General features: G+C 40.0%; 3 protein-coding genes across 4 annotated transcripts; 2 read left to right on the top strand and 1 right to left on the bottom strand.

The window, feature by feature from the left end:
• Window positions 1–5,384: 5,384 nt before the first annotated feature.
• On the top strand, window positions 5,385–26,015 carry LOC138352258 (protein PRRC2C-like). 2 transcript variants are annotated; one of them, XM_069304624.1, is made up of 3 exons: window positions 5,385–5,539; window positions 11,771–11,825; window positions 21,375–26,015. In XM_069304624.1, the coding sequence occupies exons 1-3, from the start codon at window positions 5,450–5,452 to the stop codon at window positions 21,581–21,583; spliced, it is 354 nt and encodes a 117-aa protein (XP_069160725.1). In that variant the 5' UTR covers window positions 5,385–5,449; the 3' UTR covers window positions 21,584–26,015. The 2 variants fall into 2 exon arrangements, with proteins under 2 accessions (XP_069160725.1, XP_069160724.1); XM_069304623.1 differs by lacking the exons at window positions 5,385–5,539; window positions 11,771–11,825 and adding an exon at window positions 14,677–16,147 and having other exon boundaries at window positions 21,375–21,513.
• Window positions 23,638–42,585, bottom strand: Dpm1 (Dolichyl-phosphate mannosyltransferase subunit 1). Its single transcript, XM_045750663.2, has 6 exons — window positions 41,005–42,585; window positions 40,747–40,846; window positions 39,693–39,803; window positions 38,414–38,604; window positions 37,449–37,563; window positions 23,638–27,543 (listed from the first exon to the last, which is right to left on the bottom strand). Exons 1-6 carry the CDS (start codon window positions 41,100–41,102, stop codon window positions 27,439–27,441), a joined length of 720 nt encoding a protein of 239 aa, XP_045606619.1. The 5' UTR covers window positions 41,103–42,585; the 3' UTR covers window positions 23,638–27,438.
• Window positions 42,586–43,899: 1,314 nt separating this feature from the next.
• Window positions 43,900–121,602, top strand: Wdr33 (WD repeat domain 33). Its single transcript, XM_045750661.2, has 14 exons — window positions 43,900–44,040; window positions 54,974–55,355; window positions 57,779–57,895; window positions 66,279–66,430; window positions 68,682–68,779; window positions 105,099–105,225; window positions 107,102–107,225; window positions 109,334–109,443; window positions 112,773–112,984; window positions 114,530–114,668; window positions 116,539–116,644; window positions 116,881–117,046; window positions 117,762–117,900; window positions 120,530–121,602. The coding sequence occupies exons 2-14, from the start codon at window positions 54,996–54,998 to the stop codon at window positions 121,458–121,460; spliced, it is 2,781 nt and encodes a 926-aa protein (XP_045606617.1). The 5' UTR covers window positions 43,900–44,040; window positions 54,974–54,995; the 3' UTR covers window positions 121,461–121,602.
• The last annotated feature ends 4,922 nt before the right edge of the window (window positions 121,603–126,524 follow it).

The raw sequence follows: 126,524 nt of genomic DNA, 5'->3' as shown, positions 1-126,524 counted from the left end.
GCCAAGGGTCTTGTTCATCCACCGGGAACGCCATAACATCCGGAACCCTGGCAACAAACACCCGCAAATAGGGGACCCAGATGGTATTACTTATGAGGCGAGTAGTCGCCACTCGCCCCCACATCATGGGAACCTGCCCACCATGAAAGTTCTCCGGCTCGTCAAACAGCAGTAACTCGGCAATCACTGCCCAGTGACCCGGCGGCATCACAGATGCCGGCAACACGTCCCTTAGGGCCCCAATGGCCATCCTCAGACGAGTGAACTTGACAGAGGGCACCACCACAGGGGCACCTGTGGCCACGGGCACACCACCAGACCTGGGAACCTGGACGGCACGCATCCTTCCGTAAAGTCACTACCAGGCCACGCCCAGCACCAGCATCCACACCATCCCTGGCAGCGGAAGCCACCACCCCCCACTGCGGAGAGTCCCTTGGCGGAGAAGGAACAGAAGGCACGTCCGAGACACGGGCACCAGCACAAGCAGGCACAGGGACCTCTGCCACCACTAACTGCAGAGACATCGACGCATCCGAATCCACACCGTCAACACCCGAAGACCCACAGTCGCTGAAGTCACCAACATTGGCCCAGTCAGAAGACGAACGCCGGGAACGTTTGGGCTCTGGCCGGAAGCAGACCCAGAAACACGGGCACCACTAGCCGGACGAACCGACGCCTGACACAGAACGGCAGCAGCCTCTACCACAGGGGGAACTGGGCCACACACAGCAGGAGGCTCCGCAGCCACCCCAGCACCCAGCACAGCCGGGACCCGAGGCGAGGACACAGGGCCAGGCGCAGCAGCTGAAGCCGATGGAGAAGACGGCGACGCCTCACAGTGAGCACCAGGAAGGTCCACGGGAGCAGCGGGGACATCGACAGGAGCAGGTAGACCATCCGACGGCACTGCAATACCTGGAGGAGGGTCCGCAACAACCAGAGGAATGTCGGGCGACGCAGGGGGAGCCTCACCAGCTAACGGGACGTTCACCTCCTCACCCCCAGAGTCCTCCTCCAGAGGGAGTGGCGGGAAATCCTCTTCCCGGAACAAGTTGACAGGAGCAACCGGAGCCGCAGTGCACCCGGCAACCTGATACCCCAACAGGCCACACCGGAAACAGGTACGGGGTTGCCGGGCATAGTACACCTGGACGTAGTACCCCATAAGCCGGACAGAAGAAGGAATATCCGACCGCAGGCGCATCCCCAAGGTGTGAATGTTCATCCGCCTACCTGCATACCTCCCTGAGGAGAGCGTGTTCACCCGCACACTGACGACCACACCAAGCCTCTGGAAGTAACATCGGAGGAGGTCCTCGGGAAACTCCAGGGGCGCCTCATGCACACTGACATAAGTCAGGGCACCACTACGGTCCGAGATGGACACAGAGCCGGCACCACCCGGCAACGGCAACGAATGCCCCTCATAACGTTGGAGGAAGTCACGGTACTCCTCCTCCCTCACGAACTTGAGAACAACCCAGTGGGCAGTTACAAGCTCAACACCGTAGATGGCCATCACTGGGATACGGAGCATATCATACATAACCAACTTGATTTCCGTATATCCAGCACGACCAGTGAACTCTAGGCCCACGGAGTTCACTCGCACAACAGGGGGAAGATGGCCTCCCATGTCAAGCTCGCCACGTCAACACGTAACCAGGCAACAATAGCAGAGGGGGGGGGGCAGAGACGCCCACACCCCACGGCAGCTAGCGGGCAACTCCAAATCCAGGTGAATGGTAGGTACTCAGGAGTTAGTCAGCTTGTTGTGGGGTCGCATCATGGGCGGGGTCAGTACTATCCTTGGGGGAGGGGGGGATGACCTCGATATAAGCCTAACGTGTAAAAATACACTCTAGCTGCCTTTTCCACTCCCCCGACACAATAAATTATATTATGAATAAATAAGCTCAATTATTTAAGATCCCTAGTCACGTGACTCTCGTTGCCGCCAATGGGAACTCTAGAAAGCCTAACTGCAAGTCACAAGTCTCATTGCCACAGCCACTAGGTGGCAGCACCTCTTGTGACCTTATCTCTATTCATAATCTCATCACAAACAGCCTGATTACTTTTAAGCGATGGTCAAATTGCAAGTAGGATCCGACTGCTCAAGTAAATAAGTAATTATCAAAAGAAAGCACCAAGCCGGGAATACTGTGCAGCACCGTCTGTATCGCAGGTTCAGCAAAAGGACCTACATATTCCTCAAGATCCGTATACGAGAGCAAGAAACATACAATGAGCGACATCATCAAGGGTTCAACTGAAGGACCTAGGAGTGACTGAGAGGGACACCAGGAAAGCATGACCTACGATCATCTAGATAATCTACAATAGGAAGCACATGGACAGTAGGCGGGTCCATGCAGTCGAACAATAAGGAGCAGGACGATGTTGCTGCAACCCGTCCTCTTTACACAGTACACCGCATTTTGATGTCAAAATCCCGAACGGACAAATAAAGGGGAGCTATAATTTACGTTTTCTATGCATGGTCGATAGATTGGATTAGGTTCCATCGTTTCAATACACCATTTTCTGTCCGTTGTGGCAACTCGAGAGACGGGCCGAGTCTACGTGTGCCCAAGAGTTAAGCGTATGTGGCTGATACGGTTGGATAGGCAGTCTCCCACTGCCTATTATGGTAGTAGGAGGAAGGGCCATTAGGATAGGTTTCATTTAAGGGTACTCAATTTGCTATCTGTAATACCAGACCATTTATTTGATCGTGCCAACGGTCACGAATTGTGGTATGAATGACGGTAGAAATTCGAATAAGGACTCCCTTTGGGAGTCCTTATTCGTAGGACTTATTCGTAGATGGGAGAGACACGAATAGCCACCACAGATGCAGCCTGTGCTGACGACCTAAACAAAGTCATCACGGACTCCTTTAATAATTTTCAACCGTCAACGCTGAAGATGTCCAGAAGAACACAAGACAAATTAAACCTTGAATGGAGGATAGAGTGGTGCATACCTAGCATACACAAGAGACTTTGTGGCCAATTTCTATGCACATATACATACTCTGTTTGACGAGTACCCCTATAATGTCAACCCATGTCTGCTATTTTTTAAACAATGCTGTTTATTGACCAAATTGTATTTTTGCTGTTTTTCTGCCATGTTCCCCCTTTTTTTATTTATATATTTTCTCAACACATTTTATACTTTAATCTCAATTAGTATTAAGTTTTAGTTTTTAGTGTTTTTCCTGTCCGAAACGCTTTGCGTAATAGTGGCTTTAGGCATTGTATGTACTAGCTCTATCTATGAATTCATCAATATTTGTATCACACCTTGTATGTATGTACTTTACCTGAATAAACATTTGAATTTTGAATTTGAATTTGAAGTACAAATAACTTTCAAATACCTAAATAAATACAACAATGTAACTTATTAATTTTATGAAATAGATTTTCTAATTCTAAGAAAAATAATTCTTTGCTAGGTTGTTGTGCCCAGGTTAGACTTTAGTGTACTTATATTTTCAGTATGGGCTCAAAGGTGTGAAGTGTGCTTAAAGTCGTAACTTCGAACATAATTAGTTGATAAAACTTGATTATGACTATCTCCTAATCCGGGATTGTCGCAGTTTGTATAACCACGTGAAGAACGCAACTACAGGAGGGTGAGGCTGCATTTTGACGATATTCGTGCCTCTGTTTTCACCACGGAAATACATCACGATTTTAAAGGCAGTGTAGAAAGTAAACTGCGTGACGTATTACAAGGAACTGACCCCCCTTGCTCTAAATGTCACAGTGAATACTGAGCTAAATAAAGTCCATCACTGGCTAACTGCCAACAAACTCACCCTCAATATTGACAAAACTTTCAATATTTTGTTTGGCAATAAATCCTCAAATTAAATAAATCTCAGGATTAACAATACCCAAATTTGTAACAAAGTAGATGGCAAATTCCTTGGTGTTCTCATTGTCCGCAAGCTGAATTTCCAGGGACACAATCTAAATATATCAAAAAAAGTTTCAAAAACTGTTGGCATTCTTTCTAAGATCAGATATTATGTACCTCGCCCTGCCCTGGTGACACTATTATTCTCTCATCTATCCTTATCTTAACTATGGTATTTGTGCTTGGGGTTCTACTACCCAAAATCATTTACGTCCTCTAATTACTCAACACAAAGCTGCTATTAGGACAATATCTAACTCTGGCCCCAGACATCATTCGGTACCCTTACTCAAATCTCTGAATATGTTAGATATTAAGTCCCTGCACATCCTCTCATGTGTATTTTATATATATAAAACGCTGAACTGTAATGTCAATCCTGACCTTAAAAGCTTCCTAGAAGGTTGTAACAGATCCCATTAGCACCACACCAGAAACAAATACCTATTTGATATTCCAAGAGTACGACTTAGTCAAACTAGAAATGCTTTACAAATCAAGGGACCTCGAATGTGGAATGACCTTCCCAATTATGTTAAAGACTGTACCTCCCAACCAGTTTAAGCTTTAAACTAAGTACTACCTAATTAACTCCATGTAACCTACCTCACCCCCAAAATGTCAACCCATGTCTTCTATTTTAAACAATGCTGTTTGTTGACCAAATTGTATTTTTGTTTTTTTCTGGCATGTCCCCCCCTTTTTCCATTTTTTTCTTATTTTTTCTCAACACAATTTATACTTTAATCTCAATTAGTATTAAGTTTTAGTCTTAGTGTTTTTCCTGCCCGAAACGCTTTGCGTAATAGTGGCTTTAGGCATTGTATGTACTAGCTCTATCTATAAATCCATCAACTTTTGTATCTTACCTTGTATGTATGTACTTTACCTGAATAAATATTTGTATTTGTATTGTATTTGTATTGTAACTGAAATCGTCAGATAGAAGTTAAAATAAATGAGTAATTATATCTTTATATCTTGCACTAATAAAAAAAATACTTAGAATTATTCTTAACTCGGTCCACATGGTGCAGTGGTAAAGCATTCGCCCGGCGCTTCGCGAGCACTTTGGCCGGGGAGGATTGACTGGGCGCCAATCCTTAACTGTAGCCTCTGTTCACCCAGCAGTGAATGGGTACCCTGTTAAACGATTTGGCGGGTCGTATTCCAGGGAAAATTAGATCCACTCAGTAAAAAAAATAATTGTTAGGGATAATCATTAAAAATTATGCATCAGTAATGAAGAAGTCTATTATTATGATTCGGTAATATTAATGGCAAATTGCTGTGTAATATGCAATCCTATTTTGAATTTAAATTATGTTATTTCATCTGAAAATAGCAATGTGTTAGCAGATAGGACGATATGCTTTGCTTGAAGCGTTTTTTTAGTTTTGCAAAATAAACAAGTTATTAGGAAATGTATTAAAATTCCATACTAAGTATACCCTGCCCTGACAGTGCTGGTGTGGGGCGCACGGGAACCTTCATTGCCGTGTACTGCCTCATGACGGAGATGGAGTACTCCCACAGCGTCGACATCTTCTACTGCACCCTCAGGATGCGTGTCCACCGCCCCAACATGGTTCAGACTCAGGTTAGTCTTTAGTCTAATTGTCGCTGTTATTCACAAATTTTAGCTAGTTTTGTACTTGTTAAACAAAGGTGTACTACTAACAATATGTTGATGGTATGCTAACATCAGACATCAGTAACCACTTACTATAGGTAGATTTATGGTAAACAGAGTAGGTCTATTTTGTAGTTTGTAAAGATACAAACAAATCAGCATTCACACATGAATACTTCTAAACCCCCAGAAATAAATCGTGATCTGGTTGTAAATCTATTAACCGACTGTGTTCCGGGATTAGCCTGCAAACAAGTTAGAAGTCGTCTGACCTGAACCCTATAGTTAAAAAACGTTCTTCATTCTAATTGGCAGGATCCTACACGTCTGAAGGCTTTTATAAAGACACCTTACACCTTATAAAAACAACAATAAGGAAAATGCAGAAAGCCTATTGACTCATACTAACTCCTATCTAAATATAAAGGAGCTAGTATTCGTACTTATATTTCACGCTTAATTCATTCATATATTTGTCAAATCTAAATTTGAAGCGATCCTACGTCTATTATGTTGCGCGGTGTTTTGTTACATAAAATAACAATCTTATTTCCAATTTATATTCGTTGACCTTTCCTATTCCCAGGACAAGCGCCAGAATCTGTTTTTTTCTTTGCGGCTAGAGGACTTTGGCATCAGAGATCACACAATATCCAGAAAACTGATAGAAAGATAGGCGAAAGTACTGAACAGAAAGATAGGCGAAAGTACTGAATAGAAAGATAAGTGAAAATACTGAATAGAAAGATAAGCGAAAATACTGAATAGAAAGATAGATGAACACGCATATGCATGTTAGTGGCTTCGCAAGAATGTAAGAGCACCAATGTTATGTACTCTCACAAACCCAATGTACTTCTTGCATATAAATAATGAATATTAAAAAAAAGGTGAGCAACCTGAATTAAGACATTCTGAAGCAAACCCAGCAGATGATAGTTTTCTCAGGTGAACACCTCGTAGGAAAGAAGAGATCAGAGCAGAAAACCAGTGTTCCCCCCCTAAATTGCTTCATTATATTCATTACTTAATTTTCCGGGGAACACGAAATTGGAAAGGAGCACTAGGTACAAAGGGCTCAGATTTTCCCAAGCCAAGGCCATAGAAACATATATCACAAAATCAGAAGGGCTGTTGGAATAAAAACAGAGTCCAAGGCTACCATCAAACCCTCTGAGGAAACAGCCCCAGCTGCCGCCCCACCAACACACCCGCCACCATTCACAACGACCAGTTACAGCCCCGCTTCTGTGCTAGGTAAATCCACTACGGCCCCACCATAGCCCATGCTACTTGGAACTTTTGTTCCGAGTAGATGAATCTAAAACAACAATATATTCACAACAGAAATATCTTGGATTCGTTTTCCACGGCAGAACAGAGGCGTTTGGGCACGTTTGCTTTCACCTCAAGGGTGTTGACTCGGCTGTTGGTGTGTGGACCGGGGACGCGACCCTTCGGCGGTTTGCTTGGCGTCATGGGGAAACCCCCCCTTTCCCTATCCGCAGTTCGGAGACGATTGGTCTCGACTTCTCTGCCAAGGTGTCGTACCTAGCTGTGGAAGTGGTCATCCTGGACATGTTCCGTGTGAATGTGGCAGATGTTTGTCGGGTGCAGCTCCTCACAAACCATTGAGTGTTTGTGAAGTTCAGCTCTCCGACTGTTTATCAAAATTTGTGGCCCGTCATGATGGTCGCTCGTTTTCCCTCCCTGCTGACGGTGGTACGATCGCTGTGTCTGATCGTTGCTGCACCCTCACATATGTGGCGCTTCATGGGGTCCTCTTTGAGTTTGCGGAGGGGCTGATTCGTCGTTACTTCGGTAAATATGGGGCAGTGGTGTCCCTCCGGATGAAACTCTGTCTCCTCTGACCGGTGACGGTGGATCTCGAACGGGACTCGGACCCTCGCTCTCCGTCTTTAGTCTCCTGTTCCGTCGTCCGTCACGTCGATGGGCTACACCATATGTGCCTTTTACGCTCGGCAGCCCATGTTGTGTTTCGGTGTGGCCTTGAGGGGCACCTGGCGGCGGCCTGCACTGGTGTGGCGGCGGCTCCTGTGAATTTGTTTCAGGAAGAGGACTTTTCCCCGTTGGTGGCTACGGACTTGTCGCCTTGTAATGATGTGGTGGGGGGATGGGTCCCTGCCGTCTGCTGCCCGGTGGTGTTCCTGGATTCCTTGCCGTACCCGTACGTGCGGTTGGTGATGTGGGTGTCGGGGTGGTGGTGGGTGAGGGCCCGCCCCCGCTGTTGGCTTCCGCGCATCAGCCGGCTCCTTTACCTCCGCCTTGCTCCCCCGCCTCTGTCTGCCCCCTCGCCTCTACCGGCTCTGCTTGCCCTGTCTCCAATTCGAGTTCCTATGTCGCCTGTGGGGTGTGGGCTTATACCCCCTGTTTTTGAGGCTGCTGTGCTTCAGGCTCGAGCTTTGCATGGTGTGGTGCAGCCGCCGGGGGGCTCTACTCGGGTGCCTCCTGTTGGAGGCGACAGTTCGGATGATCAGTGACCTGTGGCCAAGCATTCTCGGACGGCTAGGAGTGTGTCGCCCCTTGTGAGTGGGCTGCCGAGTGTGACGATGTGGTTGATAGTGCTATGGGGGGCTCTGTGCTGCCTCCTGTGTCGACCCCTGCACCTCCTGATGTTGGCTCCCCACCATCGGAGGTTGCCCCTGGTGATCGGGACCTCGTCGTGGTGCTGAAGAAGGATGTACGCCGTGAGGCCTCTGCTTCTGTGGCGAGTCCAAGGGGGACGGGTGCCGAGCCAAAGGGGACGAGTGGCAAGTTCAAGGGGACGAGTGGTGAGTCCAAGGGAACGAGTGGTAAGTCCAAGGGAGCGAGTGGCGAGTCCAAGGGGACGAGTGGCGAGTCCAAGGGGACAAGTGGCGAGTCCAAGGAAACGAGTGGCGAGTCCAAGGGAACGAGTGGCGAGTCCAAGGGAACAAGTGGCGAGTCCAAGGAGACGAGTGGCGAGTCCAAGGGAACGAGTGGCGAGTTGGGTGCCCGGTGGTGGAGGTCCTGGCGCGCCTACGTCCCCTGCGGATCCCTCCGGTGAGAAGCCCCCGTACGGAGCCCAGTGCGGCTCCCTGTGACAGACCTAGTACGCCACCCAGTGCTCGACCCCCTCATGCGGTACCCTTCCCTGTGGTCACGGCCTCCGGGGTTATAGGGCCTGTGAGTCGTATCCGTTGGAACTCACTTTGGATGACAGGGTGCGTCTGATCCCGTGGTGCTCTTCTACCATTTGGGTGACGTGGGCGAAGAGGTTTCTTTCTGGGGTGCCGGATCTGATGCCTCGACCTTATGCGCCTCCTGGTGGACAGGTGTCCGATGACGTCATGCTGATTTGGAAGGCTTACTGATTGCGCTTTCCGGCGCGGGAGTTCCCGGATAAATATGTATAGTGCTTGTGACTGCAATGACGTGTACTCCCTGTAATTGTTGCTTTTTCTGCTTTATGTATTTCTTGCATCTGTGGTTTTGGCTCACCCTGTTTGGGCGTTGTGTTTGATTGCACTGTGCTATAGTTTTTCCTTGTGTGTTTTCTATGTCGTTTCCTGTGTTGTATACTTGTGCTGTTCGGTGTGTGGTGTGCTTTCACGTGTCTGTGTTGTGTGTGTGTTTTGTGTTTCTTTTGCCGGCTCCTGCGTGTTCTGTTTTTTTTCCTGTGAGATTGGGGTGTGGTTGTGGCTTTGTTTCCCATTTCCTGCGTGTGCCGGTTTTGTTTCCTGTGTGTGTGCATGTGTGTGAGTCTGGTTTGTCTCACCCGGTCTGTGTGTTCCGGTGTATACTGTACTTTCACTGTGCCATGTATGGCTTGTCTTGGTGCGTGTTTTATATGTTTTTTCTGTACTTTTTGCTTTATTCCTGTTTGTGTTTTTTGTTCTGTTTACTGTACAAAATGTTGGGTTTTGTGTGTTTTTTTTTTTTACTTCATGTCTGTTTCTTGTTACATGTTTGTATTTTGTTTTCCAGTCTTTTTGTTCGTATTGTATTTATTTTATAAATAAAAAAACTTATGCCTCAGTGAATCTAGCACTAACTAGGAACCCGGTAGTTAGACAAGTGCTGTGGGATGCATCCGGGGGAAAAAAAACATCGTCAAACCACGGCCAGAGCAGGCTGAGGAGAGGAAAGGCGCCAGCATTAAGAGGACTCTATAGTAAGAACCCCCTCGCCAGCCTGGGGCCTCAGCGTCTGGATAACAAGGCAACGACACACTAGGCCACAATCTACCAGCCCAGAAATATGCCCAAAACTTCTGCTATTAAGGCACACATCTACCGCTACTGCAACAATGGCAGGAAGAATAGCTACGTAACACAAGTACATATGCATCCGGCCAAAACGCTAGTCACCAAAACGTTCGGGAATCTGGGCCAGTCGCTAAGTATTGTATTCGCAATCACACAACTAGTGTATCAAACTCTTCAACAAAAAGTCACGCTTCGGAAAAAGGTATCACTCACTACCCGGGGGGAGAAATCACTCGTAAACCATCTCGCACGGAAGGAAATTGAATCCGTATCTGGATGGGAAAAAGGAAACGACATATAGAGAAAACACGCTATGTGGGTGGAATTAAACATAAATGGAAAAAGAAAACAATGATCTCTCTCGTAACTTCCGCTACAGGAATTGTCAACACTACTTATATGTAATATATGCAGGTCTTAAGATCCCACCAGGTGGAGGAAACTTGTGGCAGCCAAGGCTGCAAGGTGGTGTTCGTCCGAGGCAACGATCATGTCTTGTTCATCTCTTCAGGCAGCAGGTTGTTGGTCTTTCGCCTATCTTTAGTTCACCACATATTCCCAGACAAAAGCTACACAAACACGCGTCAACACTCACAGTAAGTTTGTTTATCACGAACAAACAAAGCAAGAAAGGAGAGGCACTGACGATATTACTGCTAGCTCACGAAGGCGAGTCCAGACTGCTCGCCGTGTGTTGTCAGGTTGTTTCCCTAGAGTCACGATGTGTTGCGGGGGCGGCCGACCACCCAATAGGTAATTTATCAGGAATTTCTGTTTATGACCCAACCCCTGGTTCCCAAGCTGTTCTCACTTCACAGAGACAGATTTTGGTCCTGACTCTCGGTAGCATGGGTCACAGAAGGATTGTGCACTTCTCAAAGCTTCACTAGACTATCTTACATACGGTATCTGTTCATGGGGTTCAACCACTGCAGATTATCTCAAGCCTATCATTACTCAACAAAATCTGTTATTAGAGGTTTACAAAAACTCTGTCTTCAGACAACTTGTTCCTAAATGCTAATCTTTATCTGAACACTTTTTCTTGATAGGTCCATGATCACCACATCAGAAATAAATATCTCTTTGATATCCCCAGAGTCAGGCTAAATCTGTGTAAACACTCCATGCAAATAAAAGGGTCCAATCTTTGGAGCTCACTCCCTGATGAATTAAAAAATTGTCCAACCTATGCCCTGTTCAAAAAAAAAAGTATCTAATTTCATCCTCATAGTTTCCTACCTCGTGCTTCAAACTCACTGTATCTTGTACTACCCACTTCCCCAATATTAGTACCTAAGTTTAATTAAGTACTTAATCTTTACCAGTGTAATCACATGTGTCAATTTATATTGCTAGTGTAATCACATGTGTCAATTTATATTGCTGATATAAAACCTTGCTACAATGTAATTTGTCATCTTACCTGATATGTTAGATTAAGGACCTGCCAGAAACGCTATGCGTGTTAGAGGGCTGTGCAAGAATGTAAAATTTCACTAATGTGATCTCACCAACCCATTAAACCTTCTTGTAAATAAAATATTATTATTATTATTATTATTATTATTATTATTATTATTATTATTATTATTATTATTATTATTATTATTATTATTATTAGACCGCAAGCTACAGCTAGCTACTTAATTGGGGCAGCACGAGAAGGGTGTTTCCAAGATTGTAAGATGTTAATCCTTGTTTGATAGTCTGTTCACTTGAGACAGTTACGTAGTCCCAGCTGCGTCTGGATACATGTAGGAGGGGGGTGGGGGATGTGGCATATGCTGTTGGTGGTATGCTTTACACACAAGATGATGCAAAATTAATATTAAATTCAATATTTGATTCTTATATAACCAGACATACGTAGCGTACTTGTTTATTTAGCCAGACATAACCTTTTGTACATTTAAAACGAATATTTTATTAGTTGAATTTTGCTTTTCAGGAACAGTATGCTTTTATATACAAGAGCGTGCTCCAGCATTTCGAAAGTATTTCAGGTGAGTTATGTTGCCTTTGTGATTCATACATTCATATTTTGTTATTTTCATGTCTATCTATATTTATAATTGGAAATGTTTCTCTTTGAGGTTGGAAGAGACTAGCTTCGCTCAATCTTTCCAGTAATTCTTTATCAATCATTCTCAATCTTTATCAATCATTTATCATTATAATTCTCAATCTTTAACAATCTCCGTGGTGTAGTGATAAGACACTCGCCTGGCGTTCCGCGAGCGCTTTGTCATGGGTTCGTATCCTGGCCGGGGAGGATTTACTGGGCGCAATTCCTTAACTGTAGCCTCTGTTTAACTGGTACTTGGGTATGCGTACTTGGCTGTAACAACGATTCTTCGCGGCGGGGATCGTATTCCAGGGACCTGCCCGAAACGCTACGCGTACTAGTGGCTGTACAAGAATGTAACAACTCTTGTATATATCTCAAAATAATAATAATAATAATAATAATAATTACTATTGGGTCGGGATTAGCGCGAAAAAATGTAATAATGCTAATGTTACCCCTATAAAAATCTCGGAATACCATATATATGACTAGACTGAATTATTATTATTATTATTATTATTTAGCCATACCAGAAACTGCATGTCCGAGCACACCAAAATTTTAAAAATTCTAACCATAATACTAACCCTTTAAACTTATAAAACTTTGATTATATGGTTTTCCTTTGACTTTATCGATTGTGCATTGATTATCGCGTATGCATGAAGTGTTCTATATAAATTATAATTATAACAAGAGAGGGAAGTTTTGCTCCCATGCTCAAGGAGAAGAGTTCTAGTTTAGTTCATTTATTATGCACCCCATACCCATCTTGTGGGCGGTAGTGGAAAGGGTTACAGAGGCACATAATGGGCTCAGGGACTGAACCCCACAATTCATTTAGCTAAGCAAGTTACAATCTTGATGAGCTAGTTACAAAATTCAATATAAGTCATCACATCAAGGAGAAGAGAAATGGAGATTTGCGCTCGTCCTGCAGAAATTGTTCGACTCTCACATTTTATATCTCGCTTGATTTGGCGTTGGACTTAATTCCTATAAACATATGGAAGAATATTATTTTATCTGAATTTACCTGGGGGCACTATCTTTCTAGTGGCCTCGACAAGGACAGGAAGCCGGCGGCAACCACAATTGCTTAGTAACCAACCAGCAGGTATAATTTGTTGTTGTTGGTATGAAGAACACCAAATTATTCTTGCTGGTTGGTTAGTAAGCAACTGTGGTTGCCGCCGAACACAGTCCAGAATGTGTGATCACTCTTTAGTTTTGTTGACGCTCTTATTACAGTGTAGAAAAGGGTCTGCTTATTGTTGCTCAGGTTTTATATTCTTAGCTTTATTTTTTGTAAATACGGTAGTCTTGACGAGATCTGTTTTTCTAGAGCAACTATATACTTTAAGGAGAATTCTACTACTATTCTACTTAAATAACATTCTGATATTTAAGAACATAAGAATGAAGGTAACTGCAGAAGGTCTTTTGGCCCATACGAGGCAGCTCCTATTTATAACCACCTAATCTAATCTCATTCATATATATATATATATATATATATATATATATATATATATATATATATATATATATATATATATATTAGTATATTTTGGTAGCAGTCTTTCCTGTAGACATATATTATTAAATATGACCGAAAAAGTAAGATTAATAATTCTAACACGAATTTTCTCAATCTTTCGTACATTACGCTTCACTGTTGGAGGTAAATCAAAAATCACTTCTCCAAAATTCATTTTTATTTCTAGTCTGACGCGACACGGGCGCGTTTCGTAAAACTTATTACATTTTCAAAGACTTCACAAATACACAACTGATTAGAACGTATCTCTGATTTTATATCTACATTTGAGTGAGGTGGGAAGGGTGATGTGGCATTAACACAAGACAGAACAGGAGGGGATATTAATAGGGTATTAAAAGTATCAACACAAGACAGAACAGAAACAATGGGTATTGAATAGAAGTGTTTGTAGAAAGCCTATTGGTCCATATTTCTTGATGCTTCTATATTGGAGCGGAGTCTTGAGGTGGGTAGAATATAGTTGTGCAATAATTGGCTGTTCACCCTTCCCACCTCACTCAAATGTAGATATAAAATCAGAGATACGTTCTAATCAGTTGTGTATTTGTGAAGTCTTTGAAAATGTAATAAGTTTTACGAAACGCGCCCGTGTCGCGTCAGACTAGAAATAAAAATGAATTTTGGAGAAGTGATTTTTGATTTACCTCCAACAGTGAAGCGTAATGTACGAAAGATTGAGAAAATTCGTGTTAGAATTATTAATCTTACTTTTTCGGTCATATTTAATAATATATATATATATATATATATATATATATATATATATATATATATATATATATATATATATATATATATATATATATATAATATGTAAATCACGAAAATTACCACGTGATGAAAAATGTAAGAGTGTCAGACCACGACCAGTTAGGTACTTAAGGAAATTTCTGTTTCAATTCTTCCTCCGTGGTCTGACACTGTCTCATTCATATATATGTCTCACCTACACGTGAAACAATCGAGGTATCCTACTTCTATTATGTGGAGTGGACTGCTAGCTGTCGTGGAGGGTGGACGTGTTCACTGCTCTCTCCGGCAGTTGGTGGTTGTTTGCCATTTTGGCCGATTGGGGGCGTGTGTGTCTCTGCCCGCCTGTGTTGACGTGGAGTTCACGATGGGGATCCCTCTTCCCCCTGTACTGCGGGCTCAGTCTGCGGGCCTCGAGTTTTCCGGCCGGGCTGGGTACCCAGAGATAGCGCTGTGTGAGTTGCTTCATATCCCTGTGATAAACATATATGGAGTCGAGCTGGTGACGGCACGTCGAGCGATAGTGAAGTTCACGGAGGAATTGGCGTATCGAGACTTTCTCCGTCGATACGAGGGGCGGACATTACCCCTGCCGGATGGAGCGGGCACTGTGACCCTCTCTGATCGGAGTGGTGCCATCACTTACGTCAGTGTGCATGGGGCTCCATTGGAGTTTCCGGAGGGTCTGCTACGGCGGTACTTCGGCCGGTTTGGCGCAGTGGTTAGTGTGCGGGTGAATGTGGTGTCTTCCAGTCCACTTAAGGGTGTGAGGACTAACATTCGCACCCTGGGCATGAGGCTCCGGGAAGATATTCCATCCTCTGTGCGTCTTATGGGTTACAACGTTCGGGTGTTTTACGCCCGCCAGCCTTGGACGTGTTTTTCGTTGTGGGCCATCAGGCTGCTGACTGTTCTGCGCCTGCTGTTGCACCCGTGAACCTCTTCAGTGAGGAGGATTTTCCACCGCTTCCTGTGGAGGAGGATTCGGTGGATGTGAACGTCTCTTCAGCCGTGGATGTGCCTCCTGTGTCGCCTGTTGCGCCGCCTGGTGCGCCCCTTGTTGTTGTCGCCTCTCCTCCGTAGGTTGTGTCGTCGCCTGGTGATCGTCCTGCTCCGACTAGTGTCCCTGAGGTTCTTCCGACTGCCTTCTGCTCGAATCCCCCCCGTCTTCCAGTTCATCCTCTGCTGTGTCTGACCCTGTCCCTGCACCCTCGCCGTCTGTTCCGGCTGTGCTGGGTGATGGGGTGGATCCGGCGCTTCCTCCTGTGCCTGGCCTGGTGCCCCATGTGGTTGAGGATGCTGCCGTTCTGCGACGTGCATCGGTTCGCCCGGCTTGTGTTGCATGTGTCTGAGTCAGCCTCCGGGTCTGATGATGTGCGGCCAGAGCCTAAGCGTTCCCGGCGTTCTTCTTCAGCATGGGCAGACGTTGGCGACTTCGACGCTTGTGGATCTGCCGGCGACGGAGGGGTGGCTCCGGTTGCGTTGCATACTACGGTGATGGCGGAGGTGCATTTGCCTGAGGATGCCAGTGCCCGTGTTTCGGCCTCCACTTCAGATATGGTGTCTGCGGCCCCTGCTTCGGGTGCGTCGCCTGCGACGGATGGCTCCGGTTCTTCGTGGGGGGTGGTTCCCCCTGCTGAGGTTCGTGGTGAGCGGGGTGGCCTGGTGATGGCCACCCCGATGGTGTTGAAAAAGGCTGCTCGCTCTGGGGGTTCTCTAACCCCTTCCTCGTTCCCCGTTTCATCGGCTGCGGTCTTGACGCCTCTTTCATCTCCGGCTGTCTCTTCAGTGTCTCCTGCGGTCTCGGTGGAGGTGTTACCATCTCGTCGATTGTCCCCTGCTCCTGTGCGTACGGCGACGCGGCCGTCTCGGCAGCCCTCGTACGTCGCTTCATCGAAGGACGTGGTTTGCGCTCCCCCAGCCTCGTTATGCGACTTGCGTCGGTGAGCTTAAAGAGTGACTGTTTCCACCTGATCTGGAGATTCCCGAGTTTATGAAGGGCCCACGGCGGCATCGTCCCCCTACTTTTTTGGGGGGGACGTCTCCGCAGCCCTACTTTATTGGGCTGCGGAGACGTATGGTCCTGTCTCAGAGAAATGTATTCCTCACTCATGATTCCTTTGTGCATTGTGTGTTGTGGGTTGTTTCCATTTGTGTGCATGGTTGTGGGTTGCGGATCGGGTGTGTGTGAGTGGGTGGGGCGGGTTTGTTTCCCGGTTCCTGCGTGCTCCGGTTTGTGGTTGTGGGTTTATTTGTGTGGCTTGTGTGTGTGTGTGTCCGGTTCCTGTGTGGTCCGGGGTTTGGTTAGTGTGTGTGTCTGGTTGTGGATGTCATGTTCTTGTGTTATGCTTTGTGGTTCTATGTTTTTATGATGCTGTTGTGCGCTTGTTTGTGTAGTGTTGAGTGCCCTTCAGGCTGTTGGCGTGACCCGGTCTGGGTTTATGCTTTTTGTTATGTTTTGCCATTGTGCTTTTCTTGTTGTTTGTTGTATACTTGTATTCCTTTCTTGTTATTATTATTATTATTTTCGTTTTGTGTTGGTGCCTCTCCGTGTGTGTTTGCGGTGCTGGTAGCCTTGTTCTGTATATTTAATGTTTTGGTGTGTTATTTCTGTATGGTTTTCCGCTATGTTTAACTTAATCTTAAAATGCGCCAGATTTTCGAAAAGCTGATTTTAATAGGCTAAGAAATTTTTTGGGTCAAATAGATTGGAAAGTCTTGGGTATGGGGTGTGGGCCGGTCTTGGAGCGAGACATGAACCCAGCGATAGGTGACGTAAAAGGGGATTTCGATGTGGATTTAATATATTTTTTTGAGATTTTGAGATATATACAAGAGTTGTTACATTCTTGTACAGCCACTAGTACGCGTAGCGTTTCGGGCAGGTCCCTGGAATACGATCCCCGCCGCGAAGAATCGTTTTTTCATCCAAGTACACATTTTACTGTTGCGTTAAACAGAGGCTACAGTTAAGGAATTGCGCCCAGTAAATCCTCCCCGGCCAGGATACGAACCCATGACATAGCGCTCGCGGAACGCCAGGCGAGTGTCTTACCACTACACCACGGAGACTGCTAAAATATAACTTATTTAAGAAGATTCCAAACAAAGCACAGGAACGTAGTATACCATACAAATTGAATAGATCGAATACTAATGACCCAAAGTGGATAACAAAGAATTTGAAGAACCTTATAGGTAAAAAGAGAGCTTTGTACAAAAGGATTAAGAATGGGGAAGTCAGTTTAGAACAGGAATTCATACAACTGGTTAGAAATGTTAAAAAAAGATATTAGGAAAGCAAAAAGAAACTATGAAATTCGCGTAGCAGGGCAAGCGAAGTCAAATCCTAAAGGTTTTTTTCAGTTATATCGAACTAAGACTAGGGAAAGGATAGGTCCATTAAAATCTGAGACAGGTCAAATAACGGATAATGACAAAGAGATGAGTAGTATTTTTAACAAATATTTTATATCTGTATTTACTAAAGAAGAACTTAACAATATGCCTTCAGCCGAACAAGTCTATGTGGGTGGGGATGAAGACAGGTTGACTAGTTTAGCAGTTACCAGGGAGGATGTAATTAAACAATTAGTAAAACTAAAACCAAACAAATCCCCAGGGCCGGATGAGGTGTTTGCCAGGGTGCTTAAAGAATGCAAAGAGGAGCTTTCCGAGCCACTGTCTACCATATTTAATAAATCAATAGAGTTAGGCAGAGTGCCAGAGTTATGGAAGGTAGCTAATGTGGTACCAATTTTTAAGAAAGGAGATAGATCACTTGCGTCAAACTATCGACCAATTAGCCTAACGTCTATTGTGGGAAAGTTACTTGAATCAATAATTGCAAATACAATTCGTCTCCATCTTGAAAAAAACAAATTAATAAATGAGTCGCAACATGGTTTTACAAATGGCCGTTCATGTTTAACAAATTTGCTAACTTTTTATTCCAGCATAGTTGAGGCAGTTGATAGTGGTAAGGATTGTGATGTTGTGTACCTTGACTTTAGCAAAGTTTTTGATACAGTGCCACATGAAAGACTAATTAAAAAAATAGAAGCTCATGGTATTGGGGGTGCTATATTAAGTTGGATTAGGGCATGGCTATTCCAAAGGAAACAGAGAGTTAGTATAAATGGGGTTAAGTCAGAGTGGGATAATGTTGTTAGTGGAGTACCTCAGGGCTCTGTCCTGGGACCTCTGTTGTTTATAATATATATAAATGATTTAGATTCAGGTTTGAGTAGCAACATCTGCAAATTTGCAGATGATACAAAAATCGGTAGGGAAATCAACACGAAGGAAGACTCGCTATCACTTCAAGTTGATCTAAATAGGGTTTTAGAATGGTCAAAAGATTGGCAGATGCAGTTTAATGCTGATAAATGTAGAGTTTTAAGGCTAGGTAATGATGATAGAGTTACAAGATACGAGCTAGATGGTGTTGAGATTGCGAAGTCGGATTGCGAAAGGGATCTGGGAGTTATGATTAGTAAGAATTTAAAACAAAAGGATCAATGCATGAATGTTCGTAATAAGGCGAATAGGACACTGGGATTTATTGCAGGCGATGAGTCACAATAACATGGCTGAAGTATGTTGACCAGACCACACACTAGAAGTTGAAGGGACGACGACGTTTCGGTCCGTCCTGGACCATTCTCAAGTCGATTGAGAATGGGATTTATGAATCGAAGCGTTAGTAACAAGACACCTGGTGTGGTTCTTCAGCTATATCTTGCTCTGGTTAGGCCCCATTTAGATTATGCAGTTCAGTTTTGGTCGCCGTACTATAGAATAGATATAAATTCACTTGAATGTGTCCAGCGTAGGATGACTAAGTTAATTCCCCAAATTAGAAGTCGTTCATATGAAGAAAGATTAATAAAGCTTAAATTGCATTCACTGGAAAGACGAAGAGTTAGGGGTGACATGATAGAAGTTTACAAGTGGATGAATGGACATAACTGTTAAATAAAGGAGTGCCTGTACTATGGGGCCTAGTATTATCTGGATGTAGGGGCAATAGTAAGCATTAAGAGTTATCAAATATGGGAGAACTAAAAGGCCCGGCCCCCAAAATAAACTATCCACAGTAATAATAACTTGCTACTAGACCATGTCAGACTAGAGGTTGATCATAGCACTCCCACACAGGAAGAAGGGATACTCCGTTACTACTTATTTATTTATTAACCCCTTAACAACCCCCCATATACATTCACACCAATAACAAAAATAATAATTACTTTACCACACTATCTTACGTTAAAAGCCTTGGTCCACATAGACAGGATGCAAGGTTTTACATTGAACACAAGCTAGGGTAAAGTTCTACTAGGGAAACACTTGAAGCTAGTCAGCTTAGGGTAGGGAGACCACGTGGTTCCACTGGGACCCCCCTTAGAATACTTAGTAATATAAACTCTAAAAACACCTACTACACACAAAGTATACTACTCTACACATAGAACACGTGTATGCCAGAAACTGAATAATGTACACAGTATATACTTGGCTTGAATTTCAAGACACAGAAATAAGAAACGTGGAGGAAGGGTAGGAGGATCCTGTCCACACCACGCCAGCTCAGAGAAAAGATCGAGTCTCAGTCTCCTTTCCCCCAGCTAGCTCGCTGCCGGCAGACTGCTCAACTAATCGTACCGCAGCCCTATACCAAGTTTACTCAGGTTTACTTTACAAATGATTAGAAAGTATTAGTAAACATAGTTGGTGCCTATGTTATTATTTAATAATCAACCCCAAGCTCGGTCTTAAATGCTCTTTGAAAAACAAGAATAGTCTTACGTCTGGCAGGGAAGATACAAACAAGTGCACCTCGTGATGCGTTTTCAATACTAAAAGGCAGTTTATTAGCTCAGTTTTGACCTCTGGTTTCCACTGAGGAACCCAGGGTCATAACAATAACAAAGGGGATATTAATAGGGTATTAAAAGTATCAACTCAAGACAGAACACGAAACAATGGGTATAAATTGGTTTAAGTTTAGATTTAGGAAAGACTTGGCTAAATACTGGTTCGGTAACAGGGTTGTTGATTTGTGGAACCCATTACCGCGTAACGTGGTGGAGGTGGGATCCCTCGATTGTTTCAAGCGCGGGTTGGACATGTATATGAGTGGGTTTGGGTGGTTATAGATAGGAGCTGCCTCGTATGGGCCAATAGGCCTTTTGCAGTTACCTTTGTTCTTATGTAGTCCATTTCATGTGGTCTCCATCTCATGTTGGCCTCCGAATGCATGATAGAGCTGATAAGTTAGCCAAAGAATCTGCCTTTAAAGGAGCCGTTGAGTGTAACCTTGGATTGTCAATGAGCAATCTGAGAGCAGCAGTACACCGAGAACTTCAACAAGATCTTGTAGATCTGAGGCAAAGTGAAATTGACACCAGTAATTTCATCTATCATCATACTATCATGCAAGAGGAGCCACACATCTATGGATCATGCAATAAAATCAGCAGACTTCTAGATGTTACTACTGCTCGGCTTAGACTCGGTTACAAGTATCTCTGGGAATTCTCATTATCTGCTGATGTAGACCTGACCAAAAGTAAACTGTGTCAACAAAATTATTCGCACACCCTCCGTCACTATGTGATGGAGTGCGAAAAAATACGTGAATTTAGAGACAATTCTATAACCAATGTTCCAGCGATGTGTAAATATTTCATTCAAAATGATCTGCTACCAGAAATTTTAGCCAAACATGCCCAGTTTGCTAACTGTAGGTAGTAACTGAGTGATTGTAACCTATCCACCGCTGCCCACTGGATGGGGGGCGGTGTGCAGGACAAACATATCAATTGTGACACTAGCTCTCCACATGTCAGTTGCTTAATTTAGAACCTGTACTTGAGGTCGATCTCGAACCCATTGTTGATGTGACGACTTATATTGAATTTTGTAACTAGCTCATTAAGATTGTAACTTGCTTAGCTAAATGAATTGTGGGGTTCAGTCCCTGAGCCCATTATGTGCTTCTGTAACCCTATCCACTACCGCCCACAAAATGGGTATGGGGTGCATAATAAATGAACTATATACTATTTATACTCGTCTAACTTTTTTTCCAACTTCATTCCAAATATTTTTAGAACTTTTCTTGCTGTGATACTTTATTATTAAAATATTTATTACATTTTGCAGGGGTCAAGTCTGATGACATAAATGAACCGAACTGCACTGCTCCAAAAATTCCAGACATTGTTTCCAGTGTTCGAGGTCTACCCTTTGAATGTATGGCTGAAGATAGCTGCATAGACATTCCTGCTGAAAAGTACCCAGATCCTCCACCTTTCCCTGCTGGATATGCAGAGTCCTCCTCATGTGACGAGAATTGTAACCTTAACACTTGAATTTTGTTGGAAGTTTTTTCAAAAAGTACATTTTCAAATTTAATGTGTAGTATTTTAAATAGCTCAGTACCACTTGCTAATAAGTAATGAAAACTAGCTTCAGACTGATTGCATTGAAGTTTTCCTTGACCATAGTTCAACTATAAAAAACTTGCTATGAAATATCATAACTGAAGATTAAAATATTAATTATATAATTACAGTACTGTATTAAAATATTAATTTGTTCATGCTTTATTTGTATGTATGATCTGTTCTGAGCCTTCTAGATGTGTATGAACTGTTTTATGCCCCCATACCCATATAATGTGAGCGGTACTTATTGTGAATCCCATTATGATTGTGAATCCCTGCGAGTGGTAGTTTATTTCACACCTCATACTCATCATGTGTATTCAAAGTGAATTTGATGCAGGTTAGCTCCTTAATCTGATGTAAATCAAATTTTCATATTCATTGTCATGTCTTACAATTATGCTGTTTATTTTATATATATTCCTTGTTATTCATAGGCTATGTTAATTACCCAAAATTAATGTTTTATACATTGTGTAAATCTCGCTATTCAATTTAATGTTATTCTTTTGCAAACATGTCACCACTTTAATTGTAAATTTATATTAAAATTGTAGTTTATTATGACTATACACATGTTCAGTTCACCTAGAATAGAGCGTTTCTGTCCGAAACGCTATGCATATTAGTGGCATGTCTAGACACAATAGACACTGCCTATTTGATATATAGAGTACTGAAATTTATAATTATAATAATCAGCATTACTATTTTCTTAAAATAATTATATACAGTATATGAATTTTGTAAATAATGGCAACACAAATAAACTGGAGTGGAGGAATGTTCAGAAGTTACAGATGTTGGACAGACTACACCAGGCTGAAGAGAGAGCTGCATGAAAGAGCAGTAGTGATGACTTGCATATTATTGCAAGACAATGGTGAAGTATGAACATGAAAAAATTGAGTTTCAGTATAAAAAAGTAGTTAGTCTGAGAAATGTGTGTGGTGTTACAAGAAAAGAATAAGGAATGAAAATGATGCTCAGTGCAAAATATGGTTTGGGAAATATGAGCGAATGGTAGACCAATAGTGTAAAAGGAGGAGGAGGCTGGGAAGCAGATATGCTAATATGGCAAGGGTGTAAGAATAGTGTGAACAATCCATGAAATATGATAAAGCTGGGTGGAAGCAGTTTACAGAAAAACTCACTGTATTTGCTTGTTGCCATCTTTTGATAATTACTTTTGATAATTAGTATTTGCTTGCACTGTATGTCAACTCATAGGGGGGCATTGTACACCTGGTCTTGTGAGGGAGTGGGAAACATATAACTATTAGTGTGGTGGTGGTTCTTGTTTATCCATCATGCTATGTAGTGTGAATAATGTACTAATGGAAAACACACATTTTAAGATTCCAACATTACTACTGTATATTATTCCCCATATTTTGTCTAAAGAGAGAAATAATGCTTGTAAATTATTATTGTGTATATTCATTATTAAAATATTACATATTGAGCTCTCTAGTTACTGTATTTATAGGGACTACTGTATTCATATAATATAGTGACTATCACAATATCTAAGTTGCAAGTAAAATACCCAAGAGAATGTGTACTCTACATGATCCACATTTAAATAAAAATGATTTTGTATAATATAAACAGAAGCATTCTCAAAGTGTTGCAACAATTTTCATTGATGAAAAAGTGAAACTTGCCATCGAAAATAACATTAAATACTTCTCTGTATTACTGGATCATATAGAAAACAATTTACATAAAATGTAATGGACAGGCAGATTAATTTTTCCATGTTAAGTTGCCAAAAAAAAATGCTATTAGAAAAGGCTGGAAGCCCCATTTAAATTGAGCAATAAGATCATAATTTCTCTTGGGTACTGTACTATTTCGAAGACAAGAAAACAAACATTAAAAATTCATACAATTCAAAAGCAAAAAAGCTAAATTGATTAGGCTAATAAATATATTTAAAACTAATTACAATCATTTTGGCAATTACCAAACTAATATTTACTTTTAATTCAGCTTTATTACAAACACCTACAAAATGTGAACAAAATAATTTATAAATAGTATTATCTTGTATAGTAAACAACTGCAGTATAGCATGCACAACTCTTTATACCTAGACCAACTCTGGTTAAATACTATAAATATTTAACATTCAAATGATAATTTTTCAAAGCAAAAGGCTAAGTAAGGGGATAATCATTAATTTTTCTGTAGTTCATTACTGATAAATGAAATAATGCAATCTCACGACAAAGAAATAAATAAATTTATACAAATTTTATGTAAAATGTAGCATTCTTTATATTTCTTACAAAAATATTTATATGCAGCACATATCTTCCTATCTTGGAATACAAACTTTCATAAAAACTGCTTTCAGAAATTATCAAAAGTATGTTCCTCAGTATATAAGTGGTGGTGTATCCCCATCATTGGTTATCTAAAGCGCCACTGTATCACCCACTCATAGGCATCCAATCATGCACACTTTGCAGACAACCACTAGCAAGCACCCAGTACCTAGACATGCATTTACTCATCCACAACAGGCATTTACTCATCCACAACAGGCATTTACTCATCCACAACAGGCATTCAATCTCCTATCTTCACATATCCTTACAAGTGTCTTAATCACCGCCACACATTTATGAAGAAAGGCAGACCCCTAAATCTCAATACAGGAGAAAAAGTAAAATGTGTTACAACAATTCTGTAACACATACCATGTTACAAAATACTGCTAGGCATTGACAAGGTCAACAAAGATTAATTCAAGGAATGAGACCAGAATGCAAGGTCTCCTATGGAAACTGAACATGCAAATGAACCAGATGTACAAAAAAAAATAAGTTTGTATTACAAGGACATGGTTAAATGAACCAAGAGAAGAAGTGGTGGAGGTAGACTCCATACAGTATGACAAAATGTGGGGTAATGCAGTCTTCCACCAGATGACTAATAATTAAGAGGATATGCCCAGGAACTGCAGCACATTCCTTTTAAACATGCATACAAGTATGATGACCAAACCACACATCAGAAGATGAAGAAACTATGACATTTTGGTCGGTCCTGGACCATTACAGCATCAAGTTGTGTGTTGATAATGATAACACTATTTGATAGTGATCCAGGATGGACCGAGACGTTGTCATTTCTTCATCTTCTGATATGTGGTTTGGTGGTCATATCTTCAGCCACGTTATTGTAACTCGTCTTCTGCATACAGTATATACTGTACAAGTATAGTATACTGTATAGTCAAATACATCTGAATCACTCAAAACAGAGGTATTCAGCAATATAACCCACCAACATGCCATGCATTCAGTAACCCTTCTTCATCCCTCACATACAGTTCATTTTGTCAGGATAAGAAGCCTATGTATATACAATATACTTTAGGCTTGTATTGAGGTCTCACTAGGGTTAAACTATTGACCTCGCCCAAGATGAAATCACACAACAGTTGCCTATTTCCCAGGTACCTATTTGCTGCCAGGTAAACAGACACGAGGTGAAAGAAAACATGCCACATTTCCGTTCTGCCCAGGGATCGAACCTGTGATGATCAATTACGAGATGAGAATGTAGCCACTGTACTACAGTCATTCATCTTTCAATTCAGACGCATCCAATCATCCACCCACTTGCATCCAATTCACATGATATGTAAAAGTAATTTATAAAAATAGTTCCCACACCTCCAAATGCATGTACATAACAATCACGATTCATTGCTGACAAAAAATGTATTTCATTTAGATTTGTAAAATGTAACCCTAATTGTTGATTGGAATGTAGAAATTGATGTCAACGCCATGTGTAATGAAGTCCTTCCTACTTAATAATGGGCAGATACAGAGAAGGAATATGAACACAACCTGTAAGGTTTCCTAGATGCATTATATTTTCTTCTCCAAGGCTCTGTATTAACAAAAATTAGTTAATGCATTTATCTGTTGTTAATTATATAAAATGCCTTGCATGTTGTTCTGATTATTTCGAGAGACAGGGAGAGCATTTCTTACCATTTAGATAAGGATATTTTACCCTATGGAATATTTAATGTTAAGAGAGGATATTCTTAAATGCATCATTATATTTGTAACTGATTTTGAATGTACTTTATGTACTTTTACCTGAATGAACATTATCTTATCTAATCTAAAGACCCAAAGCCTTGGAGGAGAAAGTTTATTTGGATTGTTTAGAACTTAATTATTTCACTCTTTCAGACACATGCATGTAAATTAGTTTTAGAAGACTGTATATGTAGATTACTGTACTTTCAAGAAAATTTGCAATTTTATGTCATACTGTAGAATACAAAAATTAATACAAAGAATAAATATTTAACCCTTCAACTTTACTTACACAATTATATTTTGCTACCAATTTCCATTGTTTTTATTAATAAATTACTAATATGTTGACCAGACCACACACTAGAAAGTGAAGGGACAACGACATTTCTGTCCGTCCTGGACCATTCTCAAGTCGATTATGGTCCAGAACTGACCGAAACATCGTCATCCCTTCACATTCTAGTGTGTGGTTTGGTCAACATACTTCAGCCACATTATTGTGACTCATCGCCTGCAAATTATAAATAAATCTGGAATTATACAAAAATCTTAAGTTTCAAATGATGTTGTTTAAATCTTTAAACCTTCTGAATACAGTACCAAGAAGTAATTATTAGAGTACAACAGACTCAGAAGAGTTATTGTAGTGATCTAATTTGGACCAGACAACGTTTTTGCAATACATTTTAACCACTGCACTGCGCAAAGCGCCTTTAGGCGCTCTGAGATTTGTGCTTTTAGTTTTTTAATTAGGCTATATTTTAATATTTTTAAATGTTTTCATTACTCTTTCTGTTTTGAAATGGAAATAGTTGACTTTTGAAACATTTTGACATTAACTTTACCTGAACAATTATAAAAATAACAAATATATCCTTGAGAATTGCACCAAGACATTTTTGCCGAAAATGGGTGAGCAGTGCAGGGGTTAAAATCACTTGCTTCTGTTATTTATCAAGTGGAATGTGGGAATTATGCTGTCATCAGTCGACAATACATTACAAAATATGAAATTATTTATACCATAATATACAAGAAACTATTTAACTATTTTTCACTGTAAACTGCCATGATTTAAAAATTATATATTTAGAAAAAGATTAATTACCTTTTAACACATTGAAATAATACAAAGTAATTAAGTACCATAAGACATTTAGTTTCGTATTGCAATGTTTAAATAACATTTTCATTGCTGTTTATACTTCTGGTTACATTGAGATATGCACTTTAAATCCCACATTACACTAGTTTCTGCTCTTGGCAAATACTAGCAGACATAAAAAAAAAGGTTTTACTTGTTTTCATTTAGTGTCAATGCCCAAGATGTTGCAATGTCAGATAAATAAAACAAGATAATGTACAGTACTCTAGTCCAACAGTGTGATAGAAATTTTTAATAGTTGCAATTTTTTTTATAAATGTATGAATTGGCAGGAAATAAAGCCCTGCACTGCACACCTGTTTTTGGCAAAAACTTCATAGTGCAACTGTTAAGAACATATTTTTGTTGTTTTTATAAATGTTTAGGTAAATTTAATGTCAAAATGTTAAAAAACTCAACTATTTTAATTTCAAAACAAAGGGATGAAAACATTAAAATACTGAATAGCCTAATTAAAAAAAAACGACAACTCTCAAAACAGCATTGGTCGTTTTGCGCAGTGCAGTGTTTAAACAAACATCAGCTTACTTAATACATTGTATTCATGTTGAGGCAAAAAGATAAAGTAGACCCTTCACAAACCCAATAATTTCTGATCCACCCAATTTACTTTCTCCATACACACGGTCCACAAAGCTGATCGGAACCTGAAGAGCGAGAAACCACATGTAAGTAAACTCTTAAATCACACACAAAACAAGTTTCAAATCAGTCAGGGTAAAAATTGCTAATTGCCAACCATATATGAAATAAAACATTAGCACCTACAGTATAAAACTAAAACTAAAACCCCCTAAAAATTTAAGCACTCTTCAAATATATTATAATTCCATGCTGAAATTCAGACGATATTTGTGCATGTATGCAAGTATATATGAATGAATGCATACATATATATATACAGGGGTACCTCGGTTTAAGAGTTTAATCCATTCATGGAGACAGCTCGTAACCCGAAAACTCGTAAACTGAAGCTAATTTCCCCATAAGAAATAAAGGGAAATGAATTAATCCGTTCCCGACTACCCAAAAACTTCATTTCAAACTCAATTTTATACCTAATTCATCCAAATCTACACTACAAAAGTATGTTCAAGTTATTACTTACCCTTGCTGATGACTCCAGTTGGCATATGCAAGATGGTGAGGAGAGGGGAGGAGGAGAGGTGTTGCTGTTTGGAAGGCAAGTCCCCTTTCCATTATAACATCAGGCAGTAAAGATTTTTCTGGAGTGTACTTTCTGGAACATTTTGCCTGCATACCACTAGGACCTGCTTGTGGCTCACTGCTTGCTTGTCTTACTAAGAATCTGTCTAAAGACACTTGTTTTCCCTACATTTTAACACTTGTCTGTAATAAGACATCACATTGTCATTTAAAAGGTCAATGCAATGGCCTGCTACAGTTTTATCTGGGTGAGTTTTTTCAACAAAACTTTGCAGTTCTTCCCATAATTCACACATTTTCTTAATGAGGAAGGGACATCCTCTACTGCCTCTACTCACAACTATTTCCTTAGGTTGAACCTTACCACTGGCTTTCTTAGGACCCATGGCGAGATATATAACAACTTATGCTCAAATGGCCAAAAATCCATCAAAAAAACTGTAAATCCTTGTGAAGAATTCAGGCGGGATAGTCACTGGAAGTGAGGCACTGGTAAACTGAGGCGCGATCGCCGTGTCACCACGCGCTAGGTCGGCCTGTATCCGTATCAACAAACTGGTAACCCAATGCAAATTTTCCGACCAAATCAGGCTCGTAACCCGAAAAACTCGTAAACAGGGACGCTCGTAACCCGAAAAACTCGTAAACAGGGACGCTTGTAACCTGGGGTTCCACACACATGAATGCATGCAAGTCATTATAAACACCCATTTCCAATTTGATTTTGGAATAAATTATGCACCATACAGTTTTTGGTTTAAACCAGTGTCAGTTGTATACAAACTCAGTAGAAAAATCATCAACAAGGTAAGGTAATTATCAAAAGAAGGCACCAAACCGGGAAGGCTATGTAGCACCATCAAAGTGCGAAATAATCAGAGGGCGCTAAATATCACTAAGAATGCCAATACGAGAACAAAAACGCATAAGGCGAACGATATCAAAAGTATCTGATTCACCTAGAATTCTATCGAGGGTCAAGTGTCCGCGAGGGACGGTCAGAAAGCAAGACACACCCTCATCCTGGAAGTCAGGACATTCAACAAGGATATGCACAACTGTAAGAGGGACAACACAATTTGGACAATAAGGAGCAGGGAGGCGCTCCATTAAGTGACCGTGGGTTAAGCAAGTATGGCCAACTCACAGCCTTGCCAAAGCAGTTTCCCACCGCTGGTTACGGTGGTAGGAGGAAGGCCACGGGGGGGACACTACGTTTGAGAGTACGAAGCTTGTTACTAACTACAGAGGACCAACAACCCTGGCAACGGGCAAGGATGGAGGAATGAATAACAGGATAAAAGTCGGAATAAGGAATACCTTTACGGGAGAGGGGACAAGAACGGATAGCTTCCTTAGCGGCAGCATCCGCACACTCATTTAAAGAGACACCAATATGGCTGGGAACCCAACAAAACTCAACCGACTTAAATTTACTGTGGACAAGAAACAGCCAATGCTGGATCTCGATAACCACTGGATGAACCGGATTAAAGGACCCGAGAGCCATGAGGGCACTACGAGTCAACAACAACGACAAAGGAAGATTGACAACGAGAAAGCAGGAGACGAACAGCATAGAGAATAGCATAAAGCTCCGCTGTGAAGATGCTAGTCTCCGGAGGTAAACGACGCATATAAGTGCAATCAGGAAAAACAACAGAGTAGCCAACACCGTCCGCAGACTTAGACCCATCAGTGAAGACAGAAACGGAGCGGGAGTCAGAAGAAAAGTGCTCAAGGAAAAGGCGGTTTAGAACCGTAGGAGGGGTAAAAAGCTTTAGTGATGCGGGTCAAGGATGTACAAAACTGCGAAAGGGGGACTCTCCACGGGGGCAAAGAAGGAACAACACGAGGAGAAATATTAGAAATACGAACGGAAGGAGAATCCTGTAAGCGAGATAACCGGACAGAAAGAGGCAGGTGGTGAAGAGGAACAGCAACCACAGGAGGGGTAAAAGTTAAAGCACGACAGAGGCGAGAGGAAGGGTGGTGCAAGGACCGCCCAAGATAGCAAAGACAGTAGCGATCACGGCGGTCCCGGAGAGATAGGAAGCCAGTGTCAACATACAAGCTGAGGACGGGAGTCGAACAAAAGGCACCAGAACTGAGGCGCAACCCAGTATGGTGCAAAGCATCAAGACGGCGAAGAGTAGAAGGAGAAGCAGACGAGTAAGCAACCATAATCGAGCTTAGACAGGACGAGAGAGGAATGTAAAGCGAGGAGTGCGCGCCTATCCACGCCCCAAGAAGTATGGGACAATACCCGAAGGAGGGTAAGGCCCTTAGAGCACTCAACACGGAGGTAAGAGATATGGGGAGACCAAGACAAACAAGTGTCAAAGAATAACCCCAAAAGCTTTGCAGAATCTTTGTACTCAAGGGGATGACCATAAAGTGACAGAGGGACAAAGAACGACCTGTTTCCGAGTAAAAGTCATGGCACAAGTCTTAGTAGTAGAGAACTTGAAGCCATGATCGGTGGCCCAAGACGACACGGCATCAATCGCAAGTTGAAGCCGGCGCTGAAGGAGAGGCGAATCATCACCCTGACAGCAAAGGGCAAGATCATCGACATAGAGAGTGGAGAAGACGCCTGAAGGAAGAGAGGAAAGAAGACCATTGAGGGCAACCAGAAAAAGAGTGCTCAGAACACTACCCTGGGACACACTTTCAAATTGCTGAAAAGAGGCAGAGAGAGTGGTGCCAAGGCGCACCCGAAAGGAACGACGAGAGAGGAAGCTGCGGAGGATGAGAGGGAGATGACCACGAAGGCCAAAATAATGAAGCTGGGATAGAATATATCGCCAAGTGGTGTCGTAAGCCTTTTCCAGGTCAAAAAGGACGGCAACAACGGAGGTCTTGGCAGCAAAAGCAGTACAAATATAGACCTCCAAGTTCACCAGGACATCTGTTGTGCTGCGGCACTTGCGGAAACCAAATTGAGAAGGGGAGAGGTGATGGAGTTCCAAGAACCACATCAGACGAACGTTAACCATATGTTCAAAGAGTTTGCAGACAACTTGTGAGGGCAAGAAGGCAAAAGTCCTTAGGGATGTTCCCAGAGACCCTGGTCTTTCCCACCAGAAGGTCGGTGGGAAAGACAATCGGAGGCGAGGGGGGGGGGGGGGAGGAAAAATGTAACATAAGGAAAAGGAAAAGACTTCCAGCACAATTAGTGAAGATGGCAGCAGGAGCATAGGGATTCAAAAGGACAAAGGATTGTCCCTTGGAGCAGAACACTCCGGCAGCCGCCCACCAAGCCCCCTCACCCTTAACCCTTACACTGCTCAGGGGTCCTGGGGACATTTACACCCCTGTGCGCAAGAAAAAAAAATTTCAAAATTTGTTTTTCGTCTTCTAAACATTTTAATTTGTGTCCCCTGAGCACGGAAAAAATAATAAAAAAATCGTAGGTGACATATTTTGGGCGCAATTGACCGAGGAAGTCTGGCAAAAAGTGGGTGTTGACAGAGCGATCGTCAGACCCGGTCAGCGTCACCCGCGCTGACAGATGGGAGTTACCACAAAGATATTATTACCTAATTGTTTCAATGTCTCCGATTGATTTTTTCTTAGTTTTTTGCAGTAATATTATTCAATAGTGTGTATTGTAATATATTTATATAATAAAAGTGGTGAATAATCGCTATACTCAAAAGTATGATGTGCATATTAGTGATTCAATTATTATGTTTATAAAACAATAAACATATTGTTTTGCTGCTATTACACTCTATACACAGGTTATATATAAGTATCTGCATGTTTTGGTCACCATAACGAACCACTAAGTTGGTATTGAGAGTCGAAAAGCAACGAAGAGTTACCGCCACACACCAGCCAGCCACTCGCTGCCACTCCCTCAACACACGCACTAAACTTTCTTCCCAATAATACCATTTGCGATGTTATTATGCTATATACAGACGTTATATATAAGCATGTATATATTTTGTTCACCACAACTATACAGCTAAGCTGATATAGTTAGTTCAGACACTAAGAGTCGTCGCTATACACAGCTAGCAGCTCCCTCACTCTTTCAAGGTCACACGCATTAAACTTTCTCCCTCAACAATACTGTTTGCAGTGTTATTACCCTATATACACATATTATATATAAGTATCTACATGTTTTATGCACCGTAACTGTACACCTAAGCTTGTAGTGCACCCAAAGAGCATAGTGGCCACCCTCTAAACAGCTAGACAAATCGTGCAGACGACGTCACCTCCGTCACCCATATGGCTCCTCCCAGCATAATTCTTTTGTTGTTATTACACTAATACACACACATTATATATAAGTATCTACATTTGTGTTCACCATAGAGAACCACTGACCTGGTATGGTGAACGCAAACAATAAGAGCTACACAGTCAGTAAACGATGCTGTCTCCCACCATCTCTCAGCATCACTCCTCCCACAGCGCTAATTATTACAACAATCCTGCTATTATCACAACCCTGGTTATTTATATCACAGTCATGGGTCATCTGTAATATTGTCATCGCTAAATAATAACAATTATATATTTTGACATTTTTCGGCGATGCTGTGGTCACAAGCTGAACAGCAATGCTGTTCGCTCATGCTGCGTGCGCCGGCCTTGGTTGCTCCAACAGTACTGTGCCTCTCACACCTGAGAATATTGCCCACGATTTTTTTTTTAAAATGGCATCTGTTTACAAGAGCCCTGAGGAAGCTACTGTGAACCCCGTGTAGCCGCGGGCCATTTGAATCGGGCCTGGCACCCTATGGCATATATATACGCCATGCGCACCGTGGGACATGTTACTCATGGCGTATATATACGCCATGCGCAGTTTAAGGGTTAAACTGCGCAACACGTCATATGACATGTTGAGTAACTTACCGAAAAAGTGCGCATCACGTCATATGACGTGTTGGAGTACTACGCAAGATTTAAACGGCCAGCGGATACACAGGGTTCACCACACCTTCATCAGGGCTCTTGTAAACAGACACCATTTAAAAAAAAAATCGTGGGCCAAACTCCCGGGTGTTAGGGGCCTCAGTATTGAGTGAGCTACCAAGCCTGACGCACGCAGCATGAGCTCACAGCACTGCTTTTCAGCTTGTGACCACAGCATCGCCTAAAAATGTCATAATATACTTGTTCATGCTATTATGTAGCAATGATATTATTACAGAAAACCCCTGACTGTGATAAAACTGACCAGGGTTCTGATAATAGCAGGATTGTGGTGATATTTAGCGCTGTGTGCCATGGAGGGAGGAGTAATGCTGTGGGAGGGAGGGTGGTGGTGATGTCTTCTGACTGTGTGTGGCCACCTTTTATTGACTGCACTCACCATTCCAGCTTAGTGGTTCGCTATGGTGAACACAAATGTAGATACTTATATATAACATGTGTATAGAGGGTATAAACAGCAAGAGTAAGAGGTTGGGAGCCGTCATTTTGGCGAGGGTGGTGGCGTCGTCTGCACGACGCCACCGTGCAGACGACGGTGTTGTTTACTGGTTACCACGATGGTCTTTGGGCACCATACCAGTTTACTTGTACAAGTATGGTGAATAAAACAGGTAAATATTTATATATAATGTGTGTATAAAGCGTAATAACACCACAAACAGTATTGTTGGAGGAGAAATATTAGTGCGTCTGGCCTTGAGGGCGGCAGCCATCAGATGACTGTGTGAGGTCCTACGTCTTTGTGCCTTTACTCACCATACAAGCTTAGATGTACAGTTATGGTGAACAAAACATGTAAATACTTATATATAACGTCTGTATATAAAAGCAAAAACAGTATGGTGGGTGGAGAATGGTGGCAAGTCAGGTGAGGTGAGGTGAGGGAGGGAGGGAGTGGCAGCCAGTGGCGGGCTGCCACTGCCACTCAGCATACCAACTTAGTGGTTCGTTATGGTGAACACGAATGTAGATACTTATATATAGCGTCTGTATATAGTGAATAAAAGCAAAAACAGTATTGTGGGAGGAGAATGTGGGCGAGTCAGGTGACTTGAGGGAGGGCGTGAGTGGCTGGCTGGTACACGGCGGTCACTCCTCGTTACTTTTTGACTCATAATAGTAACTTAGTGGTTCGTTATGGTGAACAAAACATGCAGATACTTATATATAACCTGTGTATATAATGTAATAACCGACAAAGTATTTGTTCACTGATTGATGAACATAATTGAATCAACAATATGCACACCATATTTTTGAGTACAGCGTTGATTCACTCATTTTATTATATAAATATATCAAACTACACACTATTGAATAATATTACAGCAAAAAAACTACAAAAAATCAGAGACATTGAAATAATTAGGTAATTATCTCTTTGTGGCAACTCCGGCCAGACAGCTAGCGATCAACAGACCGTCTGGGACCCACACTGAGTCAGCGCCTGTTTTTTGCCAGACTTCCCCGCCCTATAGCGGGCAATATATGCCACTTACGATTTTTTTTTATTATTTTTTCCCATGATCAGTGAACACAAATTAACAGATTAGCAAGATTTTTTTTTTTTTTTCAAAATTACATGCACCTGTGGGGAACAAAGGATATTATACCCCTAGCATGTTAAGGGTTAAGCATAGGCCCTGAGCTGAATCTTATAAACTGTCTATGACTAACCACAATGACAATTGTTAGTACTAATTGTTAGTACTAATGACAATTGTTAGTACAATTGTTAGTACATTAATGACAATTGTTAGGGGTTACTTAATTAAATTAATAAATAACATGAATATGAGAAGAAATGCAGGCTAGGTGTCATTTCCAGAATTGTCTAAGCAGAACTCCTCACTGCTTTCCAAGATAATTAAAAAGGCATAGACAACCTACTATGAAAATCATTTTAATCATATAAAAGGTAGTATGAAGAAAAGATGTAACACTACTTCAGGTAATATGGTAAAAGAAGAACCTGGATAAAAAAAAAAAAATATTCCTAGCTGGAAATAGTAGAATGTTATCAGCCGCAGACATGACTACTAAATTCAATACGGTAGTTTATTTTCAGTCCTAGGCACCTCCCTTGCAAATGAGATCCCAGCACCCCAAGCAAATGTAAGTGACTATCTCACTGATATCACTGGCAGCTATCCCAGGTGAGTCTACCTATCCCCAGATAACTCGCCTGATATTATTGACATTGTCCTCTCACTTAAAAATAATCCAGTAACCCTTCTGAGATGCCAACCCTAATCTATAAAAAAGCCTCAAGGTTTTTAGCTCCAGTGATAGCATTGCACTACAACAAATCACCGGAGCTCCGAGCCTTCCCAGATGCTCTTAATATCATGCAATTAATATCTTATTATCAATACATGTCACTAATTTCACTCGAATCTTCCCTCGAAGTAAGTTTTTTGTGTTACACTTATTCTTAAATGGTTATTTAATAGAATTAGGTACAGTACTTTTTTTCATTTAATGTTATGTAATTTCTTGCATTTCTTTGATAAAGTGTTTATTCATGTACTTTATGTTCCTTGTTTTTTTAGTGATGGGTCCATTAAGCTTATACAGAGGAGCCTCGATTAATGAATTTAATCTGTTCCGGCATCGAGCTCATCATGTGAAACATTCGTCTTGCGAAACGAATTTCCCCATTTAAAATAATGGAAATAAAATTTATCCGTTCCACCACTGAAAAACATCAATGATATTTTTTTTTTATAGAAAATGGAGCAGACTACCTGACATACACTGAACAAACCTTTTTGATATTTATTTATTTATTCAAATTTTTTTTATTATTTTTTTATAGAAAATGGAGCAGCCTACCTGATGAACCTTTATGAATTTTTTTCAAATATTTTCAATTATTTATATTTTTTAAAGAAAATGGAGCAGCCTGCCTGACATACAATGAACGAACCTTTTTTTTTCAAATTTTTTGTAATTTTTCTAAAAAAATAAATTCAATGCTTTGCAACATCACAGCAGTCACCCCTTTAAATCCCAGCATCATTAGCATCTTTCCAAAAAATATAATTAATTTGTATTGTCGGAGGCGTCTGAGAATTTGCGAGAACCAGTGGGAACGCTAGAAGCACCACATGGTTCTCGTTAATCGAGCGGAAGCTCGTCAATCGAGACGATTTTTTGAGAGTGGCTTGCTCGTTATTTGAAATGCTTGTAGATGGGGCTGCTCATCACACGAGGTTCCTCTGTACTTATTACTCCATGTTCTGTTACGTTCCAAGAAAATGTTACAAGTAAGAGTCCACTTGCTTTTTTTATATTAAACCTTAGAAGAGTGGTACCTCTGTTTTAAAATTTAATCTGTTCCCAGAGATGGTTTTTAAACCGAAAATTCGTATTCCCCAGTGCCACCAGGAACCACGCGCTCAGTCGACCCATACGAGTATCTACAAACTCGCCACGCGAGGCAAAGCTCATATAACGAGTCAAATTTTACGAAGAAATTAAACTTGTAAACTGAAAAATTCGTAAAGAGGGGCATTCATCAACCGAGGTTCCATTGTACTGTACAGAGGAACCTCGAGTGACGAGCAGCCCCATCTATGAGCATTTCAGGTAACGAGCGAGCCACTCGCAGAAAATTTGTCTTGATTGACGAGCTTCTGCTCGGTTAATAAGGAAACCACGTGGTGCTTCCTAGCGTTCCCGCTGCTTCTCGGATGCCTCTGACGACAGTGTTGTTTTGCAAGAGGAGCATTTCACATGATGAGCTCGGTACCAGAACGGATTAAATTTGTTAACCGAGGCACCACTGTACTGACTTTCCAGTCTGTTTAATGCAATTAAACTACTGTATTGTTGGTAGAACAACAACAAAATCCTGATCATAACAGTCTATGCCTGTCATCTTTAGGCATCACCTTTTTTTGTATTCGGTTGTTATTTTCCTTGAGCATTTTCATTTTCTTGGCTTAGTTCTCTTTTAGTATCAAATGTTTTACCCCTTCATACTTTTAGTTAAATTTGTTCCCATATTTTTAAGTTTTATCCAAAATGCTTTGTGTAATAGTAGCTTCATTAGTGTAACTCCTGTCCATACAATTGCACATTACTCTTATGATCTTTGTCCACACATTCTTTTGAATAAAAATTATTATAAATTTCCCCTTGTAATACATCCAACATTTACATTCAGTATGACTGCTGTAGATAGCGATGTGCTCTAAAGAAAAACTAATAAGTATTTTACCAATTGAATTGAGGTAAAAAACTGACTTTAGTGAAATACCCAAGTCACACAGCTTATACTGAAAATTAAATTTCCATTTCATCTCTAATTTAAGCACAGTTTACCTTTTGGTAGATTTGTGTTCAAAGATTTTAGCAGTGATCAGACTTACCATAAACAAAATGATTACAAACTATAAAAATGCATGTTGCTATTTACCTCTCCAATGGTATAACCAAACTGCCTAGCACGAATTATCATTTCCATCTGGAAGACATATCCTTTACTGACACAAGAATTTACCAACTTCTGCAAGACCTCCTTTCTGTACAACCTGTTGTGAATGAGAAATTGGTAGAGATTATTACAGAATAATGTAGTAGTACATCATACAGGTAACATTGTTTTGGAGATTGTAACCCTTTCTTCTGAAGAAACTTAAACGAAGAGTGTACTATCAGACTTTGTTGTAAATTTATCTTCTGCTCACATGTCCAATTCTGAGTTATAATGGTATCCTAATAACAAGGTAATTTTCATACTAACTTCATACACCCGATATCATTTTATTCATATTTGCCTTAAAATACCAAAAATCATCAGGATTGTTTATTTAATAGCCTAGGGGTCATTTTGAAATTACAGAATAATGACTGGGTGCCACCTGCAGCAAAACAGGGTTCTTGCCAAGTTCCAGGCTGGGTACACTTAATCTGGCTTCTACCATCGGACCAGGAGATAGGCTTTACTAGAAATATCCAGTTGCCTCAACAGCAAGGGATTGCTGAATGTCCTTACAGATGAAATATTTGGAAATATTTCAGTTAAAGCTTGAAGATAAATTTACTTCCTGTGAACAAAATTAAGCTATGTATTAATTCAGATGACCCAAGACCCATCAATTATACAATACTGTACTTGCAACAATACAATTATGCAATACTTATGCAATACTCTACAATATCTAAGTACTGTACTGTACTTATTAGTTTTAACAAATACATAGTATCTTTGGTTAAGATAAAGTTTCAAGATTATGAAAAAATTGAAAACCAAGTAAGAATTGTATCCAAACTCTTTCCCCATTAACAATATATGAAATGGGGCTAAAATATTTTGAAGTACTGTACAATATATACAGTTGATATTAACCACTTTTTCACTGAATGCTCTGCCCTAATTACCTGAAGGAGCCAGTGAGGTCTGAAGCTCCAGGCCTGAGCAGAATTTGAGTGACATAATTGGCACCTCGGCTGATCACTTTGCGTTTCAGATCCCATCCATATACACCTCCATTTCCACTATAACGAGTTCCAGAAACCACATCGTAGTTCCCTTCTTTTTGTTTCTTGATGAATTCAGGAATAAATTTTGGCTGAAAAAAGTTGAAACAAGTTGAGATCTCTAGTTTCATTATTGATGTACATAAAGCACAGTAAGTTTTCTAGCCTCTGAGGTATAAATACTATACTGTTCAGCAACAGTTTTAAATATTCCTACAAATAATAGTTTGGAAATAGGGTTGTATGGAACAGATTGGCAGCCACATAATAAATATGGGGTTACATTGATGTGTATGCCCAAGTAAATAAACTTACAAGTGGGAGCAGTTTGGTACAAATACTGTATGATGTTCTCCATGGTACCATTTTCTCAAGTAAATATATAGTTTCTAGTGCAAAGGTAGACAAAAGTCAATATTAATCCTGTCACCATTCCAGACATCCCTGCCATTTTATGAAGTACCTGCTAGTGTATATCATTCGCCTCAGTGTTAGACTATATTAGAAAATAGGATGGATTTTTTTTTTATTTTGTCTTTTAAAGATGCAAGATGCTGCCTTAAATCCCCCCCCCCCAAGGTCTCTCAGGATAGTGTGATCATGTGATGAAAAATTATTGAAGTCTTTAGTGCCCACTGAGTCTGTTGCAAAAACAGAGTTACCTGCAGCTGCGTCACCATGCTACCCCAGCAATCCATCAAACAGGATTTTTGTGCATTATATGCTGATATAAGTGATCGATTTGTTATGTATGGTGACAGTCTCTCCCTGAATGAACTTGTGAAAATGGTCAATGATAGATGTTCCTGGTGGTGATGGCGCATTGGCCCTCTTTGGAAATGCAACTCAAGGTAGGCAGGGTTGCACCGACATCACTTATACTCTTTATTTATACACATATTAAACCCAAACTAAAGCTACAATCTTTCTTCAATATATTCCTGTAATCTACCCATTTTTGTATATTATATAAAATTGTACTGAAGGGAAGGGTGGGGTGTTATCAATAGAGGGGTCACCATATCTAAAGTTGGGGAATTAGGAGTTAAAATTTAATTTGTCCCATAAGCTACATGTTTCCCATATACCTTCAATAAAGAAAATGACCAATTCACTTCAGTTCATGATGGCGTGCCAACATCTTATCCCAAGAAATTAACAAAATTTTATGATTACTTACATGATGTGATAAATCAGCATCCATAATGATGACATAGTTACCAGTTGCATGCTTTATTCCATGGATGTATGCAGTTCCTAAACCAAGCTTCTTTGCTCTTGGCCGTAAAACCTGAAACATTCAATGCTACTCAGAAAATCAAAGATTTTTTTTTCATGCACACAGGACATCAATTTTAAGTAACCCCCTGACAAATACTTTAGTGTCCTATTTATCCAAATTAATTTACCAAAGACATTGAAAATTCATTCACTTTTTACAAGACATCACTTTTACTCATTATATTCACAAATTAACAACAACTGTCAGGAATTGCCATTTAGATACAGGTGTACAGTAATCATACTAGTACTTGTCATCAGCAGTCCTTATCCACCTGTCCAGTGAAGTACAGAGCTAATGTACATATACTATATATATATATATAGTAATATATATAGATATATAATATACACACACATACACAAGATGACAAACTTGCAAAGAAAATATGGGAAATAGTACAGTACTGTACTGTATTTCTATATACAGTTCAACTCATTATATAATGATCTAATGTATGCTTGAACAATGTGGTGTGTTTCATTTACAGCACTGTAGCTTATTTTGTAAACCTGTATTGTAATATACAGCATTGGTGTTCTTGAATATGAATCAAATACTTTGTGTGGGTGGGAGGGTAAATTTGACAATGGAAACAACTCAGGGGTTCTTTTGCTGTGTGTATGGTCTCAAGCTTGTTGGTAAGCAGGATAGTGACCAACATTTTATTTATAGATATAGTTCATGAGGGTGCTTGCTCTTCTACACAATGGACCTGTAGAAGAGAGATTTAAAACAAACAGAACCCTTGCAAACAGATTCTAGTACATACACATGCACTTGTGCTTAAATACAAAAAACTTTAATGTTGAATATTATAAATGTGTACATAATAAATGCGAATAACAAACGAGTGAGGTACAGTAGAAGGTAAAATTTATCATTGTAATTCTTATGACATTTGCCAAGAAAAATTTGTTGCATTCTACTGAAAATAATGAATAGCACTTACAATTCTGTTGTCACCATATATTTCTTGCAGTTTCTTAGCAACCTCAAGAGTGCCATCTGGTGATCCATCATCGATCACTATTATCTCATAGTCAATGCCACTGAAAAGGTCGACCAAAATAAAATCAAGAGCTATGGCAATGTTCTTGGCCATTTATTCAAGTACTGTACTATAATATGGTCCAATCTTACAATACATAAACAAACCAATACAATTCAGAATTGAGCATTCCTTACATCGACACGTCGCTTCACTCACCTTTCCTTAAAGTATTTACAAAGAAGCCAGGTAATGATAGGCAAGTTCTCTCTCTCATTGTAAGTTGGCAACAGGACAGAATATTTGTCCCCAGCCATTGCATGCAGGAGGGGTAGCTGTCAAGGGCACGGGGGAACAGCGGGCTGTCAAGGGCACGGGGGAACAGCGGGCTGTCTAAGGGCACGGGGGAACAGCGGGCTGTCTAAGGGCACGGGGGAACAGCGGGCTGTCTAAGGGCACGGGGGAACAGCGGGCTGTCTAAGGGCACGGGGGAACAGCGGGCTGTCTAAGGGCACGGGGGAACAGCGGGCTGTCTAAGGGCACGGGGGAACAGCGGGCTGTCTAAGGGCACGGGGGAACAGCGGGCTGTCTAAGGGCACGGGGGAACAGCGGGCTGTCTAAGGGCACGGGGGAACAGCGGGCTGTCTAAGGGCACGGGGGAACAGCGGGCTGTCTAAGGGCACGGGGGAACAGCGGGCTGTCTAAGGGCACGGGGAAACAGCGGGCTGTCTAAGGGCACGGGGAAACAGCGGGCTGTCTAAGGGCACGGGGAAACAGCGGGCTGTCTAAGGGCACGGGGAAACAGCGGGCTGTCTAAGGGCACGGGGAAACAGCGGGCTGTCTAAGGGCACGGGGAAACAGCGGGCTGTCTAAGGGCACGGGGAAACAGCGGGCTGTCTAAGGGCACGGGGAAACAGCGGGCTGTCTAAGGGCACGGGGAAACAGCGGGCTGTCTAAGGGCACGGGGAAACAGCGGGCTGTCTAAGGGCACGGGGAAACAGCGGGCTGTCTAAGGGCACGGGGAAACAGCGGGCTGTCTAAGGGCACGGGGAAACAGCGGGCTGTCTAAGGGCACGGGGAAACAGCGGGCTGTCTAAGGGCACGGGGAAACAGCGGGCTGTCTAAGGGCACGGGGAAACAGCGGGCTGTCTAAGGGCACGGGGAAACAGCGGGCTGTCTAAGGGCACGGGGAAACAGCGGGCTGTCTAAGGGCACGGGGAAACAGCGGGCTGTCTAAGGGCACGGGGAAACAGCGGGCTGTCTAAGGGCACGGGGAAACAGCGGGCTGTCTAAGGGCACGGGGAAACAGCGGGCTGTCTAAGGGCACGGGGAAACAGCGGGCTGTCTAAGGGCACGGGGAAACAGCGGGCTGTCTAAGGGCACGGGGAAACAGCGGGCTGTCTAAGGGCACGGGGAAACAGCGGGCTGTCTAAGGGCACGGGGAAACAGCGGGCTGTCTAAGGGCACGGGGAAACAGCGGGCTGTCTAAGGGCACGGGGAAACAGCGGGCTGTCTAAGGGCACGGGGAAACAGCGGGCTGTCAAGGGCACGGGGGAACAGCAGGCTGTCAAGGGCACGAAATACTACAGGCCGACACGTCACTAGTCACGTCTCGGAACAAGGAGGATTTATATAACGCCTGTGGGTAATGAAGACCACAGGGAATAACTAGAGGTGTGATTATTTGGAGCGTGCACCGAGCACCAGAGGAGGGAGGATGAGGCTCCAGGAGGGGCGCGAGTCTCCTGCCTGAGGCACCGCCGTGTTGTCAAGTGACGTCACCATCTAGGCCCTCATCGCAGGGTTCAAAAAGGAACCCAAGAGTAGTCGTTCAACGTCATCACTACGCCGTATATAAATGTAACCTAACCTAACGAAAATAATATATATGTATTATATGTATTATATGTATATATATATATATATATATATATATATATATATATATATATTTATTTATTTATTTATTTATTTATTGCGTGTCTGGCCGAAACACTATGCGTGTTAGTGGCTTTACAAGAATGTAAAAACATCAATGCTATGTACTCTCTTAAACACGATGTATCTTCTTGTATATAATTAATAAATAAATAAGTTTCCTGCCCGAAACGCTTTGCGTAATAGTGGCTTTAGGCATTGTATGTACTAGCTCTATCTAAGATTGATTGATGAAGATTAAGCCACCCAAAAGGTGGCACGGGCATGAATAGCCCGTAAGTGGTGGCCCTTTTAAGCCATTACCAGTATCAAGAGCTGATACTGGAGATCTGTGGAGGTGCGAATGCATCCTGCATGACGGGAGATGTCTCCCTTGTGAATGTGTTAAGATGAAGATGAAGCCACCGAAAAGGTGGCACGGGCATGAATAGCTCGTAAGTGGTGGCCCTTTTGAGCCATTACCAGTATCAATAGATGATACTGGAGATCTGTGGAGGTGCGACTGCACCCTGCGTGACGGGAGATGTCTCCCGTGAGCTCTATCTATAAATCCATCAACTTTTGTATCATGCCTTGTATGTATGTACCTTACCTGAATAAAAATTTATTTATTTATTATTTATTATTTATTAAGTAAAAGATGGTTTAAGGTTTACGATGACGTCACGAAGTTGCCTCTAGCGATCTTTTTTGGATCCTACTACTATACACTCCATATATTCAAGAAATAATATATTGTGCGTAATAATGGATTATTCTGGTTTAAAATGAAACAAATATAAATATTATTAGCTATTTATTTTGCACCAGGACGATTATGAACAAAAATAACTAAAATGCTAGTTATTAAAAGCATTTCCAGTTCCATGTTTACGATACTCTCAAACTTTTTTGCTCAACTAACTAGTATTTTGCTAAGCAAAGCACACAAAATAAAACATTTGTATACTTTTAGGACAAATCAATTTTCGAAGTATCACAAAAATGAACAGAATTTTACATATAATAAAGTAAATCACATTTCCCTTAAACCAGAATTTTAATCCGGTATATATATATTTATATTTATATCCACATATCTGGGGTTTTAATATAATTTTGTTTTTTTGCATTAGTGTGATTAAATTTTAGTAATCCTTTCATAGTTACTTGAAGATAAAAGGTGTAGTTATGTTGAAAATGTGAAGATGTGTAGTAACGGGGAAGGCGAGTGTGTGAAGCCTGATAATGATGGCGGTTGTTAAGAAGACGTGAAGAAAGCTCGTGTGATCCTTAAATTCTGTTCTATTCCTTGGAATCCTTAATTAAAGAACATTGGTAAGAATCTATAGTCGCTTCCTGGTATCGTAGATATGAGATTGTATTACACTGAAAGTAAATCCGAGCGAGAATGGATGGTTGTTTGGGGGCCCGTGTAGCGCAACACAGTTTTATGGGAATTTTTGTCTTTTGTGTCAGGTGGTCCGTGACCAACGCTGATGATAACTAAATGCTTTGATGAGCTTTGAATATGATACGCGTTGATGAGGGGAGGGATTGGGTACTTGATACACGTGGAGGTATGGCGTACTAGTCCCCCCCCCCCCCTGAAGGAGTCATACCGTAGGTGGAGTCAGGTATTGACCAGACGCCAGGCCCGTCCTCAGGTGGGGCAAGTATTGACCAGACGACAGACCCGTCCTCAGGTGGGGGCAGGTATTGAACAGACGCCAGGCCTGTACTCAGGTGGGGGCAGGTATTGACCAGACGCCAGGCCCATCCTCAGGTGGGGGCAGGTATTGAACAGATGCCAGGCCTGTACTCAGGTGGAGTCAGGTATTGACCAGATGCCAGGCCCGTCCTCAGGTGGGGCAAGTATTGACCAAACGACAGGCCCGTCCTCAGGTGGGGGCAGGTATTGACCAGACGCCAGGCCCGTCCTCAGGTGGGGCAAGTATTGACCAGACGACAGGCCCGTCCTCAGGTGGGGGCAGGTATTGAACAGACGCCAGGCCTGTACTCAGGTGGAGTCAGGTATTGACCAGACGCCAGGCCCATCCTCAGGTGGGGGCAGGTATTGAACAGACGCCAGGCCCGTCCTCAGGTGGAGTCAGATATTGACCAGACGCCAGGCCCGTCCTCAGGTGGGGTCAGGTATTGACCAGACGCCAGGCCTGTCCTAAGGTGGGCCGGACACTACACTGTTGTGACCGAGTTTATGGTAGTGGTTTGTAGTCCGTCTTCAATTCTATGTTGGAAATGTCTGATGGGGAAAAAAAAAAAAAAAAGTCCAAAGGGAGGCTGGGTTTTAGGTTTTATTTATTTTTGTATTTATTTATATATACAAGAGTTCTTACATTATTGTACAGCCACTAGCACACAGTGTTTTGGGCAAGTCCTTAATCCTAATTTCCCCTGGAGTAGGACTTGCCAAATTGTTTAACAACCTGGTACCCATTTACTGCTTGGTGATCAGAGGCTACAGTTAAGGATTGGCACCCAGTCGATCCTCCCTGGCCAGGATACAAATGGTTCGGTAGGTTTTCTTTCACATAATGTGTGTGTTCACCTAGCAAGAAATAGATATCTCGGAGCTAGGCACCAGTTTGGTATTGCATCCTGGGGAGTAATCCAACCTTGAGGAGGACCTAGAAAGGAAAGGTTACCTTGAGGTGGTTACCTTGAGGTGCTTCCGGGGCTTAGTGTCCCCGCGGCCCAGTCGTCGACCAGGCCTCCTGGTTGCTAGACTGATCAACCAGGCTGCTCGCAGCCTGACGTGCAGACGAGAGAGACGCCAGCCTGACTGAGACGAGAGAGATATAAAATAATATAAACGTGGAAAATACTGGAGGGCCAGGTACCAAATCTAAACAGTAAAACAACGTACTGGAGTGAACGACATGGAAGAAAATGGAGAGTAGGACCAGTGAAGAGCAGGGGTGCCATAGGCACTATCAGAGAACACTGTATAAACTTCAGAGGTCCACGGTTGTTCAACATCCTCCCAGCGAGTATAAGAAATATTGCCGGAACAACCGTGGACATCTTTGAGAGAAAACTAGATACAGGTAGTTTTCTTCAAGAAGTGCCAGACCAACTGTGCTATGGTGGATATGGAGGCCTGCGGGCCGCTCCAAGCAACAACCTGGTTGGCCAAACTCTCACAAGTGGCCTCGTAGCCTGGTGGATAGCGCGCAGGACTCGTAATTCTGTGGCGCGGGTTCGATTCCCGCACGAGGCAGAAACAAATGGGCAAAGTTTCTTTCACCCTGAATGCCCCTGTTACCTAGCAGTAAATAGGTACCTGGGAGTTAGTCAGCTGTCACGGGCTGCTTCCTGGGGGTGGAGGCCTGGTCGAGGACCGGGCCGCGGGGACACTAAAGCCCCGAAATCATCTCAAGATAACCTCAAGATAACTCAAGAAGTCAAGCCTGGCCTTGGGCTGGGCTTGGGGAGTAGAAGAACTCCCAGAACCCCATCAAGCAGGTACCTCGTTACGAGTCTAAAGTATATATGTGTATACACACAGGTTTCCTGTTCCAGACAAAAATTATTTTGATGTACAGTATGTGAATAGTGAGGTAGACACACGACAACGAGTTTTTATGCAGTCGTAAACACATTTGGTCCAAAGCTTACCCTTGTGGGAATTGTTAATCAATCATAAGGTAAAACTGCTGGTATCTAGCAAATTTACATAAGCTATTATTTTTAAAATTGAGTTAAAATGTAAATAATACTTAGTGGACCAAACTCTTACAAGTCAAGCTTGGCCTCGGGCCGGGCTTGGGGAGTAGAACTCCCAGAACCCCATCAACCAGGTACTTTCATGGATAAACTGATGGTACAGTATTTATTGAAAGAGGAGACAATTATCTTTAAAACGTCACCACAGTTGTGTCTGATGCAATATTAAAGTACATTAATTAATTAAATTGTATTAATTAATTAATGCAATTTTATTTATGCCATCAGTTTATCCATGAAAGTATTATCTTTTTAATTAGATTAAAAAAATACATAAATTTGCTAGATACCATCAGTTTTACCTTGTAATTAAATTTAATGCAATTAATTGTATTAATTAATGTATTTAATTGCCAGAAAGTTTCATTAAATTCTGATTGGGTGTCAATCCTTAACTGTAGCCTATGTTTACCCAACAGTGACTGGGTACCTGGTTGTTAAACGATTTGGCGGGTTGTATTCTAGGGAAAATCAGGATTAAGGACCTGCCCGAAATGCTATGCAAGCTAGTGTCTTTACAAGAATGTATGAACTCTTGTATCTATAAATAAATAAATTTTAGATATTAACAGGTGAAAGCAACCAGTTATAAAGCACTGCGTAAAGTATTTAGTCACCTTGGTGCTGGTATCTCGGGTCGTTCTCAGGGTAAAGTGATTCTAATGACCAGCAAGCTTCCCTGGTAAAACATCTGCATATTTATCTAGATATTTGTGATGGTCTGAATCATATTACAATACCAATAATGGGCTACTTATAAATTGCCAAGTGAACCTTTGTCCTCATCAGAAAATAATTATTTAACACTTTCGCGCTTTAGATTAGAGATAACTCGTCGCCGTTTTTTCTTACGATTCCGCATAACTGCCTACTTTTCTCGTCCATCGAAAAAATATTTCTATAAATTCCATTTTTTAACTGAAATGGATGGGGATACTCTCAGATTATATACGTTTTGTAGAGAATTTATTTGCGAATTTTTTGGTACCAGAATGAATATTATATCACATAAACTTCTATGAGTAAAAAAAAAAAAAATACACAAAGTATGTTTGGGGGTGTGGCGAGCGTGTGGCAGTGGGTTCCCTTTAGCCGTTGATATATCCAACACGTGGGAAATATTTGTATGTGTTATGTATATGTCTGTGTAGGGAATTTTACTGCGATCACTCATACAAATTATAAAATGTTTCAACAAGTATAAACATGACAAACATCAAACGAACGAAAACAATACGTTCGTTTCTGCCGCGAACGCATACTGAGCGACGTGGTTCTATATTTGGCGCTTCTCTTACACATGCTTTGTACAAATGTTATACATTTTATCTTCTAGAAAATTTTATTGCGAACACATTGGTATAAAAAAGAAATACGTACATAGAAAAGTAGGGTCAGGAAACGTATAAACTTTCCAAGCATGATTTCCCCCCTGTGTTTTTCGCCAGTGCGCTCGCGGCTAACTACTCTCCACTTCACACTCTTGCGGGTGGGCAATTACCTACTGTATATTAAACATTCATATGCATATGTCCGTGTAGAGAATTATATTGCGATTCCAATGATACCAAAATTAGCGATGTAGGACAACTGTAGGCTTCGCAACCATTAAGAGAGTGGAAACATTTTGTTGCTGTTTGGCGCTCTCGGCGAGTGATCTGCATAGTTTTTTATTTGGTGTTGATACTCCTTATGCTTGGGCGGCATTTTATAGGTATGCTCTTATAGACAATTTCATTGCGAACACAGTGATACCAAATTTAAATACGTGCGCCTTCAATTATTGTCAGGACAGTCAAAAGAGTGTACACTTTTTCGGTCTTACCGCGTAGGCGCGCGAAGTGCCGAAAGCATCTGGGGTATTGTTTTTTTTTGAGTGCCGAGAGCGCGAAAGTGTTAATATTCTCAAGTCATAACTTTGTATTATAAAATGTATTGGTTATACTGTACTTAATTTGTTTTCTTTGAAACTGTGAAGAAGTTGGTTTTCTGTAAATGAAATTCTAAGGGAGGCTCAAATGGTTTTTGAATTTCATATTTCATATGTTTGAGAATACAGTAATATACTTTATTAAGAGCACCTGACAGCTGAGTGGACAGCGCTTCGGATTCGTAGTTCTGAGGTTCGGGGTTCGATCCCCGGTGGAGGCGAAGACAAATGGGCAAAATGTTTCTTTCACCTTGATGCTTCTGTTACCTAGCAGTAAATAGGTACCTGGGAGTTAGACAGCTGCTACGAGCTGCTTCCTGGGGAGGGGGGTGTAACAAAAAGGAGGCCTGATCGAGGACCGGGCCGCGGAGACGCTGAGCCCCAAAATTATCTCAAGATAACCTCAAGATCTCAAGATAAGATTAATGTAATGCAAGTTAAGATTATGAAACATAATCTTAACTTGACTTTTACTTAATCATAATCTAACCTTAACCTCACCATAACCTAACCATGGATAGGTATAAGTTGAAACCTTATTTGGTTTGTAACTGTGCACTGTGTTATAGTGTTCCAGTCGCCTGTCGGGCATTTCTCCAAAGTGCTGACGCACGATAGGGAGTAGATAATAGTACTACAATAATTACATAGTGGTTTTGAAGTGATTGCCTACAGGGTGCTTCTTTCCTGAGAACAGGTTGGGGTATCTGGACAGAGATGCATCACCATTTAATAAGGAAGTAAGGGTCATAATGGGGGACTAAGCACTGTTATGTCATTGCTACCCTTTAAATACCCTAACCTAACCTCTTCTGTCCTAACCTAACTATGAAAAATGCAATTTATTTTGTTTTTAATTTCCCTGCAAGATGTCTTCATTTATATTCTGGTTGCCTTTTGTGGATCGTTTTGGATCTGTAGTATCCAAAAATGCCCCCGAGTTAATCAAATGATCAGGTGTGTTTTTTTTATGGTGTCCCACCTGCAGTCTTTGTCTCAGTGACAGTATGAACATCTTGGTGGTCTTTTTGCCATTTTCTTTCTCTTCGTCGGATTTTTTCAGTGTCAGACGTGGTTGTTTTGTCCTTTTTCTCGTGGGTTTTTCTTGATCGGTATCTCATGCCTAATACTGTCACTTATTGTAATTACCCAAGTGTAGTTACAGGATGAGAGCTACACTCGTGGTATCCCATCTTCCCAGCACTCTTTGTTGTATAACGCTTTGAAAGTACTGAGGGTTTTGGCCTCTACCACCTGGTCACCTAACTTGTACCATCTGTCTACTACTGTTTGCAAAAGTGAATTTTCTTATATTTCTTGAACTGCATTATTTAGTTAGCTTAAATATATGATCTCTTGTTCTCGAAGTTCCAGGTTTCTGGGAGTCTTCCCTATCAATTTTATCAATTCATGTTACTATCTTGTACGTAGTGATCATATCGCCTCTTTTTTCTTCTATCTTCTAGTTTTGGCATATTTAATGCCTCTAACCTCTCCTCATAGCTCTTGCCCTTCAGTTCTGGGAGCCACTTAGTAGCATGTCTGCACCTTTTCCACTTTGTTAATGTGCTTCTTAATAAGATATGGGCACCATATAACCGCTGTACATTCTAGCTTTGGCCTAACAAAAGTTGTGAACAATTTCTTTAGTATTTCGCCATCCATGTACAGTATTTAAAAGTAATTCTGAAGTTAGAAATCGTAGCATAGGTTCCTCTCACAATGTTCTTTATGTGGTCCTCAGGTGATAGAAAACTGTCTAGAACCACCCCTAGATCTTTCTTTCAGAAGTCTTTAAAGATTTTCCACATAATTTATAGATTATGTGGGGTCTGTGTTCTATTCCTCATTCCATAACATGGCATTTATGCTCATTAAATTCCATTTGCCAAGTGGTGCTCTATATACTTATTTTGTCCAGGTCTTCTTGAAGGGGCATTACAATCATCTAAATTTCTTATCCTTCCTATTATCTTGGCATCATCAGCAAACATGTTCATATAATTCTGTGTTCCATCTTGCAGATCATTTATGTAGACAATGAACATCATGGATGCAATAACTAAACCCTTTGGTACTCCACTTGTGACATTTCTCCACTCCGATACATTGCCTCTGATTACTGCCCTCATATTTCTATCAGTTAGAAATTGTTTTATCCATGTTAGAAGCTTACCTGTTACCCCTCCTATATGTTCCAGTTTCCAGAACAACCTCTTATGTGGAACTCTGTCGAAAGCCTTTTTTAGATCCAGATATATGCAGTCAACCCATTCATCTCTTTCCTGTAAAATCTGTGGCTCAATTATAGAAAGTGAATAAACTCAATACACAAGATCTAACAGATTGAAAACCATAATGTCTGTCTGATATTATATTGTTTCTCTCCAGGTGTTCTACCCATTTAGTTTTAATTATTTTTATTTTAATTATATTATTGTGCGGCATTAGGGGAGCTGCTGCAGCTTGCATTCGGAGTGGATATCACTTTTCTGTTTTGCAAGCTTTCTCGTGCACTGTTTCACCTGTGGCCTGCTTATGCGCCGCCTGAAACTTCTTGGTCATTGGATCGGGGTTTTTCTTTTCTTCTTAGTTTGTAGTAGCCCCATCATTTCGTGGTTGTTTTTGGAAGGCATTGTTTTTGTTGGCCTTGGCCTCTGGGGGTTGGGTTTGGGGGCTTCATGCTCTTCTCTGGCATGGGGGTTTTGTTTCTTTGGTCCTAGTGGTCGTTTTGTTCATTTGCAGCTGTCTCCTTTTCTGGAGATGAATGGGCTGGTGGGCTTCCGAAGGGGTCCGTTGGTTGTGGATACTTGGTTGGTTAGGCTGCGGGTGCATCATGTTCTGTGCCAAGTGGCTGCTTTACACTGCTACCTGCGGGCCATCGGCTCTGTGTCGGTGAACGCTCTTTGGGTTGATCTGGTTTACTTCGTTCCCGATTCCAGGGCTCATGTTTTTCAGCTGTCTCTTCCTCACCCGCGGTGCTATCCCCTTCCTGGTAAGTCCCTGTTTGCCTTCTCTGTGGGTACTGTAGTTGGCTTCAGGAAGCCGACGGGGCTCCCCACAGAAAACCAGCGTTGAATATAATGAAACACCAGTTTCTGGGTGAACCTTGGAGGCTCTCTTGACACCCTCCCTCCCTTTAGTTGACGGCTTTCATCATTCAAGAACTGAATTGGTGAGTTGCTGGGGGGGGGGGGTAGTTGGATGAAATGTTGCTCGTTTGTTTTCTTTCTGGAGGAGTTCTTTTGCTATTTTGAAGATGTAGCTCTCAATTTTCAACCAGATAGTGGTCTGTATTGATTCGCCAGTATGGCAAGTATGACACTGTACTTTAAATGTAAAGTGTTCATAGGCCATTGCTCCCTGCACCTCTCTGAGGAGGCTAAGTTCTGGCTCATAGTCTCTGGTAGGCATAAGAACTCTGTCTGATGACCCCCAACTAATATAGCACTGCTAGTATATCAGGTCAGATAGCTTTAGGGAGCCTCTGGGGCTCGCCCAAAAACTGGCATTTCATTACATTCAATACTGGTTTTTTTCCATAAGATAGCTAGAATGTGTGTTCATTAAACAGTGTTGTTTTCTGTGGCTTATTTAAAGATCTGGTTTGCATCAGTTTGGAGGTTTGCTGTATTCTCTGCCATTTGTCATCATAAAAATTCTAGTGTCTTCTGCAAAGGATGATACAGCACTATACAGTGGTTTATGTCCACATGTTCTGTATATATCTCCTATGAGAGAGAGTACCAGAGCTGGTGGGATATGGTAAAATCTTTCACAAAACAGTATGACAAGTCTACCGTATACATTGTTAAGATGTATTAGCTTAGGTTAGGCTCGGTTGGGTTAGGGTAGAATAAGTTAGATTTGGGTTGGGTTTAGGTAGGTTTTAAAATCTGTTGGTGAACCATTTTGAGTACTGTACTGTACATTGTGGCCTGTATCTGAGCAAGTACATTACCCTGGGAAAGACTTGAGATATTTCCATTCGTAGATGATCCAAATATTATATCTGTTGACTTATAGTTTTTGAGTTGCATTTGTTATTAAATTGATGACTGTACTCACCTAGTTGTGGGGGTTGAGTTTGGCTCTTTGGATGTGAGAATGCCAATTTCTTTGAGGAATAACCATGGAAGATTCAAATATGAGATGTCAGTGAGGAAATCTTTGTTACCTAAGAAATGAGATATACATATTCCAGTGACCCTAGTACAGTAGTTCACCATTAACACATGTTTATTACAAAGTCAGCACTTTTTGTGAGAATCAAAATACTGTTAGGGTTAGTACAGAGCAAGCATTTATTTTATTTGTTTCTTCCTGATGTCTTGGTTACCAACAAGGCTACATTAACTGACAACTGTTGGTTATGGTATTGTCGGATATTTAAATAAAAAATCTAAAGGTATAAAATAAAAATTAAAAAATGTCTAATCAAAATGGTATACTGCATACTCAGTACAGAGTATGAACTGTATTAACTCAAAACATTTCTTACAATAATGTAATGTTATTGACACTTGTATGGTACTTTAAAGAAATTTGCTTTAAAGTGCTTTACACTGCAATAACAAGAAATAACAATCAATATGCTCTACTGCTACAGGTGATTGTCAGTTCTATTATGCTATTAATTTGGGCTGGTAGAGGGTCTAGTACTGCCAATAATTCTGTTTAAGGAACCTTCGAAAATGGATTGGGCCAATTACAGAATCCCATCTCAGAGTTTGAACTGCCATTCCTTTGAAATTGGAGTTTTCACTTTGTACCTTACCTACTCTGGTTACCTTACCTTGTGATGGTTTAGTGTCCCAGCGGCCCGGTCCTCGCTCAGGCCTCTTCGTTGCTGGACTGGTCAACCAGGCTGTTGGATGCAGCTGCTCGCAATCTGACGTATGAATCACAGCCTGGTTGATCAGGTATCCTTTGGTGGTGTTTATCAAGTTCTCTCTTGAACACTGTAAAGGGTCGGCCAGTTATGCCCCTTATGTGTAGTGGAAGCATGTTGAACAGTCTCGGGTCTCTGATGTTGATAGTTCTCTGAGTACCTATTGTACCTCTGCTTTTCAATGGGGGCATTCTGAACATCCTGCCATGCCTTCTGGTCTCATGTGGTGCTATTTCTGTGCGCAGGTTTGGGACCAGTCTACTATTTTCTCTGTATAAATTATTAGGTATCTCTCCCGCCTGCACTCAAGGGAATACAGATTTAGGCATTTTAGTCAGTCCCAATAGTTTAGATGTTTTACTGAGTGGATTCTAGCAGTAAAGGATCTCTGCACGCTCTCCAGGTCAGCAATTTCTCCAGCTTTGAAAGGGGCTGTCATTGTGCAGCAGTACTCCACTCTAGAGAGCATTAGCATCTTGAAAAGTATCATCATTGGTATAGTTGTAGCAACTCTGATTTGAAAGGTTCTTGTTATCCAACCTATCATTTTTCTTGCAGTTGTGACAGCCACTTTATTGTGTTCTTTAAAGGCAAAGTCTTCTGACATGAGTACTGTACATCCAAATCCTTTACATTGCTTTTACGTTCTATGTTATGATCTGACTGCGTTTTGTATTTGGTTTCCATTTTTATATTTTCATTTTTTCCGTAGCGCAGGAGCTGGAACTTTATTAAACACCATATTATTTTCTGTAGCACATAGAAAGTCTTGATTTAAATCTGATTGAAGGTTTGTTGTGTCCTCTATGTTGTTTACACTCATAAAAATCCTAGTGTCATCTGCAAAGGATGATACAGTACAATAGATTGTGTCCTTGTTTATGTCCAATATGAGGATGAGGAAAAGTACTGGAGGAAGCACTGTACCCTGAGGGACTGAGCTCTTCACAGTTGATGGACCTAATTTTATTTTGTTGACTGTTGTCACATTTGACCATGTTGTTGACCACGTTGACCATGGTCACATTTGTCGAAGGTTTTTGCAAAATTGGTGTAAATTATTTCGGCGTTTTGTTTGTCTTCCATGGCATCTAATGCCATGTCTCTGCAACTCTGACAGGCAAGAACACCCTGTTCTGAAACCATGTTGTCCGGGGTTATGGCGATGCTGTGATTCCATGTATTTTGTGATCTTGCTTCTTGGCACTCTTTCAAAGATTTTTATGATGTGTAATTACCTACTGTGATGTTACTGTAGTGCTGTCGGTCTGTAATTTTTTTGCCTCTGCCTTATTTCCTCCTTTATGGAGTGGTGCTCTCTTAGCTGTTTTTAGTATGTTAGAGATAATGCCAGTAACCCTGACAGCTAACACATTTTCTCAGATATGTGTACAGTATAATATTCTTGAGATTCCATTATGCATCTTAATATGTTGATACCACCTGGAAGTGTTTAAACACAGATAAGGGTTATGCATAAACTATCCAGATAAGGGTTATGTACCAACTGATAAAGTAGTTAGATTTGGGACAATCAGATGCATAAAAAGTTATACTATTCATCCATAATTGCTGGTGTGTGTGTTATTCTTAGGTAACAAATTTCACAAGTTGCATACAACATTACATACATGCACATTAATATAGAGATTTGCCGTACTGTACTTTTTAATGTAGGTCTTGTACACTGATTCTACTTTCAGATTAAGAAGCACAAAAGGCAAGATGATTCAAGTGGGGATGTTCAACATGCCCCCACCCCCCATTCCCCAGGGGAAGCCCCCACCCCCGGGAGTGGGAACTCAACAGTTCCAGCCACTGTCATTCAAACCCTTCAAAGCTCCAGATGGCGAATTTGATGGCAAAAGGCTTCGGAAGAGTGTCATGCGGAAGACTGTCGATTATAACTGCTCTGTTGTAAATATGTTAGAAAATCGTGTGTGGCAGAGAGACGAGCGTGACCGCTGTACACTTCAAGCAGATGTTTGTTATGCTTCAGAAATACTTCCACCTATTGCATATCCTGTGAATCCAATTAATGCCGTCGTTACCAAGTTCGTGCGCACTTCTACAAATAAAGCCAAGGTAATGTACTGTACTTGTGTTATATTTTCATTCTGTAGCTGTCAATAAACTAGACAATATAACGTAAGACACACAAGTGCATGCACACACACACACATTCTTTAAATCTTCATGTAATGATGACCGCATTACCCTGCGCCTAAAGGTTAAGAGTACAGTAGATATGACAGAACTTATAGGACCAAGGGTGCCAGTTGATTGTACATTTATAGGTACACTTGTACTTACAATTGTACACAGATGCACATAAACTGTTCTTATATCTATATATAGGAAAGACTGTGCATCTGTTCAAGGATGGAGGCCAGATGGTTAGGGCTAGTCTCACCCTAATTTCACACATGAAACACAGGGTGGAAGAGAGTGAGAGAGAGGGGTGGAAGAGAGTGAGAGAGAGGGGTGGAAGAGAGTGAGAGAGAGGGGTGGAAGAGAGTGAGAGAGAGAGAGAGGGGTGGAAGAGAGTGAGAGAGACGGGTGGAAGAGAGTGAGAGAGAGGGGTGGAAGAGAGTGAGAGAGAGAGAGGGGTGGAAGAGAGTGAGAGAGAGAGAGAGAGAGGGGTGGAAGAGAGTGAGAGAGAGAGAGAGGGGTGGAAGAGAGTGAGAGAGAGAGAGAGGGGTGGAAGAGAGTGAGAGAGAGAGAGAGAGGGGTGGAAGAGAGTGAGAGAGAGAGAGAGGGGTGGAAGAGAGTGAGAGAGAGAGAGAGGGGTGGAAGAGAGTGAGAGAGAGAGAGAGGGGTGGAAGAGAGTGAGAGAGAGAGAGAGGGGTGGAAGAGAGTGAGAGAGAGAGAGAGGGGTGGAAGAGAGTGAGAGAGAGAGAGGGGTGGAAGAGAGTGAGAGAGAGAGAGGGGTGGAAGAGAGTGAGAGAGAGAGAGAGAGGGGTGGAAGAGAGTGAGAGAGAGAGAGGGGTGGAAGAGAGTGAGAGAGAGAGAGAGAGAGAGAGAGGGGTGGAAGAGAGTGAGAGAGAGAGAGGGGTGGAAGAGAGTGAGAGAGAGAGAGGGGTGGAAGAGAGTGAGAGAGAGAGAGGGGTGGAAGAGAGTGAGAGAGAGAGAGGGGTGGAAGAGAGTGAGAGAGAGAGAGAGAGAGAGGGGTGGAAGAGAGTGAGAGAGAGAGAGGGGTGGAAGAGAGTGAGAGAGAGAGAGGGGTGGAAGAGAGTGAGAGAGAGAGAGGGGTGGAAGAGAGTGAGAGAGAGAGAGAGAGAGGGGTGGAAGAGAGTGAGAGAGAGAGAGGGGTGGAAGAGAGTGAGAGAGAATTGGAGAGAGAGAGAGAGAATGGGAGAGAGAGAGAGAGAGAGAGAGAGAGAGAGGGAGAGAGAGAATGGGAGAGAGAGAGAGAGAGAGAGGGAGGGAGAATGGGAGAGAGAGGGAGGGAGAATGGGAGAGAGAGAGAGAATGGGAGAGAGAGAATGGGAGACAGAGGGAGGGAGAATGGGGGAGAGAGGGAGGGAGGATGGAAGAGAGAGGGAGGGAGGATGGAAGAGAGAGGGAGGGAGGGAGGATGGAAGAGAGAGGGAGGGAGGATGGAAGAGAGAGGGAGGGAGGATGGAAGAGAGAGAGTGAGTGAGGATGGAAGAAAGAGAGAGAGAAGGGGGGGAGGTTGGGGGAGAGAGACGGTGGTAGAAAGAGAGATTTGCAGTTCAGTTTTGGGCACATCAAAATTGACACTCGCTTGAATGTTTACAAATAAAGAAGACGGTTATTCTCAGGAAATAGAAATAAATACAAATCAAGAAAGGTTAAATTACATTCTTTTGAAAGGCAATGAATTGGGGGGGGGGGGCATAATTGAAGTACGGTACATAGTATTTAAGTTAAAAGGGTGATATTAAGGTGCTAAAATGTATCAACATAAAATGTAATACCATACAAAATAATCAATACAAATTGTATAATTTTAGATTCAGAAAAGATCCTTGATAAATACAGGTTTGGGAATAGAATTGTAGATAATTACTTAAGATCAAATTGCTTGAGAATATAATATACGTGTAATTGCTAGATTGTTTGTCATAGTATAGATATATTGTGTTAAGAGAGTTGAGTATTAAAACACACCCTGCACTTTGCAAGCAATTTTGCCTAGGTTTGTATCCTGGCCGGGGAGGATTGGCAAGGTGCCAATCCATAGCTGTGTGCTTCTGTTCACCCAGTAGTTATTGGGTACCTAGTTGTTAAATGATTGGAGGGTCATTTTCCAGGGAAACTAGTAGGTAGGGCTTACCATGAGCTATGGGATTGGAAAGCTCTCAACCTGATAACTGGAGATAACGGTTGTCTGTTCCTGTACCCACCTCTGTAAAACAAACAAAAAAAAACATATTCCTGCTTATTTTTATATTATTATATAAATAAGTTCAGGCTGTACTGTAGCTTGTCATAACTAACAATTGTATATTGGATATGCAGCTTTATATTCATTTAATTTTCAGTGTCCCATCTTCTGTCTGGCATGGACACCAGAGGGTCGACGCCTGGTGACAGGAGCCTCATCAGGGGAATTCACTCTCTGGAATGGTCTCACCTTCAACTTCGAAACTATATTACAGGTTAGCATATTTTCCAAGCTTTGAATGATTTTAATTAACATACAAAATACTCAGGGGAATTGACAGTGCAGACTATTTAGCATGGTTTGGTAGAAATCAACTGGCTCAGAATTCTGTACATCATTTGATTGAGAGGTGAGACCCAAGAGCTGAAGCTAAGCCCAAGTAAGTACATCTGAGTACAACTAGTCACCAACTTGCTAACCGACTTCTTTGGTATCAGCAGGGTTTAACCCTCTTAACTGCTTCTATTGCCTGTTGGAGATTTAACACTTAACTTTCCAACCTGTCGGTGCCTTCCAGACTGTAAATGTTATGGGCATCTCGGGGTGGGTTCTTCTCGGTGACACCTAAAATGCTTATACTGTACTCTCCTAGTGTTTTCTAAGTTGTTTAGTTATTACTATAAATTTCACGTTAAAATTTTCACAAATGAATTTGCTCTCTTGTGGTTACCCTGCATTGTTTCCGAGGATAAACATTTCTGTGGCCCAGTCTCTGATCAGGCCTCCTCGTTGGTAGTCAGGTCCACCAGGCGATTATACACAGCTACTTGCGGCCTGACATATGAATCACAGCCCAGCTTATCAGGTATCATTTGGAGATGTGTGTCAAGTTCTTTTTTGAACACCATGAGAGGTCAATTAATAATTCCTCATATATTTAGAGCATAGCTGCAAAACAAAATGTGATTTGATAGTAGAATTTGTGTTACAGTAATGAATAGACAAATTTTTGTAAACATATCAACATTTCTCATTCATTTTTCAACATGAATGAAAATAAAATGTGGAAATATTGCACATTATTGACCTATGTTATCTTGAGGTTATCTTGATGATTTTGGGGCTTAGCCTCCCCATGGCCCATTATCAACCAGTCCTCCTTTTTGTTACATACCCCCAGGAAGCAGCCCGTAGCAAGCTGTCTAACTCCCAGGTACCTATTTACTGCTAGGTGAACAGAAGCATCAGGGTGAAAGAAACTTTGCCCCTTTATTTCTACCTCCACCAGGGATCGAACCCGGAACATTAGGACTACGAATCCTGAGCGCTGTCCACTCAGCTGTCAGGCCCCTTTAATGTTACTCTAAAAATAAAAAATAAAAACATACAGTATATACTTTTCTAGCAGATAATTTTCTAAGCTTTGTGAAAATTCTAACAAGCAGAGCAGTTATCTCGAGCAATAGGTAGTTAGCCAAGGTGATTTTTGGATGGTCCCCTGATACACTATGTCCACACTGCTCAAATAATAATAATAATAATGAACAAATCCATAGGAGCCGTGATTAGGGTTCGAACCTATGTGCTGGGTGTTCCCAGGCACGCTCGTCTACTGTGCCACAACATGGTAAAAGAATTGCAACCTGGGGTACTACTGCAGGTTGCAATTAACCGGGGTTTCACACAATTCCTCCATTTTAGGCTTTAGTGGAACCCTTGAGACCCTTGTGGGTGCAGTAGTACCCTAGGTTGCAATTCTTTTACCATGTCGTTAATTTGATTTCTGTGTAGTAATAATAATAATAAAAAGTAAATAAATAAAGTTAATGTCATGAATTTTGAGATGGATGGTAGTTTTAGCTGCATCAGAGCCAATACTGTCATATTATTTATAGAGAGTTTGTGTCATCAGAATGCTAGTGTTTAATGTGATCTATAATATACAGAAGCCCTGAAGATTCTGTGTGTATATCATTCAATACTAGAAGGCTCTGGCAATTGTTTCACATATTAAAAAAATTCTGAAGCATTAGCACCTTTCTGGGAATTGATAAAAAAAAAAGGGAGTTACTGTACACCGTCAGGGCATAAACATCCATTTATTGATGCCCATGTTAGGAGCCAAGGATGCCATGCAAAATTTGAAGGATTATATGGACCTGGAAGCTATTAGTGATGAGAATTATATTACAAATAGTTAACACAAAAATAAATGTTCAGAATTTGACATTTTCAATATTTCTTCACCTCGCTACAACCATGTTCAAATTATTAGAATTTAGGTACCACTGTAAGAAATAAATGTTTTATGATATATGAAGGTAAGAATTTTTTTGGTTCACCAGGAAATTGACTTAATTTAGGGGTGCACATTTAGGGGGTTAATTACGACATTTTGTTTGAATAAACTCTCAAACGTCTTTGTAACATTCAAGTTCAGTCGGATCTCAAAATCGACACTGAAGGTAGTAGAACCCTTAACCCTTAAATGGCGCATAGCTATATACCATTTGACACCCACAGGCGCATACCAAAAAAAAAAAAAAAAAATATCTTCCTAACCTGTTAATTTGTGTTCACTGATCACGGCAAAAATAATAAAAAAATCGTAAGTGGCATATATTGCCCACTATAGGGCGGGGAATTCTGGCAAAAATCAGGCGCTGACTAAGCGTGCGTCCCAGGCGGTCTGTTGATCGCCAGCTGTCAGGCCAGAGTTTCCACAAAGAGATAATTACCTAATTATTTTAATGTCTCTGATTGATTTTTCGTAGTTTTTTAGCTGTAATATTATTCAATAGTGTGTAGTGTGATATATTTATATAATAAAATGAGTGAATCATCGCTGTACTCAAAAATATGGTGTGCATATTGTTGATTCAATTATGTTCATCAAACAGTGAACAAATACTTTGTCGGTTATTACACTTTATACACAGGTTATATATAAGTATCTGCATGTTTTGTTCACCATGACGAACCACTAAGTTGGTATGCTGAGTGGCAGTGACTGGTTGCCACTGGCTGCCACTCCCTCCCTCACCTCACCTCACCTGATTTGCCACCATTCTCCACCCACCATACTGTTTTTCCTTTTATATACAGATGTTATATATAAGTATTTACATATTTTGTTCACCATAACTGTACATCTAAGCTTGTATGGTGAGTAAAGGCACAAAGACGTAGCTACTCACACAGTCAGCTGGTGGCGGCCGCCCTCAAGGCCAGACGCACTAATATTTCTCCTACAACAATACTGTTTGTGGTGTTATTACGCTTTATACACACATTATATATAAATATCTACCTGTTTTATTCACCATACTTGTACAAGTAAACTGGTATGGTGCCCAAAGACCATCGTGGTCATCAGTAAACAACATGATAAGTTCTGCAGACGACGCTCCTCCCTCACCAAAATGGCGGCTCCCAACCTCCTACTCTCGCTGTTATCTCACACTATACACATGTTATATATAAGTATCTACATTTGTGTTCACCATAGCAAACCACTAAGCTGGTATGGTGAGTGCAGTCAATAAAAGGTGGCCCCACACACTCAAAAGACAACGCCACCATCCTCCCTCCCACAGCATTACTCCTCCCTCCATGGCGCACAGTGCCAAATATCACCACAATCCTGCTATTATCAGAATCCTGGTCAGTTTTATCACAGTTAGGGGTCTTCTGTAATAATATCATCGCTACATAATAGCATGAACAAGTATATTATGGCATTTTTAGGCGATGCTGTGGCCACAAGCTGAACAGCAGTGCTGTGAGTTCATGCTGCGTGCGTCAGGCTTGGTAGCTGACTCAATACTGAGGCCCCTAACACCCGGGAGTTTGGCCCACGATTTTTTTAAAAAATGGCGTCTGTTTACAAGAGCCCTGATAAAGGTGTGGTGAACCCCGTGTGTCCGCGGGCCGTTTAAATCTTGCATAGTACTCCAAAGCATCACATGATGCGTCACATGATGCGATTCGCAATTTACTGCAAGTCGGTCAAAGCATCATATGATGCGATGCGCAATTGAAGGGTATACAGTATTGTGGTTGACAAATAATAATAATAATAATAATAATAATCAGAAGAGTGACCCGAACTTGCACATTTTCAATGTTTAACCACTGCACTGCTCAGAGCGCCTTAAGGTGTGCCTAATCAGGGGTGCGCAGAGTGCCATATGGCGCTTTTAGGTATATGGAGCGATTCAAAACTCACGTGGCTACATGGGGCTCACATCCTGTGCCTCAGGACTCCAGTAAATAGATGCCATCTTGAGAAAAAAAAAATCATTGGCATCCATTTTGGCTGTGAGAGCTTCAGTACTGAGAGAGTGATCAAGGCTGGTACATGCAGGAGCAGCTCACAGCACCACTGTGCAGCTAGGGGCCACAGTACAACAACTTGGTAATGAAGAATAAAATAGGTAACTAATTATTTTGCATTGAAAGTGTCATAAATGATCCTGACTGATAAAGACTATGTACAACATTCAGATATGAGTGAACACAATGCTATTTATAATATTCACAGCATAAGTTAGAGAGACAGCACCCAGCCATTGTTTCCTGCATCTTCATATCATGAAATGACCTCATCTTCCCTACAATATAACCTTGGGAAAATGGATTCGTATTCGGCATTTTTGTGATAGAAATGTGGTAATAACAGCAGTTTTGTAGCTGGTCATAGAGAGATAGTAGAATATTGGAAGCATTGTCTTGCATCATGGGACTTCTGACATCGTCTGTTTGTATCTTGTGGCTCCATGTTCTGTTTTGATTTCATTACCATATAGAACTGCTTGTTAGTTTATGGTGCATATAAATGTTGATAGTGATATATATGTGCGTATACAGTACAGTGTAATGTTGACCAATCCACATACTAGAAAATGAAGGGACGACGACGTTTCAGTCCGTCCTGGACCAGTCGATTGTGTATAGTGTAATAACAGCAAGAACACTGTTTGGTTGATCTAAGAATATAATATACTGTACATGTTGCTGTAAATGAGTCCTATATTTTTGAGAATAGCAATATTAGACATGTTTAACTATATAGATTCCACAAATTACACACTATTGATTAATATTACTGCAAAGAACTAGATATAAACCATTTGCAGACACTGAAGTAATTATGTAAAATTTTATTTGGGGTAGCCCCTGTCACAGCTGTTGCTCACTAGGCAGACTTTGGATTCTTGTTCTGCTTATATAAACTCTCAACACACGATCTTTGTGGTTCATTATGGTGCACAAAAAATGCAGTTCATTATATAACATGTGTATATAGTATATTAACAGCAAAAACACTATTTGATTGATCTTAGAGTATAATGTGTCACCATATACAAGATCCATAATTTTGAGCATAGTGATATTCCACACATTTAACTACATAAATTCCACAAATTGCACACTTTTGAATGATATTAACCCTTAAACTGCGCATGGCGTATATATACGCCTGGAGTAACATGTCCCACCGTACGCATGGCATATATATATATGACATAGGGTGCCGGGCATGATTCAAATGGTTTGTGGCTACACAGGGTTCACATCAGCTTCCTCAGGGCTCTTATAAACAGACACCATGTTTAAAAAAATCGTAGGCAACATTATCCGATGTGAGAGCCACAGTACTGTACTGTGTGAGCAACCAAGGCTGGTGCACACAGCATGAGGTAACAGCATTGCTGTTCAGCTTGTGACCACAGCATCTCCTAAAAATGTCAAAATATATATGTAACTGCTATTATTTAACGATGACGGTATTACAGAAGACCCCTGACTGATAAAAATGACCAGGATTGTTGTGATAATTAGCGCTTTGTAGGAGGAATAATGCTGAGGGAGGTAGGGAGATAGCATCATTTACTGTGTGGCCACCTGTTATTGTCTGCATTCACCATACCAGGTCAGTGGTTCTCTATGGGGAACATAAATGTAGATACTTATATATAATGTGTTTATATTAGTGTAATAACAGCAAAAAAATTATGTTGGGAGGAGCTATTTGGGTGATGAAGGTGGTGTCATCTGCATGATTTGTCTGTGTAGAGGGTGGCCACTATGCTCTTTGGGAACCCTATAAGCTTAGGTGTACAGTTACGGTGAATACAATATGTAGATACTTATATATAATGTGTGTACATAGTGTAATAACACTACAAAGAGTATTGTTGGGGGAGAAATTTTATTGCGTCTGGCCTTGAATAAGTGAGGGAGGCAGCTGCCAGCTGACTGTGTGTGTAGCGACATCTCTTAGTGCTTAAACTAACTATATCAGCTTAGTTGTACAGTTGTGGTGAATAAAACATGTAGATACTTGTATATAATGTCTATATATAGTGTAATAACAGCAAAACTATTTGTTTATTATTTTATGAACATAATAATTGAATCACTAATATGCACACCATACTTTTGAGTATAGTGATGATTCACCCCTTTTATTATATAAATCTATCACACTACACACTGTTGAATAATATTACTGCAAAAAAAAAAAATAAGAAAAAATCACACATTGAAATAATTAGGTAATATCATCTTTGTGGCAACTCTCACCTGACAGCTCAGGTGTCGCTGACTTCCTCTGCCTCTTTCTGCCAAAATATGTCACCTGCAATTTTTTTTCCCCATGCTCAGGGAACACAATTTAACATTTTTAGAAGACCAAAAAAAAATTATTTGTTGTTTCTTGTGCACAGGGGTGTAAACCTCCTCAGAACCCCTTAGCAGCTTAAGAGTTAAAGCAAAAAACCAGAGAAGAAACGAATGAGACACATTGAAATAATTATAAACAATTATATTCACGGCAACTGCCACCCGGCAGGGTAGTGGGGTCGAGTGTGTCAAAGTGCCTACTCATTCAGTGCCCATAAGTTGCTCAACTTCTCGGCTCCATCAAAGCTTAACCCTTAAACCGCGCATATCATATATATATGATATCAGTGACAAAACCGAAACCGCGCACATCATATATATATGCTGTCTAGCGCTATACTGTACAGTAATTTAAGCGCTATAATTTAAACGTCCCACCTGGGATAGGGGCAGCTATAGTACAGCCACGACCAATAGTTGCCAGGTGCCACCTAGAAAAAAAATCCAGGCCAACATTCTTGGGTGTTAGAGCGTCAGTATTGAGCAAGCCACCAAGGCTGGTGCACACAGCACGAGCTCACAGCACCGTTGTTCAGCTTTTGATCACAGCATCGCCTACAAATGCCATAATATACATGATACTGCTATTATTTAGCAATGATAGTATTATAGAAGACCCCTGACTGTGATAAAACTGACCAGGATTCTGATAATAGCAGGATTGTGGTGATATTTAGCACTGTGCTCCATGGAGGGAGGAGTAAGGCTGTGGGAATGAGGGGTTGTGGCTTCGTCTTCTGACTGTATGTGGCCACCTTTTATTGACTGCACTCACCATACCAGCTTAGTGGTTCGCTATGGTGAACACAAATGTAGATATTTATATATAACGTGTGTATATTGTGAGATAACAGCGAGAGGAGTAGGGTGGGAGCCGCCATTTTGGTGAGGGAGATGCGTTGTCTGCACGACTTGTCATGTTGTTTACTGGTGGCCACTATGGTCTTTGGGCACCATACCAGCTTATTTGTACAGGTATGGTGACTAAAACAGGTAGATACTTATATATAATGTGTGTATATAGCGTAATAATACCACAAACAATATTGTTGGAGGAGAAATATTAGTGCATCTGGCCTTGAGGGCGGCCGTCACCAGCTGACTGTGTGAGTAGCTACGTCTTTGTGCCTTTACTCACCATACAAGCTTAGATGAACAGTTATGGTAAACAAAACATGGAAATACGTATATACAGTATAACGCCTGTGTATAGTGAATAAATGCAAAAACAGTATTGTGGGAGGAGAATGAGGGCGAGTGAGGTGTTGTTGAGGAAGGGAGTGGCTGGCTGGTGTGTGGCGGTCACTCCTCGTTGCTTTTTGACTCCTAAGACCAACTTAGTAGTTCGTTATGGTGAACAAAACATGCAGTACAACAGTACAGTCGACAATCGACTTGAGAATGGTCCAGGACGAACCGAAACGTCGTCGTCCCTTCACCTTCTAGTGTGTGGTCTGGTCAACAATAGAGCATTCTTTTTATAAGAAAATCAGTAGAAGCAACGAGGAGGATTCGAGCCCGTACATTTGGTATTCCCAAGCACACGCCCTTGACCACTACACCATGACATGGTTAAAAGCAATGAAACTTGTGATTCAACTGAATTCTCTCGGGGTCCTGAGGCTAATACTGAAGCCCAATCAGGGGGTTTTACACATTGCCCCCATGCACTCTAGCTGTGGTACAGGAGTGCTCTCTCCAACGCTTATAAATCACGTTAATGTAATTTCATTGTGTATTTTTGTTATAATTAATGTATACAAATACAAACATGTTGTCATAACCTACTGGTGTTTTCTTCTGTTAAGTTATCTGTGCTTCTAACATGTATAGAAATTTTGTAATATTTGAAAAACTTGGTTCTGGGGGATCAGGGGAAGATTTTTGAAGGTAGTCATCAAAGGGTTAAGGCTTGGAAGCTAATAACTAATAGTGGCATGTTTTATTATTATGAATTTGTTCCTTGACAGGCTCATGACAGCAGTGTGCGGACGATGGTATGGTCTCATAACGACCAGTGGATGGTGACTGGCGACACTGGTGGTTTTGTCAAATACTGGCAGACGAATATGAACAATGTGAAGCTCTTCCAGGCTCATAAGGATCCTGTGCGTGGTCTCAGGTACACCCAGTCCATATCCTTATGTCACCGTCCCCTTCTCATAATTATCTGTTCAAGTTGCCCCATATTTTCACTGAGGAATCTTCATTATCAGAAATTTCTTATCATTTTTACATACTCCTTCGCACAAATAGAGGTCAGTGCATTTAGTCTTTTATTAGCACACACATACTACAAAAGTTTCCCTGTGTTGATAAATCATCATGAGGGCACTAAGCTGCACTTTCTGCATTTTTGTTTGATACCATTTGCTATTAAGATCCCATATCATGGTATCCACCTTAGAAAATATATTCGGGATTCTCAGTTGATTCGTCAAACATTTCACATATTCACGATTACTTTTGAACTATACTTGGTATCAGTGGCTTTGGGGGCCGTACTATTCCTTTTCTGTTCAATTTTGTGGGTGCTCCTTACAGTTACACGGACTTTCTATCACATTTTGTATGCATTTTGTAGATTATTCTTTCTTTATCACTTATTTTTTATTATTTTGATTGTTCATTTTGTTATTAATACTAGTTTAAAATTAAATTTCGTTTGGTATAGTCAGTTATTTACAGGTATATCCAAATTATTATTTTACTTATAAAATCTTTCATGATCTTTGAACTTCCCATCCTTGCAATCTGCACCCATGGAATCATCTTTTACATACGCTGCATCCCTTTTGTTGCTAACCAGAGGTAACACAATCCACCATACCTATAATTTGCCAGGTGATTAGTAGGACAAAAGGCTAAAATTTATGAAATAAACACATACCAAATGATTTTAAGTAATGTTAAAAAATGTAGTTAGCATAGCCAACTGTATTTAACATTTCTTGTATTATATGGATATTTGAAGACAACCAATAAAGATTTACCTTTATCCTCTTAACATAGGGTGAAACTTTATACTTTACTAGTGACTAAATAAAGAATAACCTACATTGCTCGACAAAACATAGTAGTTCTTCGGTTTTTGGAATGTTGGTGATTGGTACATGAATATATTCTACAAACTCCTTACACTTTATCATTGTTTATAGTAGATCACTGAGTTCATTGTGCATTACTCAATAAGTGTGATGTAATTTTTTTTAATACAATAAAAGCAAATATTTATCCTATCTTCGAGATTATTACCAGTATTCTTTTTGTAAAGTTATGTAGAAGACTGCAAACCAAGAACTGTTCCTTTTGTAATCTTTTCATCGGCATAACCCAATAAAGTTCATCCATCCTTATCCATCGCACAAGCCATCTGCCAACTGTGATCAGTTTTGTGATTGCTGTTATTGTAAATTCCTTGTAAATATAATGACTTCTCAATAAAATAGGTGAACATGCTCTATAGGCTCACCTGGGTAGTGGCAGGTGGACTTCTCATTGGTCAGTCTGTCACCCCCAGAGGCCTGTTTTTATTCACCTATCATTCGTTAGTATCTCGCTAAATTACCACTTAATTGACAGAGAGAAGCAACAGTATATCTGTAAGAAAATGTCCAATACAAAGAGGAAGAAGTCTCACCCAGATAGTTTTTGAAAACATTAAATGGATACACAGAAAATTATACAAAGAATGAATTTTGTAGTGAATATAAGCCACCAAACATTTTTTATGTTAGTGTAATAAAGTGAATTTTAAGTTTGGTATTAAGTTAATGAATTTTTAAGAGCCAATAAATATTTGAACATGAATTCTGCCAGATCGATGAACTGCATGTGACAATACGTACTGTTAATGCAAGACATTATTTTTTTATACAAACTTGAAATTTAGAGTAATGCTTGATATTGAAAGCTAAATATTTTGCTGAAATATAAATATCAAACACTAAGAATATACAGTATATAGATTTTTACAAAAGTTATCAAACTGTTTAAATAAATTTTAACAATTCAAGATAAGGCAAATGCTTAAAACTGCTGAATTTGTTTTTAAACATTGATAAAATGTATACAGTAGTAATATTAATGTAATAATGTTGAAATAAATCTTAACGATTGGTCATATTCTATTAGTAAAATAAAATACACCTAACTAGAAGAAAATACAGTATGGGTTTTTAGTGGACAAATGGGCCTTTGGCATAAAGTTGTGCAGTACAGTATTTAGATTGCCTGATTTGAATTGTTGCTTTTATTAGATATTTGCTTGTCTTGGGGATCAAATAATGCAGACCATACTCCACTCCCATCACCAACACACACACACACATGTTGTGCATAAGTGTATCCTTTCCACAAATGTCTTTCCACAGTTTTTCCCCAAGTGACCAGAAGTTTGCCACTGGCTCAGATGACGGAACAGTTAGGATATGGGACTTTTACCGCTGTTATGAAGAAAAAATTCTTAGAGGTAAGGAAAAATAGACATCACTGTTTTGCCAACAGGGTGCATTATGCTATGGTTATGTATTGTAGTGTAAAATACTGTTTTTATTGTATCATTATATGGTAATGTTCTCATCAGTTAGTCATATATGGGCAATAGAGAAGCAGCATTAATGATATGAACACTGTTCTTATTGGAATTAAGGACCTTTCATATGTATACCCTGTATATATATATATATAAATTCATGAATTAGATGCAGGTTATTCAGTAAGCTCCTACTTGAACGTACAGATTTGTACCAAACCCCAATTCCAGTACAGGAACTTTAGTTGGATCCAAACATTATTATTTAAACCAAAAAATTACCAGTCATTATTTTCTTATTATTGCAGATGATAGAAGCACATTTATTCTCACTTTGATATAGAAATTATTGGGAAAATGTATTTTTTTCTTGTCTGGTTAAAAACTTTTGATGCCAAATTTCAGTTTTCTGTTTTTTGTTGCATTCTGATTTCCAGTTGAGTAAGGGCCATTCAATCCGAAGTCAACTGTGCGGTATTGTACTTTCATTTTATTTTATTTTTTCTCTTTAAATTTTGAAAAGTTAAGTGTGTGTGCAAAGATGTATGTAGAAATTAGAAAATGAGAAAAATTAAGACTTTACTACCTATACATAGATGCAGTTATATGTGGCTGTGTAGTTATTGAATGGGTTGTTTATATTTGTGGATCTCGTGACTAAAAATCCAATTGAGTACAGTTGAAGTATCAAAACTTAATTGAAGTTCAGACAAGCATAAACAATAGGTCTGTGCGGCCTGTCTCATACCCATGAGGAGGAGAATTTAGCAAATTAAGTTTTAATAATTAACTTATTAACTGGGAACTAATAGACCATGACCTCACAAAAATATACTGGAAACAACAGTTGAATAACATAAACTAAGTCAGTGTCTTGAGAGAATAGACACCATGACACTATACATATGCCCAGTTCATATCTATCACAAGATATCGTATCACAAGAAATTAGATAAAAATGCAATAGGAATGAATGGTAAGCTAAAAACAAAAGAAATGATGGAATTATAGTACAGAAATGCCCTTCTCTGTCCTGAGAACAAGAAAAACTGCTAGATAAATAGTTATTTAGCTAAAACTGTAAGGATAAAATCAAATCTAGGATACACAGTGAAAATAGATATCAGTAAAATTTACAAGCATCAAACATGTTTCTCGTGCAAAGTCGAGAACAAAAACCAGTATTGGGCCCCTTGCACGAGGGAGATGGAATGTTTGTTATTGGTTACAAAAAAATTAGTGAAATATTGAGGACACAGTATGACTTCTTTTCATTAACCTCTTTAACACTGAAGATTTGACAACCTAAATGAATTAATTCATGAATGTGATGCCAACCTCTATTTATATCTCGGATATCACTAACCCCATTGGACTTCGAAGTGGAACAACATGCTTGTACACCCTGCCCCAGGGGCCAAGCCTCTTGGAATAATGTATTCATCAAGAATTTTAAAAATGGCTTATTACATGCCCTAAACATAATAGAGATATACAGCCTAGATATTGGTATCATCCCTATCATGCTTAAAATGGGGTAGTAAAGCAGAAGCAATAAATTTTAGACTGATAGTACTAACGTCACACATCATAAAATCTTTGAAATAGTGCAAAAAAAGTAAGATGAAAAAACACAAAATCACAAGACCTTTATAATCCTGGCCTAACATGGGTTCAGAGTGGGTTTCTCCTTCCTCTCACAATTGATATACTCCTATGACATAGACTTTGATGCCATGGAAGAGAAGCAAAATGCCTTTGTGATATACACTCACTTTGCAGAGGCTTTTGACAAACATAACCATGGTGTAATTGCACACACAAGGAATAATTGGCAAAGTAGGAAGATGGATCTTAATTTTCCTAACAAGCAGAAACCAGAGTTTGAATCAACAAAATACAATTTGGATTATTCAGTGATAAGTTTAGTACCCCCACTGTACTGTACTGGCTTCAGTACTCCTCATTCTCATACCAGTCAATGACAAATTATCACAGTACTATATTATCCTTTATGGATGATACTAGTAGTTCAGAAGTAGAAAGTACAGAGGATGCAGCATATCTCCAAACTGATATAAACCAGGTCTTTCACTGAGTCACAGAAAACATGATTTTCAATGAAGACAAGTTCCAGGTCCTGTGCTATGTAGACATTAAAACAAACCATGTACTGTATTGTACTATATAAAACAGCCAAACCACACTAGAGAAAGAAAGAGGCAACGTAAAAGACCCCGGGAGTATTCATGTCAGATGATAATCGGAGTGAGCACAATAGAGCAGCTGTAATAACTACAAGAAGAATAATAGGCTGGAGAACGAAAACCTTTCAAACATGAGATATCAAATCAATGATGGTACTTTTCAAGACTAGTGCTGACTAGGGTGGAATACATATTTTTGAATACTAACAGCCCCATTCAAAGCTAGAGAAACCATTCAGTAAAACATCTAAGTTATTGTGACTGCTTAAAATCACATAAATTGTACTACCTTGAGGATATGTGAAAGAAATAATAATAATTTGCACCTGGAATGTATTAAGAGGGACTAGTTCCCAAACTGCACATTGCAATACCAATTCCTTAAGAGGCCAGAAGGCATTACAATGTGTAACACAGCCCCACTGAAAAGGGTGTAAAAGTACTTATAGTAATTATATGATCAAAAATACAGTTTAAATATGTTGTTATGGACCACCAGAAAACACTTATTATTGAATTTGAACAAACCAGAGAAGTTTTTGTTTGTTATTAATAAGACCTAACTATCCTAGGCCTAATACATGATATTTGAGGCCTACTATAGTACATATGTGCTATACTAGGTCTAGGAATATTTAAGTTTGGTTTTAGCCTCATTTTCCAGACTGGAACAAACTACAAAAAGTGGCTTACTAGGCCTCCATTAGTACTGTATTGGTACTGTACTTTCAACCACAGTTACAAAAAGTCCTATCATTGCAGAGGAAGAGGATGGGTTGGGAAATAGCTAGCTGATGTCTATGTTCAAGAGGTAATTTAATGAACACCTCCAAATGGTACCAAGAGATGTGGTCACTGACCGAGTTGTGGGGACATCAGTCCTTAGAACTAACTTGGGGGTAACCTCAAGGTAACCTATAATGTAAACTTACATTGCAGGTTAAATTGAAATTGTTAAATTATTAAATTTAAAATGTAAATTTGTGTTTGTGGTTTAAGTTTGTTGCCTACGAGGAGGGCAGGAACATGAGGTAACCTTGTTGCTAATAAGCAACACTCGTGTGTGTTGGTACTTACTCTCGGTATGAAATGCCAACAAAAGCTTTTTGTTAAAATAATTCAGTAAATGGAATTTTCTATTTCTCTGTTTAACCCATCTGTAAAATCTTTGTAATGCTTTTTCTCTGATCATTATTGTCCTTTTATAAAGTACAGTACTGCAGTTAACTTTGATTTCAATTTCTTATTATTTTAATATCTGAAGACAATTGCCACCACAAAATAGCATCAAATTAGTTAAAAAATCAGAACAAACTAAATTTAATTTTCCCATTTAATTTGTAACACTAGAATTTTTGAACAATATTATAATGAAATTGATACAGGCTTTAATTTGTATTGGATTGCGAGACATTAATTAGAGCCTGGCAGTTATTAGACAGTCTTTAACAAGCATGTGTTTGTTTGTTTTTAATAGAAATATGTAATGCAAGGGGAACAGATGATTCTTGAAAGACTGAAGATCAGAGATAGTGGGAAAAACATATGGTTATAGTCTAATTCTGGCTTAGCACTTTTTGATTATCAAAAACACACTCGGCTATTTTGAAAAAAATATGCAGGCAATGAATCACAATAATGTGGCTGAAGATATGTTATCCAAACCACACATCAAAAAATGAAGAAACAATGACACTTGTTTGTCCTGGACCATTATTAAATCATGTAATGGAAAGAGAAGAAGAGATTAACAATATGAGGGAAGAGAGTAAGATGAAAGGATGAATAAAAGAAAAAGATGAATATAAGAATAAGATGAAAGGAAAGAATATCTTCCCAGTTACCTCTACATGTTGTTGGTTCTGGGAATCAATGTCACTGTGGCCCAGTCTGTGACTAGGCCTCCTGATTGGTGGTGTAGTTAACCAGACTGTTGGACAGTGCTGTTCGCAGTCTGACATGGATCTCAGCTCGGTTGATCTTGTATTCTTTAGTTATCAAGTTCTCTTGAACAATGTGAGAGGTTGGCTAGTTATGCTTCTTATATTTGGAGGGAGAGTGTTGAAAAGTCTTGGGCCCTTAATGTTGATACAATTATTTCTTAGCATACCTATTATACTTCTTTCAATGGGGCTATTTTGCACTTCCTGCCATGCCTCCTGGCCTCATAAGGAGTTATTTGTGTGTGCAACTTTGGAATCAGTCCCTCTAATATTTTTTTTCCAAATGTGAATTATTATGTACATCTCTTAGATTTAGAAATGTTAAACATTCCTAATACTTTAAATGTTAATTAAATGGAATTGGGCCGTAAAAGATCTCTGCACGTTTTCCAAGTCAGCAACTTTTGCTTTGAATGGGTCGGTTAGTGTGTGTAACAATATTCCACCCAGGAGAACACTAGTGTCTTAAAAAAAAGTACTGTGCCATCACTGGTCTGGCATCTCTTGTTTGAAAGATTTTTATTATCCTGCTTGTCATTTTTCTTGTAGTTGTGACACCTACTTTATTGTGTTCTTTAAAATTAAGGTCTTTTGAAATTATTAATCCCTAGTCTTTTGTATTGTTTTTTTCATTGTTTGATTTGACTGTTTTGTATGTGATTTCTATTTTTATATTTTCGATTTTACAATAGTGCTGAGGCTGGAACTTTCTTCATCAAACATCATGTTTTCTGTGATTCATTGAAGTCCAGATTTACATCACTTTGTAGGTTTAATGTGTCCTCTATATTGTCTAAATTGTGAATCAGCCTTTTGTGGGGGATAGTATCAAAAACCTTTTGGCAGTCTTAAGAGGATGCAATCCACTCATCCTACTCTTTCCTGCTAATTCTTAGTGACTGTTAAAGAATTCACTCAAATTAACTAGTCTTTCTTTGCTCTTTCGTTCTCTTCAGATATACAGTATTCCACTATTCTTTCTCTAATTTATATTTTCTAATATTTTACGTATAATACATAGCACGAACTAAGAAGTTTAATTTGGAAAGATTATAGAAACAAGATTTAACAACTCCATAATAGAGAAGTGGAGAAGGCACAGAAGGAATATAAACCTTTGCCAGAATCTCGAGCTCTTTTTCTGCTGAAATACTTTGGAACAAAGCTTATCAAGGCAAGAAGTGGGAGAAAGGGAGGAAAGTTAAATTGAGACAGTCTTCCATACTAGCAGTTACATCGTAGGAGAATATGAAAATGTCATGGAAAGGTGTGGCATTCAAAAGTTGGTTTGCATGTTTTGAGATAGCTTGGGCATGTGGAAGGAATTAAGTGTTCTTAGACCTGTGGAGAGAATGTATTCAAGAGGATTTTAGGGTATTGGTACAGAAGAAGGAAGACGACATGAGTAACGAGGAGCAAGAGTGAACAACACACAAGGTGTATTACAGTTGTTTGTGAAGAGGAAGTGTTCTGTTATTGTTTGACAGAGGTAGCTCTGTGGACCTAATCTTAGGAAGTAGTTTTTGGTTACTATAGCTTGACCGTTCTGTTCCTCCATGATTCTGTTTACCGTGTAGATACACAGTGATAAATGGAAAGGAGTCATTTATAATATCTTAATTTTTGTTTTCCAATATTGCTGCTCTTTTTTTTTCTGTATGGACTATTTACCTTCCCTGCCTGTTATACAGTAGACATATTAATTATTTTATCAATTAATGTTTGTACTAACAAACTTTAGTACACCAGCATTGTACCATTACCCAAATCAATATGAAAGGTTGCAAATGTCCCCCCTCTTATAGTATGGTTTTGGAAAATCTGCACCAGCAAATTTTACTTGAACTAGGAGGATATCTATGAGTATGTGGATGGATAAAATAGTTCAGAAGTTTGTGCTGGACCTTTTTCCATTGGGGGTCTGCATTTTTTAGTTACTGGACATTTAATTATATAATGTTAAAAGGGTATGTCATAGTGATTTATAAGCTATTCATTTAGAGTGTTTATGATTGGGGGACTTGCTCTCTGCAGCTATCTGCCTTTGGAAGTGTTTTCTTTACCGGTTTTCAGCAGTGACTGAAACATTTTGAACATTTTGTGTTCAGGCAAACAGGATTTATATCTGAGCCAATCATACTCTTTAATGCCTTTGAGTATCTGTGATTTTCCTTCTATCAGATCTTTACTATAAGTATAAAAATAATATTGCTTTATGCAGCATGTAGTTTGCGTGTAGTTACTGCTATGAGGTTCGTACTGTCTATTTTACAAGTAAGACTAAAAGTGCTTGAAGAACCAGTTAGACGTTATAAAAGGTTTATTTTCCTCCACTGTATTTTAAGTATAATATTTACTAGTCATAGTGCAGATTGTTCTATTTATACAAAACAAGTTACGTTGTTTTGGGGTACAGAACTAGAAGTGACATTGGCTGTTAGTGGAAATGTTGCTTTATTGCCTCTTGTTAAATATGAAGGCTGGATTTCCACAGAAAATGTCTATGTAATGCTTTTGACAGTCGAGTTAAGGCTGCCAAAGATGTGTGTTGCCTGGGGTGCGCAACTTTGTGCATGTCATACCTACATAGTTTGGAGGTTTAAAGTAAGCAAGGGGCCTGACAGCTGAGTGGACAGCGCTCGATATTCGTAGTCTTAAGGTTCCAGGTTCAATTCCTGGTGGAGGCGGAAACAAATGGGCAGCGTTTCTTTCACCCTGATGCACCTGTTCACCTAGCAGTAAATGGGTAGCTGGGAGTTAGACAACTGCTACGGGCTGCTTCCTGGGGGGGGGGGGGGAGTGTAACAAAAAGGAGGCCTGGTCGAGGACCAGGTCATGGGGACGCTAAAGCCCCGAAATCATCACAAGAAAACCTCAAGAGATACACTGGGACACTGCTGGGGTTGGTTTTATTGGACCCAAACCCACACTCATAATTTTGTTATTGTGTTTAGAAATATGGAATGGAATGTAGATTTTGTATACTGTATATCCTTATAGATGAAGGATGTGACAATGTCATATTGCAAGACAATGTGACATAAATTGTAAGATAAAAATGAAGTTGGGGACAGGGTTAGACAAAATGCGAGTATGGAAGTTGAGACAATAGAGTACGAGTGTTAGAAGAGTGGTTGGAGAGGTGAAAAGTACAGTATAATGAAAGGAATGTTAGCATGGGAGTTAAGAAATGACTGGGAGAAGGTATCTTACTGCCAATCATATTATCATATGATGTATGATAATACATCATCCCTATAAGCAGCTAACTGTTACAATGATATGGAAGTGAAACTTTGGCATGTAAAGTGGCAGAGTGCTCAAGAGTACAACATGAAAATGAATTTGAGTAAAGCAGCTGGTGTAAGTATGTGATATGAATATAGCAATGAGTATGCGTGAGAGTTAAACTACATGTCGAATTTAATGTTTGAGAATTGTTACTGTAATAAGGATGTTCAAGGTTGAAATAAGGGGATTACAGTACATAGAGGCAGATGTCGAGTATAATGGAAGGGAAACATGGAACCATTTTTGAAAGTTTTAATTAACTTAATATAAATAAATTGTCATTCAAAAGTAGCCATGTAATATTGACCCTGAAATAATTAACTAGTAAACACTTTACAAATGAACAAGAAAAGAGTTATAGAATAAGAATGGCTTGCATGTCCATATGTAGTAATTTATGTCTTCCCTAAAAATGATCAAGGCATACAAAAAATACTGGTCATACTAATGTATCAAAAGAGGTAAGAGAGTATTTTGAGGGAAGTATGAAGAATATAGTGTACTGGAGAGCTGAGTGAGTTTTGGCAGGTATGCAGTCAATAATACAGATAGTGGGACAATCTTGAGAGAACACACACACACACGACTTTGTATGGCTGACTCCATGCACAGTTTTAAGTGTAGATATGATAGAGCCCAATAGGCTCAGGAATCTGTACACCTGTTGATTGACGGTTGAGAGGCGGGACCAAAGAGCCAGAGCTCAACCCCCGCAAATACAACTAGGTGAGTACACGAGCATAGCTCTCATCCTGTAACTACACTTAGGTAATTACACAAATTATTCACCAAGGAAACAAAAATTGATATGCATTTTGCAAAGAATAGTTGACAATAAGAGGGAATTTTCATACAATAGTTGATAAACCTTAAAGGAATTAAATGTAATTGACAAGAGTTAATATGTATAACATAATTAAAACATTGAAAAGATTAAGGATATTAAACATTCAATACAATTGGTGTATTTTATCCAGGAAAATAATTGAGAATACACTGAATGTCAACCATTTGGCTGCTCTAGGGAATAGCAGTTAATGCAAGGAAAACAAACTGAAAATACAATAAGCAACTTCCATCTACTTGCCTAGAACATGGTAGAAAATGGAAAGCTTTAGATGTAAGTTCTCTGAACTTTAAAACAGGTCCTTGAACTTATATAATGTACTGTATTTACACATGGGTACAAACAATTTATAAATACCTTTTTAAATATTGATATAAAATTAAATTTTAGGTTTCTTATGCTTGTTGCACAATGTTAGTGAGATGTATATATTTTAATACAAATATATATTTATACATGTAATTATGCATGCATCCACACAGTCTTATATTTTCAGTACAGTTCATACAGTTGAATTTTATATAATAAAATCCTGAGTTCTGGAATATATTCTATTTCTGATTGGGATCCCTGTGTAGTTTCCTTAGTGAAAGCTCTGGTACCACCAGACCTCACCCCAACACACCAGAACTGTAAGAAAAGATCCCCAGAACCCATCAGGCTGCATGATGGAGGCAGCAGAAAAGGCCATTGGGTTTTAAAAATACTGAAGCATTCTGAAAACTGCAAACTACAGTGTCAGTTATGGCCACAGATGGGAAAGCCATTACAAGCCAAGCCAAAAAAACACATGATGAACTCTTCAGAAACGAGGGACACAGGCCACCCTAACTGTTAGACACAGGCAGAGGGGCAAAACGGACACAAAGCCCCGACTTCAAGTCCTTGGCAAAGCAGCTATGGACCACACAAATTATTAATGCAACACAAGTGTATGCCCTAGGCTAAAGTACAAGGCCTCCAACACACAGGAGCAGGACTAGCACTACAGGCAGGTCTTGAACATGCATATAGGATTGGTCCCCATCTGGAGGCCCAGTAAGGGAGAATAATTTTCATCCATTGCTTGGAAGTGAGGTGATTTGAGGGAAGTCAGCTCAGAGGAAGTAGCTTGCATTCCTTTAGGACAGGTATTTCTAGTGGGGCATAGACTAACATAAGCCAACTCCAGGGAAGTTAATCGTGGCTTCAGTTGGAGCATAATAGAATGCTAGGGCATTCAAATATCATAAACATAATCTTGAAGTGCAAACTACAATACAGCAAGGTCTTCTGGCAGAATTAATTTTCCAGCTGGTGACTAGCCCTACAGAGGCCAAGAGGTGTCGAGTTGGTGATACCAGGTGTAAGACGGGAGGCAGTCTGGCCGAGACCTCAAGTTACCTGGGCTGCTATCTGGTAGCAGTCAGGGTATTTACCTGCAGTAATGATTATTTGCCTTGTTGACTCAGTTGTAATGCAGTTGCTTGTTTTGTTGTGCTGGTACTTTCTGGTTGCCTTCCCCAGTTTTATGGTTAAATCCCCTGCTCTCATTGCAGTGTAGTTAAGAGCCAGATTCTGGTCCTGGTTCCTGGTAGGTGATGGAGGGGGGGGGGGGTCTGGTGTACTAAGGTTAAGCTTGGTGGGACAAGTAAGTTGTTTGTTAGCCACTCCTGACAAGAGTAAAGGTGTAATGACAAGTAACACTGTTCTAAAGTGCCTGAGTTATTGGCTGAAAAAGTAAAGGCAAGTATGAAGCAGGTGCTTCACTTGAAAATATTGACAAGTGCATCAGCTTGTAATATTTATTAGGAATGAACATTTTTGTTTTGTACAGTGGTTCAAAAGCCTAGCTAACTTTTAGGTACAGTATCCATCAATTTATAAACCTCTGATTTGGCATCCAGCTGGATTTAACAGCCGGTTTTGAGACTGTTATGGATCCTCATTAAACAGGTCAGCATCCAGTAAAGGAATATTATAGTTGCTTTGAAGTTATAGAGCTTGCCATGAGGTAAATACGCTGCTGTTTAAGATTTTTTTAGGCCCCGAGAATTACTTAAAATATTACTACATTTAGCAACTTCAGATTTAGCAATTATCATGATTTAGGTAGAAGGGTATAGCTTTATATAGGTCATTAAATTGAGTGGATAATGTGTATTAGCAATAAAATATTAACATGAGGTTATAGGTACTTTTAAAAACAAATGCAAAAACTTTTGCATGCATGTTTGTATATACAGTATTCTGTCGAGCATCATAAATCTGATTTGGATAGTTTTTGTATTTTAGATAACTTATTCTAAGTGCTAGCCTGTTATATGGCATAACTAATGTTCTTTATTTACTGAATGTGGTTTTATGTATTATGAAACTTGGTTTACTGTAATTGTATATTAATCATATCTTACTTTAAACTATAGTGTTTTTGGCATGCACTCCTTTCTCTTGCTTCATTCATCTGTTACTAGAAAAAAAGAAGAAATTGTTTCATTTGTATCTTTTTTTTGCTTGTTTATTGGGTACTGGCTAAATTATCATTGTAACCTCAGTATTTGTATACTGTACTTGCAAAGCCTTTATAATTGCAGTAATTGGAAAAGCGTTCTGCATCAGAATCCCGTTTCAAGAATGGCTTCAAAATTTGTACTGATTGTACTGTTTAATGAAACATATTAATGTTTAAAATTTCTGCCAGATTGTGATATTGTTTTTAAAATATGGCATTCTACAGTATGTATACATAAATGGCATTTCTTTCAAAAAACCTACCATTGTAACAGTACTGTTATATAAAAGGTTACAGTATTCTTCCTTTCCACAGCCAATCCACTTGCCTACTACTACCCACTCATTGGTGCCATCTTGACCTAGCATTTGCATACTGTTCCCAGGCAGTTGAGATTGGGTTCTGCTTCTTATGTAACTCATTAGTGCCCTTATTTTTATCAATGCCGTCTTGTTCTGCTGTTCCTAGATTTGAACATTGCTTCTTTGTCTACTTTGTCAGTTGTCCTTGGAATCTTATGTATTATGTTGTCCTATTGTAGCTTTTTCCCAGTGCAATGAGTTGATCCCCAAAAGCCCTCAGCTCAGGAATGAGTTTTGTTGTGTATCTTTTCAACTTTTTCTAGCTTTTGTTTTCTCAAGTAGGCTCCATATCACAGTGTGTGTCACACATGCGTTGTATATAGGACCTGGAGGGCTCTCTTGTCCAAATGTTCTATGGCTACATAGAAGCTGGCCAGTTCAGGTATCTTCTAATGAGTACCTTATCATTAGATTTTGGGTCATGTCTACTCTCAGGTCTTTATAATTTTTTTGATGTATGAATCTGTCTCCCCTTCATCCTATACTGCTATATTAGTCATCTCAATCAAATTAAATTGAATCAAAAGCTTTATTCATAAATGGTTGGATATATATATAATTGCTGCTGTTCCTATTCTTAACTTTGCATTTGGATCTTCTTGAGGTTATCTTGAGATGATTTCGGGGTTTTTTAGTGTCCCCGCGGCCCGGTCCTCGACCAGGTCTCCAACCCCAGGAAGCAGCCCGTGACAGCTGAATAACACCCAGGTACCTATTTTACTGCTAGGTAACAGGGGCATAGGGTGAAAGAAACTCGGCCCATTGTTTCTCGCTGGCGCCTGGGATCGAACCCAGGACCACAGGATCACAAGTCCAGCGTGCTGTCCGCTCGGCCGACTGGCTCTCCATGGGTTAAATGGGTTAAAGGCATCATCCCATCCCCATGGGATGGGTTAAAGTCTAGTTGCCATTTTTTAGACAACCTCAGAGTGCATCAAGAGTAGTGTTCAGAGTATTATAGTCTCCATCTGTTTTTAATCTCATCTTTAGTATTGCATCATCTACAACACTTAGGGAAGGAACCAATTTCCTGTCAGGTCGTTGACATATTCTGGACTAGAAATTGAATGGGCCCCTAGTAAGAACCTTCAAGGTACTCCACCTTCTGGGTAACTCTTTGTTTTTATCTAGAGGTTATACAGTCTGTCCATCCTCTCTTTCTCTCTTTAATTTATGTAATCTCATTGTAGAACTTTTAATAAATTTCTTTAGCAAGATTTTCCGTTTGAATTTGTGCTGGTGTTTGGAAACAAAATTTAACTGTTGTAGATGTTTTACCAACCTGTCCTCTTACAAATTATGTCTGAATTTGGCAGTTTGCCCGTATGGTCGAAAATGGACATAAATTTAAATTAATTAATTTAATATAATGCCCGAAATTAATTTGAAAATGAAAATAAATTTTGGATTTTTTTTCCAAAACAGTAAGTTAAGGGTCCTCTGGTAGGTTAGATGGGCAGGTAATTCTTCTTAAGTTTCAAAACATCATGGAAAAATGTTAATTGAAAGTTTCCGCTCCTAACCATACCGAGTAAACTGGACGACTCAAACAGAAAACGGGACAGTACATCACTTTCGTGAGCCGATTTCATTTCAAATTACGTCCATTTTTGGCCATAACGTGCGTACAAGCAAAAAGCAACGTTATTTTTAAGAGGAAGGGTTGGTTCTACAGGCTGTCTTTGGAGCTATCTATAATTTGCAAGGGATGCTTGTTAGTGGCACTGATCTGTTGTTGAACAGCTTTTGTTTTTTTCTTGCATACAGGTATTGGTACTACAGTGGTTATTTTCTAACAGTTTGGTAGGTCTCCTTTAGTAACCAAGATGATTCTTTGTCTGGGCTTTCAGCTTTTCGTTGCAAACACTTCCTTCAGCTGTTTTCTCACTTCTCTTGATGTCACTAACATTTTGGTGAGTATTTTCTTTTGGGATGTTGCTGAATTAAGGCTTTTAATTCTAGTAGCAGATCAGATTCCAGCTTTAAAATTTCCTAAATGCTTTTATTGTGTTACTATGCTTTGAATACTTCTATTATCATTTTCCTCAAGTCTTCTCTCTTCTGCATAGTATGATCAACTAGGCATTCACAGATGCCTTCCTGATGTGGTTCCTGAGCTGTGTAGACTGATTCTTGGTTTTGAATGTTGTCATTTTTGTATTCTTGACCATTCTCCTAATTTCTGTGTGCACTTCTTTCCTTTATATACATTGTGATTTCGTTCGTGCTTTGTAATTGCCCTAAGTTCTTTTGCTTTTCCTCTTTACTTTCAGGTACTGCCTGTCAAGCCATGGGCTAATGTACTTCTTGATTTCTTTATCTGTGACTTTGCTTGTTATGTACTGTAATTCATCATATCGTGTGTAAATTTTCCTCTTAAGTCTTGTTTTGCATGCTTTTCTGTTGGGAAGTCCTGTTGGCTCCCTGGAGCTATTGGACTGATATTAGCTAATATTAGTACTGGGCTTCAGTCTTATGGAGTTGTCATGCCTACCGGAGACCACTAGCCAGAACATGGTCCCCTCAGAGAGGTGAAGGTAGCAATGACCTATGAAACTCGTATATATAAAAGTATTCATGTCTGCCACCGACTAGGATTGAGCACCCAGAAAGGTAGGCGCTTCAAAACAGACCCCTCCTGGTAGAAATATTGCAACCTAAGAGTGAACAGAGGCTAGACATTCCCCCACAGAAAAACAAGCTAACAAGAAACATGTCATCACACTGTGCGCTGCTCGTTCACGCTTACCCCAATGTGAGAGGAAGAGGGGTCCCGGCTCACAAAGTCAGCAGCCGGATCGTCAGTTTGTCTGTTGAAGGTATACTGGGTGGATGCCTGCTCTGGCCTCAGTTACCTGATTGACTTCACCCTGCTGGTGTTCCTTTTATGTATTGGCTGTGGCCATGAGTTTGTACCAAGGGTTGCATGCGCTTAGGGCTCCCTTCCCTAGGTGCCCTGTGAGTACACCTATTGGGGTTCAGAGTTCCCTTCTCTGGGTCCTTTGGGTCCCCATTTCCATAGGGGTAGTGATACCTGCTTGATGTGGTTCTGGTTCTACTCCCCAAGCCCGGCCTGAGGCCAGGCTTGACTTGTGAGAGCTTGGTCCACTAAGCTGTTGTTTGCAGCGGTCCGCAGGCCCACATATCCACCACACAGCCCGGTTGGTTTGGCACTCCTTGGAGAAAATTATCTAGTTTTCTCTTGAAGATGTCCACAGTTGTTCCCGCAATATTTCTTATACTCGCTGGGAGGATGTTGAACAGCCGTGAACCTCTGATGTTTATATAGTGTTCTCTGGTTGTGCCTATGGCACCCTGGCTCTTCACTGGTTCTATTCTGCATTTTCTTCCGTATCGTTCACTCCAGTATGTTGTTATTTTACTATGTAGATTTGGGACCTGGCCCTCCAGTATTTTCCCACATGAATATTATTTGATATCTCTCTCGCCTCTTTTCTAGTGAGTACGTTTGGAGAGCTTTGAGATATTACCAATACTTTTGGTGCTTTATCGCATCTATGTATGCCGTATATGTTCTCCACATTCCCACCATTACAGCAATCTCTCCTGCTGTGAAGAGGAAAGTGAATACTGAGCAGTACTCAAGACAGGACAGTACAAGTGATTTGTATAGTACAACCATTGTGATGGGATCCCTGGATTTGAATGTTCTCGTAATCCATCCGATCATTTTTCTGGCTGACACAATATTTGCTTGGTTATGCTCCCTAAACGTTATGTCGTCAGACATCATTACAGTATTCCCAAATCCTTTACATGCTGCTTTCCTACTATGGGCAAATTTGATTGTGTTTTGTATCCTATATTATGTTTAAGGTCCTCATTTTTACTGTACATGAGTACATGGAGTTTATCACTGTTAACCACCACACTGCTCTGCATTAAAATATGACAAACCCCTGGTGCGCAGAAAATAAATTCTTTCCAAAAAATTATTTTATCTTCTAATATTGTTAGAATACAGTCTCTGATCACAGGAAACTAAAAAAAAATATTGTGTGTGACATACTTTAGCCATGATGGGGCGGGGAAGTTGAGCAAATTATAGGCGCTGAGCGATGGAGCATTCAGGGTCAGTCGGCCCCATCACCACATGGGGCGGCAGTTGCTGCGAATATGTTTTACAACTATTTTGATGTTTCTCATTTGTTTCTTCTCTCTTTTTTTTTTTTTTTGCTGTACTATTATTCAAAAGTGTGCAATATGTGGAATTTATAAAGTTCAAAGTGCAGAACATCGTTAAGCTCAAAATTATGGGTCTCTTATATGTGACATACAATATATATAATATTCTATGATCACTCAGTGTTTTTGCTGTTATTACACTATATACACACGATGTATATACCCATCTACATTTGTTGTTGTTTGTTGTTGTTTTAGATTCAGCTACTCGGAACAAAAAGTTCCAAGTAGCACGGGCTATGGAGAGCCCGTTGTGGACTTACCTGGCACAGGAGCGGGGCTGTAACTTGTAACTACATATGTGTTCACCATAACAAACCACCAAGTTGGTATGGTGAGCCCAAAAAACAAGTGAGCTGCCACACGCAGCCAGCCCTCCCTCACTCCTATACTCCTCACTCCTCCATAATCGCCAACATTCCTCCTCCCACCATACTGTTATTGTTTTTATTACAATTTTTACACACGTTATGTATGTATCTACATGTTTTATTCACCATAGCTATACAACTAAGCTGGTATTGTGTTCAAACAGCACAGTGGCCACCATACACTGCATAACAAGTCACACAGCAGACGACACTACGAGTATGACGCCACCTCCCACACCAAAATGGCTCCTCCCAACATACTCCTGTTGCTGTTATTACATTATATACACACGTTATATATATATAAGTATCTACATTTGTGTTCACCATAGTGAACCAATAAGCTAGTATGGTGAGCCCAAACAAGAGTAGCTGCCACACACAGTGACACTACCTCGATTCCCCCCTCCTCGCCAAAATTCTTCCTCCCACAGTACTACACACAGTGCTAATTATCACCACAATCCTGCTATTATCACAATCCTGATCACTAAATCATGTAACTGAATAATTTATCACAAGTTTATTCTGAAAAGGAACATAAGAAGTCGTTTGAGGATTCTTAGATGACCGAAATAATGCTGTGGGCTGTTGCTGTGAACATCTTGAACAGCATTGATTCACTGATATTTGGACAGTGTACACAGTCATTATCACACTCAAGCTCTTCTGTAATACTATCATGGCTAAATGGTACCAGTTACATATATATTTTTACATTATTAGGCAATGCTGTGGTCACAAGCTGAACAGCAGTGCTGTGAGCTCATGCTGTGTGCTCCAGCCTTGGTTGCTCATTCAGTACTGAGGCTCTCACACCCGGGGAATGTTGCCCACAATTAAAAAAAAAAATAGTCTGTTTACAAGAGGCCTGAGGAAGCTGATGTGAACTCCATGTAGCTGTGGAAGTTTTGAATCATACGCTATTAATTTTTGATCCCTGAGGCACATTGTGCATCACCCGTCGAGAGCCTCAAGGCGTGTTGCGCAATGCAGTGGTTAAACATGTTATTTTCTGTTGCCCAGTCGAAAACTTTATTAATATCTGCTTGAAGTTTTTCAATGTCTTCAGCAGAGGTAATTTTCATGCTGATATTTCTGTCATCTGCAAAGGATGATACGAAGCTGTGACTTGTATATTTGTCTATATCTGAAATGAGAATAAGGGAAAGCAGTGGTGAAAAGACTGTACCCTGAGGTACAGAACTTTTAACTGTGCTTTGAGTCGATTTTGTATAGTCGACTGTTACTCTGTGTTCTGTTCGACAGAAAACTGAGTATCCAGCGGCCTACTTTACCGGTTATTCCCATCGACCTCATTTTATGTGCTATCACTCCATGGTCAAATTTATTGAATGCCTTTATGAAGTCTGTGTATACCACATTTGCATTCTGTTTTTCTTCTAATACCTCAGTGACTGTCGTAGTGGTCAAGTAGCAGAGAGAGGCACCCGCTCTAAATCTATGTTGGCCTGGGTTGTGAAGGTCATTGCTCTCCACGAAACTGGTGACCTGACTCCTAATCACTCTCTCAAATACTTTTATTATGTGGGACGTTGGTACAACTGATTTATAATTCTTTGACAATGCTTTGCTCCCTCCCTATGGTGGGAGCCGGTCGGCCGAGCGGACAGCACACTGGACTTGTGATCCTGTGGTCCTGGGTTCGATCCCAGGCGCCGGCGAGAAACAATGGGCAGAGTTTCTTTCACCCTATGCCCCTGTTACCTAGCAGTAAATAGGTACCTGGGTGTTAGTCAGCTGTCACGGGCTGCTTCCTGGGGGTGGAGGCCTGGTCGAGGACCGGGCCGCGGGGACACTAAAGCCCCGAAATCATCTCCAGATATCTCCAGATATCCCTTGTGTAGAGGGGCTGTATCTGCTGTTTTGAGCGCATCTGGTATCTCGCCCATGTCCAAGCTCTTCCTCCACACTATACTGAGTGCCTGTGCTACTGGCACCTTGCATTTCTTTATAAATATTGAATTCCATAAATCTAAACCCGGAGCTGAGTGCATGGGCATGTTTTCAATTTCTCTTTCAAAATCTGCCACACTCGTGTTGATATCAGTTATAATGTATTTACAGGGGTTTGGTTATCACGCATAAAGAAGTTGTCCGGATCTTCCACTTTCATGCTTTTTATTGGAGTGCTAAACATATCCTCATACTGCTTTTTTTTTAGGATTTCACTAATTTCTGTCATCCTCTGTGTAAGAATCTTAACTTGTATGAATAGGTCCAATACTGGCAGTGGTTTTTGCTTTTGGTTTTGCATATGTGAAGAAATATTTTGGGTTTTTCTTTATTTCCTGAATTGCTTTCTGTTCTAGTTGCCTTTCTTCAATCTGATGTGAGTGTTTCAATTTCTGCTCGATTTCTTCAATGTCCCTGTTTAAATTATTCCTTCTTTGTTGGGAAAGTTGTGTCTACTTAAGCATTTCCATTATTTTTTCTTTCTTGTATAGTGTAGTCTGCGTTCTCTTTCTACGTTGAACCTCTTTCTGGCCAATCAAATATTGGCCAGAATATTTGATGTTTTTCAAATACTGTACAGTATGTTCTAAACATGTTCCTTTGCTTCCTCAAACGAACATGTTTCAGATAGACTTGATATGCTTCTGAAGTCAGTTTTTCTATTCCTTCTGTAGGATTTTTATTACTTAAAACAGTTTTCCATGGAATGTTTGTAAGTTCCCTGTTTATTGTCTCCCAGTCTATCCATTTATTATTAAAATTTAATTTACTGAATAACCCCCTCTCGCTTGGTCATTGTTTTAGGTCTGTTCTGAGTATTGATGGTAGTTTGCACTTCAATGAGCTTGTGATCTGAATATGTGGTATCTGATATAATGTCCCTGATTATGTCTTCATTGTTTGTAAAGACCAGATCTAGAATATTTTTGTTTCTCGTTGGCTCTGATATATGCTGGTTGAGTGAAAATTTGTCAAAGAATTTAAGCAGTTCTCTAATCTGTGGTTTAAAGAACATAATCTATTGGTTATGTCCCGATAGATTTCCTGGTATATTATTATTGTTTGCTATTCTCCGTCTTAGATTAGGCAAGTTGAAGTCACCTAGGAAGATAATATCAGCTATCGGGTTCGCCAAATTATCAAGGCTGTTCTTTATTTTGTTTATCTGTTCTGCAAATTCCTCAGCTGTTGCATCTGGCAGTTTGTATATTAGAATAATAACTAAGTTTATTTTATCTATTTTTACACCCAGTACCTCTACCACCTTATTTGTAGAGTTAAGGAGCTCCGAGCATACAAGGTCTTCCCTAATATAGTATACAGACCCACTCCTCCATGTGATCTATTTACCCCATAGCACCTGTATAGGGTATATCTTGGTATCCAGATCTCACTGTTCAAGAATTCCCCTGCATGGGGTTTCTGTGAAAGCTCCAAATACTGCAATTGACTCAGTGAGGAGGCCATTTATGAATTGTACTTTGTTTTTTGTTCTTGTATTTAGTCCTTGTAAGTTGGCAAAGATGAACGAGGTTACTCTATTTGGGGTAGTTTGATTGGAAGACTTTTTTTGGCAGGTCCATTATGCGTGGACATATTGAGTTTGTGTCTGCTTGGTTGCTACCTCACCCTTGGGGTCAGCTTAGGTCCTGGTTCTTTCATTTGGCCATGGGTAGGGAGTGGGTGTTTGCTGGTTGAGGTGCGCTAGGCTGCCCAGCTTGCATAATCGCAGCGGCCGTGATTCTTTCTGATCCCCTGGGTCGTGGTGCTTCATTGGAGTTCTTTTTCATTCTTTAGTTTGCTTTATTGCCCGTTGGGAATGTGTGAGCAGCTGTAAAATCAGAAATAAACATGATACCTTTAGAAAAAAATAGATTTTTACTTAGGAATGAACCTGCTACTTTCTTTTCTTGTGACCCTTGAGTGTCATGTGAGGTGTCGTTGCATTAAAGGTATTTGAAGACTAGACAGTTTTATTATACTGCTGGGGGTTCCCAGCTAGTGAGTTCATCTTCGGGATGCTTGAATTTTTATCTGAATTTTTTTTTCAATTAATACATTTCTTTCATTTTATCTCTATTGTTATTAATCTCTAATAAAATCATCATTGGCATGGTATGTTTTATTGAAAGTAAACTTATGTAAATTGTATATGAAAACACCAGGGTTAAGAGTGGCATAAAAAGGAGTGGGGAAATGAATGTACGTTTTCTGGTAGCGGGAAAAAGAATGTTTCTGATCCAGTCAGTATTCAGGGGGGAATGAATTCTGTTCAGGCGAGATTTAAGTACTTAGTGTTATTACTTGGTCAACAAATCTCTAGGTCCCACTCACTGATGCCTAAAACATTTATATTCCTTTAATTTCTTTATTTTGTCAGTTATTTTTGTGTTATAAACCTTTTGACACCAAAAAGGTTTGTGTTATAACCTTTTTGGTGTCAAAATGTTTGCAAACAAATATACTAGAGTATAGGTGCAAAACAAAAGGAGTATTGATTGATTATGCATGATGATGCTGCTGCATATACGAATGTTTATGAACATTTCAATATTCCTCATTTATTTTTAAACATAAATAAAGATAGGAATAGGGAAATGTGCACACAGGATCAGTATATTTCTGTCAAAAAACAAACATACATAACTCATACTTTTCTGACCAGTACTGTACAGTACTGTAATTTGTGAATCATGGTGAAAATACTCACAAGCAATTACAGTACTGTCTTGAGTGATGGTTGAGGTGATCTCTGGATGGTCCTCTGATAAGCACTGCCAACACTGTACAGTACTAAAAAGATAATGCATGAATAATAAGGAATTTTCAGAAATCCCAAAATGTTTTAGTGTTATCAGATGACATGTTTTAGTGTTGTCAGGACATTTATTATCGAAATACGGATGATGTATATTAGTGTCATTGGAACACTAATGTGTTAAAGAATTTGTAGAACAGGCTGGATTACATCTTGAATTTTTACAATATTCCTTTCTTAATTTTGGTTCTCACTGCTGTGTAGTTGTTTTGTGCTTGTTTATATTCCTGATGTTTGTGGGTTAGGGTTCTTCCTAAATTGATTCAAATTTATACAAGAAAGGGGATAGACAGGAGGCCAGTGTCCCTAACTTGCATACCATGCAAGCTGATGGAGAAGATTGTGCAAAGAAAGCTAGTGGAACATCTGGAGCGAAAGAACTTTGTAACACAGCATCAACATGGGTTCAGAGATGGCAAGTCCTGTCTCACAGGGCTAATTGAATTCTATGACTAGGCAACAAAAATCGGGCAAGAAAGAGAGGGGTGGGCAGACTGCACCTCTCTCTGCAGGGGTGCAGTCCCCTGTAGGATTTTTTGGATTGCCAGAAAGCCTTTGACACAGTACTCCCATTGGATAAGGGAGTACCTAAGCAACAGAAGACAACGAGTCACTGTGAGGGGTGAGGTCTCAGATTGGAGTGACGTCACAAGTGGAGTCCCGCAGGGATCAGTACTTGGATCTATACTGTTTCTGATATGTAAATGATCTCCCAGAGGGTATAGATTTGTTTCTCTCAATGTTTGCTGACAATGCAAAAATTATGAGGAGGATTGAAACAAAGGATGATAGTAGGAGACTACAGGACGACCTAGACAGACTGAACGAATGGTCCAACAAATGGCTGCTAAAGTTTAACCTGAGTAAATGCAAAGTAATGAAACTAGGCGGTGGAAACAGGAGGCCAGGCACAGGATACAGAATAGGAGATGAAGTACTTAATGAAACGGACAGAGAGAAAGATCTAGGAATTGATATCACACCAAACTTGTCCCCTGAAGCCCACATAAAAAGAATTACGTCTGCGGCATATGCGAGGCTGGCTAACATCAGAACAGCCTTCAGGAGCCTGTGTAAGGAATCATTCAGAATCTTGTATACCACATACGTAAGACCAATCCTGGAGTATGCAGCCCCATCATGGAGATCGTACCTTGTCAAGCACAAGACGAAGCTGGAAAAAGTTTAGAGGTATGCCACTAGACTAGTCCCAGAACTAAGAGGCACGAGTTACGAAGAAAGGCTGCGGGAAATGCACCTCAGACAGAAGACAGAAGAGTAAGGGGAGACATGATCACTACCTACAAAATTCTCAGAGGAATTGACAGGGTAGATAAAGATAAACTGTTTAACACGGGTAGTACGATAACAAGGGGACACAGGTGGAAACTGAATACCCAAATGAGCCACAGGAACGTTAGAAAGAACTTTTTCAGTGTCAGAGTAGTTAACAGGTGGAATGCATTAGGCAGTGATGTGGTGGAGGCTGACTCCATACATAGTTTTAAATGTAGATATGATAGAGTAGGCTCAGGAATCTGTACATCAGTTGATTGACAGTTGAGAGGCGGGACCAAAGAGCCAGAGCTCAACCCCCGTAAGCACAATTAGGTGAGTACTACTGTAACAACCACCACCACCCCAACACCACTACTGTAACAACAACCACCACCCCAACACCACTACTGTAACAACCCCCCCCCCCCCAACACAGCAACTGTAACCATCACCACTACAACTGCCACCTCAGCACCACTATTATAACCATGACCATAACTACAACCACTACCACTAGAGAATGGGGAAGGGAGAAGTGTAAGTGGAGGGGAAGGAGGGAGGGAATTATCAGGAGAAAGGGCCAAGCCAGTATGACTAAAGCACTGGGAAGGGATCAGGATGGGGATTTGGGATGGGATGGGGGGGGTAAGGAATGGTGCCCAACCATCTGGACAATTGGGGATTGATCGCCGACCTGCATGACACGAGAAAGTGCTAAGCTAGTATGACTATACTTTATAATACTGTATTTGGAAGAGATACGAGGACATGGAGCTGGGATAGGACAGAGGGAAAGAATGGTACCCAACCACTTGGACCATTAGGGATTTGAACTCTGTCATGCAAGAAGTGAGGCTGTTGCTGTGCTGACCAACCCAAATGGTTAGGAGCATGAGATAAGAAACCATGCAAATATTGGTGCACAAATAGATCAACACTCACAAATGCTACCTTACCAGGCTAAGACAACCCCCACCCTATAACCATTTCCGTAATTACAACCACCATCCTATCACAACTACTGCAACAACAACCACCACCCCAACACCACTACTGTAACAACCACCACCATCCTAACACCACTGCTGTAACAATCACCATTACTGTAACAACCACTACTATAACAACCACCACCACCCCAACACCACTACTGTAACAACAACCACTACTATAACAACAACCACCACCCTAACACCACTACTGTAACAACAACCACCACCCTAACACCACTACTGTAACAACCACCACCACCCCAACACCACTACTGTAACAACAACCACCACCCTAACACCACTACTGTAACAACAACCACCACCCTAACACCACTACTGTAACAACAACCACCACCCTAACACCACTACTGTAACAACAACCACCACCCTAACACCACTACTGTAACAACCACCACCACCCTAACACCACTGCTGTAACAATCACCACTACTGTAACAACCACCACCCTAACACCACTACTGTAACAACCACCACCACCCCAACACCACTACTGTAACAACAACCACCACCCTAACACCACTACTGTAACAACCACCACCACCCCAACACCACTACTGTAACAACAACCACCACCCTAACACCATTACTGTAACAACCACTACTACTGTAACAACCACCACCACCCCAACACCACTACTGTAACAACAACCACCACCCCAACACCACTACTGTAACAACAACAACCACCATCCCACCACCAACCACCACCACAGCCAAATCTACACAGTAAAATAAGCATACATAGACGCAATAAAGCACCTTAATTATTGGGATCGTCTCAAAGCCCTCCAAATGTACTCGCTAGAAAGACGACAAGAGAGAGATCAAATAATATTCACATGGAAAATACTGGAGGGCCAGGTCCCTAATCTACACAGTAAAATAACATACTGGAGTGAACGATATGGAAGAAAATGTAGAATAGAACCAATGAAGAGTAGGGGTGCCATAGGCGCAATCAGAGGACACTCTATAAACATCAGAGGTCTGCGGTTGTTCAACATCCTCCCAGCGAACATAAGAAATATTGCCGGGACAACCATGGACATCTTCAAGAGAAAACTAGATAGTTTGCCAGACCAACCGGGCTGTGGTGGGTATGTGGGCCTGCAGGCCGCTCCAAGCAACAGCCTGGTGGACCAAGCTCTCATAAGTCGAGCCTGGCCTCGGGCCGGACTTGGGAGAAGAACTCCCAGAACCCCCATCAAGCAGGTATCAAGTAAGTATCCCCAACACCACTACTGTAACAACCAACACCACCACTGTGAAACTGAGGAAAGGGGAGAACAGATACTCAAAGAATGACAAGAGGTGTGTGAAGAACTCAAGAGATTACAGGAGGTCTTCACAATAGTACAAGGAGAAGTGCTGCACTCAATGAGGAGGAGGCAGAGATAGACAGAGACTACAGGATGACCTGGACAAACTGGAGGAATGGTCTAGAAAATGGCTGCTAAAGTTCAACTCAGGAAAGTGTAAAGTAATGAAATTAGGCGAAGGGAGCAAGAGGCTGAACACAAGGTACCATCTGGGAGGTGAAATTCTGCAAGAGTCAAATAAATAGAGAGAATGATCTGGGGGTTGATATCACACCTGACCTGTCCCCAGAGGCCCACATCAAAAGAATATCATCAGTGGCATATGCTAGGTTGGCCAACATAAGAACTACCTTTAGAAACTTGTGTAAGGAATTGTTCAAGATCCTGTATACCACTTATGTCAGACCAATTCTGGAATATGCAGCTCCAGCCTGAAGTCCATTCCTAGTTAAACACAAGACAGAGTTAGAGAAGATTCAGCGGTATGCCACCAGGCTCGTCCCGGAACTGTGAGGAATGAGCTACGAGGAAAGGCTAAAGGAGTTGAACCTCACGTCCCTGGAAAACAGAAGAGTAAGGTGAAACAGGATAACCACCTACAAAATTCTCAGGGGAATTGACAGGGTGGACAAAGACACACTCTTCAGCACGGGTGGAACACGAACACTGGGACACAAGTGGAAATTTAGTACCCAGATGAACCACAGAGACGTTAGAAAGAATTTTTCAGTGTCAGAGTAGTTAACAAATGGAATGCAGTAGGAAGTGATGTGGTGGAGGCTGACTCCATACACAGGTATGGAGTCAGATTCAAATATAGGTATGATAGAGTCCAGTAGGCTCAGGAATCTGTACACCAGTTGATTGACGGTTGAGAGGCGGGACCAAAGAGACAAAGCTCAACCCCCGCAAGCACAACTAGGTGAGTACTGTAACAGTAATTACCACCCAAACACCACTACTGTAACAACAACCACCACTACCATTGTTGGATTATAGTAGTTCAAACTTATGCCGAGTTGAATGTTGTATAAAAACTATCTGATCTTTACAAATGCAGAAATAATTAAATGAAAGAAGAGAGCTGCAAGAATGAACTCCTAATGTCATTTCAGCATTGAAGCTTTGAGGAAATAGAAATTGCAGTGATAAACAATCAGTTGGACTACATACTGTTAGGCATGGCAACAAGGAAGGCCATGAAGATTGCAGTACAAGGTAACAACAACCCCTACTAAATACAAGAAGGCCAAGGTAGAAATAATGCTAATGAAACAAATTGTGTGTTAGAATATTAAGAAGGCAGCTGCAATGGAGGGGAAAGCAAGAGGAAAGATTTTTAGTATTCGCTAATTTTAATCAGGGAGAAAGACTGGACAGCATAGGTCCTCACAGGAAAGATAAAATCTGCAGGTCAAGATTAGTGAATACGGTGGACACACAAAGGAGTTGACAAGAAAAAAGATACTCCGGCCCCTGGTGTTTACTCAGAATTATGAAAATGTAGAAATCTTCTATCGGGTGCTTCTGGAAGCTAGTAAGCATTGTACTATCGTGTTTGATTACATTGTAGAACTGAAAAAATACAGATGAGGGAATACAGTAGGGTAAAGGTCTACCTACTGGATGTTCAGTGTGAGACTGAACTGGAAGGAAAGTCAGTAGAAAAGTGGATGAGAAAACTACAAATCCATTATTCAACAAACAGCTCAAGGAGCAAAAGGGAAGACTAGAATGGCAAGGAAAATGTATTATAGAAACATGGATACAGATGCAAATAGGAAGGCCCCCAAAACAGCCTTTTTGTACTTTTCCTATTTCCTATAAATAAAATGCTTAAAAAAAAGCAGAGAATCGACCTAATTTGTTGCATAGAAACATCCAGGAGAAAACAGTATGAATCTATGTGATCAAAACTGCAGGGGCAGACAGGAACTGTCCCTGCAGTTCCTTGCCCCACATTCTGGATGACCAAATTACAAAGAAGTGGGTGAAAAACTCAACAAGAGAGCTCCAGCAGGACTACAAACTGAAACTGGACTGGTATCCAATCATCAGCCAGAAGCAATACTTGATAGAATAGTATCTACTGAAGAGGAGGAAAAATGACACCTCGAGGAACTAGATGTCGCAATTGCAGTAAGACCAGACCCAGTGTGTTTGGTTACTGAAATAGGAGGTAAGGAAATTCTCATACTACTGTACATGCAAATGGTTGGCAAGTGCAGTGCATCGAAAGAAAAAGTTGTCGAAGCTCTTTCATCAAATTCTTACAGAAAAAATACAACCCAGAACTTGGATGTCAGCCATCAATCACCTCAATCACTGAAACTCATCACTACAACCATTATAATCACTACAAATACAAGCATCAACACCCCTATGCTCATTACCTTCACTCTGCTTATTATACCAGCCTATGCACATTATGGTCCCTGTACTCATTACATAACCCAGCAATCCACCCCCTTTAACGCCTTATCTCATCTTTCATGAACATTCTCATTCAATTAAAATGCATTTAGTTTATTTGTATATACAGGTACATTTGTTGTGATTTATAAAGAAAAGGTCACATAAACGAACACTTAACAAAACTCTGATTGAAATCCAAAGTTTCAGTGGACGATCCAGTAGCAAAACCGGCCAGTTACTTAGGTGTAAAGTACAATACCTCTAGTGTGGTGGTCAGTGCAGTCAGCTCACAACTGGAAGGTCTTGGATTTGATTCCCAGATAGGACAAGACATTTGGGCATATTTCCTCACACCTGATGCCTTCATTCACTTACCAGCAAACCAATAATACCAGTAAACAGGTATCTGGGATTTGGACAAGTCTTGTGGGGGTGAATCCTTGAGAAGGTCTTTTGTAGGCCTAGGAGAACTCAATGATCCTAACAGGCTTTGAACCCTCATCACGGCCCTTGTGGATTTGTTCATTTGATGTATCACGCTACAGCTTATTGACAGAGCTCGGGTGCATGGGGAATTGTGTAAAACCCTGGTTTGTGTCTCGGAGAGACTGCAGGATCCGTGTGAGGTCAGTTGAACTCCCAGCTGCAATTCTTTTAACCATGTCATACAGTGGATTAAGGCGCGTATGGGATCCTCTTTAACGTAGGTTCGAACTCTCATCACGGCCCTTGTGGATTTGTTAACAGGCTTTCTGTTCCTGTCAATTGAAAGTTATTGAAATAACAGACCAATTTTGCTACTGGATTGTACTAAAAGAAAGTGTGAACCGAGTTACTTTAGAAAGATAATGGGTGGGACAGGATGACTGTGGCAGAGGAATATGGCAACAGTACAGTATACTGTTTCCTAGATATAAAAACAGAAATCATGGGAGCTTTTTTGGTAAGAAGGCAGCAGTGAGAAACATTGAGAGAAAAACCTTAAGCCTATCAAATATTAGGATCTGAAATATGTTTACTAGTGGTTGATGCAACATTATGCTCCAGAAGGGAGGGGGGGACAGTTGTTGGTAGTTTACATTTACAATCAGGAGCAGAAAGAAAGGTATGAAAAATGGTCATTGAGGATTTCAAATCCAGTTTAGAGTTGTTGCAGAAATGATGGACAAACTGCACATCTGAAAATTGCAAAAAGATGACGTTTCAGTCCGTCCTGGACCATTATCAAGTTGTGTGATGGTCCAGGACAAACCGAAATATCGTCGTTTCTCCATCTTATGATTCGTGGTTTGGTCACCATATCTTCAGCCACGTTATTCTGACTCATCATCTGCATTTGTTGCAGAAATTTGATGGATAACATGCAATAGGGTATGAGAAGTATTTGTGACAAGAAATGTTGTAGTGATGTGCAGGCCTTGAAGCCATTTAATTTAAAATTGCATGTTGTAATGAAAAAAATAAATATAGTAATTTTCAGATATATGATCCAGATAAAATGGGGTTTGCTTTAGTGCCATATGAAAGCATATGAAACAATGAATGTGCCATATGAATGCCATATGAAACAATGACAAATAGATTAGAGGAGACTTTCCAGGCTATTAGGTTAGCTAAGAATGGGTTTCTGCTATGAAGTGTGCCAATGCAGACTGCACATACAAACCTAAAAATGCAATTTTTGGTAATGCTGCTGAGCCAAGGTCATTACAAAACTGCCTGTATAGATTTGCTCTTCTGTATTTCAACTCCAAAAATGCTTGGTTCACACATTCTATTATTTTGTTATAGTAGTTCACAAGCATTTCTGTAAGGTGACCAGAAATATGAAAAAAGGATGAATGCTGATGAGGTGAAAGCCTTATTGGTGCTTGATAATGTCTTTGTACACCATTAGGTTAATTCATTGAAATTATTAGATGGAAGAAGTATCACCATGGGCTTTTCACCCAATGCATTGTCTGTAATCTGCCATAGACCAGGGAGCTAGTCTTATAGAAAACTTGGATGAAGGTAGTATAACATGTAACAAGGGATGATGGTGAGGTAATGATGGTGAAAATTCTATAAGCCACCAGTGATTTGGATTTGACAACGACAGTGTTAGAATGTTTGGAGATGCCGGTGAGGAGGTAAATAGGGAAAATATTGTAAACTGGCTACATGAAGATGAAGTTGCATCTGTATATGATCTTGTGACAAGAGAAGGAAACTACATTTAATGGTACTGATGAAAGTATCTGGTCTATAAAAGTTGATGAGCTCTTGAAGATGTGTCAAGTAGAGAAAAGAGAGACTTGGGGTTTCTGTCCACACCTCAGGGTTCTCAAAGAACACTTTCAGAATGAGATCATAGGAGCAAAAGACAAATAACATTAAATTGATATGAGACCCGAAGATCACATCTCGGGACAGTGATGAGGAGCGGAGAACACCCTCACTTTCCTGGTCAGTGAGTAGACACAGGCAGGACCCTCCATTCAAGAATCAAGTGCAAGTCTCACAAGCAGCACTAATCTGTCATCTAGTCCTTATTCAAATTTGAGCTCTCAATATAAGGATACATTTAGTTTTATTTTGTTTACTCTTGTTCAGTGTAAAATTTTTCATTGTTAAATATACAGTTAGAGTACAGTATGAAAATACTAGCTGTAATGTTTTTCATGCACATTACTGTACAGCACTTATTGTACACTATACTATTTTGTTGCCATCGGATAATCAAAGCCAACCTTGTACTACTAAAAGGTAAGTGCAAAAGTTATTTGTTAGTATATAGTGCAACTTATTTATATGCAAAATGTTATGGTTTACATATTATATAGATATGCATATATGTATTGTAACATTTACCATGAGAAAAATGTGTGAAATTTGGTGATAAGTTGTCAAAAATGGTTAAATATTTGAAAATTCAGAGCGTGTGAATTTGGAACAATATACAGGCCAGTGTGAATGTAATACAGATTTTGGAGGTGCCATTGTTCAAAATATTAGTCCAATTTGGTGTCCATTTTCATTCCTTTGGTGTCATTTTGTGCCCGAGTAGTTACCTTGCATCTGAATATTTTTCTGAAACTTTTAAGTGGCTAATCATATACAGTTTGTGGTCCAGCAGGCAGAATAAACCAGTTAAGAATGGTCAACAAGTGGTGTGCTGGCAGGCTGCTGGGAAATTTAAATGTCAGAAAGGCAGATGTCAAGTTTTTTGTATTTTCTTTATTTATTTAACCAGAATGACATGGAAAGAATAATATATATATATAAGGTTAAATAAAAGTCAGGAATGTAGAATAATGAAGTATGGGGAGTACAGTGTGTGTCAAGAACATGCTACATGATGCTAATAATCCCCATCACACAGGATAGTCAGTCATACAGGGCCATATGATCAAGTACATCTCGGGATAATTTTTTACAATATTTTTGGTGATTAAAATGTCATTAATGCAATGAGTTAGGTAGAAGATTGTGCAAAAATATGTAAATTTCTCCTACTACAGCAATGGTAGGATTGACGCAGTGAAAACAGCTGGTTTATGTTACATCTTATCTTTATCTATCTACCTATATCCCCCTGTGCCTTGCTTGTATGGATGCTTCCCATTAGGGTAGGGTTACCTTGAGGTTATCTTTAGATGATTTCAGGGCTTTAGTGTCCCTGCAGGCTGGTCCTCGACTAGGTCTCCAACCCCAGGAAGCAGCTCGTGACAGCTGACTAACTCCCAGGTACCTATTTACTGCTAGGTAATAGGAGCATCAGGGTGAAAGAAACTCTGCCCATTGTTTCTCACCGGCGCCCGGGATCGAACCCGGGACCACAGGATCACGCGTCCAGTGTTCTGTCCGCTCAACCGTCGGGTTATTGAGACATTTCTCCAGAAGGTTATATCACGACACAAACTTTTAAATTTTCATTTGTTAAACTAGCATGTCCAAGACACCTAAGTGTATTGCTTCTCCCATTCCACCAGGAGAATCTGGTGGTCCAACCTGTCATCTTACAAATTACAGCTGAATTGGCCGTTTGCCCGTATGGACAAATATGGACGTAATTTAAAAATTAAAAGAAATTGAAAATAAATTTTGGATTTATTTTCCAAAACAGTAAGTTAAGGATCCTCTGGTAGGTTGAGTGGGCAGGAAACTCTTCTTAAGTTTCAAAATGTCATGAAAAATGTTAATTGAAAGTATCCTTTCCTAACCTTTCCGAGTAAGCCAGAGGACTCAAACAGAAAACGGAACAGTACATCGCTTTCGTGAGCCGATTTCATTTAAAATTACATCCATTTTTGGCCATAGTGCGCATACGAGCGAAAAGCAATGTTATTTTTAAGAGGACAGGTTGGGTGGTCAGGTTGTCCTGGTACCCAGAAAAAACATCACGATTCTCCAGAAGGCAGAATCTGTAAATCTGGTAAATAGAGGAGGCTTTGTCCAAGTTTAAAAGAGTAATATTAGTAAAATACTAAGATAAACAATAAAAACAAGGACATATTTAAAAACATAGAAAAGGGCCTTTAAAAATCAAGATACCACTACCACCTTTAGTTCCACCAAAAAAAAGGTGCAGTCACATGTCCACCATGATAAGAGTAAAACTTGGACTCCATGATAAATATGGTATCTCACACTGTAGTGCTAAAGATCCCATGAGAAATCTCCCAATACATATGTTGCTGTACCATGAGCAACCCTGTAAACCTACTGGTTGCTCATGATACTGCAACTGTAATATGCACATATCCACTTTAACACTGGGATATGTTCCTGAAGTGCTAAGTGAATCGGTGCTATACACAGCCGTTATGATATATTCCTTTTAAGAAATGCAATTTCTTAACTTGTTACAATCAGCTTCATCAACTGCTTTTCCAATGTAAATGTTCCGTTGCCATGGTGGGTAGCTCTCTTAGTGCTCTCGTGGCTCTGAAGTCATCTAGCCCTATCATCCTGTGGTGGTTGAAATTCAATATTGGCTGTTTCTTATCACTAGCAGATTTAAGATCGTTATGTTTGTTGGGTTCCCAGCCATATTGATATGACAGTACCTTAAATAAACATGTGGACACTGGCACAAGAAGGCTATCCATACTTGTCCTATACCCCATTCTGAGACCATTGGCAGGGTTGTTGTTCTGGTGTTACAGGTAACAAACTGCACACTTTTAAAGGTAGCCTGTACCCTTGGCCTTCCTTCTGTTGCTATATTAGGTGGTGGGAAATGGCTCTGGATGGGTTATGTATTGGCTTAACTCGCAGGAATTTATTGGAACATTGCCATGGTCCTTATTGTCCAAATTGCATTGTCTCTTTTCAGTCGTACACCTCCTTATAGAATGTCCTGATTTTCAGGTCAGTCGTGTGTGTTTTTCTTTCCTAATGCCCCTCGAGGTCATTTGTCCATTGACAAAATCCTTGATAAATCCAATACATTCAATATCACTTGCCTTATGTGCTTTTGTTCTCATATTGGCTTCCTAAATGATATTTAGTGCCTTTTAAATATCCAGTAATGCTGATGATGCTACAGTGTATGGTAGGTAGTTAGCATGGGCAGAACACAAACATGGGGACACAGGTGGAAACTTAGTACTCAAATGAGCCACAGAGATATTAGAAAGAATTTGTTCAGTGTCAGGATACAACAGTTAACAAATGGAATGCATTAGGCAGTGATGTGGGGAAGGCAGACTCCATACATAGTTTTAAATGTAATGATAGAGCCCAATAGGCTCAGAAACCTGCACCCCGGTTAATTGACAGTTGAGAGACGGGACCAAAGAGCTAATGCTTGACCCCAACAGGCACAAATAGGTGAGTATAGTCTCTCCAGTTTGATGCCTTCTTTTGATTATTACTTGTTACAATCAACAGTTAAGAGTGCATTAAATTTAGAAGTTAATCTGTGAAACAGAGAGAGATTGGGGTCAATCTTAATTGACCCCAATCTCAATTGGATGATTGGGGTCATCTTTTAGCACTTTCCACCTTTCATAGGAAGAGGAAAAAAAGAGTATTGGGGGGAGAACGGTGTGTATGTGGGTTAGAATAAATGAAGAGAGTGGAGAAAGGGTGAAAGCTGAAGTGATTCTGTAGATTTTGTTGCAAGTAATCTTTCTGGTGAGTTTTCCCTGTTTTTTTGATTGATATAGTTATAATGGCTTAGCACTTTCCTTAAGGTAATTGATAATTACCTAACCTCTGATCTGTTCTCCATGCATGCCTCATAGAGTGAGCCAGATTTGGGTAATGGCTTGAGATAGGTGACAGATTGGACTGAGGGGCCTGGTGAGTTTATCTTTGCCTTGATGGTACCGGAGATCACCTCAGAGAGCTACTGGGGGGCCCCACTGGTTAAAAGGCATTTCATTACATTTACATTTATTGACACTACAAACTCCAGATCCTCTTGGATTATTTTAGAAATGACTTCAACAGCAACTTCTCTGCCGACCCATCCATACAGGGTATGAGAATTTCCTCGCATATTTTCGACTCGATGGAGTACCGAATCCAACTGCTACCAATGTGCTCTTGTTCTACCGCCTTTCAATTTAAATAGGCTGTCCTTGCCCTTGTTGTCTATTCCCTTCAATATTTTGTATGTAGTGACCATATTCCCTGTTTCTTCTCTCCCTTTATCTGTCCTCATAGCAGAGCTCCTCTCAATTTTGGTACTAGGCTAATGTAATTGCAAACCTCTGTACTGTACTTTCTCAAGTTTTCTTTTGTGTTTCATAAGATGCAGGTTTCAGGCTGGTGCATATGGACTTGAAAGCCACTTTGTTTAGATTTTTAAATGTTGTTCTTATATTGCTAAATTTCTATATGCCACTGACACCCTGTTTACATAAGCTTCCAGTAATAGTGTTTTTAGATTACTGTATATCAACTCTCGGGTCTCTCTCTCTCTCACTCTCTCATTGTTTCTTGTAGTTACCTTTCCCTTACAGTGTAGTTTCTTACAGGTTTCCCATCTCATTCCCATCTTCATTACTCTTCACTTATTGTTATCAAATTCCAGCTGCCATTTATGTGCCCACTCTTGAAGTTTGTCAGGGTCTTTCTACAGCAATTACAGTCCTCAGTTATTACACTCATAAACTGTGTATAATCTGCAAGCTTGTCATGTATGAGCTCAGTCTTTTAAGTCATTTACATATAGTATATGAATAATAGCAATGGTCCTAGGACAAAGTCCTGAGAAAACCCCACTTTGTTTCTCTCTGGTCTGACATCTTCTCTGACTAGAGAAGCCGGGGGAGAGAAGACTAGGAGCCGGTCGGCCGAGCGGACAGCACGCTGGACTTGTGATCCTGTGGTCCTGGGTTCGATCCTAGGTGCCGGCGAGAAACAAAGGGCAGAGTTTCTTTCACTCTATGCCCCTGTTACCTAGCAGTAAATAGGTACCTGGGTGTTAGTCAGCTGTCACGGGCTGCTTCCTGGGGGTGGAGGCCTGGTCGAGGACCGGGCCGCGGGGACACTAAAAAGCCCCGAAATCATCTCAAGATAACCTCAAGAATCATCTCAAGATAACTAGTGTTCCCCATTGTTTCCTGTCCATCAAGTATTCTCTTTCTTGTGTATTGGTCTTTTGTAAGGGACTGTATTAAATGCTTTGTCAGTCTAAAAAGATGAAAACTATCTAGCCTTCATTCTTTTGCCTTATTTTGGTGGCCCTGTCATTGACTTGTTTCTAGTTTGTTAATCATGATCTCCCCCCCTCCCTCCCTTTGAACCTGTATTGTGCCTCCATTACAAAATTTTCTCTTTCCAAATGTCCTACAATTCGTTTCCAGATGATTTTTTCCATAATTTTGTATGGGGTGCATGTTAGCAGCACTCGTCTGGAGTGCTTCATGTCTTGAATATTTAAACTACATTGGCTTTTTCTGGTACCTCTTGATAAGCAGTGTATATGTTTGGATTAGCTACTTCATCTCTCAATGAAAATGATTGTCTGAGTGTTTTTCTTTATTTAAAATATAGGAGAGTAATGATAAAGTCATTGATAGATGCACAGATGGGCAGTAAACCTAAGAGAAAATATGGTGTGAGGCCAATTGTAGAGGAAATTAAAGGAGTGTTAGTGATGGTGTTTGGCCTGGCTACCAACCCTGTGACTCACATGATCCAAACTCAACTTACTCATGATGTTAAGTGAGACTACAGTAGTCTCTGTATTTGTGACTCCACTACACGCATTTGATAATCTTTATATATGAAGAAGGTACATAAGGTTTTATAAAAAAAAAAAAAACTTGGTGGATATGTAAAACAAATTCATACTAATAAAACCAGCTACAATTTAATATGCATAAAGTACTGTAGTGTGGTATATTAGGCACATTCACACAAAGCCACTACACTGTGTATTCATACCAACCTGTTCTTATGACTAGACAAGTGCTTTCTCCTAACCATAAGTGTACAAACTGAGACCAAACCACCAACAATGTCAAGGACAGTGCTCATTAGTCTTAGGAAATGTCTAAATTTAGGCAGCGTAACTCTACCAATGTTCACCTTAATTTGGACGCTGAGATCGGGAAGTGCGAGGCGGTGGCGTGCATACAAACCATTCCCACACACACTTATTAATGAGTACTGTATATTACACATACTTGCTAGTGGTGGCATAATAGTAGTACAGTAGGAAAATTCAATGAATCAAACAAGTAGTGAAAGCCAATGCTATCCACAATTTCAAAAGCATATATGATGGAAAGTAAAACAAACAGCTGCTGGAAAGGCAGCAAGAGCTGAGCCTCAATTTTGCATGTACATACAGTATTGCACTACTGCCAACTTACACTCTCACTCATAAATTCATAACTGCCTCATACATTCACCACCGACTCACACACCTTGCTCTGAGATGGTTCCAAGGATTAGTGTTCCTTCAATCTAGTCTCTCTCATTTATGAAGCCTATTAATTACCTTAGTTAATAGGTATGATAAATGACAGATGAATTTTAATGGTGATTAATATCAATTTATATACTATATTATATACAAAAATGTTAAAGTGTAATATTGGATGAACGCCATAGACATGGGAGTGATAGTGGCTAGCGATCTAAAGCAGATTAAACCGTGTACAGTACTGAAGCTTTTAAAAAGGCTATTAATACATTAAACTTCACTTGCATATTTTCAAGTTATATTGCAAGAAAGTACAGTATTCCTTATTCTGGAATATTGTATACAGTTTTGGTCACCAAATTTGAGAGATGGTATTGAAAAATTTTAAGTTGTTCAGTGCTGAGCAATAATGATACTAAATCCCTTCTAAATCTGTTTTAAAAATGGAATTTTTTTCAAAAGTGAAAAGAGAAAAATATGAGATTTTATACAAGTACTTCACATTTTATTTAAAATTATTAATGGATATGACATTCTTAATCCAGGAGAATACTTTTAATATTGCAACACTGTCAAACAGTCATTATAGTCTAACACTGTACAGCATTGTCTGGAAAATTACAGACAAAGGATTTCACTAATTAGGAAAAAAATCTACATTTTATTGAGCAGTAAACATGGAATTGCTTACCAAGTGACATACTTCAGTGTAGTACTGGTACTTGTGTATACATTTAAAAATAGATTAATAAATTGAAGTAGCTACTTTATTTTATATCAATGTATAAGAACATAAATTAAGTATCTTTTTGTGATTAGTTGATGATTAAAGAAGTTTGATTCGCACAGGTCATGGCGCAGATGTTAAGTGTGTGGACTGGCATCCGTCTAAAAGCTTGCTTGCGTCTGGCAGTAAAGACAACCAACAGCCCATCAAACTCTGGGATCCTCGTTCTGGTCAACCACTTGCAAAATTGTAAGTAATTACGCAAGTGTAATTACCTAAGTGTAGTTACAGGAGGAGAGCTACACTCATGGTGTCCCGTCTTCCCAGTACTCTTTGTCACATAACACTTTGAAACTACTGACAGTTTTGGCCTTCACCACCACCTCACTTGACTAAGTGTAGCAAACTTGCTGCTGGGAATAAGAAAATTTCACACTACAGTACTACTGTCCTTAGTTTTTCAGAAAAGATGACAGGAATAATTACTCTCACCTGCATGATTCTGATCTTTGCTGACAGACTAAACCACTTCAATATTCACTTGGCTGTTGATTTTCTCATTTTAATTATCACTCATGTCATATCTCAGAATCATCTACCTTATTGATGAATAAGGTAGATAACATGTTAACATATCTAGTGTTTGTACTAGATTGTAATGTCCACTAGATACAATTTGTATCTAGTGTTAACATATCTGGGGCTGTTCTCACTGGGGCCACTTTTTCTTATTCCAAATTTTAGCTGCAGGTGAGACCTGTATTTATCCAACCCGTTCTCGCAAATTCGTAAAGTCAATATTGACTTATTAACTACGTGCATAGGTGATATACTAAACATAATAGATACCCTTAAAAAGATTCATAGAAAACACCGACCTTACCTAACCTTGTTAGTATCTTAAGATAAGCATCTTATTGCTTCGTAATTACAATTATTACTTAACCTATACCTATTATAGGTTAGGTAATAATTGTAATTACGGAGCAATAAGATGCTTATCTTAAGATACTAACAAGGTTAGGTAAGGTCGGTGTTTTCTATGAATCTTTTTAAGGGTATCTATTATGTTAAGTATGTCACCTATGCACATATATAATAAGTCAATATTGACTTATTAAATTTGCGAGAACGGGTTGCAACATCACTCCATATCCCTACACCGTAATTGAAAATATCTTAGTCTGGATCTCACTTTAATATCTATCGCAGCTGCATACAACAATATATCTTTCCATCTTCTGCTCATAATATGCTTATTTATTTATGCAAACTTACTACTGTACTGATAGCCATATGTGAATATGTAATATACAGGTGCACCATAATCACCGTGTGATTACTGGCTGGATGCCTCATCTGTGTTTGTGTAGGAATCATAATGGTAGGCACATTGAACACATTCTGTGAATAAAATAAAATAATAAAAAATAAAAGTTATTTCCATCATTTCATCATATAGTTCCAGATAAGTGGGACATTGTTCTAGACTTAAGGGACACCCCTGTATATAGTAGTAAGCATCCATCATTCTCAAGATATATACCCTGTATATACTGTACTGTTTATGTGATTAGCCAAGTGTACCTAAGTGTTACAGGATGAGAGTTGTGCTTGTGATGTCTTGTCTTCGCAGTAACTTTTTCAACCTAACCTAACTTGTTCCAAGCGTCTGCCACTATGTTTGCAAAAGAGAACTTTAAATATTTTTTGGCACCTTTGTTTCCTTAGTTTGAATCTACGACCTCTTTTTCTTGAAGGTGCAGGTTTCAGGAATTCCTCTTTATCACTCTCATGTCTAAATTGTTTATGTATATGGTAAAGAACAGAAGTACCAGAACAGAGCCCTGGGGCATTGTGTGTGTGTTTTTATGTGGTGGTTAGGGGTGGGGAGTGCTCGTGTGCACATATTTGTATGTAAATGCACCTTTCACTCAGCTTCTCAACTATATACTGCATGTACACATTGTAATTCATAGCTAGAATAAAAGTTTTCTTCTTCCATTATAAAAAATGCTTTGATTACGTAATTATATTAACAAGCTTCATCATACATCTGGTATTATGTTACTCTTAAATGCATTTCTTTTAAAACACTAATTTATTCTTTCTTAATCATTTCTAGACATGCCCACAAAAGCACAGTGATGGACTTGAAATGGAATGCAAATGGAAACTGGCTGTGCTCAGCCTCCAGAGATCATCTTCTGAAACTTTTTGATATTCGTAATCTGTCCACAGAATTTCAGGTTAGTGAAAAGCTGTCTTTATTTTATACTGTGCAGTGGTGAGGTTCAGTACATTCCAGTATTTGCTTCTGTAACCTTTTCCACAACTGCCCACAGGATTGAGCTAAACTGTAGCACACAGTAGTGATTTGTACACATTTGAATCCATCCACCTGTTGTCTACCTGTTTTTGGTTCTGGGAATCGATGTCCCCTCAGCCCGGTCACCACCACTTGGGTTGGACGGTAGAGCAACGAACTTGGGTCATGCAGGTTGGCATTCAATCCCTGACCATCCAAGTGCTTGGGCACCATTCCTTTCCCCTGTCTCATCCCAAATCCTTATCCTGACCCCTTCCCAGTGCTATATAGTCATAATGGCTTGGCACTTTCTCCTTTTAGTTCCCTTCCCCTTCAGCCCAGTCACTGACCAGGCCTATGTGTTTGATGGTCTGGTCAACCAGGCTGTTAGATGCCGCTGCTTGCAGCTTGACATATGAATCACAGCCTGGTTGATCAGGTATCCTTTGGAGGTGTTTATCAAGTTCTCTTTTGAACACCATGAGAGGTCAGCTAATTATGCCTCACATGTTTAAAGGGAGAGTTGAAAAGCCGTTGTCACTTAATATTGATAGCATTCTCGCTGTGTACCTATTACACCTTGCTTTTTAACGGGGCTATTTTGCACTTGCTGTCGATCCTCCTGGTCTCGTAAGGAGTTATTTCTGTAAGTCTGTAAGCAGATTTGGAACTAGTCCCTTTGATATTTTCCGAGTGTATATATTATTTATCTTCTGGGCCTCGTTCCAGAAAATATGGCTTAAGAAATTTTAAACATTTCCAACAATTTAGATGGTTTATTAAATGGATTTGGGCAGTAAATGGTCTCTTTACATTCTCCAGGTCAGCAGTTTCTCCAGCTTTGAATGAGGATATTAGCGTGCAACAATATCTTAAGAGAGAACTGGTGGCTTAAAAAGTACCATCATTGGCTTGGTATCTCTTATTTGAAAGGTTCTTGACATCCAGCCTGTCAATTGTCTTGCAGTTGTGACAACTACTTTATTGTGTTCTTTAAAAGTATGGTCTTCTGGCATAATTACTCCCAAATTTGTTTGGTTACTTTTTTCTTTCTAATGTGTGATTTGACTGTTTTATATGTAGTTTCCATTTTGATATTTTTTTACTGTAGTAGAATAGCTAGAACTTACCTTCATTGAACATTATGGTGTTTTCTGTGGCCACTTGGAATACCTGATTTACACCAGTTTGGAGGTTTCCTGTGTCATCTAAATTGTCTACTCTTATAAAAATCTATCTGCAAAAGATATGGTACTATATAGTTTGTTCCTTTCCTACGTCCAATATGAGAATAAGGAAAAGTACTGGGGGTAAACACTGTATCCTACGGAACAGAGCTTTCCATGGTGGATGGTCTGGATTTGAATTTATTGACTTTTAAATGGTTCTTTGAGTTCTGTTTTGTAGGAAATTAAAGATCCATCTTCCTACTTTGCCAGTAATTCTGTTTTTGTGTGTGGATTTTGTTTGCAATAACACTATTGTCACATTTGTTGAATACCTCGCAAAATCTTTGTATATTATGTCAGTATTTTGCTTGTCTTCTGTTTCATCTTGAGTCATGTCCCCATATCTCCATATTGCTCACTTTAGCTGGTCAGTATACAATCCTAAAATCCATATGGTTTAGATTTCATAGGTTAGAACATGAAACCTAACATGGACACATACTACAATATGGATGGTCATAGGAAGGAAAACAGGCTGGAATCATATGTTTAGAAAGATATGCTTTTTGAGTACAGGTAATAACTTCCTCTGATAAAAGACTTGGCTGTTGATGCATGCTTGTAAGAAATTCCTGCTTCCCATACCATCAATGTGTACTTTGTCCAGAAAGCAAATTTTCAATGTAATATTGAATCATTGTCTAGGAATTTGTTATGTCTATTATATCATTCTAAGTTCAGTAGCAGTCCATTTGCAGTCCATACCAGTATCTTCGTATTGTACTGTATATGTAAATAATTTTTTTAAATAACTAATTAATTACAGCTACCATCAGCACAAAAAAAGTAATCTGAATGTTCCTTTTTTTATTTTTTTTAGGTATTTCGAGGTCACAAAAAAGAAGCATCATGCATTGGCTGGCACCCTCATCATGAGGGTCTGTTTGCAAGTGGAGGCTCTGATGGCTCCATATTGTTCTGGCATGTTGGGTAAGCATTTGTTATATTTATGTCAGGTTTATTTTCATTTTTGAGCTGCACCCCTCAGTTTCCTCTGGCAAGGTCCTGCTGTATGTACAGTCAGGGCAGGCTCTGAATTTCTGAATACCGAATTTGGTGTTTTTTGCAGTTTAAAATCAAATTTTGTTGTAAATTTTCAGATAATATATAAACAATATATAAATAATGGTTTAACAGAAAGTACTGTATATAAATACTAAAGTTTTATTTGCTGTAATGAACACATCAGTTATGTAAAAAAAAAAAATCTTGTCTAGGAATGAGACTTTCATTAGGTAGCAATGGCATATCATGTAAATGAGGGGAGAAGTATACAAGCTTTTTTATATATTTTATTTCTTTAACCACTTAACTGTGCCAACCAAGTACAGCATTCTTGGTCGGCGGGAAACTGCGTCAACCAAGAAAACTCTTTTTGATTTTTCCGTACACATTCTAAATGTGTGCAAGGTTGGTTGTGTACGAAATGGTCTTTTAGGACGTCCAGTGAGAGGCAGCCATCTTGGAAAAAATTCCCAGAATGCCCTAGGGCTGCTGGCTGGGTTAATACTGAGTGAGCAACCATGGGTGGCACACGCGTCTCTGGCTTCCAAACATCTGTCCGACGTGGTGTTGAAAGATAATGCTCTGTCGGTGAAATTCAAACCTTATTGTTTGAAGAACATAAGGGTCATAATATTGGTGAACCTAGGCACAATAAGGACCTAACACAAAGTTCAGATGCAAGTGATACAGCACCTATGAGGACGATACAGTGAGCATATCTAGTTGTAGCTCTGAGCGCACCCTTGTAATCCTATGCCATCTCCAATTTATTTAGATGATACATAGATGATTTGTTTTCGGCGTTCAGTGATGATGGGAGCCGGTCGGCCGAGCGTGATGAAGGGAGCCGGTTGGCCGAGCGGACAGCACGCTGGATTTGTGATCCTGTGGTCCCGGGTTCGATCTCGGGCGCCGGCGAGAAACAATGGGCATAGTTTCTTTCACCCTATGCCCCTGTTACCTAGCAGTAAAATAGGTACCTGGGTGTTAGTCAGCTGCCACGGGCTGCTTCCTGGGGGTGGAGGCCTGGTCGAGGACCGGGCCGCGGGGACACTAAAAAACCCCGAAATCATCTCAAGATAACCTTAAGATGATGCATCTGATACAAGTAGCATAGATGAACAGTGTTAGCGGCTTCCATGGTGGTGTTTTCCATAGATATTTTCAAGAATACCTGAATCTCTTCCTGACTGACGGACACTCTTTGAGGCAAGCTGAATCTCTTCCTGTGTGGGACGATACAAAGCGATCTTTTCAAGACTACCTTACAAATTGATCTTTTCCTATAGTCTTTTCAATACTACCTTATGCTTTACAAGCTTGGCTACATACAACCTACAAGTACTAAAGCCAAGGGTGTACATGAGTGCGTTATTTGCAAGCACACAGAATGAAGAAACAGGAAGCGAAAATCTATCTGTACCTGGTGCAAAGAAAGCGAAGTCGCGCTGTGCATCGTGGACAACTTTGTTGATTATTACTCACTTCTGAAGTTCTGAGTGTGTAATACAGTGTGTTACTGTGTAAATAGTGTGTGAAACTGTATATATGTAATTATAGTGAATTTTTAACAAGTAATATTGCAACAATAAACATTTATTGTGGACACATTACTGACACATGTATCACAGTTCCATGGAACGTTATGAACATTCTACTGTATACATATTGTAAAGGATACAAATATACATTATATATAATAAAAAAAAACACATTGGAAATACATAGAACAAGTAATTGAAAATATATTTGTGGCAACACCCGATACTTGAATGGCCCGTGCGACCGTATCTGGGCGAGTCATGCATGGGCGACCAGGCCCTGATGATGTCACAGCACACCTTGTCCACGTCCTCACAGCCAAAGTAAGTGGAATTTGGTATTTATTTTTACATAGACATGTTCAGGGAAAGAAATTTATCACTTTACAAAGAAAAAATAATTTTTTGGGAACACTTTATTTCATGCGCACGGGGACTTTCACAATAAACTCGGAGCAGCACGGTGGTTAAATTAATTATTTAATGTTAATATACACAATACTATAAGAATGACACTTCAACAAATAAATGATTGAGTTCTAGCGGACTACACACACAACCATTTATCTTGAAGAATTTAAACAAACCAGAGAGGTGTGTACATTTATTTGATTAAACACACATGTCAACGAACACGCACAATAAATTAAATTACATAAAAGTATGCAAATGTCAGTGTCAATGGGAAAGAGACTGAGATAAACACCTTGCTATGAAAGTGGGCGCCTCACAAGCACAACTGAACACACCACCTCTTCCTGCTGAGTCCAACTTCTCTCTCGGTGTCCGCTGGCAGAGAGCGAGGTGACGCTTGCTACACAAAAATACTGTACATGGGAAATCTACTTTTCTAACAAACATTCTCCTTACCTTGCCTTGTGGTGATTCTCTCATAAACAATTCAACATACAGTACTGTACTTGCAAACACAGGCAAATGAAAAACTAATTAATATTGACAAAGAAAATACTGACATTTAAATAATAAAACAACACATTTATATTAATATAAATAAAAAGCTAGACATTACAACCAGGAAAACTTGATTATATAGTTTTCACCTTGATCTCCAGTACAATACTGCCCATACCCCAGCCCTTTACCTTATTTATATTTTTTAAAGGTAGCCTTATGACTCCTGTTAACTTGGTGAATAAGAATTCTGTCAAACTCATTTTAACTAATGAGTTTTAACTAACTAACTAACAAACTAACATTTTAACTTTTAACTCGTCAAAGACTAATTCCGAGCAATTTTAATGAAGATACCACACTCAGTGGGTAAATTTTTAGAAAAAAACCCTCCCCCTGTAACAAGAAGCCCCACGCCGAGGATACCAACACCCAAGCGGGGTCAAATGGGGCCCAAGCCCCCTTTAAAGTAATGGCTATCCACCAGAAGAATAATTTGCTTGAAAATATTACCTGTGATGATTCAGGTTTCACTACAAATGATAAAATATTTGGATCTAAATCCAAATTTTTTATGAGAACTCTGATATTAAAATTGATCTGTTTAGATGTAGTGTAATATACCCGTTATTTGTTATTTTGAGGCGTGTATTTTGGAGATTTCATTTTATTGTCATTCTCAAATAGGTAATGTGCCAGGTATTTGGAATTCTTTTGCTGTTTATTATGTTATGATGTATGTGTGTGCCTCCTTTCCCTATGCATGCAGAATAATGAATACAAATAATTTTTCTTCATTAGGAATGATAAGGAAGTTGGAGCTATTGAATCTGCCCATGATGGCATCATCTGGGACCTGGCATGGCATCCTCTTGGTCATATTCTGTGCTCGGGCTCCAACGATCACACCTCAAAGTTCTGGACAAGAAATCGTCCTGGTGACAAAATGAGAGACAAGTACAACCTGAACACATTACCTGCTGGAGTACTTGCTGATGACTCAATGGATATTGGTAGGAATTAAGTTTACCTTTAATATTCTGTCCTTTCTATGGCACAAAGCTATGGCCTTTGTTATCAGGCTTTTAATGTTAAACTTTCTTTATATCACTTTCAGATTACTACCATTTCTAGGGGTCACCTAATTTTTTTATGCAGCAGAATCCGCCAATCTATTGGCTCTGATTAATGCAGGCAGTAGTCAGCTACCACTGTTTTCTCTGTTATAAATCAGTGCTATAGAGATGAAAGTATCAAGTTGATTAATCATTATTTCAACATGATATTCAAATAAACTCTGCTATTAGCTTGATATTTTCATCTCTACACTGATTTCAGATTACTAGAATGACTGCAAGAGGTAAATTCATAGAAAATTACTGCTCTATCAAACCCTCATCTGGTCAGGTATTATTACCACAGCAAAACAGGAAGCAGGTCACTTTACCAACAGGGAACTCAACATCACATCACAGGCAGGAAATCTTTAGACAAAATGTACTTAACAAATATGCAGGTAGTCCAGTTGAAAACCCCTAGCTCAGAAGTCTTGAGTAGGATATTTCAGGAAAGAGTGGCATGTGTGTTGCAAAACCCACACCCATGAAATTAGGAAGGTTGACTTAGCTGAATAATCCTGCATTGCAGCTGTGGGAAGTGTTAACAATGCCTGCACACTGTTGTAAGGCATGCAAAGTACTTAGTCCATATCCTACACCAAAAAGAATCTCGCAAGAGGGAACAAGCGAAAAAAGCATAAATCCAGAGCTGGGCTCAAACAGACTATTGGAAGGACAGATGTAATGAATACCATATACTAAATTAGGGAAAGGCAAACTCAACAGGGTGATTCAGATACCTTCAAGTGTCAACCCAGTGAAGCAAGTCTGGAAGATATTAGCTTCCTATTCAATAAACCATGGGACTAGGGGCACCTGGCAAGAGCCAGAGATCTCAAGACTACTTCACAGTTGATCTTAATTTGTACAGGCATTTATTTATTTTTATGTGGCCCACAACACTGAAGAGAATGTAGGCATGTGCTATTGTGCTGCAAATTAAACAAATTCCTTGATAAGTATAATTTAGAAAATTTGTGGGAAGTGCCACCATCTCTACTATTAAACATCATGCACCATTTAGTGGTTGCTAAGTTCTTCTTCTTCCATGGTGTAATTCTAGCAGCTTTTCTTTCTCCATTCACCATCTTTATTTATTTTATTTTTTTTTGCTTTTGCATTGTTTTTATCCTTCATGAGTCTGCTGCTTCTCTTATGCCTGAATCACTTCTTCAGCATTCCCACATTCTTTATTCTCACTACACTCATGTTACAAAATATATACTTAAACCAATATATGGAAGATATACAGGCAGGTATACTCTCTACAATATACATGTACTGTATGTGTCATTAGCATCTTATAACACAATAAAACAGTTACAATGTCAGTACATAAGTGCAAATCTAGAATTACTGTTGACTGTAGTGTACGGTAGCTAGCCATAAAAGTCAGTGTGTGGAGCAAAATAAAGCTAATTGGAGTTTAATGGGTTTCAGATGATATTCCAATTGGTACGGGCTTAACCTCCCAAGGAGTTATTCCTGGCATGGGCCCTGAAGACAAGGTAGAGGAAGCAGAGTCTACCGGGCCAGAAACTATTCCTGGCTTAGACTTTGATAGTTCTGGGTTTGATAGGTGAGTTGCTGCAAAATATTTTTGTTCTTGTATTTAGACTATGTTTATATAATATAGCTTGATAATGGATTTTCGTAACAGATCAATTCAGAGAAACATTTCTGAATAAAAATGACAGTGTGGTTAATGATGTTGCCAACTTATTATCAACAATATTTTCAGTAACACTCTGGTATATACTCATGTATTTGATTACGTCTTTATCATTAGTACTGTTATTCCATGGCTGTACTGTTGTGTTTTTAAAAGATGACTTTGTGGCTGGACTTGATGCTGTGGCCCTCCAGGTTAACCCTTACCTTACTTTGATGCTGTAAAGGCATCTGATGCACTTACAAGCATCTGCTTATGAATTCTCTTCATAATAATTATAATAATAATAATAATAATAATAATAATAATAATAATAATAGTTCATCTCGGAAAGACAAAAAGTGCATAAAAGTAATCTGATGCACTTACAGGCATCACATGCCTTAATTTGCTTATGATTTCTCTTCATAATAATAATAATAATAATAATAATAATAATAATAATTCATCTCTGGCAGACAAAAAGTTCATAAAAGTACAAATAGATATGGCTGCCTTGTCTAACTTCCCACAGTATTTCTCTCATATTGCTTGATCTGACAGTGGGGGTCATGATCACGCTCTCTCTCCTAAAATGTTAAAACTCTTGGGCAGTAATTTTGGGACTTTATTAGAATTTTAATACAGTAAGTGTATTAAAGTGTAAGTATATATGGGAAACTTTACAAGAGTTTCCCATATTGAATGAGTTATGGCTCCAGTGTGATATATTAGACAACTAGTGTTGTACTTTTATAATTAAAATAATTTAAATTTACAGCTTACCTGGACTCACTATAGAAATTTTGTATTTAAAATTTTAACCCTATTAACCAGATCCTCTTTTAATGAATTTATGGAGTAGTCAGAATAAATACAATCTTGTTACATAACGTGTCTAACTACAGTATTTAATTCATTTATATGGCAAATGCACCAAGTAGTTTCATGTATAAATGGGTCATTTAAAAAATTTAAAGTAACTTTGTCTAACCTAACCATATAAATGTATTCGGCCATCTTGCTGAAAGTGAAAGATAGAAGACATACGTTGTTAATGTGAGCATCCAGCCCCTGACAGCTGGGTGGACAGCGCTTCGGATTCGTAGTCCTGAGGTTCCGGGTTCGATCCCCCGGTGGAGCCAGGGACAAATGGGCAAAATGTTTCTTTCACCCTGATGCCCCAGTTACCTAGCAGTAAATAGGTACCTGGGAGTTAGACAGCTACTATTGGCTGCTTCCTAGGGGTGGAGGCCTGGTCGAGGACCAGGCCGCGGGGACACTGAGCCCCGAAATCATCTCAAGATAACCTCAAGAAGATCCATATACAAAAATGGTTGTGTATGACATTTGTGCATTTTTGTGTTCTAATCTGCTTTCATGTTTTTAAACACACAATCCACCCATCCACATTATTTTATTATAAATAATTTAAAAAACATCACAAAGGGGTTTTGTAATATCAGGAGGCATATATATATATATATATATATATATATATATATATATATATATATATACAGTATACAGAACCATACTGTATTGACCTAATTATTGGACTTATATCTTTTGTTGTAAACATGGCACAGTCATAATTCTAATTTTCACATTATTAAACTATTTATTTATAAATTACATTTATTTTACAGAATTTTCTTCTCGGTTCACCACCATAACTTTTATTTTGTTCATATTCACTATTACAGTATAGCACTGTAATTTTATATGAAAATATTGTTCATTTAGGGGCGACGACAACCAGGTGCGTCTTCCAATATTTACAAGTTAATATTTTCAGGTTTTCTAAGAAGACTCCTTATGCCAAGCCTATCCCCAAGACTTTTCAGGCTGCCTGGAACGCTGCCGGAGGGCTGGATGAAGAGATGGAGGAAGAGAACAGTGCGGTAAGTTGTGCATCTCAACATCCATCCCATGGTGTTAACTGCTTTTGTTCATCTCTAGTTATTTACTACATCTTATAAAAGATATTTTTGTATCTGATATTTTGGAACTAAACCTTTCTAATATACTGCAGTATTTAAGTTAATTATACATTCCTGTACAAGTGTGTGCGGCAGCATTCCTATATTTCATGTTATTATGTACAAGTATTGGATAATAAATAAGATTGTTTTAACAGACTAGTTGGGTGGTGACGGACAGTGCTGCCTTGTTCAGTTTGCCAGCCAACATAGAGGGAGAGTTGGTTTACACTGATGATGGCGATGAGCTCCCTGCTGGCTCTGTACCACTTAATACTATTAAAGCAAACTCTATTCTCTATTGCGGATTTCTAATACCACTTGGTAAGTCATTTTCATGTTTTAAAATAATGAATTGGTTTAACTGTTGAATTTTAATACCTTTGTATTTCCAAATTACCGTACTTTTGGCATGTGTAATTGAAAATTGTTTTTAAAAATATCGCAGTTTAAAAAGAAAAGGTACGATTATATATATTAAGAGTGTTTTTTGTGGAGTTGCACAAGGGGGGGGGGGGGGAGAGGGAGAGGGAGACAGACAGACAGACAGACAGACAGACAGACAGACAGACAGACAGAGACAGACAGACAGACAGACAGACAGACAGAGACAGACAGAGATTAGACTATACTAGACTCGTCAGGTGAATAAATAGAGGGCCACAGAAGTGTTATTAAGGCTGCCTGTTAACTTTTCTTTACTGGTCATCCTCATCATGGAGTGGTCATCTGTATATTGCTAGCTATAGCCCTTGGACCCTGTTTTTTGGTGTTTAGTTCTTTGGTGCAAAGTGTTAATCACTCAATAGTGAGCAAAAATGCTAAACAGTGATAGACAAATATAGACTTATGGAGTGGCAGGTGGATAAGTAAACAGTGATACAACAATTGATAAGAATGACAAGCAAGAAAGATATGCTGATTGATATAAATGGAATGTAGATAAATAGTAAGAGATATACTGTACTAGATGATGATAAAGAAATAATTTTTATATTAAATTAAACTAAAAGAAATAATGAAGAATGTTAAATTACAGAGAAAGTGTCAGGTGACGTAATCCAAAAGGCTTTTACTACGATGGAGGAGGAAGAAGCCATTGCAGAAGTCACTGGTGACTATGAGTTTGCTAGGAAACTCATCAAGGAAAAGAATCAGCTACTTAATCCTAATGCAAGGTAAGGCCACTACTGTTATACTGTATATTCTTTGTTCTTTTAAGTTATGTTTTAAATTTGTACAAAATCTGTCCAAGCTATTGTTCTAATCATATATCACAGGTAAAAGATTAAGATACCGAGAACATTTTGGGAAAGTAGGTTTTATGGTTAATATTTTGTCTTTCATCTTATGTGATTGAAAGTCTAGAAGAGGAAACTTAAATAAATTTTAATAGGCATAAGTCTGGACAAGTTTATAGAGGACAAAGACAACCCAGCATGAGCTGCTGAATTATATAGTACACATTCAATGAATTATGGCAAAAAAGGAATTTATTTTGTTGATGCAGCAGATAGTATGTCATAGATGTTAAGTAAACCCAAGCTACAGTTAAGCCTGTTTTATTGTAGGTAAGGAAGGCTTGAATGATATTGTTTCACACAGTATAATTTGTAAATGTATTTGTACTTGTATTATTTTACTCACTACCTCGCTATATAGTCTTAATGGCTTCGTGCTGTCTCCTAATAATTACCTTATTCTCACTACCTCTTGTAAATTAGATATTGGACAATATAAAAATACTATATATACTGTCCAGCCACTTTTAGTTTTATGTGCAGGTTTCTTTATAGCCACTGAGTAGTTATGTCTTCAGACTAAAGTTTGCAACATCCCTAGCATTGTGGTTAGTCCTGGGAGCCTCCTTTTTTCTACAGTGGTTTCATTCCTGTCACTAGTAGCTTTTTCATGGCACCAACCTTCCCTATATTGATGGTGGTGTGGGACAATATATGAAGGCATTTTTCCCATGCTTGGATTAATTTATGAGTTTCTGGGCTCTGGTGTCCAGGGTCTGGCTTGTAATTGGTCACCCTTTCCTTCCAAGATTTCCATCATCCTTGGGCGACAATTTTCCTTGTTCTTTCGAATTACAATAAGGAAATATTGAACAATTAGGTAATTTGCATGGAACATTTTCTTCAGGCACAGCCCCATCTGTTCCTAGTAGTGACGAAAGGTTTCATCAAGAAGACATTGAACCTCAACCTTTTAAGAATCAATGCTTATATACCTTATCTATCTTTCTTAGTAACACTGTGGTAGTTTGTTGGGGACTCACTCCCTACTCTTGGCTGGTCTCCTTTAATCTCTGGGAAGCCTATTGGCAGGTACCAGTTCATCAGTGTTCTGAGATTACTGGGCTTCTGCACGAGCAACTTGTGTTACCTCTTCCGGTCTCTTTGTTGTGTCAAATCTGCTGTCAAAAACATTCATCAATCTGACTAGTAACTGTGGGGCCGAGGTGTCCAGGCCTTGGCTTACATCAGTGACTATTAGTTGACTCTTCTTGAGACACCTCACCTCTGGGTAGCACAAAAGACTTAATGAGGAGTTGTAGTTAGCTGTGTGCTTGTGTTGTGATCGTACTTGGCCTTGCTACTTGCATGTGTTGAAGCGATGCTCTTTTGCTGAGGATGCGCTTGGGTTGCCTAATTGATTGTTCTTGTTAGTGGAAGCATTCACCTTCCTTTGCTGGGTGTTCATGGGCAAGGTTTTGTATTTATTTTGCCAAGACTCATCTGTCTTGCCTGCCGGTTTGCATGACATTCTGGTTGGCTGGTTTCCCTAGGTCCTGTATTTAATTTTGTCTTATTAACATTTTTGGTCAGGTTATCTTTTTGTGGCCAATCCCATGTAAATACAATGAAGATTTATACTGTTTGTTAGTACTATACATATGATGTCATATCCTATTATGAAGGGAGGTCAGAGGTCACTTTTACTGTAAAGTGCTTGCAAAACTGTTGTGAACATTACCCAGTGTAATGCAAGATAACTGAAAATGCTATGCACATCTTGTCTTCATTTCTTCAAATACAATTACTGTACAGTACTTATATAATTTTAATTCTCTGGCCTACCTTTTATTTATTGCTGTCATGCAGTTGTAAAATAGCTGTAGAAAAAATGTAAATTTTGTGTATCTTTGTATTTCTAGGCTCTTGGGTTCTTATAACTGGAACTATGTACTTACTGAGAAGACATTCTTTTAATGCATGGTATACTGTAAACATTGTTACTGTATGAAGTGAATTCAGAGTCATGGATAAGAGAGGGGGGGGGGGGAAGCAGCACAAGCAAGGCCATAATGTCTGCAGGAATGCTAGAATATGAAATAACCTGTATTTAATATTTATGTAGATGGCAACATGAAAGAGTAAACAAGCAAACAATTATTCTAATAAGGTGGAAAGAAATTTAAATTTGCAGATAATCGAGGGTACTATATTGAGCACAGTAAATGAGTGTGACCGAAGGTACTGCACTTATAGGAAGAATATAATTTAGGAATGAAAAGCTCTGCTGAATGTAGATAATTGGTAAAACAAAAATATTATATACTGTAGTTTATTTTGCAACATAGCTACATTATGTGAGGCAGCATGAAAACAACTCGTCCAGGTTTGAGTGCCGGATCTATATACCATATACTGTATGAGCTACAATGTCTTAAAGATGACTGCATTAGACAAAGGCCTTCATGCTGTCATGTTTGGTGTACAATATAAACAATATATCTTATAATTGTAAATACAGTAAATTAATTCAAATCAATATACTAATCCAATTTTTTTTTTATAGCACTGAAGAATCTACAGAAAAGAAAACTGGAGGGTTCCAGCAGGGCCAGTTTAGTGAACCGAACCCTCAGCCCACCACCACAAATACCAATAATAACAGCAGCAATAACTTCATAACCAGTCCTCGTAATTTTGGTACTCCGAGAGGTAACTTCAGGAACCATTCTGATGCAGGATTTAATCGTGGAGGGCAACGAGGAGCTTGGCCTCATAGAGGGAACCCTAGAGGTGGTTATGGTTTAGGAATGAGTGGATCAAGGTTCACAAATGAACATAGTGAACAAGGCTATGAAAATGAATGGAGCCATGAGAACCAAAATAATGGTGATAATATTAATAATGGTGGAGGAGAAAGGGGCAACATGGATGACAGAGCACAAAGCTGGGGTCGAGGTCGTGGCCGAGGAAGAGGTCGTGGAGGGTTCAAAGATTTTGGAAATTTCGAGGAGGATGAACGTGGAAATTGGGGTAGACCCAACCACTGGCGAGGGAGAGGAGGAATGCGAGGTGGTGGTGTGGACGAGAGTTCAGGAGGTAGGGGAGGAGGAGTAGGAGGAATGGGGATAGACCATGGTGGTGGTGGTGGTGGTGGAGACAGAGGTGGGGATAGGGGTGGAGGTGGATCTGCTTGGCATAATGATGATAGTTCATGGAATGGTAAAGGTGGAAACTTCAATAACAATCAGGAAGGAGGGTGGGATAATGAGGAAGGAAATTACGGTGGTCATGGGGGACGGGGTGTTTCTTGGAGAGGACGAGGAAGATCATTTAGAGGAGGGGGGGATTTCCAATATGGAGGAAGGGGTGGGAGGGGAGATTTTCAAAGAGGAAGGAGTAGAGGAGGCGACTTTCAACGTGGACGGAGTAGGGGCGGGCCACCACGGGGAAGAGGCAGAGGTGAAGGTGGCGGTGGATGGGACAATTTCCAGTAATACTGTATATTTTTTCATACACGGTGTGTGTGTCTAGTTCATAAGTTCATATGAGGAATAAAGGTGTTCAGGTTTGTTGATACTGTCATAGTTTCTTGGTGATCAGTCTGTTTCTCCCATTTATTTATTTGTACACTAAATACTGAGCAAGTTACTGTGAATGTGCAGAATGCTATGTATATATATTTGTACAGCATTATGTAATGATTCAGTATTATAACTTTTTGGCATTTTTATTTATGTAAAAATTCAAGTATTGTACAAAATTTGTAATTTATAACTAAATTGCACATTATGTAAATAAGGATAATTTGAGAAATCCACTTCCTTGTCTTGAAGGAAGCAACATTCCTGTATCACCAATGAGATTCACTCATTTGATTATATCTATTTTATCATCATCATCACCAGAGGAGATATGTACAAATTTTACACATCCATCATACTTCAGACTTGTCCAGATGGGTATGATCATACCATTCATTATTCAGTAGGTTTTTAGTACTTCAGATCATTTTCAATGTCAAGTTTATATTACAGTGGGTGAATGCAATCATGATCACAGGTACAGGGAACACCTGCTAGCCATGGCCAGAATGCTTTACCATTAACTGAAATGTACTGAACATGTCTGTGGCAAAATGTTGGTTGTTCATGCATTTGAAATTAAACAAGTATTTATTAGGTATTTAAATAGTTTCAAATGATACTTAAAAAAAAAAAAAAAAAAAAAAGAGCCAAAATTAATTTTTCATGAAATTCTGAAAAATATATTGCTGATCTTTAATAAATTAGTATTGGAGTACATGTTCGAGTTACACCATATTAGGTCTTGTGTGCATCCAATTTGCAAAAAAACAAAAAACAAAAAAAAAAGCTTTCAAAACTAGTCTTGTTTACAAGACATGAAAGAGAAGAATCTCAAGATAAAAATATAGCTACTGGTTCCATAATACCAGATCATAGCTTATTGAAGCAACCATTTATTTTGGTTGCATGTGGCCTTGTATATTTTCTGATATCTTTGAAAGAATAAGTACCAACAGCCAATAAAACAGCATGTTTACATAATGCTTCAGTATTCTGGCCTGTTGTACTTGCAATTTATATAACTTGTGTTGTCAAAAATTATTTGTTTAATAAATATTTGCCAATTACGGACAGTTTTTATGCTCATATGCTGATTTGTTGTTCTAACAGTGAAAGGATATTTAATTGCAGGTTTTTAGGTGATTGTTTGCTAGTATTTAAATATATTCCAGAGGATGATGATGATGGGAAAAACAAATATCCTGTAATTTTGCATGGCATCACCCCTCCGTGGTGTCGCCTTGTGGTGAGGGGCTCACCTACACCTCCCTGGGACCGGTGAGGGTTGCCTTCGCCCCCTCTTTGGGTGTTGTACGTGCAGAAGGGCACCATGTAGTGTCCTTGCAAATCAATGGACCGCTCGCTGGAGGGGTCGCCTGTCGGGCTGCTTTAAGTGGATGGCTGGGTATTCAGGCTGGGGCAAAAGGAAGACTGGGGTCTTTGCACCAGTGTGGGACAATGGACAATGCAGTAGGACTCCCCTGTTAAAAAGAGGGAGCACCGCTGGGGACAACGCACCCCCTTCCTGCATTCGTCTGCACTCGGCCCCCCTGGCTGCCCTTGTAGGTGGTATCCCTTGGTTCCAATCCCCAGTTTTTTAAAACGAATTATATATGGAAACCGAACCGATCTCTCTTACCCCAGACTTGTGGGGTGAGCGACCAGGCCCCCCGAGTTGGACTGTGATGGAAGACTGGGCTCTGTAGCCCTCGCTACATTGGGTCCAGACCAGACTACTCCTTTGACCCTCCTGACTACTCCCCTGTTCTCAGCACCGACCTTCCCACAGATGCTCCCACATGATTCCTTCCCGTGCTTTGTTTGGTCCTGCTACATGGACTAAATACTTTGATCTTACCCGTATGGATTTCTTACCCATATGGATTTCTTACCCGATGGTTCCTGACGATTTCTTCCTCCATAAACACCTTGTTGATTCAGTGGATGCCTCTGTTACTTTTAACCCCACCCATTTTGGTACCCGTGTCATTGCTGCTGCTCCTCAGGATGCAGCTATCTGCTTAGCTGCATTGACCAGCTTTGGGGAGACTAGTTCTCCTGCACCATGTTGACTGGTGTTAGAGACCTGAAAAACTGCCATGAGGATATTTAACATATTCTTGAAGCCCAAGGCCATTCTGTCCTCCAGGTTGATATGTTCATTCGACTCCCTCATGGTCGTCGTCATCAACGCCTCCGAGTTGTGAAAATCACTTTTGATAGCAGGACTCTTCTGCCTTCTATAATTCTTGCTGGTGCCAGATGCTCTGTTCAAGAGTACATTCCCTCTCCTAGACATTGCAATAAGTGCTGGAAATTTGGGCATGGTGCCCTTAAATTTTGAGCATGGTGCTCTTCTTCCCAGGCTTGCTGCCTCAATTGTGGTGACGCACACCCTACCTTCTCCCACGCGTGTATTCATTACAAATTTGAGGAAGTCATCCTCAATTTGAAGGACTGCAATCGTTTGTCTTTTCCTGAAGTGAGACGCCAAGTCCGCCGGTTTTCTACTACTAAAACTTGTGCTATGACTTTTACTCAGAAACAGGTCGTTCTTCGTTCCTCTGTTGCTTTATGGTCATCTCCTTTTGTACAAAGATTCTGCTAAGCTTTTGGGGCTAATTTTTGACACTCATTTGTCTTGGTCACCCCATATCTCTTGCCTTCGAGTTTAATGCTTTAAGGCCCTTAATCTCCTTAGGTCTTGTCCCATACTTCTTGGGGAGCTGATAGGCCAACTAGTTCTCGCACTTGCTTATAGTCAATATTGGCTTATTTAATAAGTGCATATGTGACATACTAACTGATTGTGAATATTTTAGTTTACCTTGAAAAGCTTCATAGAAAACATCGACCTCACCTAACCTTCTTAGTATGTTAAGATAAGCATCTTATTGCTTCTTAATTACAATTATTACTTAACCTATACCGTTGATAGGTTAAGTAATAACTCCGTGGTGTAGTGGTAAGACACTCGCCTGGCGTTCCGCGAGCGCTATGTCATGGGTTCGTATCCTGGCCGGGGAGGATTTACTGGGCGCAATTCCTTAACTGTAGCCTCTGTTTAACGCAACAGTAAAATGTGTACTTGGATGAAAAAACGATTCTTCGCGGCGGGGGATCGTATTCCAGGGACTTGCCCGAAACGCTACGCGTACTAGTGGCTGTACAAGAATGTAACAACTCTTGTATATATCTCAAAAAAAAAAAAAAAAAAAAAAAAAAAAAATAATTGTAAATAAGACGCAATAAGATGCTTATCTTAACATACTAAGAAGGTTAGGTGAGGTCGGTGTTTTCTATGAAGCTTTTCAAGGTTAACTAAAATATTGACAATCAATTAGTATGTCACATATGCACTTATTAAATAAGCCAATATTGACTAAGCAAGTGCGAGAATGGGTTGGATAGGCACACGCTCCTCTCTTTATATTCCTCTCTCGTTCTGTCTAAACTCGATTATGGTTGCCCTGCTTACGTATCTGCTTCTCCTACTCTTTGCCGTCTTGATGCTCTGCACCATACTGGGTTACACCTCAGCTCCAGTACCTTTCGTTCGACTCCTCCTGAACCAAGCCTGTATGTTGAAACCGGTGTCCTGTCTCTCCAGGATCGCTGTGATCGCTACTTTGCGAGGTCCTTGCAACACCCTCACTCTCGCCCATGTCGTGCATTGACTTCTGCCCTTCCTGTGGTCCCTATTTCCCTTCACCACCTCCCTCTTTCTGTATGGTTGACTCGCCTACAAACTTCTCTTTTGGTTAGTGTTACCAATATTTCTCCTCATGTTGTTCCGACCTTGGCCCCCGGAGGGTCTCTCTTCCTAAATTTTGTAAAACCCTGACACAAGTGACTAAAGCTTTTACCCCTCCTACAGTTCTGAAATGCCTTTTCCTTGAACACTTTCCTTCACATTCCCACTCCGTTCTTGTCTTCACTGATGGGTCTAAATCTGCAGACGGTGTAGGCTTCTCTGTTGTTTTTCCTGACCACACCTGTGTGTGTCGCCTGTCTCTGGAGACTAGCATCTTCATGGCAGAACTTTATGTATTCTCTATGCTCTTCGTCAACTGCTTTCTCGCTGTCAATCCTTTGTTGTTGTAGTCGACTCTCACAGTGCTCTCATGGCTCTGGATTCCTTTAATCCAGGCCATCTGGCAGTAATTGAGATTCAGCATTGGCTGTTTCTCATCTCCAGTAGATTTAAGACTGGATTTTTGCTGAGTTCCCAGCCATGTTAGTGTCCCCCTAGATGAACGTGCGGACACTGTCGCCAAGGAAGCTATCCTCACTTGTCCCATTTCCCATAAAGGTATTCCTTATTCTGACTTTTTAGTTATTCGTTCCTCCATCCTTGCCCATTGGCAGAATTGTTAGTCTTCAGTTACTGGTAACAAACTGCATGCTCGTAAGAGTAGTGTCCCTATGGCCTTCCTCCTACCACCATAACCGGCAGTGAGAAACGGCTCTGGCAAGGTTGTGTATTGTCCATACACGCTTAACTCACGGACACTTAATGGAGAGCCGCCCTGCTCCTTATTGTTCAAACTGCATTGTCCCTCTTACGGTCATGCATACCCTTGTTGAATGACTTCCAGGGCAAACGTGTCTTGATTCCCGATCATCCCTTGCAGTCACTTGTCCCTAGATAGAATTCTTGGCGAGTCGAATACTTTTGATATCGTTCACCTTATGCATTTCTGTTCTCATATTAGCATCATTAATGATATTTAGCGCCCTCTGATTATTCCACACATTTGATGGTGCTACACAGCCTTCCCGGCTTGGTGCCTTCTTTTGATAATTACTTATTTACTTGCATGGCATCAATAGAACTTAGCACAGTTGTCAGTTAATAGATGATGCTGCACCTGACTGCCTGACATGGCCATGTAGCAGGGCCAAACAGGTCCTGGAATGTAAACACTCGGTAGCGAGGACATCGTCTTAACCCTTGTGTTGCTACGGGCTATT

This window comes from Procambarus clarkii, chromosome 52 (assembly GCF_040958095.1).
Source record: "Procambarus clarkii isolate CNS0578487 chromosome 52, FALCON_Pclarkii_2.0, whole genome shotgun sequence".
In the NCBI taxonomy this organism is placed as follows: Eukaryota; Metazoa; Arthropoda; class Malacostraca; order Decapoda; family Cambaridae; genus Procambarus; species Procambarus clarkii.
The sequence above is the reverse complement of the archived record's forward strand: the minus strand, read 5'-3'. Positions and strand labels throughout refer to the sequence as shown.

Bases quoted from the DNA above. Each gene is read 5' to 3' on its own strand.
- Dpm1 (XM_045750663.2), bottom strand. From the start codon at position 41,102: ATGGCTGGGGACAAATATTCTGTCCTGTTGCCAACTTACAATGAGAGA. The intron at 39,804-40,746 runs GTAAGTGCTATT...TGAATGTTTCAG, and splicing joins TATATGGTGACAACAGAATT to GTTTTACGGCCAAGAGCAAA. The intron at 27,544-37,448 runs GTAAATAGCAAC...CTCGCTCTTCAG, and splicing joins TTGGTTATACCATTGGAGAG to GTTCCGATCAGCTTTGTGGA.
- Wdr33 (XM_045750661.2), top strand. From the start codon at position 54,996: ATGATTCAAGTGGGGATGTTCAACATGCCCCCACCCCCCATTCCCCAG. The intron at 68,780-105,098 runs GTAAGGAAAAAT...TGATTCGCACAG, and splicing joins TGAAGAAAAAATTCTTAGAG to GTCATGGCGCAGATGTTAAG. The intron at 114,669-116,538 runs GTGAGTTGCTGC...TAATATTTTCAG, and splicing joins GATAGTTCTGGGTTTGATAG to GTTTTCTAAGAAGACTCCTT.
- LOC138352258 (XM_069304623.1), top strand. From the start codon at position 15,444: ATGGGGTGGATCCGGCGCTTCCTCCTGTGCCTGGCCTGGTGCCCCATG.